The sequence below is a fragment of the Salvelinus fontinalis genome, chromosome 4, assembly GCF_029448725.1.
Source record: "Salvelinus fontinalis isolate EN_2023a chromosome 4, ASM2944872v1, whole genome shotgun sequence".
Lineage (NCBI taxonomy): Eukaryota > Metazoa > Chordata > Actinopteri > Salmoniformes > Salmonidae > Salvelinus > Salvelinus fontinalis.
In genome coordinates, this window is record NC_074668.1 from 25584618 (window position 1) to 25728796 (window position 144179).

The window sequence follows — 144179 nt, forward strand, 5'->3', positions numbered from 1 at the left end:
TGTTGTCTTTCCCATTATCTCTGCGTTTTTCTCTCATCTGTGTGTTGTCTTTTCCCATTATCTCTTTGTTTCTCTCTCATCCGTGTTGTCTTTCCCATTATCTCTTTGTTTCTCTCTCATCCGTGTGTTGTCTTTCCCATTATCTCTGCGTTTCTCTCTAATCCGTGTCTTGTCTTTCCCATTATCTCTGTTTCTCTCTCATCCGTGTGTTGTCTTTCCCATTATCTCTGCGTTTCTCTCTCATCCGTGTGTTGTCTTTTCCCATTATCTCTGCGTTTCTCTCTCATCCGTGTGTTGTCTTTTCCCATTATCTCTGCGTTTCTCTCTCATCCGTGTGTTGTCTTTCCCATTATCTCTGCGTTTCTCTCTCATCCGTGTGTTGTCTTTTCCCATTATTTCTGTGTTTCTCTCTCATCCGTGTGTTGTCTTTCCCATTATCTCTTCGTTTCTCTCTCATCCGTGTGTTGTCTTTTCCCATTATCTCTGTGTTTCTCTCTCATCCGTGTGTTTATTGAATTTTTTATAAAACCTGCGTTGACTCGGTTTAGACCTCTGGGAATGTTAGACTGCTGGGCATTCTGGGTAGAGACAGGAGACTGGGTCATGGGTCACCTCTGATAACATCAAACATAATCATCAACGCCATCTGATGACCGGCATCTCTTCAAACTATTTAATACTCCCACAATGAATGTCCATAAAGAGGAAATTAGATAGACAAACACACACAAAGCAATGAGAAGGAAGAGCTTGTGGAACATCCTCTGAGGAATAGAGTAGTGGCAGCAGTGTGTAGGGGCCACTGTGCTGTGCCTCCTNTGTCTTTCCCATTATCTCTGCGTTTCTCTCTCATCCGTGTGTTGTCTTTTCCCATTATTTCTGTGTTTCTCTCTCATCCGTGTGTTGTCTTTCCCATTATCTCTTCGTTTCTCTCTCATCCGTGTGTTGTCTTTTCCCATTATCTCTGTGTTTCTCTCTCATCCGTGTGTTTATTGAATTTTTTATAAAACCTGCGTTGACTCGGTTTAGACCTCTGGGAATGTTAGACTGCTGGGCATTCTGGGTAGAGACAGGAGACTGGGTCATGGGTCACCTCTGATAACATCAAACATAATCATCAACGCCATCTGATGACCGGCATCTCTTCAAACTATTTAATACTCCCACAATGAATGTCCATAAAGAGGAAATTAGATAGACAAACACACACAAAGCAATGAGAAGGAAGAGCTTGTGGAACATCCTCTGAGGAATAGAGTAGTGGCAGCAGTGTGTAGGGGCCACTGTGCTGTGCCTCCTTCAAACATACAGCTATCAGGACCCTAGCAGTGAGATACTCTCAGCTCAGTCTTTTAATGGACGTCACTGTCAAACCATCGGAAGGCCTTGTGCACTGACACCTAGTAAGGCCCATACTCTCAAATACAGTGCAGTCAGTGTGTTACTTGTCTTCTCTGTTTGTCCCTCACTGGACGGTGAACCAAGATGAAGGTCACAACCCATTTCAGTGGCACTGACAAAAAGAATCCCGAGAGTTATTGTGGGCACCTAGGCAGGAGCTGGGTAGGTACGTAGGTGGTATGATAATCATCTGAATTCAATTCAATGTTTCACACAGTATTAATGACCTGGCTGTAGCTATGTTTTTACTACATGGTCCCATCTAGGTAGTGCCACTCTTGATCAAACTACCACCGTCTAGCTCGCTCACTGGATTCGCAGGCATCACACGTCCTTTTTCCGTCTCAGCTTTCCGCTCCACTTAGTGAGTAAAACAGCAACAGAGTAAATTCAATGGGGAGAAAAGCAGATTATGAGAAATAAATAAATAAAGAACTAGTGAAGGTGAAAGCGGGCTCTTCAAAGCTGCGTAGTGCTAATAGCTGTATGGCTGTCAGGAGTCGTGCGTGTGAGCCTGGGAACAGAGCTGCTGGCTGCCTGATGCGTGGGGAACAGGGAAGAGGGGGTGAGAAAGGGAGGGTAGCCATGCTTTACTACAGGGAAGCCCGTTTCCCTGGTAATTGGGTTGTTCAGAACCCAGGCGGAATCTCCTAGCAGTGCGGGAGGAACACACGTCCTGTCACGTAACTTATTATTTGTTTTATTTTATTTTATTTCACCTTTATTTAACCAGGTAGGCCAGTTGAGAACAAGTTCTCATTTACAACTGCGACCTGGCCAAGATAAAGCAAAGCAGTGCGACACAAACAACAACACAATTACACATGGAATAAACAAATGTACAGTTAATAACACAATAGGAAAAAAATAAGCTTATTATTAGCAGGGACAAGTCTGGCAAGATGGTGTGTGTGTGTGTGTGTTTGGTTTTAATATCCATGTTGGGACCAGAAGTCCTCACAAGGATAGTGAAACAATGAAAATTGGGGACATTTCCCTGGCCCCCTTAAGGACAATGGCTATTTTAAGTTTAGGGGTTAGGGTAAATAGGATTTTGAATGGGAATCCGTTTTTTGGTCCCCATAAGGATAGTGTGTCTGATAAGAGGAAAAGTGCCATGCTTCATCTCATCCCACCCAGAAGTCCCCTGTCCACATGGGGAGACTGACAATAAACTTGACTTGGCGAGTGGACCTAGATTTTCTCATTCCCCTATGATGGGTAATACTGTAGGGGATCATCATTCTGTCATTCTGGCTGCAAGGTCACTGCAAGCCCTGGAGCAGTGTACACTAAGCCATACACCAACACTCAATGCAACACACACATGCAGAGACGCACCGACACACACAGACAGCAAACTCTCACCTGTATCACTTCCACCGCACAGGGTGGGATAAAGCACTCTCAGGATTTAGATTGGCAGCAAACACATCAGATCAACTCCATAATCGACATTGCTGTTTAATTCCTTTAAAATCAGCCTAAACGAAAAGGTTTTGTTACTCAATCATAGATATCAAAGCAGAGGTCTTCAGTTAAAGGGATGCAGTGATTCATTGTGCTGTGGTACAGTAACATGTGTATGGGAGCAAAAGACAGACAGACAGAGAGAGGGAGAGAGAGAGTGACAAAGAGAGAGGGCATTGACAAACAGAATAGCAATACGTTCTGCTTGATTAAGCCAGCAGGAGGAAACAGGGCTTCAATTAGAGAGAGAGAGAGAGAGAGAGAGAGAGAGAGAGAGAGAGAGAGAGAGGAGAGAGAGAGGAGAGAGAGAGAGGAGAGAGAGAGGAGAGAGAGAGAGAGAGAGAGAGAGAGAGGAGAGTGAGAGAGAGAGAGGAGAGAGAGAGAGAGAGAGAGAGAGAGAGAGAGAGAGAGAGAGAGAGAGAGAGGAGAGAGAGGAGGACAGAGAGGAGAGACAGAGAGGAGAGAGAGGAGAGAGAGAGAGAGAGAGGAGAGACAGAGAGGAGAGAGAGGAGAGCGAGAGAGAGAGAGAGAGAGAGAGAGAGAGAGAGAGAGAGAGAGAGAGAGAGAGAGAGACCCAAATCAAGGAGAAGAACTGAATTATAATTTAGCAGTTATCCAGAGCGACTTACAGTTATTGCATTCACCTTCAGATAGCTATGTGGGATAACCACATATCACAGGCATTGTAAGTAAACTTGTCCTCAATAAAGTAGCTATCAGCAGTCAGAGCTGATAGCTATTGAAAATGTGAATGTTGGTGAATAAAGTCTGAGGGGAGAGAGGCTGAGGCTGGTCAGTGAGTGAACCGCTAGCCCTGAGATGAACCTTGTCCTGCCTGTCTGTGCCAACGACGGGGTGTTGAACAGCGGCAGCTGCCTGGTATGGGGCATGGAGTGGATGTGAAGGGGGAGAGAGGGGAGCCGTCTGTCTGTCTGTCTGCTGTCCAGATAAGCAGTAGCTGTGGTTCTCTAACCTGCTCTGTGCACCTCTCCTGTCAGCTCTGATACACAGCCATGTGATGAGGCATGTCTACTGACGCCTCCTCTTCTCCACACTCGCTCTGACCTCCCGTCCTCTCTTCTCCTACTCTCCTGCCCCCCCCCCCTCCTATTCCCACTCCAGGTGTTCTCCCACCTTCCCTCATTTCATCAGATCTCTTTTCTCACTCTTCCTTCCACTCTTCTCTCCCCTCCGCTGCGCTCAGGGAGGTTGGTTGGCTGGCCTCTGTGTAGCCTGTCTGGGGTAGTCTGTGGTCTTCAGGGGGGCAGAAACAGACAGACAGACTCAGGCTGTCGCGGTCCACTGGGTGCTCCATCAGCAGGGGGTGGGTTCGGTCCCAGGCCGAGGGCCCCTGCTGTCTGCCCTGGGGCCTCTGGAGCCACCTGCCCTGACCACGCACCGCCTCCCAAGGGCAGGCAGGTAGAAGGACACCTGTCAGGACACACACAATAAGATGCAGGGGAAGGGGGAGAGAAAATAAGGGACTCTGCCTCTGTAGTGTAGGAGGGTGAGTGTTTGTGTTGCAGTGTGTTAGACAGGAGGATAAAGACACAGAGTTAGCAGCTGTGAGTGAGAAGCCCAGCTGTGAGAACAGCAGCTAGAGAATTTGATCACAGCAAAATAACTGTCCTGTCTGCACCAGACATCCAATACACTGTACTGCTGCTACACCAGTACTACACCTGGGACAGAACAGCCAGGACTGGGAAACCAAATATACTATACCTTTCAGACTTGGAACCAAAAGTGTTTGACCAGCTTGGATCTGTTCAAACAATTTTTTTTCCCAAATGTTTGCTAAGACTCGCCAGCAAGCTGATTGGTCAGCTGTTAGAACTAGTAAAGGGTGCTTTACCTCCAGACTCAGACAAAAAATATGACAAATAGGAATGACAATATAGTAATACAATATACCATCCTCAGTAGCTTTCCATCTAAGTTTTCAATACAAAGTGGTGTCTCATTTTTGAGGACAACAATCATTTTTACACCTCACCCACACTAACTTTATAGAATTTAAAATTACAATGCTTTTCTTTCCTTATTACGCATTTTATGCATGAATATGATGGCTCGGTTTGTTGGCATTTCATGCCTGAGTTTGCCTACTTAACCAATGAAATAGTAATTAAAGTAATTGGCAACATCAAAAGGTAATGTGATAAGAGTCATCTGATTCAATGAAAGATGGAGTATTAGTATTCTTTCTGCCCATAATTTCATTTAAAGTATTCCAAAGCTTTTTCTGTAATACTTTGTCATTTTTCTTGGTTTCATACAATTTCTTATTATTTTTCTTCAGTTTAATCATACACTGCTCAAAAAAATAAAGGGAACGCTTAAACAACACAATGTAACTCCAAGTCAACTCCAAGTCAGGAATTGCCTACTAATTGCCTACTCCTTTCTGACACTGGGGACAATGCAGCACCCTCATGAAGAATGTACCTCTAGCAGGAGAACCCTTAAGAGGGTTGTTCCTCAGGATGCTATGGGGAACCGTGCGGAACTCGCTGAGAAAGAGCTTCCGTCCCCCTGGTTGGGGAAAGAGGAGCTATGAGTGGCCAAGGGAGCAGGTTTTGGTTTTCGGTAAGAACACAGACACAACAGTTGGTGTGATCTTACATGTAGAGCATGATGCTTGAGGGGCTGGAGGAAAGGGGCTGGGATGAGCTTCCCTGGAACCAGAGAGAACTGGAGCTTCTCTAGGGCTTGGGTGAAGATACCAGACAGACCGATAGACAGTGAGACAGACAGAGAGAGAAACAACTATGACAAATGGTTTGATGAAGAATGCAAAAACCTAAGAGAAACCTTTCCAACCAAAAACATACTGTAAAGACCCAGAAAACCTGAGCCTACGCCTTCACTATGGCGAATCACTAAAACAATACAGAAATACACTATGGAAAAAGAAGGAAAAACTGGTCAGAAATCAGCTCAATGTATTTGAAGAATCCATAGAATCTAACCACTTCTGGGAAATTTGAAACACAATAAACTAAATTAAACAAACAACACAAATAGTTATCTATCCAAAACGGAGATTTATTGATAAATCAGTTCTTCAATCTTTTTGGCTCTATAAGAAAGTACAAACAGCAGAAACATATACATGATCAATTAAACATCTTAGCATCAGCTACGAAAGACTACCAGAGCACACTGGATTCTCCAATTACATTGAATGATCTGCAGGACAAAATACAACCCCCCCAGCCCAAAAAGGCATGTGGTGTTGATGGTATCTTAAATGAAATGATAAAATATACAGACCACAAATTCCAAATGGCTATACTAATATCATCCTCAACTCTGGCATCTTCCACAATATTTGGAACCAAGGACTGATCACCCCAATCCACAAAAGTGGAGACAAATTTGACCCCAATAACTACCGTGGGATATGCTTCAACAGCAACTTTGAGAAAATCATCTGCATTATCATTAACATCAGACTCATTAGACAGTGAAAATAATATACTGAGCAAATGTCAAATTGTCTTTTTACCAAATTATCGTATGACAGACCACGTATTCATTCTGAACACCTTAATTGACAAATACACAGACCAAAACAGAGGCTAAGTGGGGGGGGGGGGGGGGGTAAAGGGGGAAATATCTATGGGGGGGTGGGGAGTATGTCCATAGGGGGAGTAGCAAGGGGAGGGGGGAGCAGGTAGCTGACTAGTGGTGGGTATTCAGCAGCCTGATGGTCTGAGGGTAGAAACTATTGGCCAGTCTTTCAGTTTTTGCCATGATGCTTCAACATCATGTGTTTTAGGTGTCCTGTAGGGCAGGCAGTGTGCACCCAGTGCTTTCGGCTTCACGTGTCACCCTCTGAAGAGCCTTGCGGTCCGTGGCGGTGAAGTTGCCGTTCCAGGCTGTTATGCAGCCCACAGTATGCTCTCGATGGTGATCCTGTAGAACACTGTGAGGGACCTTGGGGACAGGCCAAATTTATTCAGCATCCTGAGGTTGAAAAGTCCCTGTCGTGCCTTCTTCACTACCGTGTCCGTGTGGTTAGACCATTTCAGATTCTCTGAAATGTGTACGCAGAGGAATTTTTAGTTATTGACCATCTCCACGGTGGCCCCATTGATGAGGATGGGGACATGTCCAGCCTGGTTCCTCCTGAAATCCACAATCAGCTCCTTTATTTTGCTAATGTTGCGGGAGAGGTTGTTTACCTGGCACCACGCTGTCTGAGTGCCTACCTCATGGTAGGCTGTCTCGACGTTGTTGGTGATCAGGCCTACTACTGCCATGTCATCAGTGAACTTGATGATGGAGTTGGAACTGTGTGAGGCCACGCAGTCGTAGGAATACAGGAAGGGACAGAGGACGCAATCTTGTGGGGCCCCCATGTTGAGGATCAGTGTTGAGGAGGTAATGTTGCCTACCTTCACCACCTGGGAGCGGCCCATCAGGAAGTCCAAGACCCAGTTGCATGGGGAGGAGTTCAGACCCAGGGCTGTGAGCTTAGTGATGAGCTTATGGTATTGAAGGCTGAGCTGTAGTCGATGAACAGCATCCTCACATATGCATTCCTTTTGTCCAGGTGGGTGAGGGCAGGGTGCAGTGCAATGGCGATTGCGATTGAGTCGTCAGTCGATCTGTCAGGGTGGTAGGCGAATTGGAAAGGGTCAAATCTGTCGATATGGTCTTTGGCTAGCCTCTCGAAGCACTTCATTATGACGGGCAGGCAGCCTTGCGAGGGTTAACACGTTTGAATGACTTACATATGTCCTCGGTGGAGACTGAATGTGTATCCCATGTTGTCATCGGGTGCTCTCCTCGGCAGCTCAGGGTCATTGTGCTCGAATCTTGAGGAAAAGGTGTTTAGCTCGTCTAGTAGGGTGGCGTTGGTGACCGTGATGTGGCTGGCTATCTTTTTGTAATCTGTGAATTGCTCCTCCACGTTTTATCTTTACTTGTGTTTTGCCACCTTGATCGATCTGTGTGAGTGATATATGTACTGTTTAACCAAATTATTGTCCCCGGTCACCTTGCCCTGTTTTTTAGCAGCATCTCCCTCTTTCAGGTTTCCTACAAGGCTGCTATCAATCCACGGGTTTTGATTCAGGTATGTTTTGAAAGATACTATCGGTATCACGTCATCTAATCATTTTTTTCTGAATCCAGTGCCTGAGTCGGCGCATTCATTGACAATATCTCCAGAGGCGACCTGGAACATATTCCAGTCCACATGTTCAAAACAGTCTTGGAGCGTGAATTCTGATTGGTAGGACCAACGCTGTACAGAACTGACCACAAGAACTTCCCTCTCAAGTCTTTGTTTGTAGTCGGGGAGAAGCAAGACAGAGTCAGGGTTGGAATTTCCGAAAGGAGGACGGGAGAGGGCCTTACACCCGTGTTAAAGGCATGTAGCAGTGGTCAAGAGTAGAATTTCCGCGAGTTAGACAGTCGATGTGTTGGTAATAATTGGGGAGCATGAACCAAATTGAGGTGGAAACTGAGCTGCACTTCCTAACCTACTGCCAAATTTATCACCATATTAGAGACATAATATCACAGCAGCAAGATTTCTCACTTTCTCACTCATCCTTATTCAGGATTATCCGTAATCATGGTAGCATCCACATTCATAGGGAAGTGTGTAGAAACTTTATATTCTTCAAAATGACATAATACATTAGTTACACAACCAAAACAAACTGCAAATGCATCCAACAAATGTGTAGAGTCACGAGCTTGATGTAGTCATTGCATGTTATGGGACCTAATACTTATTTTTTGATTACTTTAATACACATATAAGTGAATTTGTCACAATACTTTTGCTCCCCTAAAATGAGGGCACTATGTACAAAAAGTTCTGTAATTTCTAACCAATCTGCAGTTCATAGTCATTGTTTGAATTATAGGCCAATCTTTTAGAGTAGAGAGACAAAACAAGAACAAATGCTTCACTGTCTTAATACTTATGGAGGGCACTGTTTAACCACGTTGTATGATTTATGGAGGGCACTGTTTAACCACGTTGTATGATTTATGGAGGGCACTGTTTAACCACGTTGTATGATTTATGGGATATAGGATACTTCATTCAGTCAGATTGACACCTTTTATAACAGTCAACACTGTTCAGTTGTCAATCAAAGCACAGTAAATAGTCTACTATGCTATGAGAAACATGTGAAAAAAAATAACTGAATGTGTCAGAGAACAATAATTTGGCTAAATGGATTTCGACTCATCTTTGCCACTTACATTACATTGGACGTGCAAAATCATGAGCGTCATGCTCTCTCCCTGCTCTGTGTAAAGAAATTTGACTTCAACCAACCACAGCACAAAGACTTTGTACCGGGAGGCGAGTCAGACAGCTGACTGTGTTTCCCTGTCAGCGCTCGCTTTGTGATTGACAGGCGCCTATCCTATCAATAGATCTCTAGAAGATACATATCGTTCATTCTAGCGGGAGAGGGCTCGACGGACTAGCGAATTGAAATGTTAAATGAAAAGTGGCCTAGTTAGTATGAAGTGGAAAAAAGTGGCTGGCTGAAAATGTGTCTGTAACTGGCTGATTAGCCGGCGCTAATGGAAAACACTGAGTAAGTGTAATGCTTATTTATGCTCATCATTATGCATTTAAAAAAATGTGTTGTTCTGTCCTTGAGCTTTTCTTGTCTGTTACTGTTCTTTATTATGTCATGTCTCATGTTTTGTGTGGACCCCAGGAAGTGTAGCTGCAGCTAATGGGGATCCAATTAAAATACCAAATACCAATTCATCCTACACAGGAGGCCACGACATTCTCACTGGCCAGGGGTCTTCTTTTTTTATTTCACCCTTATTTTACCAGGTAAGTTGACTGACAACAAATTCTCAGTTACAGCAAGGAACTGGGGAATAGTTACAGGTGAGAAGAGGGGGGATGAATAGGCCAATTGGGTCACAATGAGATGGGTGGTGATCAACAAATCTTCTAGGTTTACAAGCATGCAACATAAAGCCTAAGGCATTGAAAATAGCCTATGTGGTCGGCCAAGTATATAGTAAATAGAACAATGGGTACCAAGACGTCAAGCACTTTGTGCTTAATCTACAATACAACTCCATAACGGCTAATACTTCTAGTTGTTTGAATCCCAGATTGCCCCTTTAATAGATAGCTTTTTATAGTAGTGGGCTGATTATGATAACCAACACACCTGGTTCTAATGTGGGTTAGGCCTACATACAGTAACACTAGTTAGTAGTCTAGGGGGTTATAGTGACAAAAACCAAGAAGAGTCGCTTTTACATCATAATATATGCCATTTAGCAGACACTTTTATCCAAAGAGACTTACAGTCATGCGTGCGTACATTTTATGTAAGGGTGGTCCCGGGAATCAAACCCACTACCCTGGTGTTACAAGCACCATGCTCTACCTTCTGAGCTACAAAGGTGACATACCTTTGCAATGGATTGTGAACAATCTGATTCTCATCCATATCCTCTTTATTTTTCTTAAATTTAACCAGGAAAGTCTGTTACAGACACATTCTTATTTACAATGACAGCCTACACCAGCCAAACCCGGACGACACTGGGCCAATTGTGCACCGCCCCATGGGACTCCCAATCACAGCCAGTTGTGACAGCCTGGAATCGAACCAGGGTGTCTGTAGTGACACCTCAAGCACTGAGATGCAGTGCCTTAGTCCACTGCGCCACTCAGGAGCTGAATGGATGTCCACAATATTATGGTGTCAATACCAGGAAGCAAAATGGAATATTGGAGTATTTGTATCAGCATTTTGTCTAAATTACATTCCAGTGGCTTTGAAAACCACGACTGAATTTACTCATCCACAACATAAGATGAGCTAATGAACTACTCTAGTTTGTGTAAACCTCGTGTTTACCTTCTTTCATGCATCCACATTACAGTTAACATGTCTGTCAATGGAAAAAACGTAGCACATAGACCAAAAACTGTGTTCCGATTGTTTTGTGACATAATTCATTGACAAATGTGTCATTGTCTATCTTGTGTATATTCTTATGTATATTTTTATTACTCTCTGGGATAAAGTAGCATGTCTCACAGCCAAGGGACATGGCAGGAAGGTTCTGTACAACAGTCTTTCAGGTGAAGTCAGATGTTTTACTAACAGAAAGGGCATAGCAGTAGGCAGTTGACTTGGAGATGGATCCATAAAAATAAGAGAAAGCTTGAATATATGCCTGTCTAGTAAACACTATGGTAATAGCTTATTACAGATGTTTACCATTGAGCTGCACTTTAAGAATGACTCGCAAAAAGCATGTTGTATAGTAACCTACATGTAATGGTGGATTTACAGGCAGGTTGCTACATTTTTGCTTCAACTGGGCAATCAATTCAATACCACTTTCCAGTCCCATGTCAAATGGAGACAGGCGATTCATTTTCTTCCTCGTTGTATTTTGGATTTTGCTTAACTTTCTTTCTGTACTTTTCTGACGTTTTCAAATATGTTTTATGTATCAGAGATTAACCAATAAAAGATAGACATTTATTGAAGTTTTCAAGCTCCTCATGTTCTCTTCATGGCGTGGTGAATGTGCAGCTGGTGCTTCAGCGGTGGAGATGACTTACCTGGCCTGGGTGACACATTGTCTTCGGCTTCAGGAAGCTTTTTACAGCAGGGTGCACAAATGTTGAGCCCAGGTACCAATGGACCAGAGAGGAAATTTGGAAATAAAATCCAAACCTCTTGATAATGTGTCTTATGAATTTTGAAGGGGCCACAGGACCAATGTCTCTGTTTTAATCAATAAACTTTTACTTCGACAATTGTCTTCTCTTTGGCATACAAACTGGGCAAAAAAAATCTGGGCAGTTTTGATTAGCCAGGTGAAGTCAATTTGAATTGACAGAGGAATAAGAGGATCCCCCCTGCATAAAATGTACTGTAACTCTATAAGTACCAGAGAGTCCACTGAAAATACCTGTGCTTATTCAATACAGTCTATATGGAACAACATATTGAAAATAATGCTGTATCAAAAAGGGAACTTTTGAGATATTCATATTAATATGCTTAATGTTGAACAAATTCATGTGAAAATCTGTATTTCAGAATCTAGACATACTATATTTTAGAGCACGCTATAAGGAATATTATGACCCCAAGACTGGCAGCAATAGGCTAGTACCTGGATTGGGTCATACCAACTCACAACTCTCTGAAATACTACAACATTACATAATACAGCGTTACACTCTTAATCGGTGGAATGGCATTCATAGGCTAAATTATCAGCATAGAACAAAATAGCATATACCCATATAATCCATCAACTCAAAGTAATACAGAGCTTTTTATATTCTCAAATGGCAAACAAGGAGAAACTTTACCCCTTCGCCAAACTTGGCGCCTCCACTCTGGGCATGAATGGGCAACCAATCTGGTGCGCCCCCTTCCCCTACAGTAGGACCAGGAAGAGCATGTCGGATACATCAGAGATAATGTATATAATGACGATATGGTCTTGTCTCTGCCCTAACAATGGGAGTTGTTGTCCCAAAGGCAAGTCTGCTCATCGGTCTGCTTATCGCTGTATTCCTGGGTGGACAGATTTGGACGGGGGTGGGCCCTCTCGCTTCACCTCTTCCTCTCTGTATACAGTAGATTCTAAAGGGGATATTTCCTAGTATGTGGGGGCCTAGTAAGGCACAGTAATAGTGTCTTCATAGCTTGCTTCTGAGAACACATTAAATCACTCTCGGAAACCTTTGTAAAAATGTAAATATGGTAAATTTTTTATTTATTATGTTTTGTTAAAAGGGGATGTTAGGTGCCCTGTTTAAAACAGTGTTTAACTTGACATGTTATAAGTGGCTTTAAAATGCCAGCCGGGGGACTAGCTGCTAAATATTTCAGAACAAACTCATTACTCTAAATGGGATTTTACGAGAGGAGACAGACTGCAGGAGAACTGCTACTGTAGTTATTCTCCGAGTGCTCTTAGTACGTCTGCCCCAGTCATCCCAGTGGCAGCAGTCAAAAATACACTGGGGCTCCTCAACATCTGCTTTCAAAATAAATAATGACTAAAGGAGATCCACTGCTTCTGCCACTAATGAGGCCCTGTGTGGTGACAGTGTGAACCTGACACTCTCCCTCAGCTCTCACGTGTACCCCCCCCCACACACACACACACACACACACACACACACACACACACACACACACACACACACACACACACACACACACACACACACACACACACACACACACACACACACACACACACACACACACACACACACAGGTATTGATGCACATCCAGTATGCCACATTATCATCACCAGCCTCTGCCACACACACGCACACACTCTCTCGCTCTCTGTTTCTCTCTCACACACTCTCTCCTCGTGTAATTACACAGTCGAGTTCCTAATCCGCCGATGGAAAACCGACACCTCTCCAGAAGCCACTCTATAAACTCTCCCAGACAGAGCGTATGCAGGATGATGATGGGTAGAGAGAGCAAGAGAAAGAGAGAAAATTGAAAGAAAAGAGGAAATAACAAATACAATCTTAACTGCAAAGACTGTCAATTGAAGAAAAGTAGACTTGTCCAGCTGGACAGGACTCCCTTTGTGCGGATAAATGAATGTTGAGCTTTCTGTCTGGCTTGTCAGGGAGTTAGCCTACGTACTGCTGGCTGTTTGGACAGGGATTATTAAAATTACAGCAGATGAATGGGAGAGGAGTATGAGAACCAAATTGACACTGACACTCTCCATTACATTCCACTTGACTCATGGTGACAGTGTTGTAGGGTGGCCCTGCCCCCGAAGAGACTCTTATCAACTGTATGCAAGAATTCCTTTTTGTTGTCGCAGGAGCGCTGCATTATCTCACCAACCCCCATTCTATCACACTTCTGCGATACAGAGGTTCTGTTGTCTTTAAATCCTGTACGTCTGATATCTGTTTAGAAGTTAACTCATGCGTAATGCTAATGGTCAATACCCCAGATTTTGAATCCCAAAACTCATATGCTTATAAAAGGGTCTTAGGTTCATTCTCTCTCTATTTTGTTCCTGACCAGCGCTGCTGAGATACAGTCTTTCTTTTTCTCTCCACCCCAAGGACTCTTGGGGCATGGCCTTCCTGGATATGAGTTCTCTCTCTTACACTCTGATCATGCTTTGAATAATTCTTTGTAATGCTTTATAATGCTTTGTAACTTAAACTTTGCCTTGTATAATGTAACCATTCATTTTACAAAGTAATTAAATACACATGTATTTAGTGCAGCGTAGTGCAGACAGTCTGAATTCCGAAGCATTGGTTGATAAGCACATATCTGTCACGCCCTGACCTTTTTATGTCTCTATTTTGGTTTGGTCAGGGCGTGAGTTGGGGTGGGTATTCTATGTTCTATGTTTTCTATTTCTTTGTGTTTGGCCAGGTGTGGTTCTCAATCAGAGGCAGCTGTCTATCGTTGTCTCTGATTGAGAACCATACTTAGGTAGCCCTTTTTTCCACCTGTCTTTGTGGGAAGTTAACTTTGTTTGTGGCACATAGACTTAAGCTTCACGGTTTGTTTTGCTATTGTTTATTGTTTTGTTCGGCGTCATTCTTGTCTTTTTCCCTAAAAAAATAAAATGTACGTTCACCACGCTGGACCTTGGTCGTCTCCTTTCAACAGCCGTGACAATATCTTTCTAGTTTCTGTTCTTGGGCAGAATACAAGGACACAGATGCAGCTGGTTTGCAACACAGGATTATACTATCCAAGAACAGGAGATGATAATAGGACAGTTTCACAAGGTTAGTTACATACTCAGTTATGTAGACGCATACAATTAAAATGTTCCCATTACACGCCTCCCTTTTGTTAATTCCTTAACAATAATTGTATAAATGTTAAATGTAGCAAGCATCTAAAGGCATCATATCCTGTATTCCACCAATTCTTCCATGTAAGTCTTTAACCATTCACACATCATATGAAATTCCAACTTGCCTGTTTCTGCTAATGATTAGGTATAACACAGATATAATACAGCCAAGTGGATCTTTTCTCAAGAAAGTGTTTTCTCCGGCTGTGGCTGCTTAGGAGAGAGCACCTGGCAACCACAGAGACTGGGCGTTCAGCCAATATTCCACTCCCACTGAGCCGACCTTGTGAGAGCAAACCTCTGTCTACAACAGGCACATTTCCAAGCATGCAACAGGTCAAACATGGATGATGTGTGTGAGATACTGCATAGAGAAAGAGAAACAGTATTTGTGACATTTACACGTCTATCAAAAAGGAGGTATTTATTCTAAAATCTTAAACTCAAACGAAAAGAGAAGTCCCAGGAAACCACAGTGTGCTTAACCCTTATTCCATTAACCCTACTGGTAAATACTTTAACAAGGCACAGTACCACTCAATCCTGTGTGTTCTTCTCCTCCTCAGAGTAGAATGGCATCTTATGAAAAAAATAGTAGTGGGTAATGACATTTTTGGTCAAATCACGGGGCGTATTGGTTCGGTCCTCATGGCAGGTAAAACCTTTTCCAAAGCACATAAACCATGTTTTGGTCCCCCAGGTAAATAGGGGGAAGCGGTATGATCCCCCAGGTAAATAGGGGGAAACGGTATGATCCCCCAGGTAAATAGGGGGAAGCGGTATGGTCCCCCAGGTAAATAGGGGGAAACGGTATGATCCCCCAGGTAAATAGGGGGAAGCGGTATGGTCCCCCAGGTAAATGAGGGTAAACGGTATGGTCCCCCAGATAAATACGGGGAAGCGGTATGGTCCCCCAGGTAAATAGGGGTAAACGGTATGGTCCCCCAGGTAAATGAGGGTAAATGGTATGGTCCCCCAGGTAAATAGGGGGAAGCGGTATGGTCCCCCAGGTAAATAGGGGTAAACGGTATGGTCCCCCAGGTAAATGAGGGTAAACGGTATGGTCCCCCAGGTAAATAGGGGGAAGCGGTATGGTCCCCCAGGTAAATAGGTGTAAGCAGTACGATCCCCCAGGTAAATAGGGGTAAGCAGTACAATCCCCCAGGTAAATAGGGGTAAGCAGTACGATCCCCCAGGTAAATAGGGGTAAGCAGTACGATCCCCCAGGTAAATAGAGGTAAGCAGTACGATCCCCCAGGTAAATAGGGGTAAGCAGTACGATCCCCCAGGTAAATAGGGGTAAGCAGTGCGATCCCCCAGGTAAATAGGGGTAAGCAGTACGATCCCCCAGGTAAATAGGGGTAAGCAGTGCAATCCCCCAGGTAAATAGGGGTAAGCAGTACGATCCCCAGGTAAATAGGGGTAAATAGTATGATCCCCCAGGTAAAATGAGGTTAGCAGAATGATCCCCCAGGTAAATAGGGGTAAATAGTGTAATCCCCCAGGTAAAGAGCGGTAAATAGTATGATCCCCCAGGTAAATAGGGGTAAATAGTATGATCCCCCAGGTAAATAGGGGTAAATAGTATGATCCCCCAGGTAAATAGGGGTAAATAGTATGATCCCCCAGGTAAATAGGGGTAAATAGTATGATCCCCCAGGTAAAGAGCGGTAAATAGTATGATCCCCCAGGTAAAGAGGGGTAAATAGTATGATCCCCCAGGTAAATAGGGGTAAATAGTATGATCCCCCAGGTAAGAGGGGTAAGCAGTATGATCCCCCATGTAAAGATTAACATATTTACACATCCCCCTTTTGACTGATAGTCCAAACTATGTGACAATATTGCAAGGTAGGGAAACGCCACTGGAGGGAGTACAGGGAGGACTGTCGTGCCCTTCCAGACACCATCAGAGGGGTCACGCGTGCATGTTCGTTGCTAACATTTATTTCCCACTGCATCAGCCCCCTGTTGTAGCAAAGAGACATTAAAGGAAATAGAGGTGACAGGGTCAATGCATGACATCACAAGGAGAGGGGAGGTAGGGGAATCAGCAGCCGCTTTCGCTGTACAGTCTGCAGCAACATCTCCTAGGGAAACAGGGTCACTGTGTTCAGTATGAGCTGCACATTTACAAATTCCAAGTGTGGAGGGCAGGAGTACTGCCTCATGCAGTTCTTTAACTTCTTGTGACTACAGGGGGTGCTGTTTACTCATAAGCATATTTGCATTACAGATTAAACGGCTTCCTACTCTCCTACTTCATCGTACAATATACATATTATTACTATTATTGGATAGAAATAAGTCTCTAGTTTCTATAGCCGTTGGAATTTTGTCTCTGAGTGGAACAGAACTCATTCTACAGCAATTTCCCTGACATGGAGTCAGATTTCACACATTTTGGCCCCTGATCTGGAGTCAGTTTAAAGGCCACTGTGAATGCTATAAGGATACGGACACTGATTACGTCTTCCCCTGGATGCCTTTACGTGATGACGCTTTGAATGGTATCGATTGCCCAATCACAGCCACTATAAAACAAAAACACGTGTAGGTAGGAACTCCTTTCCAGCTGCGCCGGACGCACGGTGGACTCCGACCCGTTCTTTTTCCAAGCATTAGTGGAGCCAGTAATATTTCTCAGGTCATGTTTTTACTCGTTATAGGAGTTAAAAACATCATAAGGTAGTTAATTTAAACCGTTTTATAGCAATTTATATCCGTTTAGTGCGCATTTTGGGACATTTATTTCTGAGACTTTTTGAAGAGCCGGGCAGGTTTCCAGTTCATGCCGAACGCAGTTGGCATTTCCACATGGCAAGAGGACAGCTTTCGACCAAAAGACGATTAGACCCAAGAAAGGATTCTTTGCCCAAGATTCTGATGGAAGAACAGCTCAAAGTAGGAACAATTTATTATGATAAATCGTGTTTCTGTCGAGAAATGTTAATCGCTTATGACGCCATTTTGTTTGACGTAGTTTCGCTTGGCGCAAACTGTATTGAAAAGTAAGGATAATTTAAAAAATGTAAATCAGCGATTGTATTAAGAATTAAATTGTCTATCAATCGCTGCCACCCTATATTTTTTAGTCACGTTTATGAGTATTTATGTATACGACTAGATCACTGTCTAATATGGCGCACGACATTGTCTGACCAGCTGGGCAACTTTTGTCATTGTCTAACCATGATTTTGGTGGCTAAATATGCACATTTTCGAACAAACTGTATATGTATGTTGTAATATGATGTTACAGGAGTGTCATCGGAAGATTTCTGAGAAGGTTAGTGAAAAAATTAATATATTTTGGCGATGATATGATATCGCTCTCTTTGGCTAGAATCAGTGCTCGGGTAACGTTTGCGTATGTGGTATGCTAATATAACGATTTATTGTGTTTTCGCTGTAAGACACTTAGAAAATATGAAATATTGTCTGTATTCACAGGATCTGTGTCTTTCGATTAGTGTATGCTGTGTATTTTTACGAAATGTTTGATGATTAGTAATTAGGTAAACAGGTTGCTCTATGTATTTATTCTAGTCCATTTGTGACGGTGGGTAAAATTGTAAACTATGATATCTACCTGAAATATGCAAATTTTTCTAACAAAACCTATCCTATACCATAAATATGTTATCAGACTGTCATCTGATGAGGTTTTTTCTTGGTTAGTGGCTATCAATATCTTAGTTTAGCCGAATTGGTGATAGCACCTGATGGAGTAAGAAACTGATGGAGTTAGAAAAGTGGTGTCTTTTGCTAACGTGGTTAGCTAATAGATTTACATATTTTGTCTTCCCTGTAAAACATTTAAAAAATCTGAAATGGTGGCTTTATTCACAGGATCTGTATCTTTCATTAGGTGTCTTGGACTTGTGATTTAATGATATTTAGATGCTACTATTTAATTGTGACGCTATGCTAGCGATGCTAATCAGTGTGGGGGGGGGGGGGGTGCTCCCGGATCCGGGGTAGATGCTCGTTAGAGGTTAACCATGTTATGGTGTGCGATTGGTTTACCAGTTGAGGTGAGGAAACCACGATGTTGCCACAGGGTTCCAAAAATGTGACAGACACCAAAAGCGTACTGAGAGTCAGTGTACACTGTGAGGGACCTCCCCTTTCCCAACACACAGGCAAGAATGAGAGCACACAGCTCTGCTGCCTGTGCAGAGAAGTGGGAGGGCAGAGAAGAGGTCTGGTTGCCTCAATACTGTGGGTTGTGCACACAGCATAGATGCAACTGGATCACCTGATGAAGAACATTCAGCACAACCATCAACAAAACAGATTAGATCACTGTTAGGAATTGTGTAGATCAGGGAGTGATATACACAGAGGTCAACCACCTCACTGCAGTCATGTTCATCACCATCAGACTGTATGGGGAGTAAGATTGCAGTTTAAAACAATACATTGTTTCAGAGTAACATGAAACATTGTAAGTAACATATTCTGCCAATGTAGCAGCCTTGCGGGGGTGAGATGTGCTGTCCTTGCCTGTGAGATAAGGGAGAAGACAGAATGAGGCACTTGAACAGTTAAGGGCCGCAAAGCTACAATGTCACCACAGGCCAACACTGCCCTTCTGTAGCTGCCGCCACAGAGTGGAGGCAAGGGAGCAGTGCACACGCAACAGTATCGAGACGTTTCGAGTAGAAACCAACAGGTCTCATCTTACCATCCACAGTTTGTGCCAGTACTGATGGCATAAACCCATTCTTTTTCGAAACGAACAAATGGAAAGGTTTGGAGTGATTAGGGAACCTGATCCGCCATGGCCATGTGTTTTAAATGAACGAGATCAGAGAGAGGTTGGACAATTTCAGCGTAATCAATTAACCAAACTCTACAATAGCCAGCCATTTCCAACAGTGACAACATCTGTTCCTTAGTGTTTGATTTAGGAACCTGTAAAACAGTTTTTCTGCCCCCTGGTGTGATAACGTGTCCCAAATAGGGATAGCAACCTTTTTTCCAATTTTCGCCTAAATGACATACCCAAATCTAACTTCCTGTAGCTCAGGCCCTGAAGCAAGGATATGCATATTCTTGGTACCATTTGAAAGGAAACACTTTTAGGTTTGTGGAAATGTGAATTGAATGTAGGAGAATAAAACACAATAGATCTGGTAGATGAAAATACAAAGAAAAAAAACAACCTGTGTTTTTACCACCTCTTTGAAATGCAAGAGAAAGGTCTCTGTTATAGCTATCACTCTGCTTGTAATTCCGATAGTGTCCACAAGATGGCAGCAGTGTATGTGCAAGTTTCAGATGGATAACTTGGAGTATGACTGATCCTCAAGACTTTTAGTGTGAAGTCCCCATGTACATTTGGGCAAATCGTGAGAAGATATTTGCATTCATATTCCATTTTCCTGCAAGAATATCGTCAAATCTGTATACTTGGACTTTGATTTAGCTTTCCAAGTATTAGTAGCCATATTATAAGTTCAACATTTGCAAAACAACCAGTTTTCATAACTCTGAATATCCTTATAATTGTTGTCCAAAATGAAAAGGCATGCTGTCGTACAGTTAGAAGCTACATTTTACGACATATACATGGTTTCCAAATACTCCCGTAAAGCTCATTGGTTATCTAGCTAGCTTTGTTTGACCCCGAGTGGTGCTTATTTGACAGATACAGTTGTTCAAGTGATGGCCGCCCACGTCATCGGCGTGCCATGAAGGCGTCGCTCTCTGACCAAATATGGTGTCCCATAGGATATAATACACCCCTAATGAAATAGTGAAGTCTTGTTACCTTCTAGGATCTCTGAAGAATAGATACGAACGTGATTTGACTCGTTGAAACAACGTTTAGGGTTAGATTTTCACAGATTCCTTTCTTTGCAAATTGAACGAGTGGAAATACAAAATTGATCGTGCATGCTATATGGACTTTTTTAGGATATGAAAAATGATTTTATCTAACAAAACAACACTTCATGTTATCTCTGGGACCCTTTGGATGATAAATCAGAGCAAGATTTCAGAATGTAAGTACACATTTCACCTTCAGAGGTGAATTTATCAAATCTATCGCAGTGGAAAAAACAGTTTTGTTGTTAGGAGCTCTCCTCATACAATAGCATGGCATTTTTTTGCATGGCTTTGTGGGGCCGATATGTGACTTTAGGAGAGACGGTCACAGGTGTTGCTCCTCTCATCTTCCATATCATCTCCACTGTTGGTTAAGGGCTTGTAAGTAAGCATTTCACGGTAAGGTCTACACTTGTTGTATTCAGTGCATGTGACAAATAAAGTTACATTTGATTTAATATCATATTTATCCTTTGCCCAAAAACAGTGCGGAACCTGAGACAACAGTGAGCCGTCAGGGAAGGGCTGGTTATGTTCAAGGGGAACATGAACAGGAACTTTATTGTCCCCTCTGTGCACATATGTCCTGTGAGCCCTAAGCACAGAGGAGAATTATCTCCCATCTGGCTGAGCCTCTCAGTCTGTTGCCAACCTCACGCCCCTCACCCATGTACCAAATTCTTCCCATCATTCTTCTTGAATGATTACTCACCAGCTTAGTAAAATATCGACTGAGCAATCACTGACTCCCAATTCCTGTGGACGTCAGGCGGGTATTTCTGTTCCCTCATTTGATGAGGAGGAATTTACCCTAGACTCACAGCGCAGTGAGCCTCTGCCGGTAGTTTACCCTTAGAGCCGCAGGTAAACGATATGTCAGTCCCATCTGCAGTGCCAAATTGTGGTGGATATTATAAAATAAGGATTTGCTGGATTCCAAGTCAAACTAAGATTCTTTGTTTTTCTGGGCTCAGGGGAATAGCGGAGTTACACAGTGCAGTGCAGACAGTGTGAATTCCGAAACATTGAGTGATAAGCACATATATTTCTAGTTTCTGTTCTTGGGCAGAATACAAGGACACAGGTGCAGCTGGTTTCAGACACAGGATTATACTCCCAAGAACAGGAGATGATAATAGGACAGTTTCACAAGGTTAGTTACATACTCAGTTATGTAGATGCATACAATTAAAATGTTCCCATTACACCCACAAACTGTTAGGGTCTACATAAAGCTGTCCCAGCATCAGAGCTTTCTTTTCGGCACAATGGAGTGAATCCTTACCACCGCTACACCTGGCTATCAGCGGAGCCTTGTCTGGCAGCGAAACAGTTGATTCATCCTCATTTACTGCCTTTAAAAAAATTCTGATATGGTTGACTTGCTTTAACAAATGTGGTTTCTACCGACAATTGAGATGTACAAATTATGGCATAAGGGGACGTATAAGGGCACAGGGCGAGACCCAGATGATATTTATTATAATCCAAGGGGCAGGCAAGAGAATGGCCATGGACAGGCAAAGGATCATAAACAAGGTCAGAGTCCAGGAGGTACAGAGTGGCAGGCAGGCTTGAGGTCAGGGCAGGCTGTATGGTTGGTCAGGCAGGCTTGAGGTCAGGGCAGGCTGTATGGTTGGTCAGGCAGGCTGGAGGTCAGGGCAGGCTGTATGGTTGGTCAGGCAGGCTGGAGGTCAGGGCAGGCTGTATGGTTGGTCAGGCAGGCTGGAGGTCAGGGCAGGCTGTATGGTTGGTCAGGCAGGCTGGAGGTCAGGGCAGGCTGTATGGTTGGTCAGGCAGGCTGGAGGTCAGGGCAGGCTGTATGGTTGGTCAGGCAGGCTGGAGGTCAGGGCAGGCTGTATGGTTGGTCAGGCAGGCTGGAGGTCAGGGCAGGCTGTATGGTTGGTCAGGCAGGCTTGAGGTCAGGGCAGGCTGTATGGTTGGTCAGGCAGGCTTGAGGTCAGGGCAGGCTGTATGGTTGGTCAGGCAGGCTGGAGGTCAGGGCAGGCTGTATGGTTGGTCAGGCAGGCTGGAGGTCAGGGCAGGCTGTATGGTTGGTCAGGCAGGCTCGAGGTCAGGGCAGGCTGTATGGTTGGTCAGGCAGGCTTGAGGTCAGGGCAGGCTGTATGGTCAGGCAGGCGGGTTCAAAGTCAAGGCAGGCACGGGTCTGGTTGACTTGAAAAACATGCTGGTTGACTTGACAAGACAAACTGGCAACAGACAAACAGGGAACTCCGGAATCAATACCCAGGGACTAATGGGGAAAACGGGTGACACCTGGAGGTGGGTGGAGACAATCACAAAGACAGGTGAAACAGATCAGGGCGTGACAGAACAACGAGTGGGTAAGAGGAAATCCGTCATTTTAATCAAGACATTCATGAGCGAGCTAGGATGGACATAACTATTTAACTATAACTATAACTATTTGTTCATCACTTTTGAAATGAACAGCGAAACAATTCAGAACATGGGCTGTTTTTACAGTTCTCTCTCTACACCAAGTCATAACGCTACAATAAATGAAGGCGGTATATAAGCAGACATGAAAGCACTTACAATATTTGATGATTACGTTTCTCTAAAACAGGCTATAGGCTACACGTGCACCACCTCAGTCAGAGCAGTAGGCTAAATTATGAGGGGGAAATGGACCAAATAATTAGGGTGAGGCACGTGTGCTACTAACAGCTTACTACACAACATACACTTACTGTATGTATACTGTAGCTAAGAAAGTAATACTATCTCCCTGGCAATTTACATCATTTATGCAGCAGCATACAATACATTTTTGGACTCACCTTGTTGTGCTGCGCTCACTTGAACAGGAAATTGGCATGGCGGTGCTTCCTGTGGGAAAATGTTGTCATCAAACTATGTCATCAAAGTCTGGTATTCTCTGGATTTATGGTGCTTTCAAGACAACTGGGAACTCGAAAATAAACAAGGTTGAATCATTCCAAGTTCCCGACTTGGAATTCCGAGTTGGATGACCGTTCAAAACGTATTTTCTCAGTCGGAGCTCGAGTTCCCAGTTGTCTTGAACGCAGCAGAAGTCATGCTGGATTGACAGCATGGCCAATGTATTCAACCTTTTCTGGCCCATGGTGTTGAATGTTTGCCCTTCACTCCACTGAATAGCAGGTTAGTGATTACTTTGCAACGCTTGTAGTTAGCCCCTGATTCCTTCCAAAGCGCTCATTGTTGAATTTGCGATTTCCAACTGCATTTGACAAGGATTGAAAAAGATTTGCCAGTAGATTGTCGAATTGATTCATGACGATGACTGCTTGTCTAGCTTTGCTAGCTATGATTTTTAAGGTATGATGTTGACATGATCAGTCCAATCAAAGCTCGAGCTCTTTCCCTAGCTCTTCCCGTAGATTTTACGGTGGCGTAATGTCCCCATGAGTGACAGAACACTGAGCCAATCACGGCGCAACTAGAGAACATTACCAACCCCTACGCTCTGTATTATCCGCTGGCTGTCCCACCACCACAGAAAGCACTGAGCTAGTCTGAAACACTTGCATTTTTGGAGCTGCTTTACTAAAGAAAGCAAAAAAGAGACAATGTTTGTATGCGGCTTTATTAACTCAATGATTTTTTTTGTTTTACATTGTTTGCAAACTGATATGCGGCACGTATTAATAATGCTAAAATAACATGCGAAACAGACAACAAACATTTTTATTTTATATTTTTTATGAAGCTATCCAGGTGGGGCTCAAAACAGCCCTGAATGACGAGTCGCCACTGTTTTGTATTTAGATCTCCATTCTCAGACCTTTCTTGATTGCCTAATACTGTAACTCAACTATAGTCTCTTGCATATTGCTAAATCATATTTTTGGAGTCAGATAAATATTTGAATATGATAACTGCTTAGTCTTATTATGGGTCGCATGTAAGGCATACAGTATATAATATGCATACATATCAAATATTACCCCACTACAGTAGATGGTGACCCCGACGTGATATATCTTACGGATACTTTGGACTAAATTGGAGTTTATTCCATTAGATTCCCCAATATAAGACTAAACCATGCATGATGGAGAATATGCAAGCAATTTATATTTTTGAGTTATGGCAATTGACGATTATTAATGATTTGTCTCAAAAGCTGTTTAAAAAAGGCATGAATGTATAATATGCATACATATCAAATATTTCCCCACTACACTGTTCATATGGGCCGAGCCCCTCCACGATTGGCTGTTTAGGATGTGTTATTCACATAGGGGGCTTGAGATTAAGAGATGGATTGTTTATTTAAAGCCTGAGTGAAGAGACCCCTTTCTAGTTAGTTATTTATTTACATATTCTTTATGTTAACTGGTTGTAGTGTCACTGGCTGATAATACTCAGAGGCTATGCATTTTGATCAGGGGTCCCTCTACTGTAAGTGGAACAGAAGAGAGGGAAAAGGAGGGATGAGGCGGAACATTTTATTGTTGGTGATAAGTTGCCTCTTGTTTCAGGTGCAGTTGATTTACGGCTCCTGATAACAATCTTGTTTGAGGAGAAATCAAATTACAATGTCTCATATGTTGTGCTGGTGGCGGCCGTACGCGCGCGTGTGTGTGTGTGTGTGTGCGTGTGTGTGTAAGAAGATCTAGTCCATCCATGGGTTGTTGTTGCATTCATTATTTACTGAATGCATAATGCATTCAATAGGAGCTATACAATAGTTTTTTATTTATAATTTTTTTTAAAGAAACACATCCATTGATACTGTGCATGTCTTGTTTGTGTGAGCAAGTATCTTCTCCTTTATTCTCCATTCATTGTCACTCTCCTTTTTCTCCCTCCCTCTCTCTGTGTTCCAGGCAGGATGGAGTGGCAGGGGGCCCTTCCTCAGGATCATGCATTCATAGAGCTCCTGCTTCCTGGGCTTCCCAGAGAGCTGGACATTCAACAGCTGCTCAAAAACACAGAGGACAATGTCAAGCTCAATGCCTGCAGGTCAGTATCTCTTAGAACCGCTATAACTAAGACTCAGAGTTTGTCCAGGGCCCGTATTCACCAATTGTCTGATCTAGGATCAGGTCCCCCCTCTTATTCTTAATGATTTAAAAGTCTAAACTGATTCTAGATCAGCACTGAGATGCTTTATGAATATGGGCTCTGGTCAGGTTATGTGGTCAGGTGAAACTCCCGGCCCTAATGCTTCTATTGGACTGTGAGCACAGCCAGCGAAGGTTCTATGCAGCAGAGGATGTGGTCAGAGTTGGGCACTATGCCATCTGGTGGAATGAGCAGTATTCTTGGTAGAGAAAGGAGCTTGTCATCCCGAGAAGCTTTGTTGGTTGATGCGGTTGCCCAGAGGATCCATCTATGCCACACTGAGGTTCTCTTACTGTCAAAGTCCTTCTGACAGAAAGTGAAACTCGAGAGTTTGGACATACACACACACACACACACACACACACACACACAGGCATAAATAAGCGGACAGACAGAGACACACACACACACACACACACACACACACACACACACACACACACACACACACACACACACACACACACACACACACACACACACACACACACACAAATAAGCGGACAGACAGGGACACACACATACACACACACACATACACCACACACTCACACACAGGCACGCAGACAGACGGGACACTGGCACGCAAGCACACAGTCGCGCACACATGCACGAATTTACACACACATTCAGCTTTGAGCTGACATGTCCCAATTCTTGTCCTTGTGCTCCTCTGTGTAGATGGGCACATTTGAAGTGGAGTCCCAGACTGAATAATGTGTTGTATTCAATACATTAACATTGAGAAGAGGGTCATTCCACCTCAAAATGCCTCAAAAGAAATAGGATTTAGACACCCACCATTGTTCTGGAATAGTTTATGTAGTTAGTAACAGATACGATTCCTGAAACATTATTATGATCTCTAAGAAATGTAGCTAATTCATTGCACCCAAATTAGACAATTTAAATGTGTAGGATTCAGATAATATTCTATAAATGTACCCAACATCCGATTTGGACCAAACGTCTTCCTAACAATGACTAAGACACAAAGGAATCCCCTCCAAAAGAATGTAAAAGCCACCCACGGACCCCCCCAAACCAATCCCACCCCAACAACCAATATACAGTATCAGTTCTCTGTGTTTGACAAGTATTATGAAGCTGCGGCTTGGAGTATTGCGTCACTTGCAGTATTTACCTTAAAGTAGTGGGAAAGTACCAGGTTTTGACCACTAGATGTCACTGTTCCTGCTATGCAACCACACTCTTATCAATTTTGCTGGTCTCTTGTGTTTATTAATTAGATCACAACATTTCCTTTGCAACTTTGGGTAGAAAAACAAACACATTTGGCTCATTATGAAAATGTACAGATATTACAGGTGAATTTGAGGAGTGAATGGTTTTTAAAACGCTCTTCGTTTACATTTAGATACTTTGTGAGCTTCAAGACAATTCCATCTAAAAACATCACGAAGCAGAGACTTCAAGCCTTAGAAAATTCACTTATCTCAATGTGCCCTTTACAATGAAGAGATCTTTCTCCAACCCATATGAAAGAACATGCTTTTACAGCAATAATGCAGATTAATATCCTCTGATTGACTGTCTCCCTTTTATTGTGTTTCAATACTGATACCCATTCAGTGTATTCCATCCATTTATGACACAGCATGATAACTATATCTGTTTATAGTAAAGGAGTGAATCTTAACTTAAGATATGTGCCTGTCTGGACTGTTATGCCAATCTAGCATAGACAGTTTAAGCATACATTTTAATCATATCCCATCTTGGGATTTATACATGAAAGGGAACGTTACAGCTACTTTTCTCACCACATACCACTGACTCTTTTTGAGGTGTGTGAACAACACTTTGATGGCAACCTGTGCTACAATATTACCACAGTATTCTTGTCCCCCCGCATGGGCTGGCTAGACAGGCCATCCTAATTTATGTCTGTCGGTCTCTTTCCTTCGTTCTCTCTCTCTTTGAAAGCATACGACACTCAGGACAGGGTGAAATGGAGGAGACTCTCAATGTTTTGATGGCACATATTGAGAGAGAGAGGGACCAGAGGAGATGGGGCATAGGGAGGGAGGGAGATAGAGAGGACCAGAGGAGATGGGGCATAGGGAGGGAGGGGGATAGAGAGGACCAGAGGAGATGGGGCATAGGGAGGGAGGGAGATAGAGGACCAGAGGAGATGGGGCATAGGGATGGAGGGAGATAGAGAGGACCAGAGGAGATGGGGCATAGGGAGGGAGGGGGATAGAGAGGACCAGAGGAGATGGGGCATAGGGAGGGAGGGAGATAGAGAGGACTAGAGGAGATGGGGCATAGGGAGGGAGGGAGATAGAGAGGACCAGAGGAGATGGGGCATAGGGAGGGAGGGAGATAGAGAGGGCGAAAGAGAGATGGATAAATCTAGCTACATTTCAGCTCTTTTATCCTTTGTGCTGCTGTGAGGGCGAGGACAGACGATGAGGGACAGGCTAAATGTGGCGGCTGAACAAAGCCTCTCACTCTAGCACCATTAGCCTAGCGTCTGTGTCTCATCCCCCGTTTTTTCACCCTCTTTTTTGGGGTGCGGACGGGGGGGGGGGGGGTGGGAATGAAATAAATAAAGATTCCACATCTTGAAACGAAAACCCTTTGGTAGGTAATTCAAGGCTTATTACTGAAGGCCAAACCATTGTTCTGCCTTCTAAACATTAAAGGCTTATTTTGTGTTCCTGTGGAGATGGGAGAGGGATAACCATTATGAGAACAAAGGGAATGGGGAATTGGGCAAAAAATAAGGCGATCCCCACTCAGTCTGCACCTCTGGTCAGTCAGCCTTGGACTCATTTCAGCCCATTTGAGGCTCCACTTAAATAGTACTTCCACCAGGGTGGGCCTCTGTCACACACGTGCACACACAGTCACACACACACCTGCTGCCTAATCTACTTATCAGTGTCTGGGACAAGTTATGGAAGGAAGAGAGTAAGGGGATGCGGGATGACGAGGGGAGAGAGAAAGAAAGAGAGTGAGCTGCCACTGCCCCGATCCCATGAAGGAAGTCATTAACCAGTGTGTGGGTCAGACTGGCTGGCCTGCGCCCATGAAGGAAGGCTTTAACCAGTGTGTGGGTCAGACTGGCTGGCCTGCGCCCATGAAGGAAGGCTTTAACCAGTGTGTGGGTCAGACTGGCTGGCCTGCGCCCATGAAGGAAGGCTTTAACCAGTGTGTGGGTCAGACTGGCTGGCCTGCTCCCATGAAGGAAGGCTTTAACCAGTGTGTGGGTCAGACTGGCTGGCCTGCTCCCATGAAGGAAGGCTTTAACCAGTGTGTGGGTCAGACTGGCTGGCCTGCGCCCATGAAGGAAGGCTTTAACCAGTGTGTGGGTCAGACTGGCTGGCCTGCTCCCATGAAGGAAGGCTTTAACCAGTGTGTGGGTCAGACTGGCTGGCCTGCTCCCATGAAGGAAGGCTTTAACCAGTGTGTGGGTCAGACTGGCTGGCCTGCTCCCAGCTCTCAGATGTCAGAGATTTGCCTAAGAGCTGTTCCCTAATTGAAGGAGATAGGCTGGCTACGGGCCCAGCTCCCCAAATTGAAACGCTGTAATCCATTATGTTTCATCAAATGGGACACATTAGAGGCCAGCAGGAAAAGGTCTCTAATGAAGTGTCAGCGCAGGCCAAGGGCCGCCGACGCCTTTCAGCAAGTGGCTTACACTAGTCGCCTGCCAATCTATCTCCTAGTTATATCTCTGTGTGTGTGTGTGTGTGTGTGTGTGTGTGTGTGTGTGTGTGTGTGTGTGTGTGTGTGTGTGTGTGTGTGTGTGTGTGTGTGTGTGTGTGTGTGTGTGTGTGTGTGTGTGTGTGTGTGTACCTTAAACATGAATGTGTTGATATGTTCATCATTGGTCTGCATACGTGTCTGTCTGTGCACGCTCGTGTGTGTGTGCGTGCGGTCTCAGTGGCAAGGTTGAGGGCACTAAGTGGGCCACAGGCAGGACGAGGGAGGATCCATTTTCAGGCTGTTCATTGAACCCCATTCACTCTCATTCTAGTGTAGAATAGGGCCCTTTGATGGGGCAGATATTTGGTTCCCAGGTGGCCAGTCTGGTTTGGAGCTGGGGATTATTTGAAAGGGAAAAGGATCTCTTCCTGACCTTTCTCTGCTCTCCTCTCCCTGGAGCACGACAGACAGCCCACCCACACTAAATTAATTTTGACAAGGAACTTAAGATAAAGTCAAAGCACTGACTAATCACAGGATTGGGCTTCTGTAAGTCACAGAGCTGTGAAATGTACCATCATATTTTTTCAAAGCCATCCGATCACTCCTTTCTTTGGGGAGAGAGGGTGGGGAGGAGGGGTGGTGGTGGCTACAGGCTGTCTTGCGATGTCTTTCTATAGCCAAATCTGAAAAACAATTAGATTTAGTTTGGGTGAGTAAGGAGTAAGGGAGATGATTGACATGTTTGTCGATATACCCTAAAGAAACCTCTTCTCCACTCATCTCTCAGCTTTTTGTTCAGCTTTAACTTAGTGGTCCTCTCCACCTCTGCTCTGTCCGTTTAATATTGTCACATGGAGAATTGACCGGCGTTCTTTTCTGTAGCTTCAATTTTTTGCCAAACTGTTTGTTTCTTTCTCTGTCCAGCATTTTCTTTATCTATCTCTATCTCTCTGCATTAGCTGTCTTTATCTCTCTGCATTAGCTGTCTTTATCTCTCTGCATTAGCTGTCTCTATCTCTCTGCATTAGCTGTCTCTATCTCTCTGCATTAGCTGTCTCTATCTCTCTGCATTAGCTGTCTCTATCTCTCTGCATTAGCTGTCTCTATCTCTCTGCATTAGCTGTCTCTATCTCTCTGCATTAGCTGTCTCTATCTCTCTGCATTAGCTGTCTCTATCTCTCTGTATCAGCTGTCTCTATCTCTCTGCATTAGCTGTCTCTATCTCTCTGCATTAGCTGTCTCTATCTCTCTGCATTAGCTGTCCCTTTCTCTCTATATCAGCTGTCCCTTTCTCTCTGTATCAACTGTCTCTATCTCACTGCATTAGCTGTCTCTTTCTCTCTGCATTAGCTGTGTCTATCTCTCTGCATTAGCTGTCTCTATCTCTCTATATTAGCTGTCTCTATCTCTCTATATCAGCTGTCCCTTTCTCTCTGTATCAACTGTCTCTATCTCTCTGCATTAGCTGTCTCTATCTCTCTGCATTAGCTGTCTCTATCTCTCTATATTAGCTGTCTCTATCTCTCTGCATTAGCTGTCTCTATCTCTCTGTATTAGCTGTCTCTATCTCTCTGTATTAGCTGTCCCTTTCTCTCTATATCTGCTGTCCCTTTCTCTCTATATCTGCTGTCCCTTTCTCTCTGTATTAGCTGTCTCTATATTAGCTGTCCCTTTCTCTCTATATCAGCTGTCCATTTCTCTCTGCATTAGCTGTCTCTATCTCTCTGTATTAGCTGTCTCCATCTCTCTATATCAGCTGTCCCTTTCTCTCTGTATCAGCTGTCTCTATCTCTCTGCATTAGCTGTCTCTATCTCTCTGTATTAGCTGTCTCTATCTCTCTATATCAGCTGTCCCTTTCTCTCTATATCAGCTGTCCCTTTCTCTCTGTATTAGCTGTCCCTTTCTCTCGATATTAGCTGTCCCTTTCTCTCGATATCAGCTGTCCCTTTCTCTCTATATCAGCTGTCCCTTTCTCTCTGCATTAGCTGTCTCTATCTCTTTGCGTTAGCTGTATCGATCTCTCTGCATTAACTGGCGCTATCTCTCTGCAGCTTGTGAGCTGTGTGCAGTGAAAGTCATGTTGGTTGAGGCTAATCCCATAGAGTTGATTAATTTGCAGGTAGTTCCCACACCTCGGGGCTAAAGGTGGGGCATTGTGGAGAGCTAGGAGGGGAGGACTCCTTCACATAGTCCACACACCCTGAGTTCACCCCCCAGTCTGGCAGGTGGCACACACACATTCAATCAAACTAAATCCTACAGTGAACCTTCAAAGCTGTAATGAGCAGAAAAGAGAGATGAGAGAGGGGTGGGAGAGAAGTAGGGGATGTGTGTGTGTGCGTGTCCTGTGTGTGTGTGTGTGTGTGTGTGCGTGTCGTGTGAGCGTGTTGTGTGCGTGTGTGCGTGTGCGCACGGGTGTGTGTGGCTGTGTATGGCCATATGTGTTTACGTGTGTTCGCCCCGGCGTCTTTCTACACTTCCGGTTAAAAGTTTTAGAACACCTACTCATTCAAGGGTTTTTCTTTATTTGTGCTATTTTCTACAATGTAGAATAATATTGAAGACATCAAATCTATGAAATAACACATATGGAATCATGTAGTAAACAAAAAAGTGTTAAACAAATCAAAATATAATTGAGATTTGAGATTCTTCAAATAGCCACCCTTTGCCTTGATTACAACTTTGAACTCTTGGCATTCACTCAAGCAGCTTCACCTGAAATGCTTTTCCAACAGTCTTGAAGGAGTTTCAACATATGCTGAGCACTTCCAGGAAAAGCAACCAACAAGTACTCAGCATATGTTGGAACTCCTTTGAGAATTTTTGAAAATAATTCCAGGTCAAGCTGGTTGAGAGAATGCCAAGAGTGTGCAAAGCTGTCATTAAGGCAAAGGGTGGCTATTTGAAGAATCTCAAATATATTTTGATTTGTTTAACACTTTTTTGTTTACTACATGAATCCATATGTGTTATTTCATAGTTTTGATGTCTTCGCTATTATTCTACAATGTAGAAAATAGTGCAAATAAAGAAAAACCCTTGTATGAGTAGGTGTTCTAAATCTTTTGACCGGTACTGAATATAAAGAGGGAAACAGAGAGGTGTGGGAGTAAAATGGTGTGTATCAATGGAGTTGAGGAGGCAGACTGAAGGCCCAGATGGAAGCTCATTTAAGACCCGCAGTATGAGTAAAGCCCCGGGGGGGGGGGGGGGGGGGGCAGAACACACATTCACATTTACGACTAACATCAAATAGACTGACTTTATCTGCCTCTCATATCACTCACATTAGACCATTCACACAGTAATAGTAACAGCTAGAAATGTGGGCTAAAACAAATGTCAGACGTATTTGATTTGGTTGGTAGAGTGGAACTAGTGATTTCTTGTTCTGTGTTGTATAGAGAGCAATAGTAATGGCATCTTTTTGTAGACACTAACGGAGGCTAACTCCGCCATGGCTCGTTGGCCAAAGCCTATGGGGAAATTAACGTTTTTTTTAGTGCTTCTGGATAAATGCCGAAAATAAGGTCTGTAGTAAACACAGGCTGAGGAGATCTTATACGTTTTGTTCTAGGAGATAATCTTCATCAGCTATTTTGAAGCATTTATGTAATCAAAACAAGCACATAAAGGCTTCATAATTCATACAGGTCATGTTAACTGACTGATATTATCTCACAGAAGAAAACATAGAAGATATTCTAAGCCTGTGTTAACATTAGACCTGATTTTCGGGCCATTATTCCAAAACCCCATTCTTTCCCCATGGGAATGGCAGAACAAACCAGAAGTAACTGTTTTTTAGGACGACAAGGTTTCCAGTCCTATTGCTTTATTTGGTGGATCAAACCATGCGTACTCAGGGATATGCTGACTAGATTATTATGCACAAGAAAACCTTTCTCTCGATTTAATTTGATCCTGTCATTCTTGAACCCTGTGACCTCCACGATAAGGCCATAGAAGTCATACAATAAATCTAAAAAAACAGCAATTAAAATGCTGTCAGCGTTTCTCACACAAGCTGTTAGTGACAGGAGTTAGTTGGAGCTAGTGTTGTGTTACAACTAGCTCTGGGTGATCATTCTCCTGACTGGGAGAGTTTCAGTTCCCTCCAACACAACCTATCACCACTCTGATGTCCTCTGTGGTTTCACAAACACTCCACCACTACCCCGAAGTATTCGGGGTTTCTGTCAGTCAGCAACTTAGCATCAAATAAATAATTCTATATTCTGTGTATACAGTATGTTTATATAGAGCTTTCCTCTGGCCAACTAAAAGCAACTCTGTGCAGTATTCAATCCACAGCGATTTAGATACAGATCGTTAAAGTCTATAATGTTTTATGCCTCACGTTTTCCCCCTGGAATGAAAGTGTCATTATTTAATGTGTCATCATTGGAAGACATCTGGATGTGTGCATCATGGTCTGGGAGCGGACAGGAGGCGCTTTATAGGCCTGGGGTGGTGGATGAGCTGGGTGCTAGTAAACTGGAGCTGTTTCCTTTTCTCTCTCTCTCTCTTTTTCCCTCACACACACACACACACACACACACACACACACACACACACACACACACACACGAGCGCTAGCATTGATTTGCATGGAAACTACTAAACATGTTGAGCCCGCGGATGTCATTTCTAATCTGTCACATTAAAGGGGAGACAGAATTGCTGATGCAGTCTGTTAATATGGAAGGCCTGCCTGCGTGTGTGTGTGGCGAGGAGATGAGAGAGACGTGACACTGGGAGACGAGCCTGTATCAGACGTCTGTAACACCACTTCACACCAGACACTCAGTACACACACACTCACACCCAGCTGGGATATATTGATGCCTGTGTTCATTACCGCTGATGTGTCTCTCTCAGGGTTTGGGAATATGTGTGTGTGTGTGTGTGTGTGTGTGCGCGTGTGCGTGTGCGTGTGGGGGGGGGGGGGGGCATACAGTACTATTATGGGGTATGTGATGGCAGTGACAGTCAGGGGTTTATTGTGAGTGGCATGTCTCTGTACCTTTCCAGGATTTAGCAGTGTCTGAAGGAACTGCAGGGGAAGATGGCTGGACGGCGGAGTGTCCGCCCAGCCCCACAGAATGTCTGCTGTGGTTTAACCCACAGAAACCAAGCACTGTCAGGCCTGTTGCCATGGGATACCAAGAGCTTCTTGACTTCCTGAAAGCTGTGGTAATAATCAGTGGTGTAAAATACTTCAGTAAAAATACTTGAAAGTACAACTTAAGTCGTTTTTATCGGTATCTGTACTTTACTGTGCTATTTATATTTTTGAAAACTTTTACTTCACTACATTACTAAAGAAAATAATTTACTTTTTGCTCCATACATTTTCCCTGACACCCAAAATGACTCATTACACTTATCAAAAGAACATCCCTGGTCATCCCTTATGTACACTACCATTCAAAAGTTTGGGTTCACTTAGAAATTGTAAAGGCTTTCTTCCATAGGTGAAGGAGAGGACCAAAGTGCAGCGTGGCTAGTGTTAACCTGTCTAGCCCCGGGGTGCCGCTAGCGGCACACCCCCCCACCCCCACTGAAAAGGCAGAGCCGCGAAATTAAAAAATATATATTTTTTTAAATATTTAACTTTCACACATTAAAGTCCAATACAGCTAATGAAAGACACAGATCTTGTGAATCCAGCCAACATGTCCGATTTTTAAAATGTTTTACAGGGAAGACACAATATGTAAAGATGTAAATCTATTAGCTAAAAACACATTAGCATAATCCACCATCTTTACTTTGTCCACCAACAACAGTAGCTATCACCAATTCGGCTAAACTAAGATATTGATAGCCCCTAACCAAGAAAAAAACTCATCAAATGACAGTCTGATAACATATTTATGGTATAGGATAGGTTTTGTTAGAAAAATGTGCATATTTCAGGTAGATGGCATAGTTTACAATTGCACCCACCGTCACAAATGGACTAGAATAATTACAATGAGCAACGTGTTTACCTAACTACTAATCATCAAACATTTCGTAAAAAATACACAGCATACACTAATCGAAAGACACAGATCCTGTGAATACAGACAATATTTCAGATTTTCTAAGTGTCTTACAGCGAAAACACAATAAATCGTTATATTAGCATAGCACATGTGCAAACATTACCCCAGCATTGATTCTAGCCAAAGAGAGCGATAACGTAAACATCGCCAAAATATATTATTTTTTTCACTAACCTTCTCAGAATTCTTCAGATGACACCCCTGTAACATCACATTACAACATACATATACAGTTTGTTCGAAAATGTGCATATTTAGCCACCAAAATCATGGTTAGACAATGAGAAAAGTAGCCCAGCTGGTGAGAAAATGTTCGTGCGCCATATTAGACAGTGATCTACTCGTATACATAAATACTCATAAACGTGACTAAAAAATATAGGGTGGACAGCGATTGATAGACAATTTAATTCTTAATACAATCGCGGAATTACATTTTTTTAATTATCCTTACTTTTCAATACAGTTTGCGCCAAGCGAAGCTACGTCAAAAAGATGGCGTCCTAAGCCACTAACATTTTTCGACAGAAACACGATTTATCATAATAAATTGTTCCTACTTTGAGCTGTTCTTCCATCAGTATCTTGGGCAAAGGATCCTTTCTTGGGTCTAATCGTCTTTTGGTGGAAAGCTGTCCTCTTGCCATGTGGAAATGCCAACTGCGTTCGCCATGAACTGGAAGCGTGCCCAGAAATTCACAGCGTCTCAGAAATAAATGTCCCAAAATCGCACTAAACGGATATAAATTGCTATAAAACGCTTTAAATTAACTACCTTATGATGTTTTTAACTCCTATAACGAGTATAAACATGACCGGAGTAATATTACTCCCTACACTAATGCTTGGAACAAGAGCGGGTCGGTGGCCGCCGCGCGCATGACGCAGCAAGAAAAGAGTTCCTATCTACAGGGTTTTTTCATTTATAGTGGCTGTGATTGGGCAATCGACACCATTCAAATCGTCATCACGTAAAGGCATCCAGGGGAAGACGTAAGCAGTGTCCGTATACTCATAGGAATAACAGTGGCCTTAAAACTGACTCCAGAACAGAGGCCAAAATTTCTGAAATCTGACTCCATGTCAGGGAAATTGCTGTAGAATGATTTCTGTTCGACTTAGAGACAAAATTTCAACTCCTATAGAAACTATAGACTGTTTTCTATCCAATAATAATAATAATATGCATATTGTACGATCAACAATTTTGTAGGAAGCCGTTTAAAAAATTACACGATTACCATAAATAGTGACAACAGCACCCCCTAAGCCTCAACAGGTTAAACATGTTTAATTAAGAACACGTGAAACACTACAAACAACATACAAAATAACAAATGTGCAAAACCGATACAGACCTATCTGGTGCAGAACACAAACACAGAGACAGGTAACTAACACCCACAAAATCCCAACACAAAACAAGCCTCCTATATATGAGTCTCAATCAGAGACAACGACTACCATCTGTCTCTGATTGAGAACCCACGCTAGGCTGACATAGAAACAGACAAACTAGACGCACAACATAGAATTCCCACCCAACTCACGTCCTGACCAACTAAACACATACAAAACAACAGAAAACAGGTCAGGAACGTGACAGAACCCCCCCTCAAGGTGTGAACTCCGGGCGCACCCCTAAAACTCAAGGGGAGGGTCTGGGTGGGCATCTGTCCGCGGTGGCGGCTCCGGCGGTGGACGAGGGCACCACTCCACCATTGTCTTTGTCCACCTCCTTAGCGTCCATTGAGTGGCGACCCTCGCCCCCGACCATGGTCCAGGAACCTTCACCAACTCCCCTCTACAATAGAGGAGACAACTCAGGACAGAGAGGTAGTTCAGGACAGAGAGGTAGCCCAGGACAGAGAGGTAGCTCAGGACAGAGGGACAACTCGGGACTAGTGGCAGCTCCGGACTGAGTGGCATCTCCGGACTGAGTGGCAGCTCATGACTGGAGGGCAGCTCATGACTGGAGGGCAGCTCATGACTGGAGGGCAGCTCATGACTGGAGGGAAGCTCATGACTGGAGGGCAGCTCATGACTGGAGGGCAGCTCATGACTGAAGGGCAGCTCATGACTGAAGGGCAGCTCATGACTGAAGGGCAGCTCATGACTGGAGGGCAGCTCATGACTGAAGGGCAGCTCATGACTGAAGGGCAGCTCATGACTGGAGGGCAGCTCATGACTGGAGGGCAGCTCATGACTGAAGGGCAGCTCATGACTGGAGGGCAGCTCATGACTGGAGGGCAGCTCATGACTGGAGGGCAGCTCATGACTGGAGGGCAGCTCATGACTGTAGGGCAGCTCATGACTGTAGGGCAGCTCCTGACTGTAGGGCAGCTCCTGACTGTAGGGCAGCTCTGGCAGCTCCTGACTGGCTGGCGTCTCTGGCAGCTCCTGACTGGCTGGCGTCTCTGGCAGCTCCTGACTGGCTGGCGTCTCTGGCAGCTCCTGACTGGCTGGCGTCTCTGGCAGCTCCTGACTGGCTGGCGTCTCTGGCAGCTCCTGACTGGCTGGCGTCTCTGGCAGCTCCTGACTGGCTGGCGTCTCTGGCAGCTCCTGACTGGCTGGCGTCTCTGGCAGCTCCTGACTGGCTGGCGTCTCTGGCAGCTCCTGACTGGCTGGCGTCTCTGGCAGCTCCTGACTGGCTGGCGTCTCTGGCAGCTCCTGACTGGCTGGCGTCTCTGGCAGCTCCTGACTGGCTGGCGTCTCTGGCAGCTCCTGACTGGCTGGCGTCTCTGGCAGCTCCTGACTGGCTGGCGTCTCTGGCAGCTCCTGACTGGCTGGCGTCTCTGGCAGCTCCTGACTGACGGACGGCTCTAGCGGCTCCTGACTGACGGACGGCTCTAACGGCTCGGGACAGACGGGCGGCTCTAACGGCTCGTGGCAGACAGATTACTCAGATGGTGCTGGGCAGACAAATGGCTCAGACGGCGCTGGGCAGACGGATGGCTCAGACGGCGCTGGACAGACGGATGGCTCAGACGGCGCTGGGCAGACGGATGGCTCAGACGGCGCTGGGCAGACGGATGGCTCAGACGGCGCTGGGCAGACGGATGGCTCAGACGGCGCTGGGCAGACGGATGGCTCAGACGGCGCTGGGCAGACGGATGGCTCAGACGGCGCTGGGCAGACGGACAGTTCAGACGGCGCTGGGCAGACGGGCAGTTCAGACGTCGTTGGGCAGACGGGCAGTTCAGGCGCCGCTGGGCAGACGGGCAGTTCAGGCACCGCTGGGCAGACGGCAGACTCTGGCCGGCTGAGACGCACTATAGGCCTGATGCGTGGTGCCGGAACTGGAGGTACCGGGCTGAGGGCACGCACCTCAGGGCGAGTGCGGGGAGGAGGAACAGGGCTCTGGCGATGCACTGGAAGCCTGGTGCGTGGTGTAGGCACTGGTGGTACTGGGCTGGGGCGGGAAGGTGGCGCCGGATATACCGGACCGTGAAGGAGGACACGCGCTCTTGAGCACCGAGCCTCTCCAACCTTACCAGGTTGAATGGTCCCCGTAGCCCTGCCAGTGCGGCGAGGTGGAATAGCCCGCACTGGGCTATGCAGGCGAACCGGGGACACCACCTGTAAGGCTGGTGCCATGTACGCCGGCCCGAGGAGACGTACTGGAGGCCAGATACGTTGGGCCGGCTTCATGACATCCGGCTCGATGCCCAACCTAGCCCTCCCAGTGCGGCAAGGTGGAATAGCCCGCACTGGGCTAAGCACGCGTACTGGGGACACCGTGCGCTTTACCGCATAACACGGTGTCTGACCAGTACGACGCCCTCTCACTCCACGGTAAGCCCGGGGAGTTGGCTCAGGTATCCAACCCGGCTTCGCCACACCCCCCCCCCCCCCCCCCCCAAGACATTTTTGGGTGAGCCTCTCGGGTTTCCAGCCACTCTGCCTTGCAAGCGCCTCATAATGCCGCCTCTCTGCTTTTGATGCCTCCAGCTCCGCTTTGGGACGACGACACTCCTCTGGCTCTGCCCAGGGTCCCTCTCCGTCCAGAATCTGATCCCATGTCCATTCCTCATTGTCCTGCTGCTGCTGTTGCTGCTGCCCGTTGCCACGCTGCTTGGTCCGAGTTTGGTGGGTGTTTCTGTAAAGGCTTTCTTCCATAGGTGAAGGAGAGGACCAAAGTGCAGCGTGGCTAGTGTTAACTTCTTATGGCTGCAAGGCAAAGTGTTGAGTAGCCAGTGAAAGCGTGCCCATTTCAAACGGCCTCCTACTCAAATCTTGCTCGTACAATATGAATATTATTATTCTTTTTGGATAGAAAACACTTTGTAGTTTCTGAAAGAGTTGGAATTATTTCTCTGAGTGAAACAGAAGTCCTTCTGCAGCACTTTTCCTGACCAGGAAGTAAAATGTCAGAAAACGGTGCTCTTTTCAATTTGATGCCTATACATGGGCTTAACACTTAGGAGTCTGCTGACAATCTATACGCCTTCCTATTGGTGTAAAGAGGATGTCAGAGAATACATTTTTCTGCTCATCTTGTTCTGTGGTGGAAAAAAAACGATTTCTTTGTCCTGACCGTCGACTTCCGGTTCTCTGGAGGAAGTGGGATGGACTTTTGTTTTGCCTTGGTAACGAACGGCAATTTTTTTTTGCTACATGTGACCATATCACCGTAATGTATATTTTTTCAATATAGTTTAACCTGTTAAAGCTGGGGGCGCTGTTGTCACTATTTATGGTAATCGTGTAATTTTTGAAACGGCTTCCTACAAAATTCTTGATCGTACAATATGCATATTATTATTATTATTGGATAGAAAACAGTCTATAGTTTCTATAGGAGTTGAAATTCTGTCTCTAAGTGGAACAGAACCCATTCTACAGCAATTTCCCTGACATGGAGTCAGATTTCAGAAATTTTGGCCACTGTTCTGGAGTCAGTTTTAAAGCCAATGTTATTCCTATGAGTATACGGACACTGCTTACGTCTTCCCCTGGATGCCTTTACGTGATGACGATTTGAATGGGGTCGATTGCGCAATCACAGGCACTATAAATTAAAAAACCCTGTAGCTAGTCACTCTTTTGCAGTTGCGTCATGCGCGTGGAGGACACCGACCCGCACCTGTTCCAAGCATTAGTGTTGGGAGTAATCTTTCTCCGGTCATGTTAAGACTCGTTATAGGAGTTAAAAACATCATAAGGTAGTTAATTTAAAGCGTTTTATAGCAATTTATATCCGTTTAGTGCGATTTTGGGACATTTATTTCTGAGACGCTGTAAAACTCTGGGCACGCTTCCAGTTCATCCCGAACGCAGTTGGCATTTCCACATGGCAAGAGGACAGCTTTCCACCAAAAGACGATTAGACCCAAGAAAGGATCCTTTGCCCAAGATACTGATGGAAGAACAGCTCAAAGTAGGACATTTTTATTATGATAAATCGTGTTTCTGTCGAAAAATGTTAGTGGCTTAGGACGCCATGTTTTTTGACGTAGCTTCGCTGGCGCAAACTGTATTGAAAAGTAAGGATAATTAAAAAAATGTAATTCCGCGATTGTATTAAGAATTAAATTGTCTATCAATCGCTGTCCACCCTATATTTTTTTGTCACGTTTATGAGTATTTATGTATACGAGTAGATCACTGTCTAATATGGCGCACGGACATTTTCTCACAGGCTGGGCTACATTTCTCATTGTCTAACCATGATTTTGGTGGCTAAATATGCACATTTTCGAACAAACTGTATATGTATGTTGTAATGTGATGTTACAGGGGTGTCATCTGAAGAATTCTGAGAAGGTTAGTGAAAAAAATAATATATTTTGGCGATGTTTACGTTATCGCTCTCTATGGCTAGAATCAATGCTGGGGTAATGTTTGCACATGTGCTATGCTAATATAACGATTTATTGTGTTTTCGCTGTAAGACACTTAGAAAATCTGAAATATTGTCTGTATTCACAGGATCTGTGTCTTTCGATTAGTGTATGCTGTGTATTTTTACGAAATGTTTGATGATTAGTAGTTAGGTAAACACGTTGCTCATTGTAATTATTCTAGTCCATTTGTGACGGTGGGTGCAATTGTAAACTATGCCAGCTACCTGAAATATGCACATTTTTCTAACAAAACCTATCCCATACCATAAATATGTTATCAGACTGTCATCTGATGAGTTTTTTTGTTGGTTAGGGGCTATAAATATCTTAGTTTAGCCGAATTGGTGATAGCTACTGGTGTTGGTGGACAAATAAAAGATGGTGGATTATGCTAATGTGTTTTTAGGTAATAGATGTACATCTTTACATATTGTGTCTTCCCTGTAAAACATTTTAAAAATCGGACATGTTGGCTGGATTCACAAGATCTGTGTCTTTCATTAGCTGTATTGGAATTTAATGTGTGAAAGTTAAATATTTAAAAAAAAAAATATTTTTTGAATTTCGCGCTCTGCCTTTTCAGTGGAATGTGGGGGGGGTGTGCCGCTAGCGGCACCCTCATCCTAGACACGTTAATCAGATTATTGAAACTTTATTCGGGAGTTTTGCCGTGTTCCGTCATCTGACTGTGTTTACGTTCGAGAAATATATGCCACTACGCTAGTGCCAATGCTAATTGAAGAGGGACATTTGCCATTCTGAATCGAAACAACGACTCATCTGGACAGAGTACACGTTCTTCAACATTCTGATGAAAGATCAGCAAAAGTAAGACCCATTTTATGATGTTATTTCATATATCTGTCGTGCATGTGAATTGGCCGTGGGCGCCCAATTATTTCTGTCTATTTTAGCTACGCTAATATAGCGATACATTTTGTTTTCGCTGTAAAACATTTAATAAATCGGAAATATTGTTTGGAATCACAATATGCCTGTCTTTCAATTGCTGCAGACTATGTATTTTTCAGAAATGTTTTATGATGAGTAATTAGCTATTTGACGTTGGTGTCTGTAAATATTATGGCTGCTTTTGGTGCAATTTCGGCATGTAGCTGAAATGTAAACTATGGTTTATACATGAAATATGCAAATTTTTCGAACATATGCTATACAATAAATATATTATCAGACTGTCATCTGATGAATTTGTTTCTTGGTTAGTGGCTATTTATATCTTTATTTGGTCGAATTTGTGATAGCACCTGATGGAGTAAGAAACTGATGGAGTTAGAAAAAGTTGTGTCTTTTGCTAACGTGGTTAGCTAATAGATTTACATATTTTGTCTTCCCTGTAAAACATTTAAAAAATCGGACATGTTGGCTTGATTCACAAGATGTGCACCTTTCATCTGGTGTCTTGGACTTGTTAATGTGTGAAAGTTAAATATTAACCTGTTGAGGATGGGGGCGCTGTTGTGACTATTTATGCTAATCGTGTAATTTTTGAAACGGCTTCCCACAAAATCCTTGATCGTACAATATGCATATTATTACTATTATTGGATAGAAAACAGTCTATAGTTTCTATAGGAGTTGAAATTTTGTCTCTAAGTGGAACAGAGCCCATTCTACAGCAATTTCCCTGACATGGAGTCAGATTTCAGAAATTTTGGCCCCTGATCTGGAGTCAGTTAAAAGGGCACTGTTATTGCTATGAGTATACGGACACTGCTTACGTCTTCCCCTGGATGCCTTTACGTGATGACGATTTGAATGGGGTCGATTGCGCGTTCACAGGCACTACAAATTAAAAAACCCTGAGGCTAGTCACTCTTTTCTTGCTGCGTCATGCGCCTAGAGGACACCGACCCGCACCTGTTCCAAGCATTAGTGGAGGGAGTAATATTACTCGGGTCATGTTTCTACTCGTTATGGGAGTTAAAAACATCATAAGGTAGTTAATTTAAAGCGATTTATAGCAATTTATATCCGTTTAGTGCGATTTTGGGACATTTATTTCTGAAATGCTGTGAATTGCTGGGCACGCTTCCAGTTCATCCCGAACGCAGTTGGCATTTCCACATGGCAAGAGGACAGCTTTCCACCAAAAGACGATTACTCCCAAGAAAGGATCCTTTGCCCAAGATACTGATGGAAGAACAGCTCAAAGTAGGACATTTTTATTATGATAAATCGTGTTTCTGTCGAAAAATGTTAGTGGCTTAGGACGCCATGTTTTTTGACGTAGCTTCGCTTGGCGCAAACTGTATTGAAAAGTAAGGATAAATTAAAAAATGTAATTCCGCGATTGTATTAAGAATTAAATTGTCTATCAATCCCTGTCCACCCTATATTTTTTAGTCACGTTTATGAGTATTTATGTATAAGAGTAGATCACTGTCTAAGTGGCGCACGGACATTTTCTCACCAGCTTGGCTACATTTCACATTGTCTAACCATGATTTTGGTGGCTAAATATAAACATTTTCGATCAAACTCTATATGGATTGTGTAATATGATGTTACAGGAGTATCATCTGAAGAATTCTGAGAAGGTTAGTGAAAAAATTAATATATTTTGGCGATCTTGACTTTTATCACTCACTTTGGCTAGAATCAATGCTGGGCTGCTATGTGCTATGTGCTATGCTAATATAACGATTTATTGTGTTTTCGCTGTAAGACACTTAGAAAATCTGAAATATTGTCTGTATTCACAGGATCTGTGTCTTTCGATTAGTGTATGCTGTGTATTTTTACGAAATGTTTGATGATTAGTAAGTAGGTAAACACGTTGCTCAATGTAGTTTTTCTAGTCCATTTGTGACGGTGGGTGCAATTGTAACCTATGCCATCTACCTGAAATATGCACTTTTTTCTAACAAAACCTATCCCATACCATAAATATGTTATCAGACTGTCATCTGATGAGTTTTTTTCTTGGTTAGGGGCTATAAATATCTTAGTTTAGCCGAATTGGTGATAGCTACTGGTGTTGGTGGACAAATAAAAGATGGTGGATTATGCTAATGTGTTTTTAGGTAATAGATGTACATCTTTACATATTGTGTCTTCCCTGTAAAACATTTTAAAAATCGGACATGTTGGCTGGATTCACAAGATCTGTGTCTTTCATTAGCTGTATTGGACTTTGTGTGAAAGTTAAATATTTAAAAAATATTTTTTTTTTGAATTTCGCGGCTCTGCCTTTTCAGTGGGGGGGGGGGTGCACCCTCATCCTAGACAGGTTAAAAGAAAAATAGATTTTGAATTTCGCGCCGTGCATTTTGAGCTGGATGTTGTCATAAGTGTACCGGTGTCGGGCTGCCCCCGTAAAAGGTTAAACATGTTTAATTAAGAACACGTGAAACACTACAAACAACATACAAAATAACAAATGTGCAAAACCGATACAGACCTATCTGGTGCAGAACACAAACACAGAGACAGGTAACAAACACCCACAAAATCCCAACACAAAACAAGCCTCCTATATATGAGTCTCAATCAGAGACAACGACTACCATCTGTCTCTGATTGAGAACCCACACTAGGCTGACATAGAAACAGACAAACTAGACACACAACATAGAATTCCCACCCAGCTCACGTCCTGACCAACTAAACACATACAAAACAACAGAAAACAGGTCAGGAACGCGACAGAAATGTCCTTGTTTTTGAAAGAAAAGCACATTTTTTGCTGAGTTGCAGAGTTGCAAAGAAAAAGCCATCTCTCAGACTGGCCAATAAAAATAAAAGATTAAGATGGGCAAACGAACACAGACACTGGACAGAGGAACTCTGCCTAGAAGGCCAGCATCCCAGAGTCGCCCCTTCAATGTTGAAATTGAGACTGGTGTTTTGGGGGTACTATTTAATGAAGCTGCCAGTTGAGGACTTGTGAGGCATCTGTTTCTCAATCTAGAAACTCTAATGTACTTGTCTTCTTGCTCAGTTGTGCACCGGTGCCTCCCACTTCTCTTTCCATTCTGGTTAGAGCCAGTTTGCCCTGTTCTGTGAAGGGAGTAGTACACAGAGTTGTACCAGATCTTCAGTTTCTTGGCAATTTCTCGCATGGAATAGCCTTCATTTTTCAGAACAAGAATAGACTGGCGAGTTTCAGAAGAAAGGTCTTTATTTCTGGCCATTTTGAACCCACAAATGCTGATGCTCCAGATACTCAAACAGTCTAAACAAGGCCAGTTTTATTGCTTCTTTAATCAGAACAACAGTTTTCAGCTGTTCTAACAAAATTGCAAAAGGGTTTTCCAATGTGATCAATTTGCCTTTTAAAATGCTAAACTTGGATTAGCTAACACAACATACCATTTGAACACAGGAGTGATGTTTGCTGATAATGGGCCTCTGTACGCCTATGTAGATATTCCATAAGAAATCTGCTGTTTCCCGCTACAATAGTCATTTATAACATTAACAATGTCTACACTGTATTTCTGATCAATTTGATGTTGTTTTAATGGACAAGAAACGTGCTTCTCTTTCAAAAACAAGCACATTTCTAAGTGACCCCAAACTTTTGAAAGGTAGTGTATATTTAAATCCAAATATTTTTTGACTTTTACTCAATTAGGATTTTATTCGGTGACTTCCACTTTTCCTTGAGTCATTTTCTATTAAGGTATCTTTACTTTTACTCAAGTATGACAGTTGTGTACTTTTTCCAGCACTGATAATAAGACTTGAGGATGAGAGAGGGTGTGAACTTAAAATGCACAACGATATGTATTTCACTAGTGTGCTAAAATGTTCTTCCCACCTCTACAAGTAAATGTAATTAGTTAACTTTAATTCTGAGCATTGCATTTTTTGGTTGCAAAAACCCATAACTGATCAATCTGATGAAAAAGGTGTGTTGATCGTATTGATACCTCCGGGATGACAGCGCTCGGGAGAGCCATGAGGTGTGGGACGAGGTGGGGCTCCATCTGCTGGACAGACTGTCCTCTCCCCGTCTCCCTCAGCGTATCCACTGCCTGCAGTAGCTCTTCTTCCTCTACCTGAACACTGTGTCCTGGAAACTGGATGCCATGACGGGTGAGAGTGTGAGAAAACACTGAAAGACAACAGCACGCTCAGCAGCGGCAAGGGGAGGAAGACACACACACACACACTAAGAGAGACACATCAGCGGTAATGAACACAGACATCAATATATCCCAACTGGGTGTGAGTACTGAGTGTCTGGTGTGAAGTGGTGTTACAGACGTCTGATACAGGTGCGTCTCCCAGTGTCACGTCTCTCTCATCCCCTCGCCACACACACACACAGGCACGCAGGCAGGCCTTTCAAATTAACAGAGCACAGTAAGGACCAAGGCTGCTGCAGGTCAGTGGAATAACCCGTCACTCTCTGTGTGCTGTATCACACTCTGCTCACTCAGACCAGGTGCTGGAGAAGGAGCCCTGCTGCTTTACATTTAAATTCCACTCCTTTGAACACAGGTTGAGTTTTCACTCTACTACTAGAGTGCTTCACTTAAGGCTTTCCTAAGCAACCGAGGGTAAAACGAGGAAAGATAACCTTGGTTTTGAGCACAGGCATAGAGAGTAGAGGCCTTGTAGCCAATCCTTCACAGCTAAGGCTAAAGCTAGAGGTTGAGAGAGAGCCAAGCAATCACTGAATGGTTCCTTGGGTTTTTAGCCTTGTGCAAGAGAGAGGAACCGAATGAAACAGATGAGAAGTGTTTATAGAAATTTGAAATAAAGTTATTTATCTTGTGAGAATCCTTTGTGCGAAGGATAGGGTGATGTACAGAGACTGGAGAACAGCAAAGCAGTACATGGTGTACCACATTATTCCTCATACTCAATGTTTGGCTCTCTGATTGGCCTATTTATGGGATATATGGGGTAAACATCCACAAAGTACACTATGACATTGTTTACTTTCCTAAAATGGTGCATATGTCAGGCTTGCTTCCTTCTGGGGATGGGAAGTGCGCTTTTTACATCTCCTACACACAGCGTCTCTCTCTATGCTTCCCTCCCTGCCTCTCTCCAACTCTCTCGCTCTCTGTCCCTCTCCTTAAACGTGAGATGAGAGAAGGCAGCCGGGATAATTGGCCATGCGTCAGTTAGCCTGTTTGATCACGTAATGCAGAGCGGCGGTGGCAGTGGGTACACACTTACATGCCGCTCAACAAACCGTCAAATGTAGCACCGGAGGCAGAACATTGCCCCAAAGGGTAGCAGCGCCCCCACCGTGTAACAACTATAAAGCGATGCAGTTTTTTGCCTCGTGTCGTGTGAGTGCCTGCTCTATCACAACTACACTGACAAAAGTGACTTGTTGGAACAACTTACATTAATTACTTCAAGTGGTATCACACAAATAAGTTCAGTTTTTTCAGGTCAGATAAATACTTTAAATGTAATTATTAGCTCAATGATACAATGTAAACCCCAAGGCATGTTAAACTCAAATACTTCTAGTAAACTGAACTCAAATTCAATGAAAAGTCATTATTACTTAAAATGTTTGTGCTACTGACTCAACACTAAATGAGAAGTCAAATAAACGTTTTGTAAATTATGATAGCACATTAACTTTTTACCCAACATGCTCTACCGCAGGTAGATTTGTTTGTAATATCTGTGTTTTTGCACGTACATTGATTGATTAATCTTATGCTACACAAAGATAGTGTAAATAACATATCTTTTTCTAAACTAATCCAATCATTTAGTTACATTTTTTGCTCCTGTAACGACTGACGCTCTCCTCATCCTCGGATGAGGTGAGGAGAGAAGGATCTTCGGACCAAAACGCAGCTTTTGGGAAATAAGCCATCTTTATTATAACAACGATAAAGATGGCAACACGAAACGAAACAAAACACTTTCAAAACTACAAAATAACAAAACGACGTTGACGAGACCTGAACATAAACTTACATAACTAAACATAAACTTACGTACAGGAAACAGACGACATCGAAACAAAACGAAACAAACAAACGCTACAGTCCCATGTGGTACGAACATAAATACTGACACAGGAGACAATCACCCACAAACAAACAGTGAGAATGCCCTACCTAAATATGACTCTTGATTAGAGGAAAACGCAAACCACCTGCCTCTAATCAAGAGCCATACCAGGCAAACCAAAACCAACATAGAAACAAATAACATAGACTGCCCACCCAAAACTAACGCCCTGACCATAAACACATAAAAACAACATAAAACTGGTCAGGACTGTTACAGCTCCCATAACTGAAATGGTTGTTCCAGTTTAAATGTCTTAGCTAGTCTCCTCACACTATTCCTAACTATTCCTAAATCATTATGAATGCAGGTTGCGGGTGAATTAAAAAATTCCAAATATTGGATATCCTAACTCTGGCTGGATTACAATAGAGTATGACATTATGAGTCATAATACCCATAAAGCCTAGTGGAAAAACAGGGAAATGGTTCCAATCATTTTTCCACCATTAAGTTTTTCCCATAAGGGATTTTAGAAACACTTAAAAAAAGGGCTTTGTTTCGTGTAGGCTTACCCTGGCATGATGTTTTGATAACCATATAAATCTCTCTAGGACAAGGTCACTTTTATCAATACATTAACCTGGATTGTGGCTATCATAAAGAACTACAAATGCCATGATGATCTGGACAAGACTGACGAATCGAGGCAAAGGTAAGAATCTCTGGATTAACTATCTAATCTTAGCTAAATGTAATAATTAAGATATTGGTAAAATGTCTTTAAATGAACAATTCTTTGAACTGTCTTGTGCAAGTTTTAAATTGACACAATACCTGTTAGTAAAGGTGTCAGCTCGAGATGACATGCAGTGCTAAACTACTCCCCTATACCTGTAATGTGAGTTATCATGACATTATAATCTCGGACCACAGTCCACTCACCTTCTCCCTGAGATTGGGTGACATCGTACCAAACGAGAGGGTCTGGAGGTTGAATCCTCAGCTCCTCACAGAACCAACATTCTGTGAACATCTTAAAACCTGTCTAGGATCAGCGTGGCGCTAGCGGCACACCCCCCCCCCCCCCACTGAAAAACCAGTGCCGCGAAATTCAAAAAAAATATTTTTTTAAAATATTTAACTTTCACACATTAAAGTCCAATACAGCTAATGAAAGACACAGATCTTATGAATCCAGTCAACATTTCCGATTTTTAAAATGTTTTACAGGGAAGACACAATATGTAAAGATGTACATCTATTACCTAAAAACACATTAGCATAATCCACCATCTTTTATTTGTCCACCAACACCAGTAGCCATCACCAATTCGGCTAAACTAAGATATTTATAGCCCCTAACCAACAAAAAAACTCATTAGATGACAGTCTGATAACATATTTATGGTATGGGATAGGTTTTGTTAGAAAAAAGTGCATATTTCAGGTATATGGCATAGTTTACAATTGCACCCACCATCACAAATGGACTAGAATAATTACAATGAGCAACGTGTTTACCTAACTACTAATCATCAAACATTTCGTAAAAATACACAGCATACACGAATCGAAAGACACAGATCCTGTGAATACAGACAATATTTCAGATTTTCTAAGTGTCTTACAGCGAAAACACAATAAATCGTTATATTAGCTTAGCACATAGCAATTAGCAGCCCAGCATTGATTCTAGCCAAAGTGAGCGATAAAAGTCAACATCGCCAAAAGATATTAATTTTTTCACTAACCTTCTCAGAATTCTTCCGATGACACTCCTGTAACATCACATTACAACATGCATATACAGTTTGATCGAAAATGTTTATATTTAGCCACCAAAATCATGGTTAGACAATGTGAAATGTAACTCGGCTGGTCAGAATTTGTCCTTGCGCCACTTAGACAGTGATCTACTCTTATACATAAATACTCATAAACGTGACTAAAAAATATAGGGTGGACAGGGATTGATAGACAATTTAATTCTTAATACAATTGCGTTATTACATTTTTTAATTTATCCTTACTTTTCAATACAGTTTGCGCCAAGCGAAGCTACGTCAAAAAACATGGCGTCCTAAGCCACTAAAATGTTTCGACAGAAACACGATTTATCATAATAAAAATGTCCTACCTTGAGCTGTTCTTCCATCAGTATCTTGGGCAAAGGATCCTTTCTTGGGAGAAATCGTCTTTTGGTGGAAAGCTGTCCTCTTGCCATGTGGAAATGTCAACTACGTTCGGGATGAACTGAAAAGCGTGCCCAACTTTTTACATCGTTGCAAAAATAAATGTCCCAAAATCGCACTAAACGGATATAAATTGCTATAAAACGCTTTAAATTAACTACTTTGTGATGTTTGTAACTCCTATAACGAGTGAAAAGATGACCGGAGAAATATAACAGGCTAAACTAACGCTTGGAACAGGAGAGGGTCGGTGTCTTCCACGCGCGTTACGCAGCAAGAAAAGACTTGCTAGCTAAAGGTTTTTTTCATTTGTAGGGCCTGTGAACGAGCAATCGAGCCCGTTGGAATCGTCATCACGTAAAGGCATCCAGGGGAAGACGTAAGAAGTGTCCGTATAGTCATAGCAACGACAGTGCCCTTTTAACTGACTTCAGAAAAGTGCCCAACATTTCTCAAATCTGACTCCATGTCAGGGAAATTGCTGTAGAATGGGCTCTGTTCCACTTAGAGACAAAATTTCAACTCCTATAGAAACTATAGACTGTTTTCTATCCAATAATAATAATAATATGCATATTGTACGATCAAGGATTTTGTGGGAAGCCGTTTAAAAAATTAGCCACATTAGCATAAATAGTCTAAACAGCGCCCCCATCCCCAACAGGTTAAAGACCAAATTACTTTTTCTTTGACACCAACGACAACACAGAGACTTCCCCAGCATTATTGTGGGAAAGACTGAAGGATTATCTGAGAGACTGTATCGTCTCCTATAAGACTGCCAGGAGTAGGCAAAACAGAGGAAAAGTGGTAGAACTGGAGGGACAAATTCACTTACTAGATAGGGAGAATGCTAGCCATCCATCTATGGAGAAACATACAAAAATTACCTCTTTAAAATTTGAATATAATCAGATTCTCTCAGCTAAAATTTCTAAATCTTTTCTCTATGCCAAGCAAAAATATTTTGAGTTTGGTGGCAAACCACCCAAATGACTTGCCAGACAACTTCGAAAAAATGTGAGTGACCGAATGATTCACAAAGTTAAATCTGCATCTCTCCTCCCCCAAAGACATCAATGACAGATTCCGTTCGTTTTTTGAGACTCTATATACATCCAAAGCGCATCCTAACCCCCTAATTATGCAAAACTTTTTGGAGGACTGTAATCTTCCTGCCCTGAACCAGGAAGATTCTAACTTCCTGAATAAGGAAATATCTCTTGAAGAAATTTGAGAAACAATTAAATCTCTAAAGAGTGGCAAGACCCAGATGGATACCCTGGTGAATTCTATAAAACATTCAGCAACATGCTCTCTCCCTACCTACACAAAATGTCGGTTCAGGCCAATGAGGATGGAGCTCTCCCATCTACTTTGGATGAAGCATTCATTACAGTTATACATAAGGGTAAAGATCCAGAAGAGGTAGGGTCATACAGACCAATATCCCTCCTTAATACAGACCAAAAGATTTTAGCAAAAACTCTGGCTAACAGGCTTAGCACTTTAATTGGAAAATTGGTCCATTCGGACCAGACCGGCTTTATCCCTAACAGAAACTCATTCTTCAATCTCAGGCGCCTCTTCAACATTATGTATTCTCAGAGGTTACCCAACGTGGACCTTGCCGTTATATCTCTTGACGCCGAAAAGCTTTTGACCAAGTTGAGTGGTCCTATCTATTCAAGGTCCTACAGAAATGTAATATTGGAGATGGGTTCATAAATTGGATCCAGCTTTTATATAGGAACCCCTGTGCGAGAATACTCACTAACCAATCATTGTCGATTCGCTCTTCGCCCTAAATATTGAACCTCTCGCTCAGGCGATTAGATCTCATGCAGCAATACACGGCTATAATACTAAAGATACTCTAAATAAGATTTCCCTATACGCAGATGACATTCTCCTCTATGTAACAGAACCCCAATGTAACGGCATTCCTCCACCTCTTCGCTCATGGCTGGCTTCCCTCATAACTCCGGTTCCTCTCTCTCTTTTCCTCCACTCTCCGAGCTGCCTCCAGCTGTTCCCATGGACGGTGATTCGGAAGAGGAGGAGTATTGAGGGAACCAAGGCGCAGCGTAGAGAACAGACATATTTTATTAACGAAACACGAACTTGATTAAACTAACAAAAAACAACAAACGGTGTAGACAGACCTAGACGTCGTACTTACATAAAACAAGAAAACGCACGAATAGGAACATAGGCTACACAAACCGAACAAACCGTAAACAGTCCCGCGTGGTGTACAGACACAGACACGGAAGACAATCACCCACAACGAACACTGTGACAACGCCTACCTAAATATGACTCTTAATTAGAGGAACGCAAAACACCTGCCTCTAATTAAGAGCCATACCAGGCAACCCAAAACCAACACAGAAACAGAAAACATAGAATGCCCACCCAACCTCACGTCCTGACCAACTAACACACATAACAAACTAACAGAAATAGGTCAGGAACGTGACATAACCCCCCCCCATAAGGTGCGAACTCCGGGCGCACCAGCACAAAGTCTAGGGGAGGGTCTGGGTGGGCATCTGACCACGGTGGTGGCTCAGGCTCCGGGCGAGGTCCCCACCCCACCATAATCCATCCTAGCCTCCATCTCCCCCTAATAATGTCCACCCTCATTTTACCCCCACAAAATCCCCTTAGTAACATCAACGACAGGGACAGCACCGGGACAGAGAGATAGATCAAGACAGAGGGATAGATCAGAATAAAGAGGTAGATCAAGATAGAGAGGGAGATCATGATAGAGGGGCAACTCCGGACTGAAAGGCAGCTCCGGACAGAGAGACAGCTCTGGACTGAGGGGCAGTTCTGGGTATATAGCCGTTTCTGGCTGAAGGGCAGCTCATGGCAGGCTGACGGCTCTCGACGCTCATGGCTGGCTGACGGCTCTCGACGCTCATGGCTGGCTGACGGCTCTCGACGCTCATGGCTGGCTGACGGCTCTCGACGCTCATGGCAGGCTGACGGCTCTCGACGCTCATGGCTGGCTGACGGCTCTCGACGCTCATGGCTGGCTGACGGCTCTCGACGCTCATGGCTGGCTGACGGCTCTCGACGCTCATGGCTGGCTGACGGCTCTCGACGCTCATGGCTGGCTGACGGCTCTCGACGCTCATGGCAGGCTGACGGCTCTCGACGCTCATGGCAGGCTGACGGCTCTCGACGCTCATGGCTCGCTGGCGGCTCTGGCCGCTCATGGCTCGCTGGCGGCTCTGGCAGATCCTGTCTGGTTGGCGGCTCTGGCAGATCCTGTCTGGTTGGCGGCTCTGGCAGATCCTGTCTGGTTGGCGGCTCTGGCAGATCCTGTCTGGTTGGCGGCTCTGGCAGATCCTGTCTGGCGGGCGGCTCTAGCGGCTCCTGTCTGGCGGGCGGCTCTAGCGGCTCCTGTCTGGCTGACGGCTCTAGCGGCTCCTGGCTGACGGCTCTGTAGGCTCATGGCAGACGGGCGGCTTTGCAGGCTCATGGCAGACGGGCGGCTTTGCAGGCTCATTGCAGACGGGCGGCTTTGCAGGCTCATTGCAGACGGATGGCTCAGACGGCGCTGGGGAGACGGATGGCTCAGATGGCGCTGGGGAGACGGATGGCTCAGATGGCGCTGGGGAGACGGATGGCTCAGATGGCGCTGGGGAGACGGATGGCTCAGATGGCGCTGGGGAGACGGATGGCTCAGATGGCGCTGGGGAGACGGATGGCTCTGGCCGGATAAGGCGCACTGTAGACCTGGTGCGTGGTGCCGGAACTGGAGGCCCCGGGCTAAGGACACGCACCTTCATACTAGTGCGGGGAGCAGGGACAGGGCACACTGGACTCTCAAAGCCCACTCTATACCTGGTGCGTGGTACCGGCACTGGTGGCACCGGGCTGAGGACAAGCACATCAGGATTAGTAGGGGGAGAAGAAACAGTGTGTACAGGGCTCTGGAGACGCACAGGAGGCTTAGTGCGTGGTGCCGGAACTGGAGGCACCGAACTGGATACACGCACTACAGGGAGAGTGCGTTGAGGAGGAACAGGGCTCAGGAGACGCACTGGTAGCCTAGTGCGTAATGTAGGCACTGTAGGTACTAGGCTGGGGCGGGGAGGTGGCGCCGGAAATACCGGACCGTGCAGGGTACTGGCTCTCTTGAGCATTGAGCCTGCCCAACCTTACCTGGTTGAATGCTCCCGGTTGCCCGACCATTGCGGGGAGGTGGAATAACCCGCACCGGGCTATGTAGGCGAACCGGGGAAACCATGCGTAAGGCAGGTGCCATGTATGCCGGCCCGAGGAGACGCACTGGAGACCAGACGCGTTGAGCCGGCCTCATGACACCTGGCTCAATACCCAATCTAGCCCTACCAGTGCGGGGAGGTGGAATAACCCGCACTGGGCTATGCACTCGTACAGAAGACACCGTGCGCTCTACTGCGTAACACGGCGCCTGCCCGTACTCCCGCTCTCCACGGTAAGCCTGGGAAGTGGGCGCAGGTCTCCTACCTGCCCTTGGCCCACTACCTCTTAGCCCCCCCTAAGAAATTTTTGGGTGTTACTCACGAGCTTTTTGGGCTTCCGTGCAAGACGCGTTCCCTCATAACTCCGGTTCCTCTCTCTCTTTTCCTCCACTCTCCGAGCTGCCTCCAGCTGTTCCTATGGACGGTGATTCGGAAGAGGAGGAGTATTGAGGGAACCAAGGCGCAGCGTAGAGAACAGACATATTTTATTAACGAAACACGAACTTGATTAAACTAACAAAAAACAACAAACGGTGTAGACAGACCTAGACGTCGTACTTACATAAAACAAGAAAACGCACGAATAGGAACATAGGCTACACAAACCGAACAAACCGTAAACAGTCCCGCGTGGTGTACAGACACAGACACGGAAGACAATCACCCACAACGAACACTGTGACAACGCCTACCTAAATATGACTCTTAATTAGAGGAACGCAAAACACCTGCCTCTAATTAAGAGCCATACCAGGCAACCCAAAACCAACACAGAAACAGAAAACATAGAATGCCCACCCAACCTCACGTCCTGACCAACTAACACACATAACAAACTAACAGAAATAGGTCAGGAACGTGACACCCAAGCTAGTATTCCAGCTATTCTTGATGTGATTCATTTGTTTGGTACTTTCTCGGGATACAGAATAAAATGGAACAAGAGTGAATTAATGCCCATACGGTTGCAAAACACCTCCTGGCTAGAACATCTTCCAGTTAAGTTATCTTCAGAAAAATTTACCTACCTAGGAATTGTAGTCACCAAACAATACTCCTTACTATTTAAAGATAATTTCCCCTCTCTGATGCAGAAACTCAAGGCAAACATAGCATTTTGGAGAACTCTCCCAATTTCTCTGCTCGGAAGAATTAATGCCATTAAAATGGTTTTCCTCTCACAACTGCTCTACCTATACCAGAACATCCCAGTATTCATACCTAAATCTTTTCATAAACAACTGGACTCAATTATCAATCCTTTCATTTGGGATTATAAAACACACAGGATAGGTAAAAAACACCTCTGTAAATTCAAGATGGAAGGAGGATTGTCTCTCTCAAATTTTATACTTTATTATTGGGCCGCTAACCTCCGTGCGGTTACGTTTTTGCTGGATGACGCACGTCCGTCACCCAGCTGGCTTAGTATGGAGCATGAGGAGTGTCACCCCTTCTCTATTGGTGCTGTGATTCTGTCGCCTGTCAATCTGGAGAGGTCACTTTAACAATCCTATTATACATACCACAGTCCGAATCTGGAAGCAAATTAAAGTCCACTTTGAGCTTAGACCAGTGTCATTCATGCTCCCTGTTGCCAGGAATCCCTCCTTTGCCCCCTCTAATCTTGATAACACCTTTGAGCGATGGGGAGAGTTGGGGATAAATACCATAGGGGATTTATATATAGAAGGGACCTTTGCTTCCTTTGAGTTGCTGAGGGAAACTTATAATCTTCCCAGAAGTAACTTTTTCAGATACCTACAAATTAGAGACTATGTTAGAAAACACCTCCCAACATTTAGGAATGCTAAACCTTCCATGTTTGACGGATGCATAAAAATATGCCCCACCTCAGACAAACTGATATCTCGTATATATGACGCTTTTCAATCTGTTAGCACACCTTCTACAGATGCCATTAAGGCAAAATGGGAGGAAGAACTAGGGACTGACATTTCGGTGGCAGACTGGGAAGATAGCTTGGAGTATATACACACATGCTCCATTAACTCCAGACATCATCTCATACAATTCAAGGTATTACATAGATTACACTATTCCAAAACCAAACTGCATAGGATATTTCCTGATACATCCCCTATGTGTGATAAATGTCAGGCTGCACAGGGTACACTACTCCACTGCTTTGCCCTATGCTCTAGCTTGTATGGTTATTGGTGTGGAATTTTTAGGATCCTCTCTGAAGTTCTGGAGACTTCAATAGACCCAGACCCGCTTCTGATAATCCTGGGAGTGTCTGATTCCCTAAACGGATTAACCAACCCCCCAAAACAACTCATCTCTTACAGTCTCATTTCGGCAAAGAACCTAATCTTCTTGTTTTTGGAAAAGGAGGGAAGCGCCCTCTACCAAATTATGGCTCAGCGAATTGGCAAACACTGTACACTTAGAGAGAATTAGATATATTCTGAACAATAAATTATCAACATTTGATCAAATCTGTCAGCCTTTCCTCTCTTACTTGGATCAGTCGGCGCTGTGAATTTGTACTTTTTAACGCACTCTCAATTGTAATATTTTTATCTACCTTTGGGCAGCATGTGCTGGCCCCGCCACCCGAGCAGTCGGGATGGGAATAAAGGGGGGTGACATCTACCCTCTTTCTTTCTACCGGTCCTTGTTCTGTATGTCTTGTTTTGTAATGTTTGTTTTGTACCCAGAACTCTGGGTCTTTTTGTTTCTGTCTGCTCTTTTATGTTTAAATAAGAATTGTATACCTGTCTTTTATACCTATACACCATTCTTGTGTGTGTTCAATAAAAAATATTTGAACGGGGGGAAAAAAAAAAATTTGAAGAAAAAAAGAGATGACATGCAGGAGCTTGCAGGGATTTGTAGTTTTTCATGATGTCTACTTTGATGCTAATTAGCATTCTCAAATCTGTTAGTAAATAGAGCCGAATATATTGATAAAAGTTACCTTGTCCTTGAGAGATTGACATGGTTATCAAAACGTCATGCCATGGTACGCCTACACGAAATACAGCCAGTATAATGTGACTTGCAGGTAATGTGATTTGCAAAATTCTGGTACATTTCCCAGGTTTTCTTAGGGTTTTTACTCCTCCCTTGTACTTGATTGATGAATTAGGATCATTAATTAGTAAAGAACTCCCCTCACCTGGTTGTCTTGATCTTAATTGAAAGGAAAAAACAAAACCTGCAGACACTCTGCCCTCAAAAATTTTGAGGAAACCCGCCACTGTGATTTTTGAGTACTGACATCACATTAGGGTTTACAGTGTACTTGTATCATTAGATTATAATCAAATCAATAATTAACCTCAGTAAAACCTAATTTGACTGCAACTCAACTGCAATTTCTTGATTATTTGCTTTACAGAAATACAATGCAATTACAACCTTATAATTAGGCTTAAAGAAAAGCACATTATTTGATTGGAGTAACTTAACTGTCTTCTAATTGAAGACATTTCCTGCAAATTAAAATATTAGGTTGCACTATAGAAATGACATCGGAGCTCTGAGGCATGCATCGAAATCACTAAGCAGCTAACTTCGAAGCAGTGTGTTGATACGTGTATCACTTTAACAGAAGTACGTCAACAAAGACCTCTGAAGCTTTGTTTGATCACGTGTTTTTTCAAACCATGTGTTGTAAAAAATGTGAGATCCCACAGATTTTTCCACAGTTCCACTGCTTCCTTTCATTCCAAGCTTTTTGAAGCATCGACCTCTACTGGAATGGCTTTCGGGCTAACGGGTGGGCAAAAATAACAAGCTGAAAGCTGAAAGCCAATAAACCACACCTCCAACTCTTCTGATAGGCTGATGCCACAACATTGCTCACATCTCTATTCAACACTCCTGAATATGAGGTGTTGAAAGATATTTCAAACCTTTCATTCAATAAAAAAAAATGTAATTGATCTGTCGAATTTATCGTTGGATTTCAGACAAGTTTAGTAGAATAGGTTGAATGAGCCAAAGTTATATGTTCTATCATTCCAATCAGTAAAAGCACTTCAGATGAACATCAGCCCCATCCCACTTTTTACAGTGTTACAGTGGGAAGGGGATCAGGCCTGGGATGGGGATCGGGCCTGTCGGATTGTGATCGGGACTGTGGGATGTGGATCGGGCCTGTGGGATTGGGATCAGGACTGTGGGATTGGGATCAGGCCTGTGGGATTGGGATCGGTCCTGTGGGGTGTGGATCGGGCCTGTGGGGTGTGGATCGGGCCTGTGGGATTGGGATCGGGACTGTGGGATGTGGATCGGGCAAGTTTTTAGGGTCATATAAGTAAAAGACAACATCATTCACCCAAACATAAACAGACCACCAAAGATACCATGGCCCAGTAGGTACAGTAGCTCGTGTCATTTTCCACTTCTATGGTGGTTGTCTTTCAGGTTTACTCATGGAGATCTGCAAGAGCTGCTTTGACAACGATGACATAAATAAAAACAGTATGCATAGCTTCCTTTTATGCATACATCTTCAGATCCTTATTGTCTCCCTGTGGCATGTTATTGTTTGTTTCTGCCTATCTATTTATGTGCTGTATTTTCCAGGGAGGGGAGGGGAGCCTGGGAGGCAGCCTGGGCCTGTGCTTCCTTCCCAGAGCTCTCCCAGGGGAGTGCAGTCTCTGGCATCAGCTACTGTCAAACCACTGAACCATTTAACAGCGTTCACGGAGAGATGTGGCAGTTCTTTTAACCCCTCTGTCTGAAAGGCAAGCTCTGACATTGTTCCCAGACAGATGTGAGGGTCTCAGCCCTTTGTAACCCTTCCTCTCCATCCCTCGCTCTCCTCCTGCTTTTATTTTTCTTCTTCCCTTTCTCTCTCTTTCCCGGGAGTGATGGGGTGAGCAGTAGGACTCTGGAGTCTGCCAGACAGGTTGACTGGCCAGGAACAATGCAGGCTTTAAACCCATACTACCACACCTCACTGCGTCTGCACAGAAAAGAGCTGGCCAAGTGTGTGTGCGGCGTATAATTGGAGTTGTATGTGTAATTTCCATTACGTTTAACGATTACATAATTCAGCAGAAAATAGTAATTTATAGGCCTAATATATACAGTATGTATATAGCAGATTGGCTTGGCATTAATAATTGCTTCCCAGTTTCAAATACATTGTTACATTATAGAAACAGAAAAAACGTTTCATGAATACCATGAAAGGCAATACATCTGTTTTGCATGCCTATATCTGTCTATAGACTTTTCCATAACAATCATTTAGGTAGGGCAAAGTTCAGCTGAAGGTTCTTCATTCAAACACTGAATAACAATCCTGCATGCTCCCCTAGATTTGAATTTCATTCCCAGTTCCCAATATTTCTCCCATAAGGTGACTTGTCCCATGCCCTATAGAGGTATACAGAGGGGTTTGAACATGTATAGTAAGCATATTCCCCTTCTCCTCTTTCCCCCTTCCCTCCTTCCCTCGCTCTTTGAACTCACTCCTGTCAAAGCGCACCCAGCTTATTCAGTAGTGAGAGCGCTTCAGTAGCAGAAGAGATAGTCGCAGAGGCTTCCTTTTGGGGATTGAGGCGACTTGGGAATGGTGTTTGTTAATATTTAATAGGAGCTGCTCCTCACTAGATCATATCTGTGCCTGGGATTATACACGCTGTCAGTTGGGCCGTGCTAACGCATGCAACTGTGTAATTACAGCAGGGAGAGCGGGGAGAACGGAGGGTTTTATATGCTCTCTGTTTATGGCTGCTGCTTCTCATTCTGCGGACTGCACACTCCCAAGAAGGCCTGGTTAAAGAGCTGTGGGTTCACACCTAGCAAAGGCTTGTTTGCTGATGTTACTGACTCTGACTGAGTCATCCTTATTTGTACACATGTACGTGTGTGTGTGTGCGTTTGTGTGTGTGCGTGCCTTCTGTGTGTGTGTGTGTGTGTGTGTGTGTATTTGTATTCATTATGGATTCCCATTAGTTGTTGCCAAGGCAGCAGCTACTCTTCCTGGGGTCCAAACACATTAAGACACTTAAATTACACATAAAACAAAAGATATAACAGTACATCATATAACATTATAACACCACTACATATCTACAAAACAAAATGTATAATACCTCCATGCAACAATATTACAATGTACGTATGTGTAGAGTGTATGTGTAGAGTGTGTGTGCTAGCGTTTGTGTCCGTATGCGTTTGTCTGTTCCTGTGTGTGTGTGTGTGTGTGTGTGTGTGTGTGTGTGTGTGTGTGTGTGTGTGTGTGTGTGTGTGTGTGTGTGTGTGTGTGTGTGTGTGTGTGTGTGTGTGTGTGTGTGTGTGTGTGTGTGTGTGTGTGTGTGTGTGTGTGTCTTCACAGTCTCTGCTGTTCCATAAGGTGTATTTATATCGTTTTTTAAATCTGATTCTACTGCTTGCATCAGTTACTTGATGTGGAATAGAGTTCCATGAAGTCATGGCTTTATGTAGTACTGTGTGCCTGCCATAGTCGGTTCTGGACTTGTGAAGAGACAAAAACAAGTAGTGATGAAGTCAATCTCTCCTCCACTTGGATCCATGATAGATTGACATGCATATCATTAATGTTAGCTCTCTGTGTACTTTTATGGGCCAGCCATGCTGCCCTGTTCTGAGCCATTTGTAATTATCCTAAGTTCCTCTTTGTGGCACCTGACCACACGACTGAACACTAGTCCAGATGCGACAAAACTAGGGCCTGTAGGACCTGCCTTGTTAGTAATGTTGTTAAGAAGGCAAAGCAGCGCTTTATTGTGGACAAACCTCTCCCCAACTTAGCTATTGTTATATCAACATGTTTACAACATGACAGTTTACAGTTCAGGGTTAGTCCAAGCAGTTTAGACACTTCATCTTGCAAAATGTCCATATTATTCATTACAAGATTTGGTTGAGGTTTAGGGTTTAGTGAATGATTTGTCCCAAATACAATGCTTTTTAGTTTTTGAAATATGTAGAAGTAACTTATTCCTTACCACCCATTCTGAAACTAACTACAGCTCTTTGTTAAGTGTTGCAGTCATTTCAGTCGCTGTGGTAGCTGACGTGTATAGTGTTTTGTCATCCTCATACAAAGATACACTGGCTTTACTCATTAGTAAAGATTGAAAAAAGTAAGGGGCCTAGACAGCTACCCTGGAGAATTCCTGATTCTACCTGGATTATGTTGGAGAGGCTTCCATTAAAGAACACCCTCTGTGTTCTGTTAGACAGGTAACTCTTTATCCACAATATGGCAGGGAGTGTAAAGCTGTACACATATGTTTGTTTTTACTGTTGAATAGTATTGTATCTGGTCAAACACCATTTTTCCCAAAAGTTTACTAAGGATTGGTAACAGGCTGATTGGTCGGCTATTTGAGCCTGTAAAGGGGGCTTTACTATTCTTGGGTAGCAGAATGACTTTTGCTTCCCTCCATGCTTAAGAGCAAACGCTTTCTAGTCGACTTAAATTGAAGATGTGGTAATATTTTCTGCTATTATCCTCAGAAATGTTCCATCCAAGTTGTCAAACCACGGTGGCTTGTCATCGTCTTTTAGACAACAATACTTTTTTTTAATCTCTTCCACACTCACTTTACGGATTTCAAAATTGCAAGGCTTTTATTTCATAATTTGGTCAGTTATACTTGAATGTGTAATGTGTATTGTTGGCATTTGTTGCTGTCATGTCATGCCTAAGGTAAAAATTATTAAAGTAGTTAGCAATATCAGTGGGTTTTGTGATGAATGAGTCATCTGATTTCATTTAAGGTACTCCAAAGCTTTTTACTATCATTCTTTACATATTGTATCTCTGTTTCATAGTATAGTTTCTTATTATTTTTATTCTTGTTTAGTCACATGATTTCTCAATTTGCAGTACGTTTGCCAATCAGTTGTGGTGCTAGACTTATTTGCCATATATTTTGCCTCATCCCTCTCAACCATTCCTCATTAATCCAAGGGGATTTAACAGTTGTTGCAGTCACTATTTCTTTATGGGTGCATGCTTATTAGTAACTGGAATAAGCAATTTCATAAATGTGTCAAGGTCAGCATTTACTGAAAAACTTCTAGTATGATCTCTTATACACTATATTAGGCCCAGCCTTTGGAACTTTGGTTTTCCTAGATATGGCTACTATATTGTGATCACTACAGCCAATGGATTTGGATACTGCTTTAAAGCAAATTTATGTTGCATTAGTAAAGATGAGTTCAATACATGTTTATGATTTTGTGCATGTGCGTGCGTGTGTGCATTTGTGCTTGTGTGCACGTGTACGCGTGTGAGTGTATATACACTACCTTTCAAAATTTTGAGGTCACTTAGAAATGTCCTTGTTTTTGAAAGAAAAGCTATTTTTTTGTCCATAAAAATAACAACAAATACATCAGAAATACAGTGTAGACATTGCTAATGTTGTAAATGACTATTGTAGCTGGAAACGGCAGATTCTTTATGGAATATCTACATAGGCGTACAGAGGCCCATTATCAGCAAACATCACTCCTGTGTTCAAATGGTATGTTGTGTTAGCTAATCCAAGTTCATCATTTTAAAAGGCAAATTGATCACATTAGAAAACCCTTTTGCAATTATGTTAGAACAGCTGAAAACTGTTGTTCTGATTAAAGAAGCAATAAAACTGGCCTTGTTTAGACTGGTTGAGTATCTGGAGCATCAGCATTTGTGGGTTCAAAATAGCCAGAAATAAAGACCTTTCTTCTGAAACTATCTATTCAGTCTATTCTTGTTCTGAGAAATGAAGGCTATTCCATGCGAGAAATTGCCAAAAACTGAAGATCTGGTACAACGCAAACTGGCTCTAACCAGAATAGAAAGAGGAGTGGGAGGCCCTGGTGCACGACTGAGCAAGAGGACAAGTACATTAGAGTGTCTAGTTTGAGAAACAGACGCCTCACAAATCCTCAAATGGCAGCTTCATTAAATAGTACCAGCAAAACACCAGTCTCAACATCAATGGGGCGGCAGGGTAGCCTAGTGGTTAGAGCATTGGACTAGTAACCGAAAGGTTGCAAGTTCAAATCCCTGAGCTGACAAGGTACAAATCTGTCGTTCTGCCCCTGAACAGGCAGTTAACCCACTGTTCCTAGGCCGTCATTGAAAATAAGAATTTGTTCTTAACTGACTTGCCTAGTTAAATAAAGGTAAAATAAAAAATAGCCGACTCCGGGACGCTGACTTTCTAGGCAGAGTTCCTGTGTCTGTGTTCTTTTGCCCATCTTAATCTATTATTTTTATTGGCCAGTCTGAGATATGGCTTTTTCTTTGCAACTCTTCCAAGAAGGCCATCATCCCGCAGTTACCTCTTCACCGTTGACTTGCCTTCATTTCTCAGAACAAGAATAGACTGATGAGTTGCACAAGAAAGGTCTTTATTTCTGGTCATTTTGAGCTTGTAATCGAACCCACAAATGCTGATTGTAGCGAGTGCGCTGAGAGTCGGGAAGCAAGTTCAGTGGGTGAGTGTTTTAATGGACAATTTTTTACATTTTCTTTCAAAAGCAAGTGTGTCTGTATGTGTATGTAGCGAGAGAGTGCGAGAGAGTGAGAGAGAGAGATGCAGTGAGTTCCCCCAGCTATGCGCCATTGTCTCTGAACTCTGGGTCTGATAAAGTAATCCTTCTACCCCCCCCCCCCTTAAAAGATTTAGATGCACTATTGTAAAGTGGCTGTTCCACTGGATATAAGGTGAATGCACCAATTTGTAAGTCTCTCTGGATAAGAGCGTCTGCTAAATGACTTAAATGTAAATGTAAATGATAAAATTACAGCTAGAATAAACATGACACTTGTGCATGTTTGAGTGTGCGTGCGTGTATGTCAAGTTCCATTTCCTCAATTTGGCCACAATAGCTTTTGCGCATCACTCTTGTTAAGCACAAGGATATCAACAAAGTATTCAATTATTCCAGCACCTTCTTTTGAGTGGGAGTGTAGAAAGGCTGGGCTTATAGAGAGAGAGAGCACCGACAGACGGCATAACACTCTGCTACTGTATGGAGTCCTTGGGGGTCCAAGAACACGTTCAGGGACCAAAACAAGTGTCCTATAATGAAATGTTTCCAGACAGCACTAGCATGGACACAACACCCACCCCCTCCCTTTCCCAAAGCAGCTTAATCAAGATATCAAAACTTGCCACTTTTCCCCCCTATGAAGGGCAAATGGCCCCTGCTGGGGCTCAGAAAGACTGTGCTTCTGGCAGTCCAGGGGCCATGAGGGCCACAGGGGGCCCACGGGGCCCGAGGGGGGGTCATTGGGAGTCACCCATAATAAGGCTGTCTGGTTGAGCAGCGGGCCGCGACTGACGGAGCGGGACCCAGCCGTCACGGGGCCCTGCGGGCGGTCCTCTCTGGGCCCCTAGCGCCGCTCTGACCCTGCCACCCCCGCACAGGGGGCCAAACGGCGCCTGGAGAGCAGCGCCTGCTGTAAACCCCTCTTAAACTGTCATGAGACTGAAGCTTAGACGTACCACACACACACACCATCCCAACTTTTAGGATATGTTGGGAGATAGGCGAAGGGATGACAGGAACCCAGCTTGATGTAGGAGTGAGAGAGTCCCTGGGCACTGCGGTTAACATCTGCATCTTTGTGGATCTCTGCCTCCAACACACTGATGGACCTTTGTTGTTCTGTCAGTGCCAGTCTGCGGAGAATAGCACCCGGCGATCTTACATGCATGATAAACTTGTCAATGGGCTTTTGAATTTTGAATCCCTCTCTCTCTCTAGACAGAACTGGAGCTTGCATCACCAGCAACAACACGCACACACACACACACACACACACACACACACACGCACACACACACACACCCTGTACTCACATCTCAGGCGGGGGAGAAGAGGCAGAGAGAGGGAGGGAGAGAGATGGGGAGCGAGTAAGAGAGAGCTAGTGAGCAAATGAGAGAGACAGCGAGAGAGAGAGGAAATTAAATCAATGGGTAAATTCTTAAATGATTGCATGATTGACCATTCCCCCAACAGAGTCTAGCATGATTTAGAAGAAAGTATGCAATAATTGGTTTTCGGCCATGTCAGACACATGCAATTCCCCTCACTAACAGCTCTGTTAGGTAGTACATTTCAGTAATTTAGCAGATTCTCTCTTATCCAGTGGAGCAAATAAGGTGCCTTGCTCAAGGGCACATAAATAGATTGTTTAACCTTGTTAGCTCGGGGATTCAAACCAGCAACCTTTCAGTTACTCGCCCAACACTCTAACCACCAGGCTACTAGCCTCTTTCAGGTAGCGGTGGGCCTCATTGGTCAAAGAGGGACAGAAGACGACCAGCTGTCAAGCCCCTGCACCCCACTCTGATGACGGAGAGAGGGAGAGTGAGCGCTGAGGAAATGAAGTGGCAATAAGTGCAACCCAAAGGGGAAATTCACTTCAGTGTGCATTTAGGCCGGGGATTTGGCAGCACGCCAAGACAGCAATTGTTTACCTTTTTGCTCACTGGCTGCATCTGTTCTGTTTTGTAAACGGCACTAAACTATCCGCCCGTAAAACCAGAATCAATAACAACTGCTGAGGGAATTCCCTCCCTCCCTCCCTCCATCCTTCCGTTTTCATACTCCCATCCCTTCTCCCTACCTGCCCTCCCTCCCATCCCTCCTCTGGCTTTTCATGCCAGTCAAAGGGAGTGTGACTGTGAAGCAAATGTTGTTCAACTCAGGTGGAACACACAGGAGACTGCCTGGGAGAAGACTGATGGCTTTCCCCAAGTGGATGTTTGTGTTCCTTTGTGTTCTAGTTTAGTTTCCTACAAAGCACATGCTGTCAATGGCCACCATACTCCATAACTAAAGCATGTGTTGGCTTTACTGGTAGATTGTCTTTCTATCTAGTCAGCTTGGTCAAAATTCATTTCATTGTTAACTTCTTATGGCTGCAAGGCAAAGTGTTGAGTAGCCAGTGAAATCGTGCCCATTTCAAACGGCCTCCTACTCAAATCTTGCTCGTACAATATGAATATTATTATTCTTTTTGGATAGAAAACACTTTCTAGTTTCTAAAAGAGTTGGAATTATTTCTCTGAGTGAAACAGAAGTCCTTCTGCAGCACTTTTCCTGACCAGGAAGTGAAATGTCAGAAATCGATGCTCTTTTCAACTTGATGCCTATACATGGTCTTAACACTTAGGAGTCTGCTCTATACACTCTATACGCCTTCCTATTGGTGTAAAGAGGATGTCAGAGAATACATTTTTGTGCTCCTCTTGGTCTGTGGTGGAAAAAAACCTATTTCTTTGACGTGACCGTCCACTTCCGGTACTCTGAAGGAAGTGGGATTGACTTCTGTTTTGCCTTGGTAACGAACGGCTAACGTCTCCGGCTCTAATTTTTTTGATACATGTGACCATATCATCGTAATGTATGTTTTTTCAATATAGTTTAATCAGATTATTGAAGCTTTATTCGGGAGTTTTGCCGTGTTCCGTCCTCTGACTGTGTTTACGTTGGAGAAATTTATGCCACTCGGCTAGTGCCAATGCTAATTGAAGAGGGAAATTTGCCATTCTGAATCGAAACAACGACTCATCTGGACAGAGGACACGTTCTTCAACATTCTGATGAAAGATCAGCAAAAGTAAGACCCATTTTATGATGTTATTTCATATACCTGTCGTGCATGTGAACTGGCCGTGGGCGCCCAATTATTTCTGTCTATTGTAGCTACGCTAATATAGCGATACATTTTGTTTTCGCTGTAAAACATTTAATAAATCGGAAATATTGTTTGGAATCACAAGATGCCTGTCTTTCAATTGCTGCAGACTATGTATTTTTCAGAAATGTTTTATGATGAGTAATTAGCTATTTGACGTTGGTGTCTGTAAATATTATGGCTGCTTTCGGTGCAATTTCGGATTGTAGCTGAAATGTAAACTATGGTTTATACATGAAATATGCCAATTTTTCGAACAAAACATGCTATACAATAAATATGTTATCAGACTGTCATCTGATGAATTTGTTTCTTGTTTAGTGGCTATTTATATCTTTATTTGGTCGAATTTGTGATAGCACCTGATGGAGTAAGAAACTGATGGAGTTAGAAAAGTTGTGTCTTTTGCTAACGTGGTTGGCTAATAGATTTACATATTTTGTCTTCCCTGTAAAACATTTTAAAAATTGAACATGTTGGCTTGATTCACAAGATGTCCACCTTTCATCTGGTGTCTTGGACTTGTTAATGTGTGAAAGTTAAATATTTATAAAAAAGAGATTTTGAATTTCGCGCCCTGCACTTTGAGCTGGATGTTGTCATAAGTGTACCGGTGTCGGGCTGCCCCCGTAGAAGGTTAATTGAGTTTGATAATGTGGTTGAAATTCTGGTCAGCCTCTGACCACACTGTTTCCTCTGATTTGTCACCCTCTTGCATCTGTTTTCACAAGGCCACCATTTCCAGATCCGTGACACCAATTATCCGTCACCACATAACACCAGCTACAGTATGGCAATCTCTACAGCTGCAATATATTCACATTTCATTCATTTTGTCTCCCAGTTAGGTTAATCCAGCATTTCCATCATCCACTGTATTTTCCTTATCCACCTTATTCAAATAAATAAAGGATCATTCAGATATGTCCATTTTGGGGTTGCAGTTCTCGTTTTCTTTATAGATTCTCTGCAGACAGACCCTTGAGTGAACTTTCCCTCCCTCCATCTCTGGCTCTCTAGTCTAGTACCGCGACACACCTGGGAGACTTAAACACCTCTCTCTATCGCGGCGCGGCAAGCACCTCCATTTGGTTCCAATGTGTGATGTGACACAGACGTAATGAGCTTCAGATGGCTGTCTCCTGTACAGTAGTGGAGCCGGGGCTATTTGGCCAGTTTACAGGGCTCTAAATACCTATCGCTATGTGACTTTTGGAGTAGACAGGGGACATGGTACAGAACTGTTACAGAGCAGTCACACTCCAAGGTCATGTGTCACAGTGTTTAAGTTACAGAGAGATGGATGAGGGAAAACATTTTTGGGTTCACGGACATCTCACCTGACAGAATTATGATCAGTGTCATGACGGTTTCAACAGGAGGCCCACGCAGGAGAGCACAGAGAGAGGTCTTTATATTATGTGTGTTACACGTTGGTGTTTCTTTGAATGAGGTACAGTATGTCACATCTAGTTTAGGTACTTTTCTTTGGAGATGTTGACGTTAGTTCCAGGTTGACAGAGTATGTGTGTGTTTGTCAGCCAGGTCAGGCATGAGATGTATTCTCTGTAGTTTTGACTTCCACTGGAGACCACTACTGAGAAGCTCCAGAGCCATGGGCCTACGCTGCTTAATTACACTTTCATACACACACACACACACACACACACACACACACACACACACACACACACACACACACACACACACACACACACACACACACACACACACACACACACACACACACACACACCAGTGGAGGCTCCTCAGAGGAGGAAAGGGAGGACCATTTTTTAAAGTTATACGTTTTAGATATAACTGTACTAAATATATTCACATGTCACCAAATCATTTATTAAAACACAATGTTTTGCAAGGAAGGTCTACAGTAACCACAGCAGCACTCTGTAGGGTAGCACCATGGTCTAGCAGGAGGACAGCTAGCTTCTGTCCTCCACTGGGTGCATTGACTTCAATACAAAACATAGGAGGCTCTTGGTTCTCACCCACTTCTATAGACTTACACAGTAATTATGACAACTTCTGGAGGACGTCCTCCAACCTACCAGAGCTCTTGCAGCATGAACTGATGTTGTCCACCCACTCAAAGGATCAGAAAAAAAATCTAGTACTCAAAGCATAAGCTACAGCTAGCTAGCACTGCAGTGCATAACATGTGGTGAGTAGTTGACTCAAAGATATAGAAAGACAATATTTGAACAGTTCTGAACAAATTAATTTCTTCCAAAATTAAGGAGAAGCAAGAGAGAGATATGAAGGTTTGGCTTGGAAAGGTTTTTTCACCTGGTCACTAACAGCTGATGTGTTGTGCACTGCAAAGGATAAAGGTGAGAGGATGAGTGCTCGTAGATAGGTCCGAGAAGTACTTATACAACGATCAAAGGGATCATCCTGTATCTATGTCACCGCTATAAAAGCGAACACTGTTTGCGTGTGATCAGGGGTGTATTCAATCTGCCGATTCTGATTAACATTTTTCTTAAACGGAAGCAAACAGAACAAAACAGGGATAAACATAACTGAATTTTTTCCAATAGAATCTCTTGTTTGCAATTGTTGGACTAATGTGTTGCGCTTTCATAAATTCATCATATATTCTGCATTCTGGCACAGACGAGAGTGCTCTGAAATCGGAGTAGATAGCCAGAGTGAATTTACGAACGCACCCCTTGATTACTCAACATTTTTTCTCGACCTGTGTGCACCTACGTTGTAAACTTTCATTCATGAGCTAGGTTGTAGCAACCTCGATGGGTATAGGACAATTTTGAGTATCATATAGTAGCCTAATCCTATCGATGTTACAGTGAACTGGGTGAATGGAATATGACCGTCATCCAATATGCTGTAATTGTCACTCCTGCTCCCGCTCTCCCTCTCTGGCACTCGAGGGCTCCAGGCTTCCCTTCATTACGCACACCTGACACCATCATTACGCGCATCAGCGCTCATTGGACCAACCTGGACTCCTTCCCTTTGTTGATTGCCCCGTCTATAATGGTCTGCTCCCCCGTATGTTCCCTGTGTCAGCATTATTGTGTTCATGTCCAGACCCTGTCCTGTCCTGTCGTTGCTATTACCTGTACCTGCTTCTTGTCTCTATCAGCATCTTTCCTTACAGTGATAGAAATAAGGCCATGCTCATAAAATAAATTATAATCCTCCCTCATCTTAAACGTCACCAACCGCCACTGATACACACATACTTAAACATGCCAACACAGACAATTGAATCATGAATATTATTCCTAGATGACCATCCAGCTCCTGGGACTTCGGAGCATTGGGCAAGTCATCTAGGAAGACCGACATGTGCAAATGTAAAGGCAAAAGCCATCCACAAATAAAGATATTTACCAGCCCCTCCACACACACACTCATTCATGATTAAGCCTGGAGGCGGGGGACTGAGTGTGTTGTCATATTGTCTGAATTTTTTTAACAATGTGACAAAATTACATTAGGATCTAGAGGCAATATTGTTGCAATTATTGGAAGCCTCTTTTGTTTCCACACTCAATCATGGCCATGCTTTTAAAGCAATGGCTAATGCCGCACTGATCCATTCCCAAATGACTTTGCAGTGGAGGAACTCATTTAAGCGGACACACAAAAGTATTTGCTCACGTGTCTGGAAGTACAGCAACACATTTCACAGTCACCCATTCTTTGGCTTAATGTGGAACATCCCCTGGGTGATGGTTTTGGCAGTTTCAGAAAATGGGAAATCTATATTTGCTGAGGGGGTCAGCCATGGGTTAGGGGGAGAAAAGTTTTCGCCGAGGATGTGTGACTTCGTTGGGAGAAAGTAAAGGGTGTGATATGATGGAGTAGAGATGTGTGTGTGTGTGCATGTGCGTGTGCATGTGCGCTTGCTGAATATCGCATGAGGTTGAATAATCCTGTAAATGAAATTACAGTATGCTAGCGACAGAAAGGCTTTCGTGGTTGTTTTTTTCTGTGTAATATCCTCCACCACAGCACGTCTGGAGCTGCCCCCCAGGAGAGGAAGGAACTTCAGCCTGACAGAGAGAGAGAGAGAGAGAGAGAGAGAGAGAGAGAGCCCACACCATCATGGGCATACGGTGTGAACCGACTCCAGACACTGGGCACACTGGTTGAAGCAATGGAATGATGTTAAACCAATGTAGAATAGACATTGAATTGATGTCTGTGCTCAATGGGTATACTCTCCATGTGTTATTTAAATGTATTATTTTAACAAGGTATTATCTTGGGTGGTGTACAAGTCTTTAACAGCCCTCTCCCCTCTCCCCTCTGAACTGGAGCAGAGAAGTTAGATTGTAACGGTCCTGACCTGTTTTCTGTTGTTTTTGTATGTGTTTATGGTCAGGGCGTGTGTTTTGGGTGGGCAGTCTATGTTTTCTGTTTCTATGTTGGTTTTGGGTTGCCTGGTATGGCTCTTAATTAGAGGCAGGTGGTTTGCGTTTTCCTCTAATTAAGAGTCATATTTAGGTAGGGTGTTCTCACTGTTTGTTTGTGGGTGATTGTCTTCCGTATCTGTGTTATGTCTTGCACCATACGGGACTGTTCGGTTGTTCGTTTCGTTTCGATGTAGTCTGTTCCTGTCCGTGAGTTTTACGTTTTAGTTAAGTAAGTTCATGTTCAGGTTTTTTCGTCTACGTCGTTTTCTTGTTTTGTAATTTTGAAAGTGTTTGTTTTCGTGTTGCCATCGTGTCAAATAAAAGATGGCTTATTTCCCGAATGCTGCATTTTGGTCTGATGATCCTTCTCTCCTCTCCTCGTCCGAGGAAGAGGAGAACAACAGCCTTTACATAGATGAAAGCTTTTGGTGCGTGTAGTAATTTCCATAAAGGTTACATTAAAAACAAAAGATGCAGAAAGGCTTGATTTACAGAGAAGTAAACAGCCTTTAAAGGGCAGTTATCCAGATCATTCATTTGAGGCAATCAAACGGCTTAATTACCAGAAATTCATCAGATGGGCTTAAAGGTCAAAAAGTGACTCGCAGGCCGTTTCCTCTCTTCTTCTGTTCTGTCTTGTTCGGCTAAATTGCCTTGCCTGGGGTCTCACTTCTCCTCTTCTGATTAGGGAAACGTGGCCTTGATGTCTGCTCCTTTTAATTTGCTCCCCCATACACCCGTCGTGTCCTACCCCTCACCCCCCTGTAAGGATTAACCCAGTTATGGCCGTTGCTATCTGGGTTCAAATGAACTCCAAGCCCCAGATTTAGACTAATAAAGCATTCAATGGTCACTCCTACTGATTGGTCCATTGAAGAGGACAGGGGAGGGAAATGTACTGGTTTATCATGTACAGTTATGTATTTTCTATGCTGCCCACCATTTAAAATGGGATATTATCAGAAATGTGCATGACAACAGTATTAGTGCCAAAGACGACTTCTTCTAAGAATTACAAAGTAGATATGTTTCCTGAATGAATGTTTTATCTTTGAGCTTATCTAATGGCCCTGTCTTTAAGTTGACTGCCATTTCATTTCCCTTTGGCCAAATCCATAAAATGGAATAGCTTATTCAAATATTGAAACACATTTTTCAAGCCATATCTGTTTCTGTTGAAAGGAATTGGAAAAGACCAAAGACGACTTGAATCTGAGCACTGTGGATGATACCAAGACCACGGCACAGAGGTTAAACTGCCCTCTGCTGCCTCGGAGGAGGAACTGCAGCCTAAAAACCCTTATTCCACCAACCGCTCCAATACCATCTGATCAAACACAATTTTGACGAAATAGTCTTTAAATGTCAATTTGTTCTATCCCTGTGTAGATTGGTTGTGCTGTTGTTTCTTCCTGGTTGTAAGCCGTGAATCTTGAGTTTGATTGGAGAGCTGCGTTCAGGGAGCTGGTACCCCAGATGGCTCATTGTGTTAAGGTGATGCTGCAGGATGTGTGAACCAAGAGTCTGCAGCAGGAGGAGCTGTCACACACATCTGACTCGCACACATCACACTGAATAACACGCCCCATAGAGATGACTCCTCCCCCACTTGCCCATAGAGGGACAGCCCTAAGATGGTTGCCAAGGCAAGCACAACGTCCACTACAAATATGACTTTGTGTGTGCGTGATCCATCCTCATGTGTTGTCCATATGACAGTGCTCGGTCACCTTGGTAACATGAGAACATCTGTGAAGAAGAACCAGGCTGCATGACAGAGGCAGCCCTGTCTCCCCAAAGTCGAGAACAGCTTGCCCTGGTTAAGTCACCACCCTCTCTCCTCTTTAGATGAAGATGAAACCCCCTCTCCTCCGTCAGGAGACAGTCTCTCATTCATCACCATCACCGACCCCATGCACATTGCCCCCCCCCATCTCTTTCTCTTACATTAGTGTTCCTCACTCATACCTCTTTCTCCTCCTCCTCCTTTAAATGTACAGTACCAGTCAAAAGTTTGGACACACCTACTCATTCAAGGTTTTTTCTTTATTATTTAAAACTATTTTCTACATTGTAGAATAATAGTGAAGACAAAACTATGAAATAATACATATGGAATAATTTAGTAACCAAAAAAGTGTTAAACAAATCAAAATATATTTTATATTTGAAATTCTTCAAAGTAGCCACCCTTTGCCTTGATGACAGCTTTGCAAACTATTGGCATTCTCTCAACCAGCTTCATGAGGTAGTCACCTGGAATGCATTTCAAATAACAGTTGTGCCTTAAAAGTTAAGGAATTTCTTTCCTTCTTAATGCATTTGCACCAATCAGTTGTGTTCTGACACAGTATAGGTGGTATACAGAAGATAGCCCTATTTGGTAAAAATCCATATAATGGCAACAACAGCTCAAATAAGCAAAGAGAAACGAGTCCATCATTACTTTAAGAAATGAAGGTCAGTCAATGCGGATAATTTCAAGAACTTTGAACGTTTCTTAAAGTGCAGTTGCAAAAAACTTCAAACGCTGTGATGAAACTGTCTCTCATGAGGACTGCCACAGGAAAGGAAGACCCACCATTACCTTTGCTGCAGATTATACATATATTAAAGTTAAACTGCACCTCAGATTGCAGTTCAAATAAATGCTTCACAGAGTTCAAGTAACAGACACATCTCAACATCAACTGTTCAGAGGAGATTGCGTGAATCAGGCCTTCATGGTTGAATTGCTGCAAAGAAACCACTACTAAAGGACACCAATAGAAGAAGAAACACCAGCGATGGACATTAGACAGGTGGAAATCTGTCCTTTGGTCTGATGAGTTCAAATGTGAGATTTTTTATTCCATCCGCCATGTCTTTGTGAGACGTAGAATAGGTGAATGGATGATCTCCGCATGTGTGGTTCCCACCGTCAAGCATGGATGAGGAGGTGTGATGGTGTGGGGGTGCTTTGCTGGTGATACTGTCAGTGATGTATTTAGAATACAAGGTACACTTAACCAGCACACCTACCACAGCATTCTGCAGCGATATGCCATCCTATCTGATTTGCGCTTATTGGGACTATCATTTGTTTTTCGAAAGGACAATGACCCAAATCATACCTCCAGGCTGTGTAAGGGCTATTTGACCAAGGAGAGTGATGGAGTGCTACATCAGATGACCAGGCCTCCACAATCACCCAACCTCAAACCAAATGAGATGGTTTGGGATGAGTTGGATCGCAGAATGAAGGAAAATCAGCCAACAAGTGCTCAGCATATGTGGGAACTCCTTCAAGAATGTCGGAAAAGCATTCCTCATGAAGCTGCTTGAGAGAATGCCAAGAGGCATTGCAAAGCTGTCATCAAGGCAAAGGGTGGCTACTTTGAAGAACCTCAAATATAAAATATATTTTGATTTGTTTAACACTTTTTTGGTTACCACATGATTCCATATGTGTTATTTCATAGTTTTGATGTCTTCACTATTATTCCACAAAGAAAAGCCCTTGAATGAGTAGGTGTGTCCAAACCTTTGGCTGGTACTGTATGTCAAGGTTTTTGTCTCAAATATATTTTTCATTATGTGTTGGACCCCAGTAAGACTAGCTAATAAATCAAATCATTCTCCTCTTCCTCATCTTCCTCCTCAGTCTCCTATTCCTCCTCCTTCTCTTCCTCATCTTCCTCCTCCTTCTCCTCCTCTTCCTCTTCCACTTCTTCCTCCACCTCCTCCTCATCCACCTCTTCCTCCTCTCTTTTTCTTTCTCAGATGGTTTATTGTTTCAGGGTTCCGTCTCTTCTTCTTCTTCCTTCTTATTTTATGTCTGCCCCACCTGAAGCAGCCGCCCCCCTCCCCCCCCCAATATCACTAGAGTTAAACCACCCACCCACAGCTGCTTCCTGCCCATTTGTTTTCACTGCAGCTGGGACAGGGCTGGGATAGGGCTGGGGGGGTTGCTGCCTGGTGTCCATGTACATTTTCCCCTCCACTATACTACTGCCTGCGCTGGTTTTGAAAGGGGCCTTCCTTCCCACAGCCCGGCCCAGGGAGATTGATGGGCCTGGCGGGCCCCAGAGTAGGGGCTCTTAGCTGGGGAGAGCCCAGATTGTTTGGACCCGATATTGCTGACACTCTGGCTCAGGTTGGTCCCAGGGAAGCGTACTTTGTTGTGTATATTTCGACGGGGGACGTAGGGGAAGGGTTAATGCCCTGTGGGTAGTTAGAGAGGATGGGGATGGGATGGACACCATGATTGACTGTGGTTCCATTACGCTACTGTTCTATTTATATTCTATTTATTCAACTGCGCAACCAAGACACTGTTCACTTTATATTTGTAAATACTGTCATACCTGACATAGCAGAATCATTATTTATACTGTATATCCTACTGGTTAGTGAATGCATATTAGTTATATTACTATGCATACTTCTTTCTCCTACTATTACAATGTAAAAATATATATATTATTATATTGATACTGATATTTGTACTTTTGAGGGAGCTTGTATCATTTATACTTGCTGTAAACTGTGTACGTGAAGGTTAAATGTTGATTTGATTTCATTTTGATTTACCGCTGAACCACTCAGAGGATACAAACCTCTATGTGATGTCATCCATGCTCACCACCCTGGGTCCTACAACTAACTCTACAATACTGAGGCCCAATCCAACCAATCAAAGACAATAGAAAAAATGCACTGCAGGTAGACTTGATCATGATTATGCTGTATTTTAAGACAGGTTTGGTTTCGTTGAATATTCAATGATAACGTCCTTGAGGGGAACAGGTTGTACAACATTTTCCGCCAAGATAGAACTGCCAAAGGGGGTGGAGATGCAATCTACTGCAGAGATAGCCTGAAGAGTTCTGTCATACTACCCAGGTCTGTGCCCAAACAGTTCGAGCTTCTGCTCCTAAAAATCAACCTTTCCAGAAATAAGTCTCTCAATGTTACCGCTTGTTAAAGACCCCCCTCAGCCACGAGCTGTGCCCAGGTAACCATATGTGAATTAATTGCCCCCCCCCCCATTTATCTTCAGAGTTTGTACTGTTAGTTGACCTAAACTGGGATATACTTAACACCCTGGCCGTCCTACAATCTAAGATAGATGCCCCCAATCTCACACAAATGATCATGGAACCTACCAGGTACAACCCTAAATCCGTAAACTCGGACACCCTCATAGATATCATCCTGACCAACCTGCCCTCTAAATACACCTCTGCTGTCTTCAACCAGTATCTCAGCGATCACTGCCTCATTGCCTGCATCCGTAATGGGTCTGCGGTCAAACGACCACCCCTCATCACTGTCAAACGCTCCCTAAAACACTTCAGCGAGCAGGCCTTTCTAATCGACCTGGCCCGGGTATCCTGGAAGGATATTGACCTCATTCCGTCAGTAGAGGATGCCTGGTTATTCTTTAAAAATGCTTTCATCAATATCTTAAATGAGCATGCCCCATTCAAAAAATGTAAAACTAAGAACAGATATAGCCCTTGGTTCACTCCAGACCTGACTGCCCTTGACCAGCACAAATACATCCTGTTGCGTGCTGCATTAGCATCGGATAGCCATCAATAAAAGACACTACTGTGCAGCCGTATTCATCGACCTCGCCAAGGCTTCGACTCTGTCAATCACCACATTCTTATTGGCAGACTCAACAGCCTTGGTTTCTCAAATGACTGCTTTGCCTGGTTCACCAACTACTTCTCAGATAGAGTTCAGTGTGTCAAATCGGAGGGCCTGTTGTCCGGACCTCTAACAGTCTCTATGGGGGTGCCACAAAGTTCAATTCTCTGGCCGACTCTCTTCTCTGTATACATCAATGATGTTGCTTATGCTGCTGGTGATTCTCTGATCCACCTGTATGCAGACGACACCATTCTGTATAATTCTGGCCCTTCTTTGAACACTGTGTTAACTAACCTCCAGACGAGCGTCAATGCCATACAACTCTCCTTCCGTGGTCTCCAACTGCTCTTAAATGCAAGTAAAACTAAATGCATGCTCTTCAACCGATCGCTGCCGCACCCGCCCGCCCGTCTAGCATCAATGCTCTGGACGGTTCTGACCTAGAATATGTGGACAACTACAAATACCTAGGTGCCTGGTTAGACTGTAAACTCTCCTTCCAGACTCACATTAAGCATCTCCAATCCAAAATTATATCTAGAATCGGCGTCCTATTTCGCAACTAAGCATCCTTCACTCATGATGCCAAACATACCCTCGTAAAACTGACCGATCCTTAACGTCGGCGATGTGATTTACAAAATAGCCTCCAACACTACTCAGCAAATTGGATGTAGTTTATCACAGTGCCATCCGTTTTGTCACCAAATCCCCATATACTACTCACCACTGTGACCTGTATGCTCTCGTTGGCTGGCCCTCGCTACATATTTGTCGCCAAACCCCCTTGCTCCAGCTCATCTATACGTCTTTGCTAGGTAAATCCCCGCCTTATCTCAGCTCACTGGTCACCATAGCAACACCCACCCGTAGCACGCGCACCAGCAGCCAGCCAACTCCTCCTTTGGCCCTCTTTCCTTCCAGTTCTCTGCTGCAAATGACTGGAGGGAATTGCAAAAATCACTGAAGCTGGAGACTTATTAACTTAACTTGTTCTCAACTGGCCTACCTGGTTAAATAAAGGTGAAAAAAAGTGTTTTAATGTGTCTAATAACTATGTTAAGATACACCATTAAAAAAATGTTTTTCCTTGATCTGCAATTGATTGTTTTGGGGCCTAAGGCTTCTCGTCCATCTTTGCTTTGCCTCATAAGGAGCCTATGTTTTTTCTCTTGTCTTCTCCTCTCCTCTTCCTTCACCTCCTCCCTCACCTCCTCCTCTCCTCTAGCCCTTTAAACAGACGCTAGTTGTGGCTCCTCATTGCTAACGAGTGTCAGAATTTGTCTCCACTCAAGGCCTGTACAACATATTTATGTGTAGGTCAACGCTTAAATGATGAGAGCCTATCAGCTGAAAGGTTATACATGCATGCATTTGCATTCAGGAGCATCCACCAAGGTTTTTTTCTCTCCCTTTTTTTGACACATGCATGCCCCGTGTTTGAGGTGAGAGCAAATTACTATACAAGCACCGAGCATGAAATGTGCCAGTTCAAAAGCATTAGCCCAATCAATATTTCACTCATTCATACGCAGACATTTGTAGCTCCATCTCAGCTTTAGTCGCATGACCCGTTCCCCTGCCTACATTACCGTAGGTACTACATTATTAAATACCTACATTACCGTAGGTACTACATTATTAAATACCTACATTACCGTAGGTACCGTATGTCCATCTGACCCATAGTAGCGCTGAAATGTTGACATTTGCTCTTTCTGCATTCACCCCTGCCTGTACATTCACACCTGCCTGTACATTCACACCTGCCTGTACATTCACACCTGCCTGTACATTCACACCTGCCTGTACATTCACACCTGCCTGTACATTCACACCTGCCTGTACATTCACACCTGCCTGTACATTCACCTGCCTGTACATTCACACCTGCCTGTACATTCACCTGCCTGTACATTCACACCTGCCTGTACATTCACACCTGCCTGTACATTCACCTGCCTGTTCGCGGTTAGCCCCGCGTTACAAACGCCTCATAGATACAGAGAGAGATTCATAGTTGCTTTAACTTTGTATCAGTTCAATCACCTTGCAGTGGAGCGCTGCTGTAAGACCTATAGGAATTAATTTGGCGGGTGACAGGTAGCCTAGCGGTTAAGATAATTTGGCCAGTAACTGAATGGTCGCTGGTTCGAATCCCCCAACTGACTAGGTGAAAAATGTGTTGATGTACCCTTGAGAAAGGCACTTAACCCTAAATGCTCCTGTAAGTCACTCTGGATAAGAGTGTCTGGTCAAATGTATGTGTTTGATCAGAGCTAGTTGATCTCCCAGACACCTAGTTGGTCCTCATCCACCTGCGTCTGTCTGTGATGGTGGACATGCTGCTGGCATCATGGCCCTCACTGCTAGGCTCCTAATTATTCTAATGTGCTCTGTCTATTTACTTCCTGGTCTGAATGGACATTCTTCCAAGGCTTTTCTAGCCCACTAGAGGTTTCTTCTGCGATGTCTATTCTTCTGCGATGTCTACTAATATTAGTAGGGTAGTGTGAGTATAAAACAGAACTGAGCTGATGTATCTGGGACTGATTGAAGGTACTTTGTTATGGAGAAGGGAAAAATGCATTCAGGGCTTTTCCACTCTAAGGGCAAAGCAACTCCTGTTGGAATTTTTGAAATATATTATAGTACCTGGCAATGTTTTACTGCTTTTGAATCACCCTGGCTCATAACTCACTTCTATAGGAGTATAAATTGTAAGGTAAACTCATTTACACATGTGTGACTCTGGCCTTTGCTGATCCTCTGTCGTTATTCTCAATGTGCTGTCAATGGGAAGCACATGAGCCAGAGTGCATATGGCATGGTGTATGTGTCATGGTGTGTGTGTGTGTGTGTGTGTGTGTGTGTGTGTGTGTGTGTGTGTGTGTGTGTGTGTGTGTGTGTGTGTGTGTGTGTGTGTGTGTGTGTGTGTGTGTGTGTGTGTGTGTGTGTGTCTGTCTGTCTGTCTGTCTGTCTGTCTGTCTGTCTGTCTGTCTGTCTGTCTGTCTGTCTGTCTGTCTGTCTGTCTGTCTGTGAGGTGATTCAGGTGATGCTGTCGGACAGTCCTCTCACCCCCACCCCATCCCCATCCTCCTCCTCCTTAAAACAAAAACAACCATCCTCCCACAGACACAACACACACGTCTCCTACGCTCTTCAAGCGTCCTGTGCTTTCCGAACAGAAAGGTGCAGCGCAGCTTCAACAGAAAAGTATCCCCAGGACCAATGTGGAAACATGAGATAAGTGTTGCTTCTGCTCTCCAAGTGCTGCGGGAGGAGAGCTGGAAGACGTTCAGTCACTAAACCACCGGTCCGGCCAGGCAGCTCCCAACCGTCTTTCAAACTGAATCCCACTAATAGAATGCACATTGGAATCCTTGTCCCGGGACTTCAACAGCCAGTTTGTCAATAGTAGAGAAGGAGACATTTTCCTCCTGGGGTGGAACGGATTCGATCTGTTCTGATGATCTGAGCTGAGGTGTAGAGGCGATGTCTGCCAGAGGAACAGTTTATGACCAGGAGGAAGAGTGAAAACATCTCTGTAGCTCTGAACCTGAACTTTTCATTTTAGGGCCAAACATCACCCTGCTGTCTTCAGCATGGAAGGAGTTTACTTACATGGACAAGATGGGAGTGGTTCTGGAAGAGTAACAGGGGAAGATGGGAGTAGTTATTATTGGAAAAGTAACAGGGGAAGATGGGAGTGGTTATTATTGGAAAAGTAACAGGGGAAGATGGGAGTGGCTGTTATAGGAAGAGTAACAGGGGAAGATGGGAGTGGCTGTTATAGGAAGAGTAACAGGGGAAGATGGGAGTGGTTCTTATTGGGAAAGTAACAGGGGAAGATGGGAGTGGCTGTTATAGGAAGAGTAACAGGGGAAGATGGGAGTGGTTCTTATTGGGAAAGTAACAGGGGAAGATGGGAGTAGCTATTATAGGAAGAGTAACAGGGGAAGATGGGAGTGGCTGTTATAGGAAGGGTAACAGGGGAAGATGGGAGTGGCTGTTATAGGAAGGGTAACAGGGGAAGATGGGAGTGGTTCTTATTGGGAAAGTAACAGAGGAAGATGGGAGTGGCTGTTATGGGAAGGGTAACAGGGGAAGATGGGAGTGGTTCTTATTGTGAAAGTAACAGAGGAAGATGGGAGTGGCTGTTATAGGAAGGGTAACAGGGGAAGATGGGAGTGGTTCTTATTGGGAAAGTAACAGGGGAAGATGGGAGTAGCTATTATAGGAAGAGTAACAGGGGAAGATGGGAGTGGCTGTTATAGGAAGGGTAACAGGGGAAGATGGGAGTGGCTGTTATAGGAAGGGTAACAGGGGAAGATGGGAGTGGTTCTTATTGGGAAAGTAACAGAGGAAGATGGGAGTGGCTGTTATAGGAAGAGTAACAGGGGAAGATGGGAGTGGCTGTTATAGGAAGGCTAACAGGGGAAGATGGGAGTGGTTCTTATTGGGAAAGAAACAGGGGAAGATGGGAGTGGTTCTTATTGGGAAAGTAACAGAGGAAGATGGGAGTGGCTGTTATAGGAAGGGTAACAGGGGAAGATGGGAGTGGTTCTTATTGGGAAAGTAACAGAGGAAGATGGGAGTGGCTGTTATAGGAAGAGTAACAGGGGAAGATGGGAGTGGCTGTTATAGGAAGGGTAACAGGGGAAGATGGGAGTGGTTCTTATTGGGAAAGTAACAGAGGAAGATGGGAGTGGCTGTTATAGGAAGGGTAACAGGGGAAGATGGGAGTGGTTCTTATTGGGAAAGTAACAGAGGAAGATGGGAGTGGCTGTTATAGGAAGGGTAACAGGGGAAGATGGGAGTGGTTCTTATTGGGAAAGTAACAGAGGAAGATGGGAGTGGCTGTTATAGGAAGAGTAACAGGGGAAGATGGGAGTGGCTGTTATAGGAAGGCTAACAGGGGAAGATGGGAGTGGTTCTTATTGGGAAAGAAACAGGGGAAGATGGGAGTGGTTCTTATTGGGAAAGTAACAGAGGAAGATGGGAGTGGCTGTTATAGGAAGGGTAACAGGGGAAGATGGGAGTGGCTGTTATAGGAAGGGTAACAGGGGAAGATGGGAGTGGTTCTTATTGGGAAAGTAACAGAGGAAGATGGGAGTGGCTGTTATAGGAAGGGTAACAGGGGAAGATGGGAGTGGTTCTTATTGGGAAAGTAACAGAGGAAGATGGGAGTGGCTGTTATAGGAAGGGTAACAGGGGAAGATGGGAGTGGTTCTTATTGGGAAAGTAACAGAGGAAGATGGGAGTGGCTGTTATAGGAAGGGTAACAGGGGAAGATGGGAGTGGTTCTTATTGGGAAAGTAACAGAGGAAGATGGGAGTGGCTGTTATAGGAAGAGTAACAGGGGAAGATGGGAGTGGTTCTTATTGTGAAAGTAACAGAGGAAGATGGGAGTGGCTGTTATAGGAAGAGTAACAGGGGAAGATGGGAGTGGCTGTTATAGGAAGAGTAACCGGGGAAGATGGGAGTGGCTGTTATTGGAAGGGTAACAGGGGAAGATGGGAGTGGTTCTTATTGGAAAAGTAACAGAGGAAGATGGGAGTGGTTCTTATTGGAAGAGTAACAGGGGAAGATGGGAGTGGCTGTAATAGGAAGGGTAACAGGGGAAGATGGGAGTGGCTGTTATAGGAAGAGTAACAGGGGAAGATGGGAGTGGCTGTTATAGGAAGAGTAACAGGGGAAGATGGGAGTAGCTATTATAGGAAAAGTAACAGGGGAAGATGGGAGTGGCTGTTATCGGAAGGGTAACAGGGGAAGATGGCAGTGGTTCTAAAAGGAGGGAAACAGGAGGAAGATTATATAGATGTGTTGTAGTGGGTGATTCCACGCCAGCGTAGTCTCAGATTGTTCTGGAAATTCTCCCATAATAACTTTATTGGGAGGAAGTGTCACGCCCTGACCTTAGTATTCTTTGTTTTCTTTATTATTTTAGTTAGGTCAGGGTGTGACGAGGGTGGTATGTGTTGTTTTTGTCTGTTCTAGGGGGTTTTGTATGTCTAGGTTGTGTGTGTCTAGTCTAGACATATGTAGGTCTATGGTGGCCTGGAATGGTTCCCAATCAGAGGCAGATGTTTATCGTTGTCTCTGATTGGGGATCCTATTTAGGTTGCCATTTGCCAGTTTTGGTTTGTGGGTTATTGTCTTTGTGGTGTTGCATGTCTGCACTCATTGTTTATAGCGGTCACGTTCGTGTTGTTGTTCAGTATATTTCTTTATTAAAATAAGTATGTATTCAAATCACGCTGCGCCTTGGTCTCCTCTCTACGACGAACGTGACAGGAAGAATGTTTAACATGCTTATTACATTTGTATTGCAAACCAATTTTTGGGAAAATCATGATGAAAGTGGCCATTTTAGGCATCATGGGGCAGCAGCGACTCTTCCTGGGGTCTAAACACACTAAAGCACCCACATTACATATAAAAAAGATTAAACAGGGAACTATGTTTGTACTGAATGAGCTAAAGATAAAACAGTACATCATATAACATCCCTACTCCACCACATATCCACAACACATTATGTTCAATACCACAATACAACAATATCGCAATGTGTGCATATGCGTGTGTCTGTACCTTTGTGTGTGTCTCCTCACAGTCCCCGTTGTTCCAAAAGGTGTATTTTTACCTGCTTTTTAAATCTGATTCTGCTGCTTGCATCAGTTACCTGATGTGGAATAGAGTTCCATGTAGTCATGGCTCTATGTAGTACTGTGTCTTTCCCATAGTCTGTTCTGGACTTGGGGGACTCTGAAGAGACCTCTGGTGGCATGTGGGTTATATCTTGTGGGTTATGCATGGGTGTCCGAGTATTTTTAACAGACAGCTCGGTACCTTCAGCTTGTCAACACCTCTTACAAAAACAAGTAATGATGAAGTCAATCTTTCTTCCACTTTGAGCCATGAGAGATTGACACGCATGTCATTAATGTTAGCTCTCTGTGTACTTTTAAGGGCCAGCTGTGCTGCCCTGTTCTGAGCCAACTGCAAGTCCCTCTTTGTGGCACCTGACCAAACTACTGAACAGTAGTCTACGTGTGACAAAACTAGGGCCTGTAGGACCTGCCTACAGCTTTTTGTTAACCTGTCTAGGATGAGCGTGCCGCTAGCGGCACACCCCCCCCACCCCCACTGAAAAACCAGTGCCATTTAACTTTCACACATTAAAGTCCAATACAGCTAATGAAAGACACAGATCTTGTGAATCCAGTCAACATGTCCGATTTTTAAAATGTTTTACAGGGAAGACACAATATGTAAAGATGTACATCTATTACCTAAAAACACATTAGCATAATCCACCATCTTTTATTTGTCCACCAACACCAGTAGCTATCACCAATTCGGCTAAACTAAGATATTTATAGCCCCTAACCAAGAAAAAAACTCATCAGATGACAGTCTGATAACATATTTATGGTATGGGATAGGTTTTGTTAGAAAAAAGTGCATATTTCAGGTAGATGGTTACAATTGCACCCACCGTCACAAATGGACTAGAATAATTACTATGAGCAATGTGTTTACCTACTTACTAATCATCAAACATTTCGTAAAAATACACAGCATACACTAATCGAAAGACACAGATCCTGTGAATACAGACAATATTTCAGATTTTCTAAGTGTCTTACAGCGAAAACACAATAAATCGTTATATTAGCATAGCACATAGCACATAGCAGCCCAGCATTGATTCTAGCCAAAGTGGGCGATAACGTCAACATCGCCAAAAATATATTAATTTTTTCACTAACCTTCTCAGAATTCTTCAGATGACACTCCTGTAACATCATATTACACAATCCATATAGAGTTTGATCGAAAATGTTTATATTTAGCCACCAAAATCATGGTTAGACAATGTGAAATGTAGACAAGCTGGTCAGAAAATGTCCTTGCGCCACTTAGACAGTGATCTACTCTTATACATAAATACTCATAAACGTGACTAAAAAATATAGGGTGGACAGGGATTGATAGACAATTTAATTCTTAATACAATTGCGGAATTACATTTTTTAAATTATCCTTACTTTTCAATACAGTTTGCGCCAAGCGAAGCTACGTCAAAAAACATGGCGTCCTAAGCCACTAACATTTTTCGACAGAAACACGATTTATCATAATAAAAATGTCCTACTTTGAGCTGTTCTTCCATCAGTATCTTGGGCAAAGGATCCTTTCTTGGGAGTAATCGTCTTTTGGTGGAAAGCTGTCCTCTTGCCATGTGGAAATGCCAACTGCGTTCGGGATGAACTGAAAAGCGTGCCCAGCTATTCACACCGTTTCAAAAATAAATGTCCCAAAATCGCACTAAACGGATATAAATTGCTATAAAACGCTTTAAATTAACTACCTTATGATGTTTTTAACTCCTATAACGAGTAAAAAGATGACCGGAGAAATATAACAGGCTAAACTAACGCTTGGAACAGGAGAGGGTCGGTGTCCTCCACGCGCGTTACGCAGCAAGAAAAGAGTTCCTAGCTACAGGGTTTTTTAATTTGTAGTGCCTGTGAACGCGCAATAGACCCCATTGAAATCGTCATCACGTAAAGGCATCCAGGGGAAGATGTAAGCAGTGTCCGTATAGTCATAGCAATAACAGTGCCCTTTTAACTGACTCCAGAACAGTGGCCAACATTTCTGAAATCTGACTCCATGTCAGGGAAATTGCTGTAGAATGGGCTCTGTTCCACTTAGAGACAAAATTTCAACTCCTATAGAAACTATAGACTGTTTTCTATCCAATAATAATAATAATATGCATATTGTACGATTAAGAACTTTGTGGGAATCCGTTTCAAAAATTACCCGATTAGCATAAATAGTCACAACAGCGCCCCCATCCTCAACAGGTTAAGTGTTGCAGTCATTTCAGTCGCTGTAGTAGCTGACATGTATAGTGTTTTGTCATCCACATACATAGACATACTGGCCTTACTCAAAGCCAGTGGCATGTGGTTAGTAAAGCTGGAGAAAAGCAAAGGGCCTAGACAGCTACCCTGGGGAATTCCTGATTCTACCTTGATTACTCTTTATCCACATTATAGCAGGGGGTGTAAAGCCATAACACATACGTTTTTCTAGCAGCAGACTATGATCGATAATGTCAAAAGCCGCACTGAAGTCTAACAAGACAGCCCCCACAATAATGTTATCATCAATTTCTCTCAGCCAATCATCAGTCATTTGTGTAAGTGCTGTGCTTGTTGAGTGTCCTTCACTATAAGCGTGCTGAAAGTCTGTTGTCAATTTGTTTACTGTGAAATAGCATTGCATCTGGTCAAACACAATTTTTTCCAGAAGTTTACTAATGGTTGGTAACAGGCTGATTGCTCAGCTATTTGAGCCAGAAAAGGGGGCTTTACTATTCTTGGGTAGCAGAATGACTTTTGCTTCCCTCCAGGCCTGAGGGCACACACTTTCCAGAAGGCTTAAATTGAAGATGTGGCAAATAGGAGTGGCAATATCGTTCGCTATTACTTTGATGTGTGATGTCAGCGTTTTTTGCTGGCATGTCATCCCTAAGTTTGCTTATCTTGCCATTGAAAAAGTAATTAAAGTAGTTGGCGATATCAAAGGTATTATATCAGTGAGTTTCAGAGATAGTCAGAATATGAATGTCATCTGTTACAAGCAAGTTGTTGACTTCATGCTCCTTGTTTCTCAGGCTGCATATGTTAATATGGGCTATTTTTAGTACTTTTCGGGTTAATTGTTTTTAATGCTTTACTTTGAAGCTAATCAGAAGTAGACATGCTCATGTTATTTACATTGGAACTGATAGTGCAGGTTGAGCTGAACACAGTGGACTTCCTACTAGGGCACACTGCCTCAGTGCTAACAGTGTAACTCTGGTTCATAGGCTCATGATTACTGCATACAATAGGTGTAGCATCAACAGAGGTATTCAGGGAAGTTAGGGGGACATAAATTAAGTTACTTACATTGTATCTTCCAACACCCCTGGGATAATGTACATTTGATGCAACATTATGACGACTCGTTGTCACAATGGTAGGAATTAACCGAGCTGGTCTTGGGTCATTGTGTGATGCTCTCCTGCCCCTGGCGGAGGTGTGTGGAAATGCCACCCTGCTGGAGTTGCACCGCAGCTTGTGGAGGTGTGTGCCTGGGTCACATGCCATCCTGGACCTTGTGGAGGAGCGGGCAGGGGAGGTGCCCTCGGCTGCTGCCTTAAAGAACCTGGGCACCAGTGTGTATGTCCACCAATGGCTGTGCCGCTATGACAACCAACACCAAACCAGAGTGCGAGTCTACGTTTAGACTGTGTGTGTGTGTGTGTGTGTGTGTGTGTGTGTGTGTGTGTGTGTGTGTGTGTGTGTGTGCCTGTGTGTGTGTGTGTGCCTGTGTGTGTTGTGTGCCTGTGTAGGTGTGTCTGTGTGCCTGTGTGTGTGCCTGTGTGCCTGTGTGTGTGCGTGTGTCCCTGTGTGTGTTGTGTGCCTGTGTAGGTGTGTCTGTGTCCCTGTGTGTGTTGTGTGCCTGTGTAGGCGTGTCTGTGTCCCTGTGTGTGTTGTGTGCCTGTGTGCCTGTGTAGGTGTGTCTGTGTCCCTGTGTGTGTTGTGTGCCTGTGTGCCTGTGTAGGTGTGTCTGTGTCCCTGTGTGTGTTGTGTGCCTGTGTGTGTTGTGTGCCTGTGTGTGTTGTGTGCCTGTGTGTGTCTGTGTCCCTGTGTGTGTTGTGTGCCTGTGTGTGTTGTGTGCCTGTGTGTGTTGTGTGCCTGTGTGTGTCTGTGTCCCTGTGTGTGTTGTGTGCCTGTGTGTGTTGTGTGCCTGTGTGTGTGTGTGTGTGTCTGTGTGTGTGTGTGTGTGTCCCTGTGTGTATTGTGTGCCTGTGTGTGTTGTGTGCCTGTGTGTGTTGTGTGCCTGTGTGTGTTGTGTCCCTGTGTGTGTTGTGTGTGCCTGTGTGTGTTGTGTGCCTGTGTAGGTGTGTGTGTGTGCCTGTGTGTGTTGTGTGCCTGTGTAGGTGTGTGTGTGTGCCTGTGTGTGTTGTGTGCCTGTGTAGGTGTGTGTGTGTGCCTGTGTGTGTTGTGTGCCTGTGTGTGTTGTGTCCCTGTGTGTGTTGTGTGTGCCTGTGTGTGTTGTGTGCCTGTGTAGGTGTGTGTGTGTGCCTGTGTGTGTTGTGTGCCTGTGTAGGTGTGTGTGTGTGCCTGTGTGTGTTGTGTGCCTGTGTAGGTGTGTGTGTGTGCCTGTGTGTGTTGTGTGCCTGTGTAGGTGTGTGTGTGTGCCTGTGTGTGTTGTGTGCCTGTGTAGGTGTGTGTGTGTGCCTGTGTGTGTTGTGTGCCTGTGTAGGTGTGTGTGTGTGCCTGTGTGTGTTGTGTGCCTGTGTAGGTGTGTGTGTGTGCCTGTGTGTGTTGTGTGCCTGTGTAGGTGTGTGTGTGTGCCTGTGTGTGTTGTGTGCCTGTGTAGGTGTGTGTGTGTGCCTGTGTGTGTTGTGTGCCTGTGTAGGTGTGTGTGTGTGCCTGTGTGTGTTGTGTGCCTGTGTAGGTGTGTGTGTGTCCCTGTGTGTGTTGTGTGCCTGTGTAGGTGTGTGTGTGTCCCTGTGTGTGTTGTGTGCCTGTGTAGGTGTGTGTGTGTGCCTGTGTGTGTTGTGTGCCTGTGTAGGTGTGTGTGTGTGCCTGTGTGTGTTGTGTGCCTGTGGTTGTTTCTACAAACAAGAGCGTAGTAGTTGTAATAAACGCCATAGGCTGTAATCTCCAATTGTTCAACAGTCAACCTTCCATCTCCTTCTCAGTTCCAGAATCTCTACAACCCTGCATCATGGCTAATAGAAAACTGCACCACCATGACAACAAAGATTTAAAACAAGCAGAAAGCCATTAAAAAGCCAGGGTCCACCAGACAAGTTTTCCGACATATTCTGGGGGATTTATCGATGTCCGGTGTGGATTATCTGTCCAGGGAGATTGTTAGTGGACTGCCAAAGGTACTAAAACTCTACAATTGAGTTGTAAAGAATCTGCATATCTGTGTAAGAGCGATGGCCTCACTGCACCGTCCGTTTGGGGGGGGGGGGGGGGGGGGGGGTCCAACAGTAACGGGTGTCTTGTAGTGTTTTTAGTGCATGTCGTGTTCAATGTGGTTTTTAGTCACTACAAATCTGCAGAGTCTGGTAGACTTGGAGATCTCTCACTCTCTTTACTTTTATTCCAGAGATGTACTCTTTGCACTCTTAGCACCCCCGTCCTCTCCCGGCCCCCAACCCAGGGCTTCACTCTCAGCTCTCCCTGCACATCTGGGGCTCCTGTACTGCCCTGAGGGCTGGTGGGATTGAGCCGGCTGCACTGTGACCGTCTGGAATCAGGGCTGCTGGAACCTCCGGCCTCCATTACCTATGACCCCTATACCAACCCAGACCCCTCCCTCTCCCTCCCTTTGTTCCCAGGCAGTGAGGCCAGACAGGCCTGCTGTGTGCAGGTGTGTGGGGCTGCCGTGCAGGCAGGGCCGTCTGGGCTGTCTGGCTCTCGTCTGTATCTCTCCTGCAGCCTGGAGCCTGGAGCTTAGAGGAGGCAGCTCAGCTCTTCCACCCCAGACCTAGACCCAGACCCAGCCAGTCTCAGCCACACATGCACACCCTCCTGGTACTGGTCCACATATAGGGAGGTCTACTGGGTCCAGAGGCAGAGGATGGAGCCCTGATCCCGGATGTACGGTCACGCTCAATCCCTAAATGACTGGCTTCTGGGGAGGCAGGGGAAGAGGGGAAGGGGGGGTGGAGACAGTCCCCGCTCACACCAGCCAAACTGAACCCATCCTGGGATCATTACGAGGAAACGTTGGACAATAATCTATCTTTGGTCACATTACCAACTCTAGGGCCTTGTCTGAGAACAATTAGTCCCAGGAAACCAGCCTCTCTTCTCGCTCTCTCTCTTTCTCTCTCCTCGCTCCCGCTCTATCGCTCTCTCTTTCTCTCTTTCCCCCTGTCCCTCCTGCTTTATCTCTCTCTCTCTCCCCGTCTCCATCTCTGTCCATTTCACCCAGACTGTCTTACAATTCTTTTGACCCAACGTAAAACCCATTCATGTTTCTGTCATCTCATCTCATTTCTGTGTGTGTCAGCATTTGTGTGTGTGTGCATTTGTGTGTGTGTTTGAGCCACCATCTGTGTGTGTTTGTCTATGTGTGTGTGTGCATATCTTCTCTGGGATATGTGGGTCTAGCGTCCCACCTCGCCAACAGCCAGTGAAATTGCAAGGCGCCAAATTCAAAACAACAGAAATCTCATAATTAAAATTCCTCAAACATACAAGTATTATACACCATTTTAAAGATACATTTCTTGTTAATCTAGCCACAGTGTCTGATTTCAAAAAGGCTTTACGGTGAAAGCACACCTTGCAATTATGTTAGGTCAGTGCCTAGCCACAGAAAACCATACAACCATTTTCCAAAGAAGGAGAGGTGTCACAATAGACAGAAATAGCGTTAAAATTAATCACTAACCTTTGATGATCTTCACCGGATGGCATTCCCAGGACTCCATGTTAGACAATAAATGTGTGTTTTGTTCGATAAAGTTCATCTTTATGTCCAAAAACCTCATTTGAAATTGGTGCGTTATGTTCAGTAATGCATTGTCCCAAACAAACTTCCGGTGAAAGCGCAGAGCCACATCAAATTACAGAAATACTCATCATAAACATTGATAAAAGATACAAGTGTTAAACATACAATTAAAGATAAACCTCTCCTTAATGCAACCGCTATGTCAGATTTCAAAAAAGTTCTACGTTAAAAGCACACCATGCAATTATGTTAGGTCAGCGCCTAGCCACAGAAAACCATACAGCCATTTTCCAATGGAGAGGTGCCACAAAACTCAGAAATAGCGTTATAAACATTCACTTACCTTTGATCTTCATCGGAATGCACTCCCAGGAATCCCAGTTCCACAATAAATGTTTGTTTTGTTCGATGAAGTCCATAATTTATGTCCAAATACCTCCTTTTTGTTTGCGCATTTAGTCCAGTAATCCAAATGCACAATGCACAGGCACTAAGTCCAGACGAAAAGTCAAAAAAGTTCTATTAACGTTCGTAGAAACATGTCAAAAGATGTATAGAATCAATCTTTAGGATGTTCTTATCATAAATCCTCAATAATATTCCAACCGGACAATTCCTTTGTCTATAGAAATGAAAGGGGACGCAGCTCGAGCTCACGGCCGCCCGTGTGACTTAGCTCATGGCATTCTACCAGACCACTGATTCAAACAGCTCTTATTCGTTCCCCCTTCATAGTAGAAGCCTGCAACAACGTTCTAAAGACTGTTGACATCTAGTGGAAGCCTTAGGAAGTGCAAGCATATTTCTATTAAAAAGGGATTGCCTTAGAAAACTAATGGAAAACAGATTGACCTCAAGCATTTTATCCCCTGGATGGATTGTGCTCGGGGTTTCGCCTGCAAAATCAGTTCTGTTATACTCACAGACATTATTCAAACAGTTTTAGAAACGTTAGTGATCTCTATCCAAATCTACTAATAATATGCATATCTTAACTTCTGGGCCTGAGTAGCAGGCAGGTTTCTTTGGGCACGCTTTCCACCAGACGTCAAAATACCCGCCCCCTATCCCAAAGAAGTTTTAATAGTGTTAATAGTGGCATTAGTGTCAGTAGTGTTAGTATTGTTAGTAGTGTTATTAGAGTTAGTAGTGCTAGTAGTGTTACTAGTGTTAGTAGCGTTACTAGTGTTAGTAGCGTTAGTAGTGTTAGTAGTGTTAGTAGCGTTAGTAGTGTTAGTAGTGTTAGTAGTGTTAGTAGTGTTAATAGTGTTACTAGTGTTACTAGTGTTACTAGTGTTAATAGTGTTAGTAGAGTTACTAGTGTTACTAGTGTTAGTAGTGTTAGTAGTGTTAGAAGTGTTTGTAGTGTTAGTAGTGTTAGCAGTGTTAGTAGTGTTAATAGTGTTACTAGTGTTAGTAGTGTTAGTAGTGTTAGTAGTGTTAGTAGTGTTTGTAGTGTTAGTAGTGTTAGTAGTGTTTGTATTGTTACTAGTGTAACTCATGTTAGTAGTGTTAATAGTGTTAGTAGCGTTAGTAGTGTTACTAGTGTTAGAAGTGTTAGTAGTGTTAGTAGTGTTAGTAGTGTTAGTAGAGTTACTAGTGTTACTAGTGTTAGTAGTGTTAGTAGTGTTAGTAGTGTTAATAGTGTTACTAGTGTTAGTAGTGTTAATAGTGTTAGTAGTGTTAGTAGTGTTAGTAGTGTTCCTAGTGTTAGTAGTGTTAGTAGTGTTAGTAGTGTTAGTAGTGTTTGTAGTGTTAGTAGTGTTATTAGTGTTAGTAGTGTTAGTAGAGTTACTAGTGTTAATAGTGTTAGCAGTGTTAGTAGTGTTAATAGTGTTACTAGTGTTAGTAGTGTTAGTAGTGTTAGTAGTGTTAGTAGTGTTAGTAGTGTTAGTAGTGTTTGTATTGTTACTAGTGTAACTCATGTTAGTAGTGTTATTAGTGTTAGTAGTGTTACTAGTGTAACTCATGTTAGTGGTGTTATTAGTGTTAGTAGTGTTAGTAGTGTTAGTAGTGTTAGTAGTGTTAGTAGTGTTAGTAGTGTTAATAGTGTTACTAGTGTTACTAGTGTTACTAGTGTTAATAGTGTTAGTAGAGTTACTAGTGTTACTAGTGTTAGTAGTGTTAGTAGTGTTAGCAGTGTTAGTAGTGTTAATAGTGTTACTAGTGTTACTAGTGTTAGTAGTGTTAGTAGTGTTAGTAGTGTTAGTAGTGTTAGTAGTGTTTGTAGTGTTAGTAGTGTTAGTAGTGTTTGTATTGTTACTAGTGTAACTCATGTTAGTAGTGTTAATAGTGTTAGTAGCGTTAGTAGTGTTACTAGTGTTAGAAGTGTTAGTAGTGTTAGTAGTGTTAGTAGTGTTAGTAGAGTTACTAGTGTTACTAGTGTTAGTAGTGTTAGTAGTGTTAGTAGTGTTAATAGTGTTACTAGTGTTAGTAGTGTTAGTAGTGTTAATAGTGTTAGTAGTGTTAGTAGTGTTAATAGTGTTAGTAGTGTTAGTAGTGTTACTAGTGTTAGTAGTGTTAGTAGTGTTACTAGTGTTAGTAGTGTTAGTTGTGTTAGTAGTGTTACTAGTGTTAGTAGTGTTAGTAGTGTTACTAGTGTTAGTAGTGTTAGTAGTGTTACTAGTGTTAGTAGTGTTAGTAGTGTTAATAGTGTTACTAGTGTTAGTAGTGTTAGTAGTGTTAGTAGTGTTAATAGTGTTAGTAGTGTTAGTAGTGTTACTAGTGTTATTAGTGTTAGTAGTGTTATTAGTGTTAGTAGTGTTATTAGTGTTAGTAGTGTTAGTAGTGTTAGTAGTGTTATTAGTGTTACTAGTGTTAGTGGTGTTAATAGTGTTTGTATTGTTACTAGTGTAACTCATGTTAGTAGTGTTATTAGTGTTAGTAGTGTTATTAGTGTTAGTAGTGTTAGTAGTGTTAGTAGTGTTAGTAGTGTTATTAGTGTTAGTAGTGTTATTAGTGTTAGTAGTGTTATTAGTGTTAGTAGTGTTAGTAGTGTTAGTAGTGTTATTAGTGTTAGTAGTGTTATTAGTGTTAGTAGTGTTATTAGTGTTAGTAGTGTTAGTAGTGTTATTAGTGTTAGTAGTGTTATTAGTGTTAGTAGTGTTATTAGTGTTAGTAGTGTTAGTAGTGTTAGTAGTGTTAGTAGTGTTATTAGTGTTAGTAGTGTTATTAGTGTTAGTAGTGTTATTAGTGTTAGTAGTGTTAGTAGAGTTACTAGTGTTAATAGTGTTAGCAGTGTTATTAGTGTTAGTAGTGTTAGTAGTGTTAGTAGTGTTATTAGTGTTAGTAGTGTTATTAGTGTTAGTAGTGTTATTAGTGTTAGTAGTGTTATTAGTGTTAGTAGTGTTAGTAGAGTTACTAGTGTTAATAGTGTTAGTAGTGTTATTAGTGTTAGTAGTGTTAGTAGTGTTAGTAGTGTTAGTAGTGTTAGTAGTGTTAGTAGTGTTAGTAGTGTTAGTAGTGTTTGAATTGTTACTAGTGTAACTCATGTTAGTAGTGTTATTAGTGTTAGTAGTGTTACTAGTGTAACTCATGTTAGTGGTGTTATTAGTGTTAGTAGTGTTAGTGGTGTTATTAGTGTTAGTAGTGTTACTAGTGTAACTCATGTTAGTGGTGTTATTAGTGTTAGTAGTGTTAGTGGTGTTAATAGTGTTTGTATTGTTACTAGTGTAACTCATGTTAGTGGTGTTATTAGTGTTAGTAGTGTTACTAGTGTAACTCATGTTAGTGGTGTTATTAGTGTTAGTAGTGTTAGTGGTGTTAATAGTGTTTGTATTGTTACTAGTGTAACTCATGTTAGTGGTGTTATTAGTGTTAGTACTGTTAATAGTGTAATGCATGTTAGTAGTGTTATTAGTGTTAATTATTAGTGTTAGTAGAGTTACTAGTGTTAGTAGTGTTAGTAGTGTTAGTAGTGTTATTAGTGTTTGTAGTGTTAGTAGTGTTAGTAGTGTTAATAGTGTTTGTAGTGTTAGTAGTGTTAGTAGTGTTAGTAGTGTTAGTAGTGTTAGTAGTGTTTGTATTGTTACTAGTGTTAGTAGTGTTAGTAGTGTTTGTATTGTTACTAGTGTTAGTAGTGTTTGTATTGTTACTAGTGTTAGTAGTGTTAGTAGTGTTTGTATTGTTACTAGTGTTAGTAGTGTTAGTAGTGTTTGTATTGTTACTAGTGTTAGTGGTGTTAATAGTGTTTGTATTGTTACTAGTGTAACTCATGTTAGTAGTGTTATTAGTGTTAGTAGTGTTATTAGTGTTAGTAGTGTTAGTAGAGTTACTAGTGTTAATAGTGTTAGCAGTGTTAGTAGTGTTAATAGTGTTACTAGTGTTAGTAGTGTTAATAGTGTTTGTAGTGTTAGTAGTGTTAGTAGTGTTTGTATTGTTACTAGTGTAACTCATGTTAGTGGTGTTAGTAGTGTTAGTACTGTTAATAGTGTAATGCATGTTAGTAGTGTTATTAGTGTTAATTATTAGTGTTAGTAGAGTTACTAGTGTTAGTAGTGTTAGTAGTGTTTGTAGTGTTAGTAGTTTTGGTAGTGTTACTAGTGTTACTAGAGTTACTCGAGTTAGTTGTGTTACTAGAGTTAGTTGTGTTACTAGAGTTAGTTGTGTTACTAGAGATAGTTGTGTTACTAGTGATAGTAGTGTTAGTAGTGTTACAGTGTTAGTAGTGTTAGTAGAATTACTAGTGTTAGTAGTGTTACTAGTGTTACTAGTGTTGGTAGTGTTACAGTGTTAGTTGTGTTAGTAGTGTTTGTAGTGTTAGTAGTGTTAGTAGTGTTAGTAGAGTTAGTAGTGTTAGTAGCGTTAGTAGAGTTAGTAGTGTTAGTAGTGTTGCTAATGTTGCTAGTGTTGCTAGTGTTGGTAGTGTTAGTAGTGTCCGTATAGCCTGGTTCCTCTCTAGGTTTTTTCCTAGGTTCTGGCCTTTCTAGGTAGTTTTTCCTAGCCACTGTGCTTCTATTCCTGCATTGCTTGCTGTTTGGGGTTTTAGACTGGGTTTCTGTACAGCACTTTGAAATATCAGCTGATGTAAGGGCTATGTGTTAGTAGTGGTATTCGTGTTACTAGTGTTAGTAGTGTTATTGGTATTTGTTTTGTTAGCAGTGTTATTGGTGTTAGTTGTGTTAGTAGTGTTAGTAGTGTTTGTAGTGTTACAGAGCAACATCATTGATGTATACAGAGAAGAGAGTCGGCAAGAGGATTGAACCCTGTGGCACCCCCATAGAGACTGCCAGAGATCCAGACATCAGGCCCTCCGATTTGACACAATGAACTCTATCTGAGAAGTAGGTGGTGAACCAGGCGAGGCAGTCATTTGAGAAACCAAGGCTTTTGAGTCTTCCGATAAGAATGTAGTTATTGACAGAGTCAAAATCCTTGGCTAGGTTGAATGATTATGAATATGGCTGCACAGTAATGTCTCTTATCGATGGCGGTTATGATATCGTTTAGGACCTTGAGCGTGGCTGAGGTGCACCCATGACCAGCTCTGAAAACAGATTGCATAGCGGAGAAGGTACGGTGGGATTCGAAATGGTCGGTAATCTGTTTGTTAACCTGTCTAGCCCCTGCGTTCCGCTAGCGGAACTCCTCCCACATTCCACTGAAAAGGCAGAGCACGAAATTCAAAAAATATTTTTTAGAAATATTTAACTTTCACACATTAACAAGTCCAATACGGCAAATGAAAGATACACATCTTGTGAATCCAGTCAACATGTCCGATTTTTAAAATGTTTTACAGCGAAAACAGCACGTATATTTATGTTAGCTCATCACCAAATACAAAGAAGGACAGACATTTTTCACAGCACAGGTAGCATGCACAAAGCCAACCTAACTAACCAAGAACCAACCAAACTAACCAAGAAACAACTTCATCAGATGACAGTCTTATAACATGTTACACAATAAATCTATGTTTTGTTCGAAAAGTGTGCATATTTGAGGTATAAATCAGTTTTACATTGCAGCTACCATCAGAGCTACCGTCAAAAATAGCACCGAAGCAGCCAGAGCAATTATAGAGAAAACACTCTCTAGTTTCTAAAACCGTTTGAATTATTTCTCTGAGTGAAACAGAACTCATTCTGCAGCACATTTCCTATCAGGGAGTGAGATTTCAGAAATCGAGATCCCTGTTCTGAGGCCAGTTTATAAGTCCCCATGTAAGCCATCGGGCTACATGCACTGCATACGCCTTCCTCTAGATGTCAGTAAGCGGGGAGAATTTGAATGGAGTGGATTGCGCAATCTGGGCCACTATAAATGATCATGGAACGGAAGTACCATTCTTTTCAACTGGGCATCTGGCGCAAGGGGACATCACAATGGCGTCCTGCAAACGCTTTCGTTTTAGCAGTTCTATATCTCCGGTCATGTTTTTATTCGTTATAGGTGTTAAAGACATCATAAGGTAGTTAATTTAAACTGACTTATAGCAGTTTATATCAGTTTATTGCGATTTTCCTGGATTTCTTTGTGACGCGCTTTCACTAGTTGGACACCTCTCCAGTGGGTGGCTATTGTTAGCTGCTATTTCTCAATGAGAAGAGGACATCTTTCAACCAAAAGACGATTGTTCTGGAGAAAGGACACCTTGCCCAAGATTCTGATGGAAGCTCGGCAAATAGTAAGCAATCTTTATGTTGTTAATTAGTATTTATGTTGACAAATGTCAAATAATAATTCCGCCATGAATTTCGGTGCGGTCTCGCTTTAGCGCACGCTGAAGTAACGTTAATTTTAAAAATGTAACACAGCAATTGCATTAAGAACTAATTTGTCTTTCATTTGCTGTCCAACTTGTATTTTTTAGTCAAGTTTATGAATAGTTTTCGATTAGAATAGGTGCCTCTCCAAGATGACGCCGGACAGATTGCTTGAAGTTTTGGCCACTAATCACATTGTATAACCACAAATTGTGCCGCTAAATATGCACATTTTCGAACAAACTCTATATGCATTGTGTAATATGATGTTATAGGACTGTCATCTGAAGAATTCTGAGAAGGTTAGTGAAAAAATTTATATATTTTGGTGGTTTATACGTTATCGCTATTTTTGACTTGAATCACTGCTGTTGTGATGTTTGCTATTGTGGTAAGCTAATATAACGCTATATTGTGTTTTCGCTGTAAAACACTTAGAAAATCTGAAATATTGGCTGGATTCACAAGATCTGTGTCTTTCATTTGCTGTACGCTGTGTATTTTTAAGAAATGTTTTATGATGAGTAATTAGATAATACACAATGGTCTCTGTAGTTATTCTAGTTGCTTTGGTGAGAGTTGTGATGGTGGCTGCAATGGTAAACTATGATTTATACCTGAAATATGCACATTTTTCTAACAAAACATATGCTATACAATAAATATGTTATCAGACTGTCATCTGAAGAAGTTGTTTCTTGGTTAGTGGCTATTTATATCTTTATTTGGTCGAAATTGTGATAGCTACCTATGCAGGGAAAAAATGGTGGACAAAAAAGTTGTGTCTTTTGCTATTGTGGTTAGCTAATAGATTTATGTATTGTGTCTTCCCTGTAAAACATTTTAAAAATCAGAAATGATGGCTGGATTCACAAGATGTGTATCTTTCATCTGGTGTCTTGGACTTGTGATGTAATGATATTTAGATGCTACTATTTACTTGTGACGCTATGCTAGGCTATGCTAGTCAGCTTTTTTACTGGTGGGGGTGCTCCCGGATCCGGGATTGGGAGGAAGTAGAAGATAACAAAGGTGTGAGTGTTGACGAGGACACGGCTGGAGATCACTCTGTCATGCTGATTGAGTTCGAATAACAGACTGGTAGCTTCAAAGGGAGGATGGTGCTTGGAATCATTGTTCTTCCTCTGTCAACGATGGTTACCTGCAAGGAAACACATGCCGTCATCATTGCTTTGCTCAAAAAGGGTTTCACAGGCAAGGATATTGGTGCCAGTAAGATGGCACCTAAATCAACCATTTATTGGATCATCAAGAACTTCAAGGAGAGCAATTGTTGTGAAGAAGGCTTCAGGGTGCCCAAGAAAGTCCAGAAAGTGCCAGGACCGTCTCCTAACGTTGATTCAGCTGCGGGGTCAGGGCACCACCAGTGCAGAGCTTGCTCAGGAATGGCAGCAGGCAGGTGTGAGTGCATCTGCACGCACAGTGAGGCAAATAATTTTGGAGGATGGCCTGGAGTCAAGAAGGGCAGCAAAGAAGCCACTTCTCTCCAGGAAAAAACATCAGGGACAGACTGATATTCTGCAACAGGTACAGGGATTGGACTGTTGAGGACTGGGGTAAAGTCATTTTCTCTGATGAATCTTCTTTCTGATTGTTTTGGGCATCCGGAAAAAAGCTTGTCTGGAGAAGACAAGGTGAGCGCTGCTACCATCAGTCCTGTGTCATGCCCACAGTAAAGCATCCTGACACCATTCATGTGTGGGGTTGCTTCTCAGCCAAGGGAGTGGGCTCATTCACAATTTTGCCTAAGAACACAGCCATAAATAAAGGATGGTACCAACACATCCTCCGAGAGCAACGTCTCCCAACCATCCAGGAACAGTTTGGTGACGAACAATGCCTTTTCCAGCATGATGGAGCACCTTGCCATAAGGCAAAAGTGATAACTAAGTGGCTTGGGGAACAAAACATATATATTTTGGGTCCATGGCCAGGAAACTCCCCAGACCTTAATCCCATTGAAAACTTGTGGTCAATCCTCAAGAGACGGGTGGACAAACAAAACAGAAAAAATTCTGACAAACTCCAAGCATTGATTATGCAAGAATGGGCTGCCATCAGTCAGGATGTGGCCCAGATGTTAATTGACAGCATGCCAGAGCGGATTGCAGATGTCTTGAAAAAGAAGGGTCAACACTGCAAATATTGACACTTTGCATCAACTTCATGTCATTGTCAATAAAAGCCTTTAACACTTATGAAATGCTTGTAATTATACTTCAGTATTCCATATTAACATTTGACAAAAATATCTAAAGACACTGAAGCAGCAAACTTTGTGGAAATGAATATTTGTGTCATTCTCAAACCATTTGGCCAGGGCTGTACATGTTTTCTATTCAAGAGGAATACCAGAGCACAACGACTTTCAAAATACTAACAGTTGATAGCATTACAAAAGACTCCATTACTTTCCATGTTTCAGTTCTACCTGCATACAATAGACAATATGAAATATGAAAACCATTGTTTTTTATAATTCAGTTTTCTTTTAAATGTAAACCACTACATTTTTAGGTTAAGTTTCGAATGTGTGCATTTTTGGCAACATGTTATCTAAAAATTCATGAATCATCTTTACTTTATAGAATGATGTAATGAACACGATGGGAGACAGAGAGCTGGTTTCAAGCGCACGGCGCAGGACCACAGGAGGTAGCAGGTAGCTGGGTCCAGGGGCAGGCATAAGGTCCAAAAAAGGCACAGGGGTCCAAAAAAGGCAACAGTACAATTAGGGAAAAGGCTAGTAACGTCGTCCGGGAGATCAGGCGATATGTAGATAACAGGAAATCCGATAGGCTAAAGTACAGGCAGGGAATAGGCAAAAGGCGTCGTTAGTGAGGCCGGCACAAACTATCATACACGGGAGGAGTAATTTCCGGGAAAACCAGACCTCTGAATAGAAGTGTGTCACAAAACAAACAATTCCTCACAATGATGGGGTGCAAAGAACTGAAATAAATAATGTGTGATTATGACATACAGGTGTGTGAACAGGTGATCAGGATTCAGGTGATTGGGATCTGGAGAGTGAGCTATGTTCAGGGGATCTAGTTGTTTGAGTGTGTGAGCTGGAAGTGGGATGGAAAGTGAGCTGCTTTCAGGGGATCTACGTGTTTGAGAGTGTGCATTGGAAGCAGACCTAACAAATGCACAGTAGAAAAAATAGTAAGTGACATAATTGCTGCAATAAAAGCTTTATTAGCAACATGAAATTGCTGCCAGTGATCAACAAAAAATCTAACACACGGCCTTTGGTTCCAAATGTGTAAAAATAAAACACAATTACCTTAACAAAGGCACAGAAGGGGAAACAAACACAAAAGTGCACAGTTCTGTTCTAATCCATACGATCTTCAGCATTTGGCCACATGTTCTCGTCCACATCACATCTTGTGTCGTAGATAGAAACGCTTGGTATGCCTTATCCACCCCTGGCAGTCTTCAGCTGAGAGGTCTCTGCAGCCGTCATCCATTGCATACAGGAGGGACATTTGGTCATGTGGCCAACAATCATATACTTTCTACCTCCAGGCAGAAAAAAATTCCTCAATGGTGTTGAGGGAAGGCGAGTAGGTGGGGAGGAAAAGGGAAACCATTCTTGAATGGGCTGCAAACCAGTTTGTGATTGCATGTGAATGGTGGAATTCTACATTGTCCCATGCAATCACAAATGTCCTCATGTTTCCTCCCACCTGCTCCTTTTCTGCTTCTGGCACCAGTTGTTGGTGGAGGTCATCTAATTAACAGAAGAAGGAGCTCAGTGTTGTATGAACCAATCTGGCATTTCTGCAGGTCCAAACCAGCACTCCAGATTGCAGCACACATTGTGATATTTGCTCCTCTCTGACGCAACACATCAACGGTGGCCCTTTTCCTGATTACGTTTCTTCCCCGCCGACGTGTTTTTGCCTACGTGTTTTTGCCAGGTTAAACCCTGCCTCGTCTACATAAATGATTTCATGTGGCGTCTGATTAGCCTCCAACTCCATGACTCTCTGAAAGAAATCAAACACAGTATGTGTAAATGTTTTCCAGTATGTCCTACTATATGTACTGTAACCACTGTTTACATGTAGAGTAGCATAGTGTAAAACTCACTGTAGAACAAGACACATTGGATAGACATCATACCTGGACGTATTGGTGTCGGAGTTCCTTGACACACTCACTGTTCCTTTCAAAAGGAACCGTGTACAGCTGTTTAATTCCAACTCTGTGTTAGAGCAACGGTAGTCAGGCTGATGCTTTCCACACTGTGAGATACTAGGTTGTCCGTTACAATTCTGGTCTGAATTTCTCTCAGTTTTATTGCATTGTCAGCAATGACCAATCCTACAATGGCTCTTGGTCTTCACTGAGGAGCTTTCCTCTTCCCCCAGAGAGAGGAAGACGTTGTGTCCTTTAGAGGAACAAAAATACAACATATGTATTTGCATAGGGACTGGTGGCTTACAGTTACTGTGGGACATAGCAACAGTAATGATAGAATAAACCTTTGTAAAATGAATTACTTACCCGTTGGTTCGTTGAACATTCTGGATAATGGAAGCCACGGTTGACCGTCTGAGATTAGGCTGGACTCTTTCACCAGCTTCTCTCAGTGATAGACCATAGTATTAGACTGGACTCTTTCACCAGCCTCTCTCAGTGATAGACCATGGTATTAGGCTGGACTCTTTCACCAGCCTCTCTCAGTGATAGACCATAGTATTGGACTGGACTCTTTCACCAGCCTCTCTCAGTGATAGACCATGGTATTAGACTGGACTCTTTCACCAGCCTCTCTCAGTGGCAGACCATGGTATTAGGCTGGACTCTTTCACCAGCCTCTCTCAGTGATAGACCATAGTATTGGACTGGACTCTTTCACCAGCCTCTCTCAGTGATAGACCATGGTATTAGGCTGGACTCTTTCACCAGCCTCTCTCAGTGAAAGATCATGGTATTAGGCTGGACTCTTTCACCAGCCTCTCTCAGTGATAGACCATGGTTTATCACATGGTCTATGATGGTGGCTCTTATTTCATCAGTGACAACAGCTCTTACTCTCCTCTGAACACCACCACACATTCTTACTCCTCTCCCACTACCTCTCCTTCTCCCTTGTCCTGATCCAACTACTCCTCTCCCTGGTCCAACTACTCCTCTCTCTGGTCCATCTAATAAACAATTGAATAATTTTCAATTACCTCTGCCATTAGTTTGACACCAAAACACTGAAAGAAAATACATATTGACATAATAAAATAATAAGTGTATGAAAATGAAAAAAATGCTGTATATTCACTGTTCTACTAAAGATGTTGTATGGTGTATGTTAATGACTATCTGTCATGTGTATCAGGACCTTCCTGTACCGGCCTCTAGAGGGCTCTGGCCCAGCTCTGACCCAGCTCTGACCCAACTCTGGCAGCCATACACTGGCTCAGTGCCATCCACCCTATCCTGTTCCCCCAGCAGGCAGGATGGTACATACCACACACACACACACACACACACACACGGACGCACACACGCACGCACGCACGCACGCACGCACACTCACATACACACACACACACACACACACACACACACACACACACACACACACACACACACACACACACACACACACACACACACACACACACACACACACACACACACACACACACACACACACACACACACACACATTCTTATACACCACCACCCATATCAAAAACCATATGTGTGCTGAGTTAGGGACATGCTACAGTTTGGCATAGCTCATACTTTACTCTGCTAGGCCATTGTGTTCTTGAGTGCCCCAGCCTTACCCAGACTCTGATAATGCAACACAGATGCAGTGAAAGAATCAGAGAGGGGACCTCTAGTGCAGTGCCACTACACACACTGTGTTTATGTTGATGGTTGCTGTTGGAGAGGTGGTTCACTCAGGGTGTAAACAGGAAAGACAGAGAGAGTTTGTGGAGTGAGAAGTGTGTGTGTGTGTGTGTGTGTGTGTGTGTGTGTGTGTGTGTGTGTGTGTGTGTGTGTGTGTGTGTGTGTGTGTGCGTGTGCGTGTGCGTGTGCGTGTGCGTGTGTTTGGGGGTTTGGGGAGGGGTGACTGTTAAAACCTGAGAAGGTGCATTCGATCACTCTCCGCCCTCGCCTCATACTGCCCTCGCCTGATACTGCCCTCGCCTTATACTGCACACGCCTCATACTGCCCTCACCTTATACTGCACACGCCTCATACTGCCCTCGCCTCATACTGCCCTCGCCTTATACTGCACACCCCTCATACTGCACACGCCTCATACTGCACACGCCTCATACTGCCCTCGCCTCATACTGCCCTCGCCTTATACTGCACACGCCTTATACTGCACACGACTCATACTGCACACGCCTCATACTGCCCTCGCCTCATATTGCCCTCGCCTTGTACTGCCTTCACCTCATACTGCCTTCTCATCATACTGCCTTCTCCTCATACTGCCTTCTCATCATACTGCCTTCACCTCATACTGCCTTCTCATCATACTGCCTTCTCCTCATACTGCCTTCTCATCATACTGCCTTCTCCTCATACTGCCTTCTCATCATACTGCCTTCTGATCATACTGCCTTCACCTCATACTGCCCTCGCCTTATACTGCCATCGCCCCATACTGCCCTCGCCCCATACTGCCCTCGCCCCATACTGCCCTCGTCCCATACTGCCCTCGTCCTATACTGCCCTCGCACCATACTGTCCTCGCCCCATACTGCCCTCGCCCCATACTGCCCTCGTTCCATACTGCTCTCGCCCAAACTGACTCCACTCCTCACCCCCCACCCCTGGGTGATATCATTGCCTGCTTAGAGTACACAAATCAACCCCTGCCCTGCTCCCAAGGCTCAGAGAGCTGAAATTAGTTTATTTTTATGTCCTCTTTATTTTCCCTGTGTTCAAAGATGTCAGGGTGCCTTGCTGTGGTTCCCTGGCAAAATCCACAGGTCCTTCCATGGCCAGACCCTGTAACCAGACCTTTCCTCAGCTCAGCCCCTCACATAAACTGACTGTTATAATTATGAAATAAAACAACAATAAAAACACAAAGCACATCCATAAATCAAGTAGCATTATGACCCATAAAAGCGTGGAGCTATCTGTTTTGGGGGTATGTATTTGACGCTGTAATTTGACCCTCCTGCTGTAGCAGGTCAGATTTATCAGAGCAGTTAAAGAAGGATTTTTCCTGGATTTGCAGTCCCAGTGACATCGTAAATTGTGCTGTCAGGTTCAGGCATAGAGTTCCTCACTCAAGCAGCATGGTGGTGCACCACACTCTTGCTTTTTGGCTGGAATGGGACGGCTAGCTTTCCCTCCCTCTTTCTACGTCTATTTTGTCATGCCCGCCATCAAATTTTATTGAGATGTGTAAAGCATACACACACACAGCCGCAACCACACAACACACACACTCCAAGGACAGGCCATAGTACACCCAACTGGCTCTAGCCTCACTCTTCTACTAAAGACATAGGGCAGGGATCATCAACTAGGTTGAGCCGCGGGCCAATTTGTTCTTGAGTGGATGGTCGTGGGGCAGGAACATAATTACAAATCATTTGTAGAATGCAAATTGAGCGTAAGAAGTCCAAACAGACACAACATAATCATTTAAAACCTTGCCTACATCTGTATATGATCACATGTCTCTCTATAAAGCATGGGAATACTTGGGAACAGATTTCCAAAATTAAAATCACTTGGGGCTGATTTCCTGGTGTTTTTATATTAAATGTATTTGCTCAGAAAACTTGGGGGGAGGCAACAAAATCCCCCACGGGCCAAATTCGTCCCACTGGCCCCCAGTTGGGGAACCCTGACGTAGGGGGTTATGCTGTATATTCACTGTTCTACTAAAGACGTAGGGGGTTATGCTGTATATTCACTGTTCTACTAAAGACGTAGGGGGTTATGCTGTATATTCACTGTTCTACTAAAGACGTAGGGGGTTATGCTGTATATTCACTGTTCTACTAAAGACGTAGGGGGTTATGCTGTATATTCACTGTTATACTGAAGACGTAGGGGGTTATGCTGTATATTCACTGTTCTATTGAAGACGTAGGGGGTTATGCTGTATATTCACTGTTCTAGTAAAGACGTAGGGGGTTATGCTGTATATTCACTGTTCTACTAAAGACGTAGGGAGTTGATGCTGTATATTCACTGTTCTACTAAAGACTTAGGGGGTTATGCTGTATATTCACTGTTCTACTAAAGACTTAGGGGGTTATGCTGTATATTCACTGTTCTACTAAAGACGTAGGGGGTTATGCTGTATATTCACTGTTCTACTAAAGACGTAGGGGGTTATGCTGTATATTCACTGTTCTACTAAAGACGTAGGGGGTTATGCTGTATATTCACTGTTCTACTAAAGACTTAGGGGGTTATGCTGTATATTCACTGTTCTACTAAAGACGTAGGGGGTTATGCTGTATATTCACTGTTCTACTAAAGACGTAGGGGGTTATGCTGTATATTCACTGTTCTACTAAAGACGTAGGGGGTTATGTGGTATATTCACTGTTCTACTAAAGACGTAGGGGGTTATGCTGTATATTCACTGTTCTACTAAAGACGTAGGGGGTTATGCTGTATATTCACTGTTCTACTAAAGACGTAGGGGGTTATGCTGTATATTCACTGTTATACTGAAGACGTAGGGGGTTATGTGGTATATTCACTGTTCTACTAAAGACGTAGGGGGTTATGCTGTATATTCACTGTTCTACTAAAGACGTAGGGGGTTATGTGGTATATTCACTGTTCTACTAAAGACTTAGGGGGTTATGCTGTATATTCACTGTTCTACTGAAGACGTAGGGGGTCATGCTGTATATTCACTGTTCTACTAAAGACATAGGGGGTTATGCTGTATATTCACTGTTCTACTAAAGACGTAGGGCAGGGGTGTCAAACTCATTCCACGGAGGGCCTTGTGTCTGCAGGTTTTTGGTCTTTCCTTTCAATAAAGCCCTAGACAACCAGGTGTGGGGAGTTCCTAACTAATTAGTGATGTTAATTCATCAATCAAGTACAAGGGTGGAGCGAAAACCCGCAGACACTCGGCCCTCCGTGGAATGAGTTTGACACCTGTGACGTAGGGGGTCATGCTGTATATTCATGTATTTTTTTTCACCAAATGTTTTTATTTGCCTTTAGCCGTCCAACATCAAACATAACTCCTTCCCGGTGCACACTCTAAGCAAGCGAGCATGAAGGCATTTGCAGAGTAGCCTGGTAGGGGAGGAGGACCTGACATTCAAGGAAGCTACAGCATTACAGTATATTAGTGGTTCATGGCTGTATGTCCTCCCTTGCTGAATGCACTGCTTTCTATCAGTCTAGTTACCTCTGCAGATCTATCACTGTTGTTACAGTATGTGTCGTTTCTCCCTCTTCCTGTATGTCTGTCTTATGACTGTCTGGGTTGAAGGGAGGGCCTGGCGGGTGAAGCCACCTCAGAGGGCCAGTTGAGGCTGCTGACCTCTGACCCAGGATACAGTCCCATGTTGCTGTTGACCGCCATCCTGCACAGAGACCTCCTGGAACACTCCCGTAAGACCACACATTCTGATGAAAATACTTTTGCTTCCTGCTCATAATTTAATTTAATTGAATACTTTATTGTCCCTTTAGGGGAACTTTGTCTGGCAACATACAGCAGCTCCTGTGTACACATACACAACACATACGACACTTCCCTTATGTACATATATGTAAAATGTGTCCAATATCTAATTATTAAGTTGTAGATAGAGATTTTATGAATTTGTTTTGTTTTTCTATTAATGAAATAGCCTCTTTTCTTTAAACCAAAAATACCTCTCTCCCAGAGGCTCATGGGTAGATAGTGCTCTCAGGGCCTGGGGCCTTAATGGAACTAATCACATCTCTGGACGGGCTGTGCAGTGGCTGAACGTCTTCATCATCATGGCTAAATCAATAGAGTGCAGTAATAAACACTGCAGGGGGCTAGCCTGACAATACACACTGACCTTTAAACATCTCCTTCCCCTCTCTCCTTGCTGGGAAAATGCAACCTTTAAAGATTGTTGTGCACTTGCACATTAATTCACATTAAAAACAACCTTATTAATAACAATGCCAGTCTTCTAAGATAATGGCAGCCAGCTAGTGCTTCTCGCCCCTCACCGTCACCTGAGCCCACACTGCGCTGCCGTGCATCAACACCGCTACCACGCGGACGCAGCCACGGAGACCAGCTAATTAAGAGGAACCAAACAGACCCAACTCCCAGCAGCCACTGCTGTCTTAACCGCTCTGTAAGAGGTGGGTCTGTTCTCTGGAGTGCGGTGTGCGCGGCAGTTACAGCAGCGCTAGCAGGCCACGCATGGGTTTCTGCTACATTAGGTCCTCTCTGTATAGTACATGAGCCGCTTTATACACAGGACTGTGTTATTATCATCACACACTGTGTCTGCTTCCAATTACAGATAAGAGAGAGAGAGAGAGAGAGAGAGAGAGAGAGAGAGAGAGAGAGAGAGAGAGAGAGAGAGAGAGAGAGAGAGAGAGAGAGAGAGAGAGAGAGAGAGAGAGAGAGAGAGAGAGAGAGAGAGAGAGAGAGAGAGAGAGAGAGAGAGAGAGAGAGAGAGAGAGAGAGAGAGAGAGAGAGAGAGAGAGAGAGAGAGAGAGAGAGAGAGAGAGAGAGAGAGAGAGACCCTGTGCTGGGCCTTGCTGGCAAAAGATAATGTTTCAAGGTTGCAGGAGGTGTATTTGTTGGCCATGTAGGAGCTGAGAGATTGAGAGGCGTGGTGTCAACTCCTCAGAAATGGAGAATCAGTCTTTCTATCATAACTCATCTCCAGCTCCATAATGGGCTCATTAATAAAATGTGCCTAGTTAACCCGCCATGCTCTTCAGCACCCCAAGTGGAAGAAAATATGTGTCCCCACTTTCCCCCCGGTATCACCACGCGCCCTCTCCTTACGGACCAATTACCAGGCTGACAGACTACAAGGCGGAGGCATTATCCACATAATGCAGTGTAATAGAGTGATTGTAGGTCAAAGGATGTTTGAGCACTTTTTTTGTGCCAAGTCAATTCCCATTGGTGAATGGGCTTTCTGTCTTCTCAAATAGCCAGGCAATATTAGGGCCCTGGCATCCCTTAATGAGGCCGGCACTTTAGGCCTGTCATTTTAAAATAGTTCAGCATTTGTCAAGGGTGAGCACAAACAACGGCCTGTCTTCGCTCAAAGGGCCCGCTCATTGAGTGCTGCGTAGCATTCGCCCTCTATTCAACTACCTGTCATCTCCCACAAAACAGACTGACGGACGGCCTCTGGACCTGTGCCACCGGAGGAACCCAGGTGATTCCCACCCCCATCCCATGCCTGCAGCAACACCCACAGGGACATCCTGTGTTCCTCTGTGCTTCCTACCTTCCATCTAGGAAGGGCCAGTAACCGAAAGGTTGCTAAATCGAATCCCCGAGCTGACAAGGTAAAAATATGTCGTTCTGCCCCTGAACAAGGCTGTTAACCCACTGTTCCTAGGCCGTCAAATTAAATAAGAATTTGTTCCTAACTGACGTGCCTAGTTAAATAAAGGTTAAAAATTACCGTTTTTCGTCCACAAGAGTCTTTGGAATTTCTTAGTTTTTCTATAGTTTCAATACATATGTGTGGGTGTGTTTTTTTCTATGCCAACACTTCTTTTGTTACCTCTTGCTTGCATGCTTCAGCTTGCACAGCCTTGACATTTTTCAATATGTACAGCCCTTGAGATCATTTCCAACTTGACGCGTTTGATAATGCTGTAGTTCCAGTTCCCACCTCCAAGTTGCAGCTGGGGAACATTGCGAATCATGACGGCTAAGGTTGAAATGGAAGGTTAGCGGTGCACAGCCATCTACTGAGCGCAGCTGAAAAGGCCCATTCAGAACTGACAAATGCTTGGGTCTCACAATAGTCCGTGACCTTTTTTATATGTGTTTGTCACTTCAGCTTTTCCCTAAAATAAGACTTATCTTTTCAGATTTCAAAAGGGAGGAGGAGGCAGATGCTGTGTCTTCTGTGAAGAGTGAGGCAGGAGATGAGTTTATGGACGTGGTGTTCAATGTGCTCAGCTCTCTGAACAATGTCCCCAATGTCCTGACCCTGGCCCTGGAGACATATGTTGACAGGGGACACTTCTGGGACTATACAGCCTGGCAGGTATTCAAACCTCACTGTTGCTATACAGCACCTGTATTTTACACTGTAGTGCACTGTATTTTAGACACTTGCGTGAACATAATGCAGGATACGGACTGAGTTTCCAAAGAGAAACTCTAAAGAAACCTGTCTCCTAACTAATGTTCAGATTAGACTTGGGGCAAATACATCACATATTTTAGAAAAACCAAACTTGAGCTTGATTTAGTTTGACTGGTACAATGGAACCAATTAGTCCTTAAAGTGCAAACTCCAAGTTAAATTAAGCACACTTAAAATATGTTTAACTATTTGACGTGTTTATTTGACCAAGGTCAGGTTCAGATCAAGTTATAGGTTAACGCTAAACCGTCCTTGTGTGGCTGTGTGTGTGTGTGTGTGTGTGTGTGTGTGTGTGTGTGTGTGTGTGTGTGTGTGTGTGTGTGTGTGTGTGTGTGTGTGTGTGTGTGTGTGTGTGTGTGTGTGTGTGTGTGTGTGTGTGTGGGTGTGTGGGTGTGTGTGTGTGCGCGCGTGTGCGTGTCGTCACTATTCAAATAAGTAAAACACATCAGAAGTGGGCTTTTATTGGAATGAAGTCGAGGGTTCATTACAAATCCAAACTGTAAGGCAAACACTTTCTCCACTGGCCCTCTGGTGACTGTTTACTTATTGTCCTTTCCATTACATAACATATCAAGAATCCTGCTCCAACAGCAGCTCAGCAGTTTGAGCTAATCATACTACATTGGTTCAGTGCTCAGTAACAGAGACTGCAATTACTCCCTGACACTTCCCTTTCTTTGGAAAAAGCTTTGATTTTGTGGCTTAATCAGGGTTCCTGTGAAGTCTCAGCTCTTTCTGGTTTCTTTTTTATTCCGTCACATACGAGGGGTAATTATTGTTGCATAAATTAGGCTGATTGGAGACGAGACAGTGGTGGATTCACTCCTGTAGTCTCAATGTTACCCAGTCTCTCTCTCTCTCCCTCTCTCCCTCTCTCCCTCTCTCCCTCTCTCCCTCTCTCCCTCTCTCCCTCTCTCCCTCTCTCCCTCTCTCCCTCTCTCCCTCTCTCCCTCTCTCCCTCTCTCCCTCTCCCCCTCTCCCCCTCTCCCCCTCTCCCCCTCTCCCCCTCTCCCCCCTCTCCCCTCTCCCCCTCTCCCCCCTCTCCCCCTCTCCCCCTCTCCCCTCTCTCCCTCTCTCCCTCTCTCTCTCTCTCTCTCTCTCTCTCTCTCTCTCTCTCTCTCTCTCTCTCTCTCTCTCTCCTCTCTCTCTCTCTCTCTCTCTCTCTCTCTCTCTCTCTCTCTCTCTCTCTCTCTCTCATCTCTCTCTCTCTCTCTCTCTCTCTCTCTCTCTCTCTCTCTCTCTCTCTCTCTCTCTCTCTCTCTCTCTCTCTCTCTCTCTCTCTCTCTCTCTCTCTCTCTCTCTCTCTCTCTCTCTCTCTCTCTCTGTGTCTCCCGTTGTCATTAGCTTAATTGATGCTCTAGGCTGCACCTCCCAACTGAGACGGGGTATAATTTAATTTTGGAGCACATGATATCCCTGACCCATCTAATGATCTCTCTGGGAACTTCTCTACTGTTCCATGTATTATCTAGAGTCAGTAATGCCCAATGCCTTAACAATCATCTAGTATCTGTTGAAGTCTTATAGGTTGAAGTTGTTAGTAGCTATGTTTCCATTAACTTGTCTGGTGATCTTTTTGTTGAGAAAGTTTGTCTGGAAATAAGACGCCTGCCATGGTGCGTTTCCAATGAACTGTCTTGTCAATAAAAACAGCTATAAGTAATTCCGTTCCCCCTTAAAAAACACTTTTTCACAAAAAAAATAGAAAGTCGAATAAAAATGATGTGGTTGACTGTTTCCATTATCCTGTTAGACAAATTGTGCATTAATAAAGTGGCGACAGACTGTATACCCCGCCCACCTATCATTCATGTATCAGGTAGCCCTGCAACAGCCAGCATGGATAGAATGCAAGAATTTACTCATATTTGCCATATTCTAATAATTGTAATGTTCCAACTTATCGCCTTGGTCCGTGCCATGGTGTAACTTGCATTCACGCAGGCCTAGATGATCTGAAGCAATTCGATGGGGAAAACTTAATATTGCAATGTGAAGTAATTAAGGAAAGTAAAGACAATCCTTGTGCTACAAAGAAATGTCGCAAAGATTTTTGGTAACCTTCATTTTGTTGAATAAACCTTGGTCAATGGAAACCTGTCTACTGAGTATATAAAAGTGGTGAGTTGAGAACAGTGTGTGAATATGGGATGAGTTTTGACAAATGAGTTGATGTCTCACTTGCTTCAGGAGACAGAGGTTTTGTTTTCCCATGCAGAAAACCTATACAACTTGTTTTCTTCTTTTCTTTTAAAGGGAAGGAGAGTTATAGATGGTAGTGTCCCCTGAGACGTCACTTCCAGTCCTGCCCCTGTACTAAATCTCTGTGATGTACTGTAGCTCTATGTTTTACTGCTAACGCTGTAGAAATGTTCCAGATGCCATACAGCTAGCTGCATACTGTTGCTACTCTGGTGCATGTATGTACAGGATTTCAAAGACCAACATGCTTGGGAAAGTCGGTACCCTAATACCCACCTGGCTTTGGTACACACTACCTCAGTTCTCCTGGTATTGATACATACTACCTCACTTCTGGCTTTGGTACACAATACGTCACTTCTCCTGGTATTGGTACACACTACCTCACTACTGGCTTTGGTACACACTACCTCAGTTCTCCTGGTATTGATACATACTACCTCACTTCTGGCTTTGGTACGCGATACCTCACTTCTCTTGGTATTGGTACACACTACCTCACTACTGACTTTGGTACACACTGCCTCAGTTATCCTGGTATTGATACATACTACCTCACTTCTGGCTTTGGTACACGATACGTCACTTCTCCTGGTATTGGTACACACTACCTCACTACTACTGGCTTTGGTACACGATACCTCACTTCTCTTGGTATTGGTACACACTACCTCACTTCTACTTGCTTTGGCACGCGATACGTCACTTCTCCTGGTATTGGTACACACTACCTCACTACTGGCTTTGGCACACGATACGTCACTTCTCCTGGTATTGGTACACACTACCTCACTTCTACTGGCTTTGGTACACGATACGTCACTTCTCCTGGTATTGGTACACACTACCTCACTACTGGCTTTGGCACACGATACGTCACTTCTCCTGGTATTGGTACACACTACATCACTACTGGCTTTGGTACACGATACGTCACTTCTCCTGGTATTGGTACACACTACCTCACTTCTACTGGCTTTGGTACACGATACCTCACTTCTCCTGGTATTGGTACACACTACCTCACTTCTACTGGCTTTGGCACACGATACCTCACTTCTCCTGGTATTGGTACACACTACCTCACTACTGGCTTTGGCACACGATACCTCACTTCTCCTGGTATTGGTACACACTACCTCACTTCTACTGGCTTTGGTACACGATACCTCACTTCTCCTGGTATTGGTACACACAATCTCACTTCTGACTTTGGCACACGATACGTCACTTCCCCTGATTTTGATCTCCAAACACTTATTTGCAACTTTTTAAATCTGTTGCGATGTTTTCAGATTTTCCCTTTAAAATAATCTTTCTCTCCTTGGCACTGAAATGGTCCTTTAGAATCATTAATAGACAAAGTTGTGTCCCCTGGTTGCCCGGTTCTTGATAAGTTGCTGATTTAAATACATCAATTGATAAGCATTACCCAATTTAGAATAAGAGCAGTTCCAAACACTTGGAACTGTCTTGAGGGTGCCGCTCCTGTCCTGTCCTAGTCTCAGTGCGGCCAGTCCCCGTGGTGGTCAGCTGTATCCGGGCCGTGGTTAGCCTGGTCAACATGGTGCTGGACTGGCAGGCCCCTGAGGAGCCTCGTGACCCCCTGGTGAGACAAGACGTTCCAGCCAGCGTCCTCACTAAAGTCCCAAAAGACTGTTGCTACACCTTTCAGATCCCTCAGAGTACTGGGCCAACTGTCTAATTTGTGTTTGATTATTGTGTAATTCCAGAGATGAGGAAAAATAAGTGGATTAATCTATTCTCGTAATTCACAGGAACCCCATTATTAAATGCTCAGTATTGTGTGAAACACCTTGACCCCTGGCTGACCTTACTCTCCTGTCGGTCAGGTGAACCTGGCCCTCCAGGCACTCTCCTTCATCCACACCAACCTGCCCTTGGCCGTGGCCTCCCTCCCCCTGCCTGTACACTTCCTATTCCACCCCCCGAAAAACACCTTACCTATCATGCTCGGTAGCTGCGCTCCACTGGCCTGCTCTTCTGGGCCTTCTTTGTCTCTGACATTGCCTGGAGGACCCCACCTGTGGGGGCATACAACTAGTCATACATCTAGTCATACAGCTAGTCATACATCTAGTCATACATCTAGTCATACATCTAGACATACATCTAGACATACATCTAGACATACATCTAGACATACATCTAAACATACGTCTAGTCATACATCTAGTCATACATCTAAACATACGTCTAGTCATACATCTAGTCATACATCTAGTCATACAGCTAGTCATACATCTAGTCATACATCTAGTCATACATCTAGACATACATCTAGTCATACATCTAGTCATACATCTAGACATACATCTAGACATACATCTAGACATACATCTAGTCATACATCTAGTCATACATCTAGTCATACATCTAGTCATACATCTAGTCATACATCTAGTCATACATCTAGACATACATCTAGTCATACATCTAGTCATACATCTAGTCATACAGCTAGTCATACATCTAGTCATACATCTAGTCATACATCTAGACATGCATCTAGACATACATCTAGACATACATCTTGTCAAGGAGAGGCTGGTCCTGCTGTCGGATTGACTCTAGGGAACCATGTGCGAGGGCCAGCAGAAGGGCGTGCCCTCGTGGTGCGCTGGTCAGTTGTTCATTCATCCGTACCCAACCAAATACTCCTACATTTGGTGTATAATTTTAATGCAAGAAATGCTTTGTTCTGTAGTTAATGTTAAGGCTATGTGAGAGGTTAGACCTATAATACAGTCAGTGTCCAGATTTCAGTTTCCATTTAAACCATCTGAACCGTAGGCTACAGTTCCCTTGACGTGTCATAGGCCTATTTGAAGTGTCTGTCTTGTGTCTTTCAAATTTGTATAGCGCCTCACAATCATCACATAACATACTTCAGCCAGCGCTACCATCATCCTCTTTCACCACTTCACCATTCTTTCCCAAACATGACATGCCATCATCCTCTTTCACCACTTCACCATTCTTTCCCAAACATGACATGCCATCATCCTCTTTCACCACTTCACCATTCTTTCCCAAACATGACATGCCATCATCCTCTTTCACCACTTCACCATTCTTTCCCAAACATGACTTTTATGGCCCTCCCCTTCTCTTCATTTCGCAGCTTTTCTCTTATTGAATTAAACTCCAACATTGTCCTTTTAGCCTCAATGGACCGACGTGAACTTTTTATGCCCGTTCCCAAAAGCATATGGCGACTGGCGAGTAGGCTATTCGGCGGGCATACAGTTTGGCCCTGAAGCTTAGGCTTACCCACTAATGCCAGATAGCCTGAAATAATGAAATAAAAACATCAATGTAGCCTCTACTGTAGATATAAATTGCACAAGAATGACACATTTATGAATTTTTTAAGGCATTGTTTTCTCTTTACTCAACACACATATTACTATTTTGCACAAGCCCACCGTGCACAAGGTGCTGCACGCCCTTGGGGAGAAGAGGCTCAAGTGGAGCTCCATGCAGCTACATAAGGCCCGCAAACTCTGCTCCGAGAGTTGAGAGGTCAACCTAACCCTAACCCTTACCCTAATCCTAACCCTAACCTAACCTGCAGAAGGCCAGAGAGGTGAGAGGCCCGAGAGCTCTGCTCCAAGTGGTCAACTCTGGACACCTACTGTACGGACAAAGACTCAATCATTGTCTCTCTGTACTGCAACTAAATAGTATTTAGGAGGTCTTGAATATAAAAGTGTCCACATAGGATTTACAGATTTTGAAACAAAAAGATGGTCATTACTCAAGGAACTTTGATTCACTTCTACTGTATATCTGTATATCTCCCTCTACATCATTCTGTTGAATGATTCATCTACCATTTGTGGGCGGAGATTGGTTGAGAGGGATGATATGAAAGGAGAATAAGTGTTTCAGTCTGATGCATTGGGTATTTAGCCCAATGACATTCATGTATTTGTGATATAACAATTTAATGAGTAGTATGCAATTTGGATATGTTCTTTTAATTGAGTGTGTGTACCACCCTGATGGATTGCATCATCAGTGACAGCCATTTTTCATGGAAACCTGTATGAACAAGATCAATGTTTACTGAGACATGATGTTTATTCTAAATGATGGACATTCTACTTCATAAATGGAAAACAAAATAAGGCAATGGGAAATTTGGTTTGCGTTTGGCTCATACTATCTGCACTTTGACCCCGAGCTTGGTGACTTATTCCCAGAACCTACGCCTCTGACCACTCAAGACCAACGAGCAAACAAAAAAGTCTGGACACATTTATCCTCGTTAAAAATTATTGGTCGGGTAACGAAACCACACAAACACAGAGAGAGAGAAAGAAGAAGAACAGATTAGCTCAAGTGTTCCAGGAAATGTGCTGCTCTCAGTGACAGCAACGAGGAGTGGTTGATGTCGGAGGAAAAAAGGAGAAGAGGGGGAAGAATTGAGGGGAAAAAGCGAAAGAGTGATTATGTATCACCTGTCGGAGCCATTCTCTGAGATCATCACTATTCATTAAAATAACCTTCACTGGGAAGTGATGCCTGGGTTGTAAACAATCAGTGTACAGTGGCATCAGCAAGAGGGAAGGGGAGCACGCCAGTTCAAAACAACCCCCCACTGCCTATCCTCTCACACACACACTCTACACCTGCCCCCCACCTTGTCTTTGCAAAGTAATTTGTAGAGTAGAAGATTATTGTTCTCCATCATGGTGACCCTGACTAGTCTGATGGGATGAATACACAGATGAAGATGAATGCAGTTATTCCTTGGCGGAGGTCTGCCTCTTTCAGGGCACATTGGCCCTAATGACATGATTGATAGGCTGTCCCAAATCCAGAGAGGCCCTCATTAATCACCCAGCTGACTGAATCCAATCATCTGCATCACCTGCACAGTGATGGACAGGAAAGGATACAGAGCAGGTGCTGACACGGATGCACGGCCCTGTTACCAGGAGGAGAAGGAAGGGCCTGGCCCGCCTCTCTCAATGTCACAGCTGCCAAAGGCTGCCTGACAGGCGACACTGTTTCTGCCACCTTATAATTACAAAAAGAAGAGGAAGAGAGAGGGAATGAGGGGGAAAACAATGACAGGAAGTCTATCCGGACGGAGGAGAGTGTTTGACAGACGGCAGGCGTCGTGGAAATGGTGAGGAATGTAGGAAGGGCAGGGAAATGACTCGGGCCACTGTCAGGGTAGGGCGGTGTGTGTGTGTGTGTGTGTGTGTGTGTGTGTGTGTGTGTGTGTGTGTGTGTGTGTGTGTGTGTGTGTGTGTGTGTGTGTGTGTGTGTGTGTGTGTGTGTGTGTGTGTGTGTGTGTGTGTGTGTGTGTGTGTGTGTGTGTGTGTGTGTGTGTGTGTGTGTGTGTGTGTCACCTTGACACACACTCATTCAGATTTGCCCAGCAGATATCACCCACACACATACACACGGACACACACATCACTTCTGTATAACTGCTTCATCCCGGCAGGCCTTGGCCTCTGGATGGTTTAAACACCTCCATGTGAAGAATATGGTAGAACAGAACATACTGTGTATCCATGATTTACATTCTTTACACTGATCACTTACAATAGACACCTCAGTGCTGAGGAAAGAGATCCATACAAATGGTTTTGAAATTGGCCGGGAAGTGAAACGTTCAATGGAAAGTAAGAACAGTAGCGCTGTAACTTTCAATGCAGCTAGAAAATAAAAGGCCAAACCTTGAACTCTCCTATATGTTTTTAAAGCATAAAGCATTCATATAATACAGCTTGTGATTCAAGCATTGGGTCAGTCACTCACAACAGAACGCAGTGTGGCATTCCTAAGAAACGCAATGTTCAGGTAGCAGATGTTCATGGCAACTATGTTCTTTTGTTTCTTCTACCTCCTTCTTTCTGTCTTTGTTCAACACTCTTTCACCCTCCCCTCTCTATCTCTATTTCCATCTCTCTTGCTCCCTCTTTCAGTGCGTCTGAGTGGATGGAGAGTGGCGTTCCACAGGAGAGGGGTGGCAGTGATGGCAGAGGTGTGGCTGATGCGGCTGAGCAGAAAATAGGGCTGATAGTCTTGGAGATTTGCCACAAACCAGGTGGCACTGAGTATCTGAGGCAAATCTATCACATCATCCAAGCCAATGAGGTAAGGAAACACTCCCTCTCCCCCACAATTAGGTGGCTGCTCGCCTGGGGTCGGTGACTGCTCTGGGGAGAGGGTTAGCGGATAGGGGGAGAGGGTTAGCGGATAGGGGGAGAGGGTTAGCGGATAGGGGGAGAGGGTTAGCGGATAGGGGGAGAGGGTTAGCGGATAGGGGGAGAGGGTTAGCGGATAGGGGGAGAGGGTTAGCGGATAGGGGGAGAGGGTGAAGATATGGGGGGTTACCGCTGGAACCTTCTGCTGCCTGACTGCCTGGCTAAGACACAGACGGCCCTCCTCTGACAACATCACACTGTAGCATCCACTGTCCTTCCCGGACCTATTGTGTAGCATGTGTGAGGGATGGGGTTGATGAGATGGAGGAAGGGAGGGGAAGAGTGGGTGAGAGGAGGACAGATGACAGGAGTCCAAAGACCTTCATAGATCTTCTTTGCTATTGTCCTTTTTCTTTTGCTGGCTTACAGAAATATAGTTTACTTTGTCCATTAAAATCTCTTAAGCTCCTGCTTCTTCCACAACGGTCAGACTCAGTGAGTGGTAGAGGGATGTTGTTTGTAGCCGGCAGGGGGTGAGGCCCAAACAGGCTCCAGAGTACCCTCTCGTAGCAGCTTCCACTACCCAGACAAGGTCAAGACAAGGATGGGCAGGTCAGGGTGGGCTGGGCTGACCTGAAGGGGGGATCCACACTGGGGTGCCTCTGTTCACGCCCAAGAAAGACTCTTCCTCCTCTCCTGCTTATACAAAACCATAGCAAAGGTTACATCGTAGTAATGAAGGTAGAGATCTTGCAATAAAATAGTTATCTCTCTCTCTGTCTGGATATCTATACATATACTTTTCCTCTCCCTTTCTCCTGTATTTCCTTTTCTGTTTCTGGAAAGGTCTGATTAATTTATTTTGTTGTGCCAATCAATCAGGGAGAGAGACAGAGAGACAGAGAGAGAGAGAGTCAGAGAAAGATGGAGACAGAGACAGATAGAGAGAGAGAGGTGTGTGGAACTAAGCTCAGCAAAGAAATACCCTGTCTATCAAAGATAATTCATAAAAATCCTAATAACTTCACAGATCTTCAATGTAAAGAGTTTAACATTGTTTCCCATGCTTGTTCAATGAACCATAAACAATTAATGAGCATGCACCTGTGGAACGGTCGTTAAGACACTAACAGCTTACAGACTGTAGGCAATTAAGGTCACAGTTATGAAAACTTAGGACACTAAAGAGGCCTTTCTACTGACTCTGAAAAACACCAAAAGAAAGATGCCCAGGGTCCCTGCTCATCTGCGTGAACGTGCCTTAGGCATGCTGCAAGGAGGCCTGAGGACCGCAGATGTGGCCAGGGCAATGAATTGCAATGTCCGTACTGTGAGACGCCTAAGACAGCGCTACAGGGAGACAGGACAGACAGCTGATCGTCCTCGCAGTGGCAGACCACGTGTAACAACACCTGCACAAGATCGGTACATACGAACATCACACCTGCGGGACAGGTACAGGATGGCAACAAAAACTGCCTGAGTTACACCAGAAACGCACAATCCCTCCATCAGTGTTCAGACTGTCTGCAATAGGCTGAGAGAGGCTGGACTGAGGGCTTGTAGGCCTGTTGTAAGGCAGGTCCTCACCAGACATCACCGGAAACAACTTCAAACCCACCGTCGCTGAACCAGACAGGACTGGAAAAAGTGCTCTTCACTGACGATTTGTGGTTTGTTTCACCAGGGGTGATGGTCGGCAATCTCAACGCTGTGCGTTATAGGGAAGACATCCTCCTCCCTCATGTGGTAACCTTCCTGCAGGCTCATCCTGACATGACCCTCCAGCATGCCAATGCCATCAGCCATACTGCTCATTCTGTGCGTGATTTCCTGCAAGACAGGAATATCAGTGTTCTGCCATGGTCAGTGAAGAGCCCGGATCTCAATCCCATTGAGCACGTCTGGGACCTGTTGGATCGGAGGGTGAGGGCTAGGGCCATTCCCCCCAGAAATGTCCGGGAACTTGCAGGTGCCTTGGTGGAAGAGTGGGGTGACATCTCACAGCAAGAACTGGCAAATTTGGTGCAGTCCATGAGGAGGAGATGCACTGCAGTACTTAATGCAGCTGGTGGCCACACCAGATACTGACTGTAACTTTTGATTTTGACCCCCACTTTTTTTAGGGAAACATTATTCAATTTCTGTTAGTCACATGTCTGTGCAACTTGTTCAGTTTGTCTCAGTTGTGGAATCTTGTTATGTTCATACATATATTTACATATGTTAAGTTTGCAAAAAATTTATCCCGTTAACAGTGAGAGGACATTTATTTATGAGTTTATGCCAACAGTCTGAAAGTGATTAGTTCCTACTTTTGTTGGGTCAAACAGACAGGTGATAGGTGGAAAGAGAGCATCCCAGTGTCCATAATGTCTGGAACTGTAATTATTTCAATCAGGGATTGAAAATAGCAAAGTGTCCTTCCAGATAATTATCTTTTAAGGCGGCTGTATTTGTCCCCGAGATCTTGGGAAGAAGTGTCAAAGTCAAACTCTTTGACCTCTCTCTCTCTCATTCTCTCTCTCTCTTTCTCTTGCTCACTCTCTCTCTCAAGCCACTGTTGAGCTCCAAGCTGTGTGCGTCCAGTGACCCCCCAGATGAGTCTCCTCAGACAATGATCTTTGCCCTGGAATCAGACAGTACCCCTCACCCCAGTTCAACCCCCTCCACAAGTTTGACCACATCGGCAGCAACAGGTTGACCGCTGTCAATTCTTAACTTTTTAGCACCATTGTTTCACTTGAAAGCTGTATTTTGTATTTCACACACAATGCAAACGTAAATGTTTCAAAGTAATTTCAATATATAAGAATTTGAGAGTATTTAGTAAATGTGTGTGTGTGTGTACGTGCATTTGTGATAGCGTACATGTATTGTATGGATGTTTAACTTTGTGGGACACTAAAGTTGGTTTGGAATGTATGTGCACTACCGGTCGAAAGTTTTAGAACAGCTACTCATTACAGGGTTTTTCTTTATTTTTACTATGTTCTACATTTTAGAATAATAGTGAAGACATTAAAACTATGAAATAACAGATGACCTGGCCTCCACAATCCCCCAACCTCAACCAAATTGAGATGGTTTGGGATGAGTCGGATGGCAGATTGAAGGAAAAGCAGACAACAAGTGCTCAGCATATGTGGGAACTCCTTCAAGAGTGTTGGAAAAGAATTCCAGGTGAAGCTGGTTGAGAGAATGTCAAGAGTGTGCAACGCTGTCATCAAGGCAAAGGGTGGCTTTTTGAAGAATCTCAAATATAAAATATATTTTGATTTGTTTAACAGTTTTTTGGTTACTACATGATTCCATATGGGTGATTTCATAGTTTTGATGTCTTCACTATTGTTCTACAATGTAGAAAATAGTAAAAATAAGGAAAAACCCTTAAATGAGTCTGTGTTCTAAAACGTTTGACCCGTAGTGTATGTATGTTTAACTTTGTGTCAAGGCCACTAAAGGGATGTTGGAATGAGGAGTACTGTCCGGTGAGATGGGTGTAGTGACAGTCTCAGAAGTTGCCAGCGCTTTTTGGAGATGAACCTCACTATTCTCCATAGGTCTATCTCTCTCAGAACAGGATTTAGTCTGTGAGGGAGACCAAAGACACTTTAAAAGATGAAAGAGAAGAGGGAAGTTTTACCATTTAAAAAAGGAGGACTTTTAAAGCACAGCTCTTCAAGGATTTGAGCTGAAGCCCCTTACCCCAACCTTCCTCCCCTGAGCTTTATAGAATATTTTAGGAGCTACAGGTAGTTCAACGTGAGAACTTTTCTGTCATGGGACAAACCAGCGATATCATAAAAAACAATCAACAACGTCACATATTTTCTGAGAATTGTTCTCTCTCTCTGCCTCTTTGGGACGCATTGATGCTGTTCTGATGCCTTCTGAAATACCTGTTTTGCTGCTATTGTTCTCCAGAGCAGGCACACTATAATCCTCTGGCTCTCTGTTTTCCTCCTTATCACAGGAAGCTGCATAGCTTTGCATAGAAACACCCTATTAAGAGAATGATTAGAATGCCTTCTCCGCTTTAGGTGCCTGTGTTGTTTGTCAAATCAAATGGAGGAAGGAGAGAAAATCCAGATCCATCAATCACGTCTGGGGGAGGTGAGGGAAGGGGGGAGGAGGAGAAGGGGAGAGGAGGAGGAGGAGCAGGAGGAGGGAGGGGTGCCGAAGTCGCCTTCCCCTCCTTTTGTCAATAAAACTCAGCCTGGAGTTAAGCGTGACATTTTGGCAATCAAAGCAATCAGATTTGTATTTGCCTTTCCGACACAGTGCTGTTCTTCCCTGCACACAAAGGAGGGAGAGAAGGGGGGTAGAGAGAGAGAGATATATAGAGAGAGAGACAGGTAGAGAAAGGGAGAGAAAGAGAGATAGAGGGAGGGGTGCTGGGCAGTGTGCCACGGCAAAACAGTTCGAAGAGTAACGACTCCCCTCACAAAATGTATTTATCTTTTTATAAATGATGGCTATATCCCCCCCAATGGATTTATAAATGAATTGCTGTCTTATTGGAATAAAAACCTTCTTGTGCAGAGATGATTGATATGACGTGTCTGCGTCCTCGTTCAGGAACCCCTCCTCCTTAGTTAGTCCACCCCAGCTGGAGCTGTAATTTACTGATCATATTAACTGTGATTAATAACTAACAATACGTCCCCTCATACATCAACAGGCAGCCATGGGAGAAGAATGGGCCTCGGACTGGGCCATGCTACTGCCAATTTACCAGGGGATGGGTCGATTGACCTTGAAAACGCTACTGGCCAACAGGTAACGGCGCCTCCCTCTTGTCTCTCCGTCCTACCCACATACAAAAAATGTGGCACCCTTGCACTTTTCTTAAATAATTCCCTATTTCTTCAAAAATAAGAAAGAATTGAGGTTCAAATTGGTCTCCATACTCCAACATTGCAGAACCCCTTTTATTTTTGTAAACTTAAGTTTACATTTTTAATTTAAGAGAACACCCAGCTAGCTCCTTTGGTTCCTTGTAAGTTGTGGGAACGTACATTTTTGGTTTAACATTGGTTCTGGTAATGAAGCCATATGTTTCCTGAGTGGTAAAACTATTTTTAAATGTTCTGTGAACTGAAGTGAACATTTTGCCTATTCTGGGAACATTTATTTTTAGGTTGCAGTGAGTTTCTGAGGACAGTCTACTCTGGTTCCTTGAAAATGTTCATGGGAGGTTTTATTAATGCTTTGAGAACAGAAATGATAGGTTTTTGAATAACTTTCTTTTCACTGAATGTTTCAGTAAGACTTTTAATAACGCTTCTAGCTTATTTTGGTTTCACTTTTTTTTACTCCAAGCACCGATAGGACAATTCCTTAGGCATTAATCATGCAAACACATTTCTAGCATGCCATGTTTTTTTACGCTTATGAAGCTGGTCATTTTAGTCTATTCAAACAAACTCCATTTCAAAGGGAAAAAACACTCATTAAGATCAGGCCATTAAGATGTGGCCAATTAGTGAGTGAGGCCAACACACCTGAACACACTTAACAAGATAGAGGACAGAGAGTTTTGTTGATGCTGGGAACGGAATGTATATGTTTTTAATAACATTCTTAGAACGTTCTCTGAATATTTCTAAAGTTTCCCTGTGGTTTTTATGGAACATTTTCTTAACATAGGAAACGTTATGGTGAAGTACTGAAATTCCCATTGTTTCTTAACGTTCTCTCAACTATTCTTTGAACATTCCCATTGTCAAACCATTTGGATAAAGTTCCTAGAACATTACCAACATTGAAATGAGGTGTAACCATGTTTGAACATTTAGTAAACTTTCTGTGAAAATAATGAAGCACCAAGAAGTTGTGAGAAGGTTGAATGCAAAATAACCATTGGACAACAATACTCTCACTAAGCTCTAAGAAACATATGGTTCTCAGAATGTTATGTGCTAGCTGGGCAAAGACCAACGGCATTAACAAAATTATTGGCATAAGGGGGGTGTTATTTTCTTCAATGCTTCATTTGGTCATTGGTAAACATAGGAAGACTCCGCTTCTAAAGGAGACAGAAGAAAGCCTGATTGAACTTCTTAAAAACTCACCTAAACAAGCCTAAATCTTCGGGGAAATGTTCTGTGGTTAAATTTAACTAAATTTGAGCTATTTGCAAAGCACTGTTTTTACTGACAACCAAATGAAGCATTCAATGAGAAGAACACCATTGATTCTTTGCTGCCTCTGGTACTGGGGGCCTTGAACATGCACATCATGAAATCAGCTACTTTTCCCTCCTCCTCCTCCTCCTCCTCCTCCTCCTCCTCCCTAATCGGAGACTCCAGACGGGAATCATATTCATAACCTATGGAGAGAGCTGAACACATCAGTTGGTGGATTGCATCCTCATTGATGGCTATAAGACGCATTTGTCTGAAATGATGTTGGCCAAACGCTGTGCAACCAACTACTACTACCCACTGGGCACACACTGGTTGAATAAACATTGTTTCAAATTGACGTTGAACCAATGTGGAATAGACGTTGAATTGACGTCTGTGCCCCGCGGGTTGCTCAGGAATGCCAATAGTTTGTCTATTCCATTTTCCTTTCATTTCTAAATACAAATTGTAAACATAAGTTTACAAAAAGTGAATTGGTTATGCAATGTTGAAAATCCAACAACAAGGTGTGGTGAAGAAAAGTTTTTTTTGGTTTCTTTTACTTATTTGAAAGGAAAATTGAAGAAAAGAGCAAGGGTGCCAATATCTTTGGCTACATCTCTACACATGCTGAATGGTAGCTAACTACTGCCTGTCATGTCACCGCTGTACAGTAGGTGTGGTGGATAGAGGGAGATAGGGAGAGAAAGGGGGGGAGAGAGGGAGGAGGGAGGGTCTTCAGTGGCTAGCGAAGAACTGAAAGACTGATGGGGTAATGGAGAGGCAGGGCCGATGTGTGTGTGTGTGTGTGGGTGTGTGTGGGTATGGGGAGGGGGGGTGTCTACGGTACATAAACGTACAATACATAGGTGGTTCAGTTTCTGTTTTACAAGTTTATTTCCCCAGATCCCCCTTTCATTCAAACTTCAGACTAGACAACCCTCAATCATCAGGGAACACCTTATGTGCATGGTGACTTCTCACTCTTACTTTTCAAAAGACCGGGGCTCCTGTGAGTTTCACAGAAGAGAAGAGAGACAGCAAACAGAGGAAGAGTATACCGTTCTTAGAAAAGAACGAGATGAAGGTCTTCACTTGTCAAGATTTAGGTTACTGTATCAACCTTTGTGAGGAGTGTGAGTGAAATGTAGAGTTGTGTGAGGTATGGGGCAAGGTTATGGCCACGAGTCCTTACTGACACCAGCCCAGGAAAAACTCCTGGCCCTCTCCTCTGTCCTACTGACCGTGTGTTTGTGCGTGTGCGGGTGTGGGTGTGGGTGCGGGTGTGGGTGGCCTAGAGATTAAGATCATTGGGCTGGTTTGAATCACCGAGTTGACTAGATGAAAAATCTTGAGCAAGTTACTTAAACCCTAGTTGCTCAGGATAAGTCTCTGCTAAATGACTAAAATATTGTTGTTTTAATTTGTGTGTATGATGAGTTTGTAATGTGTGGTGATAAAGGTCTAAAGGTCCAGTCACCGAGGCCCCTGGCCTTGAAGGGGTTGTTATCAACTGGGTCAAGGGGGCTAGTTTAGTCCTTTTGTCAACTGATTGAAGCGGTGCAACTATACCCTCCTTCTCCCTCCTCCCCCACTCTGTACAGGGGCATATAAATATTTATACAGGTAGGTAACACATATTAGGCAGCAATACTTCAGCCCGCACACAACCCTCAATTCACAGCTGTCACCCTGCGAGCTGTCAGGCTACCGTAAGGCTAGAGCACCTTGTCTCGCCGGCTACATGAAATCCATTTTAAATCACCCTCATTGTTACACGCACCTTCTAACAAAGGGCAAGCGCTGCATCTCTGCTTGGACACCGTTCTAATAAGAGTGCACTGAATCTATGTCCCTGGGCTCAGCCTGTTCCCCTACTCCCCTCAGCCCCTGCCCCGTCACCGCCACCAACACTTTGTTACACGTGTTAAAGGCCTAGTGCAGATGTTTCAGTTCAGATTTTCCTGTGTTTTATATACTGCACATAATGAGATTGGAATAATACTGTGAAATTGTAAAGATGAAGATAATATCTTTTGAGTGTAAGAGTGTAAGGGCTATCTTTTGAGTGTAAAGACTCCCTGAAATGTCACCCTGTTTTGGTGGGATGGACATCACCAGGTGGTACATTAGTTAATAGACCAATAAGAAAGAGAGTTCCAAACCTCCCTTCCAATATCAGCTAGTTTTCAGTTTTCCCCTCCCCACTCAGACCACTCCTAGACAGTCCTACAAAAATTCTTGCTTTTGAAATTGCTCTTTGCTAAGAAACTGTTTTTGTTTATTTTTGACAATTTTAATCGAGAACAATCAGAGTAAGTACTTATTTGCTTCCTAGAAATTATTTGATATTGAGATGAAAAAGGCTGAATTGGACCTTTAAAAACAGATCCTGTCAGGCAACTTCTGAGCCAAATTACTGCAAGGATTATTCATGAATGGCCCTGAATGGGGACGACTGAACTGTATGAGAGAGAGAATGAGCGAGGGGGAGTTGGACAGTGGGTAAGAGAGGGAGAGAGAAAGAAAACAAGAGAGAGGGAAAAAGAGAGGGAGAAAGAGAGGGAGAGAGCGACAGAGAAAATATAAATAATTCTGTCATGAAAAGAAAAAGAGGAAGGGAGGGAGAGAGAGAGAGAGGGAGACCATATTATATAATTCATAATTCAGCGTAATCTTTCAGTAAAAGCGTAGAAAGATTGTCTACTTTGTCTCATTAGTCTGCTCTTTGTTGAGAGAGAATCAGGTTTACTTTGGATTACCAACTGGATTTGGATTTGACTGAGTCGCTCAGAAAATAAGTTTGCTGGATAACTCTAGTATAAGCTGTGAAAGTTTTCCATGGTAGCTCTCTCCTCTATGGTGGAGAAATAAATTCTGATGTGGATCTGATCGAGGAAGTCCATGATATTGTAGTTGAAATAGGATGACTATTATGATGATGACTCTTATGATGATGAGGATGGCTCTTATGATGATGAGGATGACTATTATGTTGATGAGGATAACTCTTATGATGATAAGGATTACTCTTATGATGATGAGGATGATTCTTATGATGATGAAGATGACTCTTATGTTGATGAGGATGACTCGTATGATGATGAGGAGTACTCTTATGATGATGAGGATGACCATTATGATGATGAGGATGACTCTTATCATGATGAGGATGATTCTTATGATGATGAGGATAACTCTTATGATGATGAGGATGATTCTTATGATGATGAGGATGAGGATGATTCTTATGATGATGAGGATGACTCTTATGAGGATGACACTTATGATGATGAGGATGACTCTTATGATGATGATGATAACTCTTATGATGATGAGGATGATTCTTATGATGATGAGGATGCCACTTATGATGATGAGGATGACTCTTGTGATGATGAGGATGACTCTTATGAGGATGACACTTATGATGATGAGAATGACACTTATGATGATGAGGATGACTCTTGTGATGATGAGGATGACTCTTATGATGATGATGATAACTCTTATGATGATGAGGATGATTCTTATGATGATGAGGATGCCACTTATGATGATGAGGATGACTTATGATGATGAGGATGACTATTATGATGATGAGGATGCCTCTTATGATGATGAGGATGCCACTTATGTTGATGAGGATCTCTTATGATGATGAGGATGATTCTTATGATGATGAGGATAACTTTTATGATGATGAGGATGACTTATGCTGATGAGGATTACTTATGATGATGAGGATGACTCTTATGATGATGTGGATGACTCTTATGATGATGAGGATGACTCTTATGATGATCAGGATGATTCTTATGATGATGAGGATAATTCTTATGATGATGAGGATGCCTCTTTTGATGATGAGGATGCCTCTTATGATGATGAGGATGCCTCTTATGATGACGAGGATGACCATTATGATGATGAGGATAATAATAAATGTAGATCACGTTGACAATGTGTATGAGATTATACAACGGTTGGGTCTAATCCTGGATGCTGATTGGTTAAAACTGCAAGTTACCACCTAAATCTATGACGTTGAAATGTCTATTTACTCTGTTCCATCTGGCTGCACAATCGACTGTTTCATCAGCTCAGCCAGGCCATTTATACACGAGATCTACACTGTATAAAGCATCTACACATGATCCATTATTTCTTTAAGACCAGCAGTGGAGATCTGTAATAGCCTTGCTGTCTATCTCTCCGACATTTGCAACATTGTTTCAATATTGAACTCCATCTATCCCATGGTAATGAACGTGTTAGGAGTCGGGACGAAACAGACAGGCTGTCAGGTTTTTCAGCCAGTCGAAATCATGGATCAGCATTATTTTTAAGGACATAAACAAAGAAATTGCAGTAAAAAAAAATACGAAACGCAGCTAGTTTGCTGTCATTCCAGCTTCAGACTTTGCGCTCTCCACTAACTCATCTTCCTCATTGTCATTGAGAGGACTTTAACCAGTCTCCTTGTGTGTGAGTCCCCAGCCCTGCCCAGACCAGCCCAGACCAGCCCAGACCAGCCCAGCCCAGACCAGCCCAGACCAGCCCAGACCAGCCCAGCCCAGACCAGCCCAGACCAGCCCAGACCAGCCCAGACCAGCCCAGACCAGCCCAGCCCAGACCTGCCCAGACCAGCCCAGACCAGCCCAGACCAGCCCAGACCAGCCCAGACCAGCCCAGCCCAGACCAGCCCAGACCAGCCCAGACCAGCCCAGACCAGCCCAGACCAGCCCAGCCCAGACCTGCCCAGACCAGCCCAGACCAGCCCAGCCCAGCGGCATGTTACTTCCAGTTTCTGGGCTTTAGATCACATTATAATGGAGGGGTTATGAGTAACATGTCAGTCGCGTACAGGAGCCCTGGTTAATCACTGGTGGGATGGCTTCATTACAGGACAGAACACACATGTACACACACACACACGCGCACACACACACTCGGCTACCTTGACGCTGTAGTTGAGGCCAACATGAGCAGAGTGGATTTCTACAGTGTGTGTTCCCAGTCTTTTTCATCTGTCACTGTACGCTCTGTAGCCAACATGTCATCTATCATATCCAGAAGGAGCTTTTCAACAGAACCAGCCTGATTAGTCCTCTCTAGCCCTCCAGTCCTGCTACCTGATAACTAGGACAGACCCTCCCACTATCACCCCCAAAAACGACAAGTTACCTCACATTTAGTATTGGTCATTTTCATCATATAGCAGACAGCCTTATTCAGAGTAACTTGTAAAAGTCTAAGACAAGGGCTGTAAAATCCATATATTATGATTATCATTAGTATTACTAAAAGTTGAATACACACTTTTTCATGGACAAAATACTTCAGATAACATACAGTATGCCCAGTTTATGGTTTCAGGGGATGTAGTTCACTTGAGTGATGGCAACATATTCAGAGCAGAGTTTCAATGAGCAGCAGCTGTCATATGGCTACATGTTCAGTGTAACTATATATTATACAGTACCAGCCTTGACCACCTCCTATGTAAGGAGTTTATATGTAAAGCATGGATTAATAAATCAATAGGCCACATTTACACCGTATTAAATGTAGTAATCACACTGCCACTTCTTACACACTGAACTATTAAAGCAGGTTCAGCGGCTGATTTCACAATGCCGAGGTGCACGGCGTGTTCTGTTTGATGCCCTGGCTTGCTCTCCACCATCAAGGATAGGGCTTTTGTTCCCCTGACGCTCTGCGGATTCAAATGACTGAATGAGAATAACCCTCCTGTGTTGAACAGATTCTCCCTGCATCAATCTATTTGTTGGGTGACCTCTCATTGTGCTATCCATCTTAAAGCCTCTACACAGTGTTCAAAAGAAGCTCGAGCCCTTTGTTTGGGTTTCAATTAAAACTCACACAGAAGACGATCCACACATGTCCTTGCTCTTCACTGGGAGATGATGATGATGATGGTATTGTGAACTGGTTGGTCAGGCAGCCATGGATGAGGGATAGGGCTGCGTCTTCTTTATCCACGCCAACCTTGGTGCAATACCACGCCCATAAGAAAACTAGCAACTGATTGGTCAGAGTTCGGTTGTTCCCTGTGTTTTAAAAAATGAATGATAGAGACGGAAACAAAACAATGCCATCCATACCTTGCAACCAATGATTGCAAATTGTTAAAAAGCAGTCCTTGGTTTGTTTCACTTTGAAATCATTGGTATTTGTTTGACATACATTTTAAAGTGAAAAATATGACTGTCAGCATCACTCTGTTACCGTGGAATTGCCCTACTGCTCGTCTTAGTCCAGTCACACATCTTGTTATCGCTGACTTGGCTGAATTAATAACCATAGTTTCCTCTTTTGATACAGCAGTCTTAAAATGGACTGCTACCTCGATTTCAACATTAAGATGTTAAAACCTTAAAACTGCAATTGAAATCTGTCTCTGACATTTCTTTCCTCTCTCTCCAGTTCTACTCAGGAGACAGGTCAGTGTGTGTAGAGAGAACACATTTGACGAGGTAGAGTCAGGTTTCTACTCAGGAGACAGGTCAGTGTGTGTAGAGAACACATTTGACCAGGTGGAGTCAGGTTTCTATTCAGGAGAAAGGTCAGTGTGTGTAGAGAACACATTTGACGAGGTAGAGTCAGGTTTCTACTCAGGAGACAGGTCAGTGTGTGTAGAGAGAACACATTTGACCAGGTAGAGTCAGGTTTCTACTCAGGAGACAGGTCAGTGTGTGTAGAGAACACATTTGACCAGGTAGAGTCAGGTTTCTACCCAGGAGACAGGTCAGTGTGTGTAGAGAACACATTTGACGAGGTGGAGTCAGGTTTCTACTCAGGAGACAGGTCAGTGTGTGTAGAGAGAACACATTTGACGAGGTGGAGTCAGGTTTCTACTCAGGAGACAGGTCAGTGTGTGTAGAGAGAACACATTTGACGAGGTAGAGTCAGGTTTCTATTCAGGAGACAGGTCAGTGTGTGTAGAGAGAACACATTTGACCAGGTAGAGTCAGGTTTCTACTCAGGAGACAGGTCAGTGTGTGTAGAGAGAACACATTTGACGAGGTAGAGTCAGGTTTTTACTCAGGAGACAGGTCAGTGTGTGTAGAGAACACATTTGAACAGGTGGAGTCAGGTTTCTACTCAGGAGACAGGTCAGTGTGTGTAGAGAACACATTTGACGAGGTAGAGTCAGGTTTCTACTCAGGAGACAGGTCAGTGTGTGTAGAGAACACATTTGACCAGGTAGAGTCAGGTTTCTACTCAGGAGACAGGTCAGTGTGTGTAGAGAACACATTTGACGAGGTAGAGTCAGGTTTCTACTCAGGAGACAGGTCAGTGTGTGTAGAGAACACATTGATCAGGTGGAGTCAGGTTTCTACTCAGGAGACAGGTCAGTGTGTGTAGAGAACACATTTGACCAGGTGGAGTCAGGTTTCTACTCAGGAGACAGGTCAGTGTGTGTAGAGAACACATTTGACCAGGTAGAGTCAGGTTTCTATTCAGGAGACAGGTCAGTGTGTGTAGAGAACACATTTGACCAGGTGGAGTCAGGTTTCTACTCAGGAGACAGGTCAGTGTGTGTAGAGAACACATTTGACGAGGTAGAGTCAGGTTTCTACTCAGGAGACAGGTCAGTGTGTGTAGAGAACACATTTGACCAGGTAGAGTCAGGTTTCTACTCAGGAGACAGGTCAGTGTGTGTAGAGAACACATTTGACGAGGTAGAGTCAGGTTTCTACTCAGGAGACAGGTCAGTGTGTGTAGAGAACACATTTGACGAGGTAGAGTCAGGTTTCTACTCAGGAGACAGGTCAGTGTGTGTAGAGAGAACACATTTGACCAGGTGGAGTCAGGTTTCTACTCAGGAGACAGGTCAGTGTCTGTAGAGAACACATTTGACGAGGTAGAGTCAGGTTTCTACTCAGGAGACAGGTCAGTGTGTGTAGAGAACACATTTGACCAGGTGGAGTCAGGTTTCTACTCAGGAGACAGGTCAGTGTGTGTAGAGAACACATTTGACGAGGTAGAGTCAGGTTTCTACTCAGGAGACAGGTCAGTGTGTGTAGAGAACACATTTGACGAGGTAGAGTCAGGTTTCTACTCAGGAGACAGGTCAGTGTGTGTAGAGAACACATTTGACCAGGTGGAGTCAGGTTTCTACTCAGGAGACAGGTCAGTGTGTGTAGAGAACACATTTGACCAGGTGGAGTCAGGTTTCTATTCAGGAGACAGGTCAGTGTGTGTAGAGAACACATTTGACCAGGTGGAGTCAGGTTTCTACTCAGGAGACAGGTCAGTGTGTGTAGAGAACACATTTGACGAGGTAGAGTCAGGTTTCTACTCAGGAGACAGGTCAGTGTGTGTAGAGAACACATTTGACCAGGTAGAGTCAGGTTTCTATTCAGGAGACAGGTCAGTGTGTGTAGAGAACACATTTGACCAGGTGGAGTCAGGTTTCTACTCAGGAGACAGGTCAGTGTGTGTAGAGAACACATTTGACGAGGTAGAGTCAGGTTTCTACTCAGGAGACAGGTCAGTGTGTGTAGAGAACACATTTGACCAGGTAGAGTCAGGTTTCTACTCAGGAGACAGGTCAGTGTGTGTAGAGAACACATTTGACGAGGTAGAGTCAGGTTTCTACTCAGGAGACAGGTCAGTGTGTGTAGAGAACACATTTGACGAGGTAGAGTCAGGTTTCTACTCAGGAGACAGGTCAGTGTGTGTAGAGAGAACACATTTGACCAGGTGGAGTCAGGTTTCTACTCAGGAGACAGGTCAGTGTCTGTAGAGAACACATTTGACGAGGTAGAGTCAGGTTTCTACTCAGGAGACAGGTCAGTGTGTGTAGAGAACACATTTGACCAGGTGGAGTCAGGTTTCTACTCAGGAGACAGGTCAGTGTGTGTAGAGAACACATTTGATGAGGTAGAGTCAGGTTTCTACTCAGGAGACAGGTCAGTGTGTGTAGAGAACACATTTGACGAGGTAGAGTCAGGTTTCTACTCAGGAGACAGGTCAGTGTGTGTAGAGAACACATTTGACCAGGTGGAGTCAGGTTTCTACTCAGGAGACAGGTCAGTGTGTGTAGAGAACACGTTTGACCAGGTGGAGTCAGGTTTCTACTCAGGAGACAGGTCAGTGTGTGTAGAGAACACATTTGACCAGGTGGAGTCAGGTTTCTACTCAGGAGACAGGTCAGTGTGTGTAGAGAGAACACATTTGACCAGGTGGAGTCAGGTTTCTACTCAGGAGACAGGTCAGTGTGTGTAGAGAACACATTTGACCAGGTGGAGTCAGGTTTCTACTCAGGAGACAGATCAGTGTGTGTAGAGAACACATTTGACCAGGTGGAGTCAGGTTTTTACTCAGGAGACAGGTCAGTGTGTGTAGAGAACACATTTGACCAGGTGGAGTCAGGTTTCTACTCAGGAGACAGGTCAGTGTGTGTAGAGAACACATTTGACGAGGTAGAGTCAGGTTTCTACTCAGGAGACAGGTCAGTGTGTGTAGAGAACACATTTGACCAGGTGGAGTCAGGTTTCTACTCAGGAGACAGGTCAGTGTGTGTGGAGAACACATTTGACCAGGTGGAGTCAGGTTTTTACTCAGGAGACAGGTCAGTGTGTGTAGAGAACACATTTGACCAGGTGGAGTCAGGTTTCTACTCAGGAGACAGGTCAGTGTGTGTAGAGAACACATTTGACGAGGTAGAGTCAGGTTTCTACTCAGGAGACAGGTCAGTGTGTGTAGAGAACACATTTGATCAGGTGGAGTCAGGTTTCTACTCAGGAGACAGGTCAGTGTGTGTAGAGAACACATTTGACGAGGTAGAGTCAGGTTTCTACTCAGGAGACAGGTCAGTGTGTGTAGAGAACACATTTGATCAGGTGGAGTCAGAGTTCTACTTCATCGCCCTGGACCACTACACCAATGAGGCAGAGGACCTCCTCACCCACTCTATCACTGCAACAGATTGTCCGGTGTGCTGAGAGGTCATTCACGACCAAAACCTCCTTCCACCTGAACTGTTTCTTCCCCTGTGTCATGGCCCTCACCAACCATCCACCTGGTCCTCTCATCCATGGACTTTGCATTGTTCATCCACAGACTATCATCCCAGAATTGCACATTGCATGTAGCATTTAGCTTCTTTGTTTACCTTTGAGCAACTAGGATGAAGTGCCTCGCTCAAGGACACATTGACAGATTTTTCACACAGTTGGCTCGGGTTTTATCCACTAGGCTACCTGCAGCTTATAGGGTTCATAGTGTACGTACTAGCTAAGTTTAGCACGTAGATTCCACTCACCTCAAGGTATAGTATGCCTATTTAGTTATCCTGCTGCTGGGTTCCCCAAGTTGCTTGGAGTTCACTGCTCAACCCGGCTAGCGTGCTGAACAGACTGCTCTGCAGTGCATCGCAAACAGAACGCTCGTAATAACCAGTCCCAACACTGGACTGGCCAATGGCAGGAATTTGTTAGTTCGTCCATCACTTCAGTGAAAGTGACCAATCTAAGGTTTCTAGACACGTACCCGCCTGTAAGCCCGCCCCCCATTAGCCTGGAATCCAAACCCAAAGGCGAGAGAGAGACGGCAATTTGAGAAATTGAAAGCGAAATCTTGACAATGACAATTGACTATTGCTGGTGGATAATTGAATGCATAAAAAAACAAAATACAAGTTTGAATCACGTTTCTATGATTAAAGTTCTATATGTATTTTTTATGAATTTGTTGTTGTTGTTGTTCTGCTTACTCAAAGTCACACTTGCAAGCTCTCAGGTTTAATTTACACTCCTGACTGGCCTGTGCACTCACGGGAACCGTCCTCTACTCTCCTGACTGGCCTGTACACTCACGGGAACCGTCCTCTACTCTCCTGACTGGCCTGTGAACTCGCGGGAACTGTCCTGTGCTCTCCTGACTGACCTGTGAACTCGCGGGAACTGTCCTGTGCTCTCCTGACTGGCCTGTGAACTCGCAGGAACTGTCCTGTGCTCTCCTGACTGGCCTATGAACTCACGGGAACCGTCCTCTACTCTCCTGACTGGCCTATGAACTCGCGGGAACCATCCTCTACTCTCCTGACTGGCCTGTGAACTCTCGGGAACCGTCCTCTACTCTCCTGACTGGCCTGTACACTCGCATGACCCTTTTCTTCTCTCTCGACAGTGTTTGCTCACGCAATAATGTTTCATGTGTCTCGCGCACATCATCTAGTACTGATTGGACTGTTGGTTCGGATTTGACACCATAGAAGACACCCTCACAACACAAGCACATCCTCAAAGCTACTAAGGCATAGGCCTACATATCTCAAAATTCTACAGTGAGTTATTCTATGTTCTGTATAGTAGATACTATAGAATACTACACATGCTTGAGTGGACTAGGAAGTACAGTATTTGGTACAGTCATATGAGCTCAAAAGTTCTAATGCATATAATTATCGATTCCCTTCTGCATTGTCATTGCTACTGCCTTCTGCATTGTCATTGCTACTGCCTTCTGCATTTTCATTGCTACTGCCTTCTGCATTGTCATTGCTACTGCCTTTGGAACAATAGTATTGAAGTGCTTTATAGGAAATAGGAAATGCCAGTCCATGCCACGCCGTGGATGAGCAACTCTTTAAGTCGCTGTGATAGACACAGTGCTTTCAGGAAGTAGGAAAATACCATCTGTTCCAAACCGCCACCATATGGTGGTCTTTATCCCTGGGAATAAAATAAAAACAAATACTGTGTCAGAATGTTTGATGATTGTCTTTCTTTCTCCACGGATGCTGTACAAACTGGGGGGGAGAGACTATCGGTTACTCGCCTTAAAGGTGATGTTAGTTTGTCTTTGTGAGGCTTTGTGTCTATCTGGTTCTGTGCTTTGACGAACTCTGACATCACAGGCGAACAGAGCTGTCAAGGTTAAGGAGAGTGACGTTCCTGCAGCAACGTTTCTCAAGCCGTTGGCTGTCCTCCATCTTTTGAGGGAGGAAATTTAAAAGACTGTCACTTTTGAAAGTCAGGAGCTTGTGATGTGTCATTGAGGAAAATACGTATTTTCTATCCTCCATTCCCTTGTGGTTGTGTCCCTCTTACTGACTGATGGGTTGGGACAGAAGGGCCTTCTTGTTACTGGAATACATCTTCTGTCTTGTTGGTTCTACACAGTGTTTTTGGCACTTCTCCATGTGGACAGCTCTGACATATTGAGGTTTCCGTTAGCTGTAAGCGGGTGTGGTTTGGGGGTGTGTGTGGGTTTGTGTGTGTGTGCATGCATCTGTGCATGGACGTGGATGCATGTGTGCATGTGTATGTGTGTGTGGTTGTCTGTATGCATGTATGTGTGATGTCTGGTGGTTTGTTCCAAATGCGAATAAATCAGTGATGCCTGGGATAAGGCCGTGGCCCCTCCTCACACGGCACAGACAAGCTGAAAGGCTCATTAATCAAACGCCGAGTCACAGATGTGATGACTTCCACACAAACCGCCAGCAGACTGCGAAAGTCACATTCAACAGAGTCAACTGTCAGGCAGGGGCAGGCAGTCCGAGCCGCACTTCCCCTCTCCGGGTCTCTATTCCTTTCTCTATCTCTCTCTCTCTCTCTCTCTCTCTCTCCCACCATCTATCTTCACTCCCCATTCTTATCTCCAGTGTGTTGCCTCAGGTCCATCTGAAATTTTAGTCTCTCTGGAAATGTGCTATAGGCGCCGTGTAAATCTATGGGTCCTGAGAATGAAAATGGCTGATGTGTTGTGACGTCCCTGCAGTAGAATGCAGTGGTGGATGTCGGTTGCTGTGTGCTCCTCTAAGGTCTCCCTATACACCCATAGCTCCACCAGCAGTGCTAGAGAAAACCCCTCTCCAGGCTAAAACAGCCCTTTTTTTTCAGATGACGTCACGGTGAACGTGAGACTCGACTCATCACTACGTAGCCTGAGATCCCATCGATCTGCTCTAATGTCCTCCCAGACAGGAGACTACCGTAAGTAACAAAGCCCACCATGCCCGATTAAAAATGCAGGTCACAAATCTAATGGCAGGCCGGGTGGTGAGTGGTGACTGTTGTGCATAGAAGGAGGTGTGTTTGCCGTGGTTCTGCATAGGAGAGGAGCACCCCCGGCGACATCCTCATTACCCCCTCCACCCTTCGCCCACGAAGCACCAAGCATTCCGCCACTTGCATGGTGTCCAGGAAGAGAACATTTTTAGAGGGATTCGTGTCTGTCACCATTCAACTGTGACTTAGTGATGGAGATGGAGGCTCACACACACTAGCTCTCTGGTACTGGGCTGAGAGAAGGCTCAAAGACACATCATTGACTGAATTTCAGTCTTTCAGTCTAGTTTTATATTGCGGGGATGCAGTTTTCCTGTTCAGATTACAGTGTGGTTGTAGTTTCAGATGACTGTGTGGTTGTAGTTTCAGATGACTGTGTGGTTTTAGTTTCAGATGACTGTGTGGTTGTAGTTTCAGATGACTATGTGGTTGTAGTTTCAGATGACTGTATGGTTGTAGTTTCAGATGACTGTGTGGTTTTAGTTTCAGATGACTGTGTGGTTGTAGTTTCAGATGACAGTGTGGTTGTAGTTTCAGATGACTGTGTGGTTCTAGTTTCAGATGATTGTGTGGTTGTAGTTTCAGATGACTGTGGTTGTAATTTCAGATGACTGTGTGGTTTTAGGTTTCGATGACTGTGTGGTTGTAGTTTCAGATGACTGTGTGGTTGTAGTTTCAGATGATTGTGTGGTTGTAGTTTCAGATGACTGTGTGGTTGTAGTTTCAGATGACTGTGTGGTTTTAGTTTCAGATGACTGTGTGGTTGTAGTTTCAGATGACTGTTTGGTAGTAGTTTCAGATGACTGTGTGGTTGTAGTTTCAGATGACTGTGTGGTTGTAGTTTCAGATGACTATGTGGTTGTAGTTTCAGATGACTGTATGGTTGTAGTTTCAGATGACTGTGTGGTTTTAGTTTCAGATGACTGTGTGGTAGTAGTTTCAGATGACTGTGTGGTTGTAGTTTCAGATGACTGTGTGGTTGTAGTTTCAGATGATTGTGTGGTTGTAGTTTCAGATGACTGTGGTTGTAGTTTCAGATGACTGTGTGGTTTTAGGTTTAGATGACTGTGTGGTTGTAGTTTCAGATGACTGTGTGGTTGTAGTTTCAGATGACAGTGTGGTTGTAGTTTCAGATGACAGTGTGGTTGTAGTTTAAGATGACTGTGTGGTTTTAGTTTCAGATGACTGTGTGGTTGTAGTTTCAGATGACTGTGTGGTTTTAGTTTCAGATGACTGTGTGGTTTTAGTTTCAAATGACTGTGTGGTTGTAGTTTAAGATGACTGTATGGTTTTAGTTTCTGATTATTCATGTTGTAGTTTCAGATGACTGTGTGGTTTTAGTTTCAGATGACTGTGTGGTTTTAGTTTCAGATGACTGTGTGGTTGTAGTTTAAGATGACTGTGTGGTTGTAGTTTCAGATGACTGTGTGGTTGTAGTTTCAGATGACTGTGTGGTTGTAGTTTCAGATGACTGTATGGTTTTAGTTTCTGATTATTCATGTTGTAGTTTCAGATGGCTGTGTGGTTTTAGTTTCTGATTATTCATGTTTTAGTTTCAGATGACTGTGTGGTTTTAGTTTCTGATTATTCATGTTGTAGTTTCAGATGACTGTGTGGTTTTAGTCTTAGATGATTGTGTGGTTTTAGTTTCAGATGACTGTGTGGTTTTAGTTTCTGATTATTCATGTTGTAGTTTCAGATGACTGTGTGGTTTAAGTTTTAGATGATTGTATGGTTTTAGTTTCTGATTATTCATGTTTTAGTTTCAGATGATTGTGTGATTTTAGTTTCAGATGGCTGTGTGGTTTTAGTTTCTGATTATTCATGTTTTAGTTTCAGATGACAGTGTGGTTTTAGTTTCAGATGACTGTGTGGTTGTAGTTTCAGATGACTATGTGGTTGTAGTTTAAGATGACTGTGTGGTTTTAGTTTCAGATGACTGTGTGGTTTTAGTTTCAGATGACTGTGTTTTTAGTTTCAGATGACTGTGTGGTTTTAGTTTCAGATGACTGTGTAGTTTTTGTTTCAGATGACTGTGTGGTTGTAGTTTCAGATGATTGTGTGGTTGTAGTTTCAGATGACTGTGTGGTTGTAGTTTCAGATGACTGTGTGGTTGTAGTTTCTAATGACTGTGTGGTTGTAGTTTCAGATGACTGTGTGGTAGTAGTTTCAGATGATTGTGTGGTTGTAGTTTCAGATGACTGTGTGGTTGTAGTTTCAGATGAGTGTGTGGTTGTAGTTTCAGATGACTGTGTGGTTGTAGTTTCAGATGACTGTGTGGTTGTAGTTTCAGATGACTGTGTGGTTGTAGTTACAGATGACTGTGTGGTTTTAGTTTCAGATGACTGTGTGGTATTCATGCTAAACAGACTCTCAAACAAGCCAGCTGTCACCCTCCATCTTTTCAACCCCACCTCCTTCTGATTGGCAGGCCTCCTGTTTCTCCATAATTCCTCTTGATTTAGCCAATAAATTACACTTCCAAACCTGCTAAAGCATTTACAGATATTAGGAGCAGAACACGCCACAATTAAGCCCCTTTCAGGTAATTCCAGGGATGATTTAACAGCAAACAACTGACACATTTCTTTGTTCAACATGTTGCCTCTGTTTGCCTGTTTCTCCATCATACTTCAGAATGGGAGACTCAATTCCTTTATTTTTTGAAAGACTTACATTAGGCTAACTAAACACCTCATGTAAAACTAATGACAGATCCTGATATATGACATAAGACCAAATTCTTGACACTTTTCCTCCCACTCAATGACCACTCATTCACATGGTATCTTTCCCTCTTGTGTTAGTGTGATATCAGTGCTGTCAGTATGATGGGGTGGTTCAATGCCTGCTACAGTAGTGTCTCCAGAGGACTCCAGTGTAAAGCAGGCCTGTCAGGCTCATATCTCAGTGGTGATCTGATCTTGTGCTGGAGGTGGGAGTGCAGGTGAATGTGGAGGTGTTTCTGCCTGATGAGGGGGACAGAGTCCCACAGACCTCCACCCCAGCCCCTTGGGCAGATGGTCATCTGGCCTTGTCACTGCCAGGACACATGGAGCGGTCATTGAGATTCGGCGACAGTTACCTGCAACATTCTTTAGCAAGGAGAGGTGTGTGTGTGTGTGTGTGTGTGTGTGTGTGTGTGTGTGTGTGTGTGTGTGTGTGTGTGTGTGTGTGTGTGTGTGTGTGTGTGTGTGTGTGTGTGTGTGTGTGTGTGTGTGTGTGTGTGTGTGTGTGTGTGTGTGTGTGTGTACACACAGGGTGTTAGTTGTGTATTAAAGGCTGTTGGACCATTATTGAGAAGGAGAGGCTGTCACAACATCTTCCCTTCACAGGCCCTTGGAAGAGAAGTTCACAAAGCCAAAGTAATTATCCACTCATCTCTCACTGCAGGCTCTGTGATTAGAGGCTGTGTGTATGCCTGTTTTTGTGTGTGCCAAAGTGTGTGTGTCTTTGTGTGTGTAGTATTGTCTCCCCTAGTATTCTACAGGTGTGATGAGACGAAAACATTGATATTTAGGAAAGAACTGTTAAGTTAGATTGCTCACATGATCATGTTCTCTGAATGGTTCAGAATTGGTGGACTAGAGGGCATATCCACTGACCTGAACACTCCTGCTCACTGAGCCTGTAGAGGGCACGTAATGGCTGACATTTGGTTGTTAATTATTAAGGCTCTCTAACTGCCAAAGGCGAGCGTCTCTGACTCCTGTTCTAATGTATGACGTTCAGGACATTTGTGGATTCATATCTTCTCTCCTTCCAACCCTTTCTCTCCCTCCTCTCTATTCCCTCAGTCTTTCTTTCAAATTGCTTTCCGCCATGTACTCCTCCTTTCTCACACTTGTCTTGACAGTCGTATACCCATCTACAGTGAACACTCCACATGGACAGAGCCTAACTTCCCACAACTCTAAACACACACACACACACACACACACACCATCTCACTCCACTCCCCTCTCGTTCTTCCATCGGCTCCCTTCCCATTCACCTTGTCTTGTTGGCACACCTCTTACTGTCTTCTCCCTGTCACTCAGCACACCTCCACCCGCAATATTGTGTGCAGTAAGCTGCCCAACCACAGCCTCGAAACAGAGTATTATGAACTCTTGCGCAATCAGAGGTCTTGCTGTTCCAACTGCCTCTTTTTGTCTAATCCTCTTATTGAGTCTCTAACCATGGAACAGGGCAGTCCATTATTCACCATGGAACAGGGCAGTCCATTATTCACCATGGAACAGGGCAGTCCATTATTCACCATGGAACAGGGCAGTCCATTATTCACCATGGAACAGGGCAGTCCATTATTCACCATGAAACAGGGTAGTCCATTATTCACCATGGGACAGGGCAGTCCAGTATTCACCATGAAACAGGGCAGTCCATTATTCACCATGAAACAGGGCAGTCCATTATTCACCATGAAACAGGGCAGTCCATTATTCACCATGAAACAGGGCAGTCCATTATTCACCATGAAACAGGGCAGTCCATTATTCACCATGAAACAGGGCAGTCCATTATTCACCATGGAACAGGGCAGTCCATTATTCACCATGGAACAGGGCAGTCCATTATTCACCATGGAACAGGGCAGTCCATTATTCACCATGAAACAGGGTAGTCCATTATTCACCATGAAACAGGGTAGTCCATTATTCACCATGGGACAGGGCAGTCCATTATTCACCATGAAACAGGGCAGTCCATTATTCACCATGAAACAGGGCAGTCCATTATTCACCATGAAACAGGGCAGTCCATTATTCACCATGAAACAGGGCAGTCCATTATTCACCATGAAACAGGGCAGTCCATTATTCACCATGAAACAGGGCAGTCCATTATTCACCATGAAACAGGGCAGTCCATTATTCACCATGAAACAGGGCAGTCCATTATTCACCATGAAACAGGGCAGTCCATTATTCACCATGGAACAGGGCAGTCCATTATTCACCATGAAACAGGGTAGTCCATTATTCACCATGGGACAGGGCAGTCCATTATTCACCATGAAACAGGGCAGTCCATTATTCACCATGAAACAGGGCAGTCCATTATTCACCATGAAACAGGGCAGTCCATTATTCACCATGAAACAGGGCAGTCCATTATTCACCATGAAACAGGGCAGTCCATTATTCACCATGAAACAGGGCAGTCCATTATTCACCATGAAACAGGGCAGTCCATTATTCACCATGAAACAGGGCAGTCCATTATTCACCATGGAACAGGGCAGTCCATTATTCACCATGAAACAGGGTAGTCCATTATTCACCATGGGACAGGGCAGTCCATTATTCACCATGGAACAGGGCAGTCCATTATTCACCATGAAACAGGGCAGTCCATTATTCACCATGGAACAGGGCAGTCCATTATTCACCATGAAACAGGGCAGTCCAGTATTCACCATGAAACAGGGTAGTCCATTATTCACCATGGAAGAGGGCGGTCCATTATTCACCATGGAAGAGGGCAGTCCATTATTCACCATGGAAGAGGGCAGTCCATTATTCACCATGAAACAGGGCAGTCTATTATTCACCATGAAACAGGGCAGTCCATTATTCACCATGAAACAGGGCAGTCCATTATTCACCATGGAACAGGGCAGTCCATTATTCACCATGGAACAGGGCAGTCCATTATTCACCATGGAACAGGGCAGTCCGTTATTCACCATGAAACAGGGCAGTCCAGTATTCACCATGGAACAGGGCAGTCCAGTATTCACCATGGAACAGGGCAGTTCCGTATTCTAGCTTTGTATTCTTCTCTCTGTCTGTGTGTGACCTCTGCTGGGTTAAGAAGCCAGTCTGGGCTTGGCCCTCTTTTGATTGAATAGAGCCTTAGTCTTCAAAACATTTTCATTTTGTTACTATCGACGAGGTTAGTTATTGTATGCTGAAGTCTTGGTTTTCTTCTGGGCAGAAGCATTGGTTCAAATATAATCATTTGTCGATGTAAAAGATGCTTAAGTTCTGAGATCTCGGCTACACTATTCAACTTTCCACTCCTTTGTAAGATGCAGGGGATTGCCTGTGATGTGACAGGTTGCTATGTTAACCCATGTTGTTTTGACAGAACACAAAAGACAGACAGACAGACAGACAGACAGACAGGACAGAACACACAAAAATAGGTGGATCAGGTGGATCAGGTAGATCAGGTGGATCAGGTGGATCAGGTGGACCAGGTGGATCAGGTGGATCAGGTGGACCAGGTGGATCAGGTGGATCAGGTGGACCAGGTGGATCAGGTGGATCAGGTGGATCAGGTGCTGAATTGATTCCTTTCCTTCTCTTTCTTACTAACAAAGCACAACGTCTGTTTTCTTGTGCTTTGTTATGACTGTTGAGCACATTCTATTTGATTGAATCTGGCCCTTGGAGAAATGTAGTGATCTTGATAGCATCTTTTGCATAGAGTTGAAGTTGGAAGTGTACATAGACCTTAACCAAATATATTTAAACTCAGTTTTCACCATTTCTGAAATCCTAGTAATAATTCCCTGTCTTAGGTCTGTTAGGATCACCACTTTATTTTATGAATGTGAAATGTCAGAATGATAGTAGAGAGAATTATTTATTTCAGCTTTCATTTCTTTCATCACATTCCCAGTGGGACTGAAGTTTACAAACACTCAATTAGTATTTGGTAGCATTGCCTTT

At 43.6% G+C, this 144179-nt stretch overlaps 1 pseudogene; it reads left to right on the forward strand.

Moving 5' to 3' along the window:
- Positions 1 to 25409: 25409 nt before the first annotated feature.
- On the forward strand, positions 25410 to 121037 carry LOC129852841 (uncharacterized protein KIAA0825-like; annotated as a pseudogene).
- The last annotated feature ends 23142 nt before the right edge of the window (positions 121038 to 144179 follow it).